This window comes from Triticum urartu, chromosome 3A, assembly GCF_056163025.1.
Source record: "Triticum urartu cultivar PI428250 chromosome 3A, HENAU_Tu73, whole genome shotgun sequence".
Lineage (NCBI taxonomy): Eukaryota > Viridiplantae > Streptophyta > Magnoliopsida > Poales > Poaceae > Triticum > Triticum urartu.
This window is the reverse complement of record NC_141875.1, coordinates 655,989,324-656,133,502: the sequence shown is the minus strand read 5'-3', so window position 1 is coordinate 656,133,502 and position 144,179 is coordinate 655,989,324. Positions and strand designations below refer to the sequence as shown.

Here is a 144,179-nt window from a genome sequence, read left to right as displayed (position 1 = left end):
ACAAAAAACAAAACCAAAACAGATGCTAGATAAATTATTTATTACTAAACAGGAGAAAAAAGCAAGGAATAAAAATAAAATTGGGTTGCCTCCCAACAAGCGCTATCGTTTAACGCCCCTAGCTAGGCATAAAAAGCAAGGATAGATCTAGGTATTGCCATCTTTGGTAGGCAATCCATAAGTGGCTCTCATAATAGATTCATAAGGTAATTTAATTTTCTTTCTATAAAAGTGTTCCTTCCTTCATATCAATAATTGCACTAATCGTTCTAAGGAAAGGTCTACCAATAATAATAGGACATGAAGGATTGCAATCTATATCAAGAACGATAAAATCTACGGGCACATAATTCCTATCTGCAACAATAAGAACATCATTAATTATTCCCATAGGTTTCTTAATAGTGGAATCCGCAAGGTGCAAGTTTAGAGAGCAATCATCAAAATCACGAAAACCTAACATGGAATCGTGGAAACACTAGCACCCAAATCACACAAAGCATAGCATTCATGATCTTCAATTTTAATTTTAATAGTTGGTTCCCACTCATCATAAAGTTTTCTAGGGATAGAAACTTCCAACTCAAGTTTTTCTTCATAAGATTGCATCAAAGCATCAACGATATGTTTGGTAAAAGCTTTATTTTGGCTATAAGAATGAGGACAATTTAGCACGGATTGCAACAAGGAAATACAATCTATCAAAGACCAATTATCATAATTAAATTCCTTGAAATCCAAAATGGTGGGTTCATCAATATTTAAAGTTTTGATTTCTTCAATCCCACTTTTATCAATTTTAGCATCAAGATCTAAAGACTCCGAATTCTTGGAACGCCTTCTAGGTGAAGGTGGATAATATTCAGTCCCATAATTATCAAGATTCATATTAGAAAACGAAGATTTAATAGGGGGCACATCAATAACTTTTATATCTTCATCTTTATTATCATGGAAACTAGAAGAACACAATCTTATAAAGGAATCTTTCTTAGCACGCATCCTAGCGGTTCTTTCTTTGCACTCATCAATGGAAATTCTCATGGCTTTGAGAGACTCATTGATATCATGCTTAGGTGGAATAGATCTAAGTTTCAAAGAATCAATATCAAGATAAATTCTATCAGTGTTCCTAGCCAACTCATCAATCTTAAGCAATTTTTCTTCAAACAAAGCATTGAAATTCTTTTGCGGAGTAATAAATTCTTTCATATTAGATTCAAAATAAGAGGGCACCTTATTATAATTTCCATAAGAATTGTTGTAGGAATTACCATAATTATTAGAGGAATTGCTAGGATAAGGCCTAGGATTAAAGTTTCCTCTATACGCATTGTTACCAAAATTATTCCTACCAACAAAATTCACATCCATAGATTCATTATTATTCTCAATCAAAGTAGACGAAGGCATATCATTAGGATCAGAAGAAACACTTTTATTAGCAAATAATTTCATAAGTTCATCCATCTTTCCACTCAAAACATTAATTTCTTCTATCGCATGCACTTTCTTATTAGTAGATCTTTTAGTGTACCATTGAGAATAATTAACCATAATATTATCTAGGAGTTTAGTAGCTTCTCCTAAAGTGATTTCCATAAAAGTGCCTCCCGCGTCCGAATCTAAAAGATTTCTAGAAGCAAAATTCAATTCAGCATAAATTTTTTGTATAATCATCCATAAATTTAAACCATGCATAGGGCAATTACGTATCATTAATTTCATCCTCTCCCAAGCTTGTGCAACATGTTCATGATCAAGTTGCTTAAATTCATGATATAGTTTCTAAGAGAGATGATCTTAGCGGGAGGAAAATACTTAGAGATAAAAGCATCTTTGCACTTATTCCACGAATCAATACTATTTTTAGGCAAAGACGAAAACCAAGCTTTAGCACGATCTCTAAGCGAAAAAGGAAATAGCTTCAATTTAACAATATCATTATCCACATATTTTTTCTTTTGCATATCACAAATCAACGAAGCTATTTAGATGGGTAGCGGCATCTTCACTAGGAAGGCCAGAAAACAGATCTTCCATGACAAGATTCAGCAAAGCGGCATTAATTTCACAAGATTCAACATCGGTAAGAGGAGCAATCGGAGTGCTAATAAAATCATTGTTGTTGGTATTGGTAAAGTCACACAATTTAGTATTATTTTGAGCCATCGTGACAAGCAAGCAATCCAACACACAAGCAAACAAGGAACGGGCAAATAAAACAGCAAATAGAGAAAGAGAGGGAGGATAGAGAGAGAGAAAGGGCGAATAAAATGGCAAGGGTGAAGTGGGGGAGAGGAAAACGAGAGGCAAATGGCAAATAATGTAATGCGGGAGATAAGGGTATGTGATGGGTACTTGGTATGTTGACTTTTGCGTAGACCTCCCAGGCAACGGCGCCAGAAATCCTTCTTGCTACCTCTGGAGCACTTGCGCTGGTTTTCCCTTGAAGAGGAAAGGATGATGCAGCAAAGTAGCGTAAGTATTTTCCCTCAGGTTTTGAGAACCAAGGTATCAATCCAGTAGGAGGCGACACGCGAGTCCCTCGCACCTAAACAAAACAAATAAATCCTCGCAACCAACGTGATAAGGGGTTGTCAATCCCTACACGGTCACTTACGAGAGTGAGATCTGATAGATATGATAAGATAATATTTTTGGTATTTTTATGATAAAGATGCAAAGTAAAATAAAAGGCAATGAAAATAACTAAGTATTGGAATATTAATATGATAAACATAGACCCGGGGGCCATAGGTTTCACTAGTGGCTTCTCTCAAGAGCATAGGTGTTTTACGGTGGGTGAACGAATTACTGTTGAGCAGTTGACAGAATTGAGCATAGTTATGAGAATATCTAGGCATGATCATGTATATAGGCATCACGTCCAAGACAAGTAGACCGACTCTTGCTGCATCTACTACTATTACTCCACACATCGACCGCTATCCAGCATGCATCTAGAGTATTAAGTTCATAAGAACAGAGTAACGCCTTAAGCAAGATGACATGATGTAGAGGGATAAATTCATGCAATATGGTAAAAAACCATCTTGTTATCCTTGATGGCAACAATACAATACGTGCCTTGCTGCCCCTACTGTCACTGGGAAAGGACACCGCAAGATTGAACACAAAGCTAAGCACTTCTCCAATTGCAAGAAAGATCAATCTAGTAGGCCAAACCAAACTGATAATTCGAAGAGACTTGCAAAGATAACAAATCATACATAAAAGAATCCAGAGAAGATTCAAATATTGGTCATAGATAAACTTGATCATAAACCCACAATTCATCGGTCTCAACAAACACACCGCAAAAGAAGATTACATCGAATAGATCTCCACAAGAGAGGGGGAGAACTTTGTATTGAGATCCAAAAAGAGAGAAGAAGCCATCCAGCTAATAACTATGGACCCGTAGGTCTGAGGTAAACTACTCACACTTCATCGGAAGGGCTATGGTGTTGATGTAGAAGCCCCCCGTGATCGATGCCCCCTCCGGCGGAGCTCCGGAATAGGCCTCAAGATGGGATCTCATGGATACAGAAAGTTACGGCGGTTGAATTAGGGTTTTTGCTCCGTATCTGATCGTTTGGGGGTACGTAGGTATATATAGGAGGAAGAAGTACGTCGGTGGAGCAACAGGGGGCCCATGAGGGTGGAGGGCGCGCCTGGGGGGCGGGGGTAGGCACGCCCCCTACCTCGTGGCTTCCCTATTGGTTGCTTGACGTAGGGTCCAAGTCTCCTGGATCATGTTCGGTGAGAAAATCACGTTCCCGAAGGTTTCATTCCGTTTGGACTCCGTTTGATATTCCTTTTCTTCAGAACCCTATAATAGGCAAAAAAAATAGCAATTCTGGGCTGGGCCTCCGTTAATAGGTTAGTCCCAATAATAATATAAAAGTGTATAATAAAGCCCAATAATGTCAAAAATAGTAGATAATATAGCATGGAGCAATCAAAAATTATAGATACGTTGGAGACGTATCAAGGGCCCTGAGATACCTCTCCGATAGTCGGAGTGACAAATCCTAATCTCGATCTATGCCAACCCAACAAACACCTTCGGAGACACCTGTAGACCATCTTTATAATCACCCAGTTACGTTGTGAAGTTTGATAGCACACAAGGTGGTCCTCCGGTATTCGGGAGTGGAATAATCTCATAGCCAGAGGAATATGTATAAGTCATGAAGAAAGCAATAGCAATAAAACTTAATGATCATTATGCTAAGATAACAGATGAGTCTTATCCATCACATCATTAGAATGATGTGATCCCATTCATCAAATGACAACACATGTCTATGGTCAGGAAACTTAACCATCTTTGATGAACGAGCTAGTCAAGTAGAGGCATACTAGGGACACTCTATTTGTCTATGTATTCACACATGTACTAAGTTTCCGGTTAATACAATTCTAGCATGAATAATAAACATCTATCATGATATAAGGAAATACAAATAACAACTTTATTATTGCCTCTAGGGCATATTTCCTTCATGTATGGTTTGGTTTAAGCACGGATGGCATTAATCCTTTTGGGGAGCAGTACAGCAATCACAGCACCTAGCCCGTCACTCTATGTATCTATAACCTTGCTCCTTGGTTATGCATGAAGCGGAAGTTCATTATGATGCCAGTTCTCATCCAAGGCCCTAAGCAACCCGGCAACGACATTGATGTGTACCTAAGGCCATTAGTTGAAGAACTTTCACAGTTGTGGAATGGAAACAATGTGCATGCATGGGATGAGCACAAACAGTAGGAATTTGACATGCATGTGTTGCTGTTTGTATCCATAAATGATTCGCATGCTCTCGGTAACCTTTCAAGACAGACAAACAAGGGATACCACACATGCACACACTATTTAGATGACACCGAAAGTATATACCTGGACAAATGCAGGAAGAATGTGTATCTGGGGCATCGTCGATTTCTTCCGACCAACCATCAATGTCAAAAGAAAGGCAAGAATTTCAAAGGCGAGGCAGATCACAGGAAGAAGCCCGCCAGCCATATCGGTGATCACTTACTTGCTATGGTCAATGATTTACAAGTAATCATTGGAAAGGGTCTCGGCGGACTATCTGTTCCGAAAGACGTTAGGGACGTGCACCCATGTGGAAGAAGAAATCTATATTTTGGGACCTACCCTACTGGAAAGACCTAGAGGTCCGCTCTTCAATCGACATGATGCATGTGACGAAGAAACTCTGTGTGAACCTTCTAGACTTCTTGGGCGTGTATGGGAAGACAAAAGATAAACTGGAGGCACGGGAGGACCAGCAATGTGTGCACGAAAATGACGGCATGCCTCCAAAGTAGTATGAAGGTCTTGCCAGCTACACTCTTACCAAAGAAGAGAAGGAAATCTTCTTTGAATGCCTACTTAGTATGAAGGTCCCGTCTGGCTTCTCGTCGAATATAAAGGGAATACTAAATATGCCAGAGAAAAAGTTCCAGAACCTAAAGTCTGATGACTGCCACGTGATTATGACGCAACTACTTCCGGTTGCATTGAGGGGGCTTCTACCAAAAAACGTTTGATTAGCCATTGTGGAGCTATGTGCATTCCTCAATGCAATCTCTCAGAAGGTGATCAATGCAAAACTCCTACCATGTTAAGGAGTGATGTGGTGCAATGTCTTGTCAGTTTCGAGCTGGTGTTCCCACCATCCTTCTTCAATATCATGACGCATGTCCTAGTTCATCTAATCGATGAGATTATCGTTCTCAGCCCTGTATTTCTACACAATATGTTCCCCTTTGAGAGGTTCGTGGGAGTCCTAAATAAATATGTCTGTAACCGAGCTAGGCCAGAAGGGAGCATCTCCATGGGCCATCAAACAGAGGATGTCATTGGGTTTTGTGTTGACTTCATTCCTGACCTTAAGAAGATTTGCCTCCCTCAATCGCGGTATGAGGGGAGACTGACTGGAAAAGGCACGCTAGGAGCGGACTCAATAATATGTAGGGACGATCATTCTTGGTCTCAACCACACTACACAGTTCTACAGAACTCTACCTTGGTATAACACCCTCGATGCGACTATAGCTCCCATGTGTCAAGGCACGACTTAGAGACATAATCGCATTGAAGGCATATGTTGCAAGTAAGGTAATCTTTACACATCCCATGTAATATAATAATAAAGGGAAGATAACATAGTTGGCTTATACTCGCCACGTCAATCAAGGTACATAAATAACATTACATCATCCAAACACTCATTGCCCGACTACGGCGCCAAAATAAAAGATAACCCAACATGCGACACGGTCCCGATCACCCCCAACTGGGTACCACTACTGATCATCAGGAAAGGAAACATAATAACGCTGAGAGTCCTCGTCGAACTCCCACTTGAGCTCGAGCGCGTCTCCTGGAGCGGAATCATCAGGCCCTGCATCTGGTGTAATAGTAATTTGTGAGCCACAGGGACTCAGCAATCTCGCACCCTCGCGATCAAGACTATTTAAGCTTATAGGTAAGGCAAGGTAAGATATAAGTGGAGCTGCAGCAAGCGACTAGCAAATATGGTGGCTAACTTATTCGCAAAAGAGAGCGAGAAGAGGAGGCAAAGCGCGAGCGAGTAAAACTAGAGGACAACCTGCGCAAGCATTACTCCAACACCATGTCCACTTCCCGGACTCCGCCGAGAAGAGGCCATGACGGTAACACACTCAGTTGATTCATTTTAATTAAGTTAAGGTTCAGTTATCTACAACCGGACATTAAAAAATTCCCATCTGCCCATAACCGCGGGCACGGCTTTCGAAAGTTCAAATCCCTGCGGGGGAGTCCCAACTTAGCCCATGACAAGCTCTCACGGTCAACGGAGGAATAGACCTCCTCCCAAGACGTTCCGATCAGACTCGGTATCTCGGTTCTTCAAGACACTTCGATAAGATAAACAAGACCAGCAACACCTCCCGAATGTACCGACAAATCCCGATAGGAGCTGCACATATCTCTTTCTCAGGGCACACCGGATGAGCAAGACGTCGGGTAGGCCAGCCCAGAGTTACCCCTGGTAGCCCCGGACATCGCTCGGTTGGACCAACACTCAGAGGAGCACTGGCCCGGGGGGGCTAAAATAAGATGACCCTCGGGCTCCGGAAACCCAAGGGAAAAATAGGCTAGGTGGCAAATGGTAAAACCAAGGTTGGGCATTGCTGGAAAAGCTTTAATCAAGGCAAACTATCAAGGGGTTCCCGTTATAACCCAACCGCGTAAGGAACGCAAAATCCGGGAACATAACACCGATATGACGGAAACTAGGGCGGCAAGAGTGGAACAAAACACTAGGCGAGAGGCTGAGCCTTCCACACTTTACCAAGTATATAGATGCATTAAGATAACATAGCAATATAATGATATCCCAACAAGTAAATAAATGTTCCAACTAGGAACGGCCTCCAATCTTCACCTGCAACTAGCTACGCTATAAGAGGGGCTGAGCAAAGCGGTAACATAGCCAATCAACGATTTGCTAGGACATGGTGGGTTAGGGGTTTGACATGGCAATTTGGGAGGCTTGAAGCAAATGGTAGGCATCGTAGCATTGGCATAGCAAAAGAGCGAGCAATCTAGCATAGCAAAGATAGTAGTGATTTCGAGGGTATGATCATCTTGCCTGCAAAGTTGTCAGAGTTGACTGGATCCTCGAAAGCAAACTCAACGGGCTCCTCGTTAGCGAACTCGTCTCCCGGCTCTACCCAAACAAGCAACAAGGACACAATCAACCACGTGCAAGGATCAAACAATACGATGCAAGGATGGTGTGCTATGCGGGATGCGATGCGGGATGCATATGCAAGATGTGACAGGAAATGCATGAACCTGGCTTCAACTTGGGAATCCAAGTGTGCCACTGGAAAGATGAGATGAAATCGCTTGAAAACGATATAAAGAACGTCGGAATCAGAGTTACGGTTTGGAAATGGCAAGCGATTCAAATATGACACCGGTCTGCGATTTACAGCAAGTAGCCATCTAAATGCAATGAGATGTACATGCTACAGCACCCAAACGTGACAACAAAATACATGGCAGGGATGCACTCAAGATTCTTAACAAAAGTATAGCACTGAGCAACGGCCAATTCATCCATTAACAGGTTCAAACAAGCATGGCAAAAATGCATATGGCAAACAGATCTCAGACTTAGTGAAATTAACACTTGTCTGGAATTTCAGATCAGGTAGCCCTCTTCGGAGCAACAAAACTACATGCTATAGGACCTGAACATGGCAAAATAAAGCATGTCATGGAGCTACTCAAATATCTTAACAAAAGTCCCTTAGTGACCTTGAGCCAAAAGGGAACAGAAAACACATTTGCAAGCATGTGAACATAGCAAAAGCATAATCAGTTTTCAGACTTAGTGAAAACTGGCATAGGCTGAAACATATCTCAAGTAGGCATGTTTACGAGCTCGATGCACTCACTACGGTGCAATTCATGAAAAGCTAAGCATACATCTATCAAGAACACACAAAATGAAAGCTAGACATGGCAAGAATAATAGCATAGCATGCACGGATCAACTACAACAACATCGGCAAAATTACAAACAAGTTGACAATCTGCCCAGATTCACAAAGTAGCAAAAGTAGAGCTCGATTGACTCAAGCTAGGTTGGTCCATAATTGCAAACAAGGACATGTATGGATAGATCACTACAAGATTAACAAAACATCCTTACTGATCATCCTCAAAAGAGGCATGGATCACTCGGAAACAACAAGAACATATGGCCATATGAGATAAACGGATCAAGGACTTTGTGAAATTACTAAGTCCCTGAAATCAGCACTACCAAGTGCCTCACTTCGCAAGCTTGTGCTAGTCACCACACACATCACAAAAATACATGGGTTGCACCTATGGAAAGATGACAAAACCCTTAAAAAACATATGTAGAGCTCATGGGTATATCATGCACACAATAATCATGGCAAAATTGACAAATATGCAAATGGAGTAGCAGATCTGACAATTAACTCAAGTAGCCCTCTTCTAACAGCATTTCGGGCCTCAAGATGAACTCAAATGAAAATGATGCAATGGAATGAAATGATTTACTCTCTGAGACAAACAATTTGATATGCTATATGCCAAAAACAGAGTTACGGATCCGGAGATACGACACGATGAACAGGAGCACATGGATCTGGGATTTTGGGACTTAGACGAATTTTAACCTCCGGATCTAGGGTTTGACCCGGGCACGCAAAACGAGGATCGTCACCGGGGCACTGTTCACCGGCAGCGGGGATGACGCCGGAGGAGGTCGACGGAGTGGCCGGACGTCGAGGAGGCGGCGGACGACGGTGGCGGCGCTCGGCGGCGGGGCGGCGAGCACCGGGGACGGCGGGGCCGCGGCGCGAGGCACCGGCCGGCGTCGATGGCGGGCGGCGGCGCCGATGGCCTCGGGTGGCCGGCGCCCTCGGGCGAGTGGAGGCGGGGCGACGAACGGGCCTCGGGGGCCCGATCTGGGCCTCCGGGCCGGCGGCGGCGACGAAGTGGGGCGGCGGCACGGACCAATGGCGTGATGCCACGTGGCGGCGGCGGGGACAGGTCGGACGTGTCCGTCGGCGGGGAAAGTGTCCGGCGGCGCGCGAGGTGACGGATCTAGGGTTTCGGGGGGAGAAGAAGAAAACGGAGGGGGTCTTTAAATAGGCATAGGAGCTAGGAGAGTCCAAATGAGGTGCGGTTTTCGGCCACGCGATCGTGATCAAACGCTCTAGGTGATGGAGCAGGTTTAGGTGGGTTTGGGGCCAACTTGGAGGGGTGTTGGGCTGCAACACACACGAGGCCTTTTCGGTCCCTAGATTAACCATTGGAGTATCAAACAAAGTCCAAATGGTATGAAACTTGACAGGCGGTCTACCGGTAGTAAACCAAGGCCGCATGGCAAGTCTCGGTCCAATCCGGAAATGTTTAATCCCCACACACGAAAGAAAGCTAGAAATGACCACCGGAGGAGAACGAAGCGCCGGAATGCAAAACGGACAACGGGGAAAATGCTCGAATGCATGAGATGAACACGTATGCAAATGCAATGCACATGATGACATGATATGAGATGCATGACAACAATAACAACACATGGAGACAAAAACCCGAACCCGAGAAAATAAAATAACTTAACGCCGGAAACGGCAAGAGTTGGAATACATATTGGGAAAGTCATATCCGGGGTGTTACACTTGGTTACCGCGTATGTCGATGAACACAAGAACATTCTGCGCTCCAAACACCCAGAGCAGTGTGACGACTAGATTACATGTGAACACATCAGGACTTTCGGCAGTTGGTTGCAAACATATCTCAGGGGTGACAACACTGTTTCTGATGAGTTGTACTCATTAGCGATGGGACCATCTTCGACTGTATTGACTTACAAAGGGTACGAGGTAAATGGGAATACATTTTACACGATCGCCCAAGATCAAAAGAGCACCAAACAAAACAGCGGTGTCCGCTTTGATGCGGCAACCAAGAGGGGAAATGACACATATTATGGTTACATAGTGGACATATGGGAACTTGACTACAGACATGATTTTAAGGTCCCTTTGTTTCAGTGCAAATGGGTCAATCTGTCAGGAGGTGGGGTACAAGTAGACCGACAGTACGAAATGACAACAGTGGACCTGAACAATCTTGGGTACACAGACAAACCATTTTTCCTAGCCAACGATGTGGCTCAGGTTTTCTATGTGAAGGAGAAGTCTACCAAACCAAGAAAAAGAAAAGATAAGGAAGCAAATACATCATACGATGAGCCAAAGCGCCACATAGTTCTTTCAGGAAAAAGAGACATCGTGGGATTGGAGGGCAAGAGAGACATGTCTGAAGATTATGAAAAGTTTCATGAAACTCCTCCCTTCGAAGTCAAGGCTGACCCAAGCACCCTGTTAAACGATAAAGATTACCCATGGTTACGGCGCAATAAGCAAAGGACACAAGCGAAGAAAAAGTGAAGACTTTCTCTCCACAACTATTATAATGATGCCTTTGATCTACAATATCACTGCAGTTACATGTGAAGAAATGAAATGCCTTTTGCAATAGATGAGTTTCTGTATGAAACCTTGATACTTCGAAAGACATTGTCCGTTTTGTACACGAAGTGCATCCATTTTTTTCCGTAACCCTCTCAACTTTTTAGCACATGCTATGTGGGTGAAATGATGATACAATGCCAACTTTCAACCTTTTCAGAGTTCATTTGTAGTGATTTTCAATTTCAGGGTCATTTAGCTTACAAAAATTAGTAAATGCATGAAAAATACCAGATGAAGGAAGAAAGGGTTGAAAATTGATGATGTGGCTATGAATGGTTCAATTTGAACACACAAAAAGTCTGGATTTCAAATAAGTTCAAAAAATGAAATCCCTTTGTAACAGATGAGTTTTCGTCCGAAACCCTGATACTTCGAAAGATATTGTCCATTTTGTACACGAAGTGCATCCAGTTTTTGTGGTAACCCTCTCAAATTTTTAGCACATGCTATGTGGGTGAAATAATGATACCATGAGAACTTCCAACCTTTTCAGAGTTCATTTGTAGTGCTTTTTAATTTCAGGGTCATATAGCTCAAAAAAATCAGTAAATGCATGAAAAATAACAAATGAAGTCAGAAAGCGTTGAAAATTAATGATGTGGCTTTGAATCGTGCATTTTGAACACACAAAAAGTCTAGAGTTCAAATAAGTTCAAAAAATTAAATCCTTTGTAACAGATGAGTTTTTGTCCGAAACCCTGATACTTCGAAAGAGGTTGTCCATTTTGTACACGAAGTGCATCCAGTTTTTGCCGTAACCCTCTCAACTTTTTAGCACATGCTACGTGGGTGAAATGATGATACCATGACAACTTTCAGCCTCTTCAGAGTTCATTTGTAGTGCTTTTCAAATTCAGGGTCATTTAGCTCAAAAAATTAGTAAATGCATGAAAAATAACAAATGAAGTCAGAAAGGGTTGAAAATTGGTGATGTGGCTTTGAATGGTGCATTTGGAACACACATAAAGTCTGGAGTTCAAATAAGTTCAAAAAATGAAATCCCTTTCTAACAGATGAGTTTTCATCCAAAACCCTGATACTTCGAAAGAGATTGTCCATTTTGTACACGAAGTGCATCCAATTTTTGCCGTAACCCGCTCAACTTTTTGGCACATGCTATGTGGGTGAAATGATGATACCATGACAACTTTCAACCTCTTCAGAGTTCATTTGAAGTGCTTTTCAATTTCAGGGTCATTTAGCTCAAAGAATGAACTAATAGCAAAAATAATGAACTAGAAAACTTTTAAGAAACTCTAATAGAAAGAATAATTAACTAAAATAATTAACTAGAAAACTTTAATGAAACTCTAATAGCTAAAAGAATGAACTAGAAAACTTTAATGAAACTCTAATAGCAAAAGGAATCAACTAAAAAGCTTTTATAAACCTCTAGTATTTTTGAAACTAAAATTATATTAAATTTATGCAACTAAAATTATCAATGTATTTTTTTTCAAAACATTAATAGCAAAAAGAATTTTTATAAAGAATTTTTTGTTTGAAACTTTAATAGCAAACTAAAATAACAAAATATGTTTTTGATTAAAACAGACATTTTAAATAACCTAAAAATTACCAAATTGAATATAATGATAAAACACAGTAATATTAAATAGCAGGAAAAAGTATCACTCAAAAATCTATTTTTATAGTAAAGTTATTCACAAACTAGTGATTCACACAAATTTAAAAAAATCAAATTTAAACTATTGAAATTGGAAAACTAATGGCACTAACAAAAAGTTTATAATTTTTTTTACCTAAAAGCAAAAAGAGTCACTGAAAAACAGTAAGTATTTTCGTGTAAGTAGAAACAAAATAAAATCAATAAAGTAAAAAAAGAAAGCAAAAAAACTAGAAAACATAAAAAATGCCACCTACTGGGACACCACGGAGTGAATACGACTAGAAACCCAACCATGGGCCAGGATTCAGGCCCGCAGCAGGCCCAGTAGGCCCACAGGCAAGGAGTTAAAGATTAGGCCCGAAAGCATGCAGTTGAGAGGAGCTCGAGAGCGTGGGCGCAGCAGCACTTATAAACCACTCTTGAGCTCTCTCAACTAGCGAGGTGGGACTAAACTTCCCACCACACCGCGCCAGCACAAGGCCTTTGGTCCCGGTTGGTAGCACCAACCGGGACGAAAGGGGTGCATTGGTACCGGTTTGTGGCACCAATCGGGACCAATGCCCCCCTTTAGTCCCGGTTGGTGCCACCAACCGGGACCAAAGGTCCTTGTTTCCCACCCTTTGGGCTGCTGAAAACTGACCTTTGGTCCCGGTTGGTGGCACCAACCGGGACTAAAGGGGTGCATTGGTCCCGGTTGGTGCCACGAACCAGGACCAATGCTTCGTCTATATAAGCAGCACTTGTGAAAATTTTCATTCAGTTCAGCTTTGATCCCTCCGACGACGTGATGGTAGTTGGAACTACGTCGGTATTTCCCTGGAGAGGGAGGAATGATGTTGCACATCGACGGTAGGTATTTCCCTCAGTTATGAAACCAAGGTTATCAAACCAGTAGGAGAACCAAGCAACACAACGTAAACAGCCCCTGCACACAAATAACAACACCTCGCAACTCGACGTGTTAAAGGGGTTGTCAATCCCTTTCGGGTAACGGCGCCAGAAACGGTGAGTGACGGGAGATAAAGTTGTAAATATTGATAGATCAAATGCCAAATAAAATAAATTGCAGCAAGGTATTTTTGGATTTTTGGTTTAATAGATCTGAATAAAAATGCAAAGGAAAAGTAGATCGCAAGGCAAATATATGAGAAAGAAGACCCGGGGGCCGTAGGTTTCACTAGTGGCTTCTCTTGAGAAAAATAGCTAATGGCGGGTAAACAAATTACTGTTGGGTAATTGATAGAACTTCAAATAATTATGACGATATCCAGGAAATGATCATTACATAGTTACCACATCCAAGATTAGCAGACCGACTCCTGCCTGCATCTACTACTATTACTCGACACATCGACCGCTATCCAGCATGCATCTAGTGTATTAAGTTCATGGAAAAATGAAGTAATGCAATAAGAATGATGACATGATGTAGACATGATCCGTTTATCTATATGGCAGTAGATATAGATCTCATCTTTTTATCCTTAGTAGCAACGATACATACGTGTCGGTTCCCTTTCTGCCACTGGGATCAAGCACCGTAAGATCGAACCCACTACCGGGCACCTCTTCCCATTGCAAGATAAATAGATCAACTTGGCCAGATAAAACCGAAATATCGGAGAAGAAATACGAGGCTATAAGAGATCATGCATAAAAGAGATCAAAGAAACTCAAATACTTTCATGGATATAAAAACATAGATCTGATCATAAACTCGAAGTTCATCGATCCCAACAAACACACCACAAAAGAGTTACATCATATGGATCTCCAAGATACCATTGTATTGAGAATCAAGAGAGAGAGAGATGAAGCCATCTAGCTACTAACTATGGACCTGAAGGTCTACAAAGAACTACTCATGCATCATCGAAGAGGCACCAATGGAGGTGGTGAACCCCATTCGAGATGGTGTCTAGATTGGATCTGGTGGTTCTGGACTCTGCGGCGGCTGGATGAATATTTCGTCGACTCCCCTAGGGTTCAGGTATTTTTGGGGTATTTATAGAGTAAAGAGGCGGTCCGGGGGCACCCGAGGTGGGCACACCCCACCAGGGCGCGCCTGGGCCTCCTGGCGCGCCCTGGTGGGTTGTGCCCCCCTCGGAGCACCCCCCGGGTGCAACCAGGGCCCATTACCTTCCTTCTGGCCCATAAAAAATCTCCATAAAGTTTCGTGGCATTCGGACTCCGTTTGAAATTGATTTTCTGCGATGTAAAAACATGGAAACAACAGCAACTTGCACTTGGCACTATGTCAATAGGTTAGTACCAAAAAATGACTATAAAATGATTATAAAACATCTGAGATTGATAATAAAATAGCATGGAACAATCAAAAATTATAGATACGTTGGAGACGTATCAGCATCCCTAAGCTTAACTCCTACTCGTCCTCGAGTAGGTAAGTGATAAAAACAGAATTTTTGATGTGGAGTGATAACCCACAAGTATAGGGGATCACAACAGTTTTCGAGGGTAGAGTATTCAACCCAAATTTATTGATTCGACACAAGGGGAGCCAAAGAATATTCTCAAGTATTAGCAGCTGAGTTGTCAATTCAACCACACATGGAAAACTTAATATCTACAGCAAAGTATTTAGTAGCAAAGTAGTATGGAAGTAACGGTAACGGTGGCAAAAGTAACAGTAGCAGTTTTGTAGTAATTGTAACAGTGGCAATGGAAATGTAACTAAGCAAAGATCAATATATGAAAGGCTCGTAGGCAATGGATCAGTGATGGATAATTATGTCGGATGCGATTCCTCATGCAATAGTTATAACCTAGGGTGACACAGAACTAGCTCCAGTTCATCAATGTAATGTAGGCATGTATTCTGAATATAGTCATACGTGCTTATGGAAAAGAACTTGCATGACATCTTTTGTCCTACCCTCCCGTGGTAGCGGGGTCCTATTGGAAACTAAGGGATATTAAGGCCTCCTTTTAATAGAGTACCGGACCAAAGCATTAACACTTAGTGAATACATGAACTTCTCAAACTATGGTCATCACCAGTAAGTATCCCGACTATTGTCACTTCAGGGTTAACGGATCATAACACATAGTAGGTGACTATTGACTTGCAAGATAGGATCAATAACTCACATATATTCATGAAAACATAATAGGTTCAGATCTGAAATCATGGCACTCGGGCCCTAGTGACAAGCATTAAGCATAGCAAAGTCATAGCAACATCAATCTCAGAACATAATGGATACTAGGGATCAAACCCTAACAAAACTAACTCGATTACATGATAAATATCATCCAACCCATCACCATCTAGCAAGCCTACGATGGAATTACTCACGCACGGTGATGAGCATCATGAAATTGGTGATGGAGGAAGGTTGATGATGACGATGGCGACGGATTCCCCTCTCCGGAGCCCCGAACGAACTCCAGATCATCCCTCCCGAGAGAGATTAGGGCTTGGTGGAGGCTCCGTATCGTAAAACATGATGAATCCTTCTCCCTAGTTTTTCTCCCCGAACATGAATATATAGAGTTGAAGTTGAGGTCGGTGGAGCACTAGGGGGCCCACGAGGCAGGGGGCACGCCCAAGGGGGTAGGCGCACCCCCACCCTCATGGACAAGGTGTGTGCCCTTTGTCCTTGATTCTTTCGCCAGTATTTTTTATATATTCCATAAAAATTCTCCGTTGATTTTCAGGTCATTCTGAGAAATTTTATTTCTGCACAAAAATAACACCATGGCAATTCTGCTGAAAACAGCGTCAGTCCGGGATAGTTCCATTCAAATCATGCAAGTTAGAGTCCAAAACAAGGGAAAAAGTGTTTGGAAATGTAGATACGATGGAGACGTATCATGGAGTGCTGTTCATCAAGTCATATCATATTATTTTCTTTACAGCATGGACATTTGGACTTTTATGTGATTCAAAGCAATAGTCTAGTTTTGACATAATAATTTAGATACTCAAGCATATCAAAAAGCAACCATGTCTTTCAAAATATCAATGCTAAAATAAGTTATGCCTAGGCCATCATGCTCAAACATTTATCCATTCATGAAACCCACTCGGATATTAACTACACCCAATACTTGAGCACGATCATATTGCCTCCTAGTTGGTGCTTTTATGAGAGAAGATGGAGACTCAAATTTCAAAATAAAAATTTCATAAAGTAAAAGAAAGTCCCTTCGCAGAGGGAAGTAGGGATTTGTAGAGGTGCCAGAGCTCAAAGTGAAAAAAATTTGAGATGAAAACATTTTCGGAGGTGTATCCATCCAACCAACGAAAACGACTTAGAGTTCCCAGTACTTTCGATGCTTAGATATATCATAGCAGGTTCCCAAACAGAAAATAAAGTTTATTTCTTTTTCCACCATAACTTTCACTTTCCATGGCTAACAGTGTCCACGGGTGCCCTCCATACCAACACTTTCCAAGGAATTTATTATTTCACAACATAAAGTAAATTCATTTGTTTTTGCATTTCGGGACTGGGCATCCCTAATACCTTTGCCTTACTCTCGTGCAATGAAAAGTGAATAAACACTCATCTTGAGAATAACACATCTAGCATGGAAAATTTTAGCCACCCCTCACCGCTCCGCGAGCGAAACAAACACACAAAAGAGAAGTTTATTTCGAAAATTAGAGATGGCACATGAAAATTTGCTTAGAACGGCAAAAGAATACCGCATATAGGTAGATATACTGGACTCATGTGGCAAAACTGGTTTAAAGGATTTTGGATGCACAAGTAGAGGTCATACTTAGTGCAAAGTGAAGGCTAGCAAAAATATTGAGAAGCGACCAACCAAGAAACGAATAATCTCATAAGCAAGCATTAAGCTTAATTAACACTGAATAATGCACCACAAGTAGGATATAATTTTCATTGCATGATTATTGACTTTCATGCATGCATAGGGAATCACAAACCTTAACACTAATATTCTTACTAGAGCGTAATTACTCATCAACACTTAGTGAATACATGAACTCCTCAAACTACGGTCATCACCGGTAAGTATCCCGATTATTGTCACTTCAGGGTTAACAGATCATAACACATAGTAGGTGACTATTGACTTGCAAGATAGGATCAAGAACGCACATATATTCATGAAAACATAATAGGTTCAGATCTGAAATCATGGCACTCGGGCCCTAGTGACAAGCATTAAGCATAGCAAAGTCATAGCAACATCAATCTCAGAACATAATGGATAATAGGGATCAAACCCTAACAAAACTAACTCGATTACATGATAAATCTCATCCAACCCACCACTGTCCAGCAAGCCTACGATGGAATTACTCACGGACGGCGGTGAGCATCATGAAATTGGTGATGGAGGAAGGTTGATGATGACGATGGCGACAGATTCCCCTCTCCGGAGCCCCGAACTGACTCCAGATCAGCCCTCTCGGGAGAGATTAGGGCTTGGCGGCAGCTCCGTATCGTAAAACATGATGAATCCTTCTCCCTGGTTTTTTTCTCCACGAACATGAATATATAGATTGAGGTCGGTGGAGCACCATGGGGCCCACGAGGCAGGGGGCGCGCCCAGGGGGTAGGCACGCCCCCACCCTCGTGGACAGGGTGTGGGCCCCTGGCCTTGATTCTTTTGCCAGTATTTTTTATATATTCCAAAAATATTCTCCGTTGATTTTCAGGTCATTCCGAGAATTTTTATTTCTGCACAAAAATAACAACATGGCAATTCTGCTGAAAATAGTGTGAGTCCGGGTTTGTTCCATTCAAATCATGCAAGTTAGAGTCCAAAACAAGGGCAGAAGTGTTTGGAAAAGTTGACACGATGGAGACATATCAACTCCCCCAAGCTTAAACCTTTGCTTGTCCTAAAGCAATCAGTTGATAAACTGAAAGTGATAAAGAAAAAATTTACAAACACTGTTTGCTCTTGTTGTTGTAAATATGTAAAGCCAGCATTCAAGTTTTCAGCAAAGATTATGAACTAACCATATTCGCAATAACATTTTGGTCTCATGTTTACTCATATCAATGGCATAATCAACTAGCGAGCAATAATAGTAAATCTCGGATGACAACACTTTCTCAAAACAATCATAATATGATATAACAAGATGGTATCTCGTTAGCCCTTTCTGAGACCGCAAAACATAAATGCAGAGCACCTCTGAAGATCAAGCGCTGACTGGAAATTGTAATTCATGGTAAAAGAGATGCAGTCACAGTCATACTCAATGTAAACTAATAGTAATACATGCAAATGACAGCGGTGCTCTCCAACTGGTGCTTTTTGATAAGAGGATGATGACTCAACATAAAGGTAAATAGATAGGACCTTCACAGAGGGAAGCATGGAGATGAATAATATTTTGAGTGGTATACTTTCATTGTCAACATAACGACCGAGAGATCTCGATATCTTCCATGCTACACACATTATAGGCGGTTCCCGAACAGAATGGTAAAGTTTATACTCCCCCTACCACCAACAAACATCAATCCATGGCTTGTCCGAAACAACGGGTGCCTCCAACTAACAACAATCCTGGGGGAGTTTTGTCGCAATTATTTTGATTTGATTTGAGCATGGGACTTGGCATCCCTGTTACCAGCCATTTTCTCGTAAGTGAGGAGCGGAGTCCACTCCTCTTGAGAATAACCCGCCTAGCATGGAAGATATAGACAACCCTAGTTGATACATGAGCTATTCGAGCATACAAAACAGAATTTCATTTGAAGGTTTAGAGTTTGGCACATACAAATTTACTTGGAACGGTAGGTAGATACCGCATATAGGAAGGTATGGTGGACTCATATGGAATAACTTTTGGGGTTTATGGAAGTGGATGCACAAGCAGTATTCCCGCTTAGTACAAGTGAAGGCTAGAAAGAGACTGGGAAGCGACCAACTAGAGAGCAACAACAATCATGAACATGCATTAAAATTAATCAACACTTAATGCAACCATGAGTAAGATATAATTCACCATGAACATAAATATCGTGGAGGCTATGTTGATTTTGTTTCAACTACATGCGTGAACATGTGCCAAGTCAAGCCACTCGAATCGTTCAAAGGAGGATACCACCCTATCATACCACATCACAACCATTTTAATAGCATGTTGGCACGCAAGGTAAACCATTGTAAACTCCTAGCAAATTAAGCATGGCATGAGCAACTATAATCTCTAATTGTCATTGAAAACATGTTTCATTCATAATAGGCTGAATCAGGAACGATGAACTAATCATATTTACAAAAACAAGATAGGTCGAGTTCATACCAGCTTCTCTCATCTCAATCAGTTCATCATATATCGTCATTATTGCCTTTGACTTGCACAACCGAACGGAGTGGATAATAATAATAGTGTGCATGCATTGGACTAAGCTGGAATCTGCAAGCATTCAATTCAAGGGAGAAGACAAGGTAGTATGGGCTCTTTGTTAGATCAACAATAATTCAAATGAGAGCCACTCAACATTTTCATTATGGTCTTCTCCTCTCAACCCCCAAAGAAAAGAAATAAAACTATTTACACGGGAAAGCTCCCAACAAACAAAAGAAGAACGAGAAATCTTTTTGGGTTTTCCTTTTTTTAATTACTACTACTACAAGCATGGAAAGTAAACTAGCTAAAAGCTACAACTAATTTTTTTCTTAAGGTTTTTCAAACACGCAAGAAGAAAGATGGAAAAGAAAATAAACTAGCATGGATAGTATAATGAAAAAGTATGAGCACCGACAACTGGAATGAGTGTGTGAACATGAATGTAATGTCGGTGAGAAATACGTACTCCCCCAAGCTTAGGCTTTTGGCCTAAGTTGGTCTAGGGCCATGGCTGGCCTGGTGGATATCCAAAGTTGAAGATGGGATCGTACTGAGATGCAGCAACTACTGCCTGAAGAGCTGCAGCTTGGAGGCGAGCTTCCCCTGTCCTCCTCCCGTACTCGTTCGCCTCCTCCCTGGTTATAACATATCTCCCTTTTGTCTGAAAGTCAAAGAAAGAAGGAGCAAGAAGAGCAACATGGACAGCGCGACGCCTGTTAAAGATTAATCGATACTGGAGAGGTTGTTTATTCCTCTCAATAAACTGATGGCGAACCATAGCATTAAAATCTAGATAAGCAGGAGGCAACTCCATATCATTTTCATGTACGGGTACCTCAAGAAAATTAGCTAAACAGGTTGCATAAATTCCACCGAACAAATCTCCACTTAAACCGTTAAGATGCAACCTACGTGCAACAATAGCCCCCAAGTTGTATTGTTTATCTCCTAATACAGCACTCTTGAGAACACTAAGATCGGGAACACACATGTGACATGCCTCATCCTTACCATTAATGCATCTACATATAAAGAGAGCGAATAATGTATAGCAGGAAAATGAATGCTCCCTATGGTAGCTTGTGTTATTTCTCTAGATTCCCCCACAGTGATACTAGCAAGAAATTCTTTAAATTCAGATTTGTGAGGTTCACTAACATTACCCCACTGCGGGAGTTTACAAGCAGTATTAAAATCTTCTAAGTCCATGGTATAAGATTTATCATAGAGATGAAATAGGACAGTGTGAGAATTGCGTGATGATGTAAATTTAAACCTTCTCACAAAGGAATCAGTTAGGTGATAATATTGGGGGCACTTATCTGACACGAAGCCCTCAAGTTCAGCATTACGCACATATGCGTCAAATTCCTCAACTTCTTGGACCATAAAATCTTCTGACAGACATTCACAAGTCTCTCTTATCATAACGTTGATTCTTTGATTGTGGGTTATCAAGATCAACAGCAGGTTCAATCTCTACATCATTGTTATTGCTAGGTTGAGCATCGACATGAACATCATTATTAACATTATCACTAGGTTGATGTTCATCACCAGATTGTGTTTCAGCATCGGAAATAGAAATATAATTGGGATTCTCAGGTGTGTCTACAACAGGTTCACTAGAAGCATGAAAAGTCCTATCATTTTTCTTTTTCTTCTTCTGAGAAGAACTAGGTGCATCAACATTAGTTCTCTAAAAACCTTGCTCAATTCTCTTAGGGTGGCCCTCAGGATACAAAGGTTCCTAAGTCATTTTACCCCCTCAAGTCACAACTCTAATAGCATTATCATTTTTCTTATTATTTAATTCATTGAGCAAATCATTCTGAGCTTTAAGTACTTGTTCTACTTGAGTGGTAACCATAGAAGCATGTTTACTAATAAGTTTACGTTCACCTTTAACTCTAGACATATAATCACTCAAGTGTTCAATGATATAAGCATTACGTTTCAATTGTCTACCAACATAAGCATTGAACTTTTCTTGTTTAACAATAAAATTATCAAACTCATCCAAGCATTGGCTAGCAGACTTATAACGAGGGATATCACCTTCATCAAATCTATAGAGAGAATTTACCTTTACTACCTGTGTCGGGTTATCAAGACCATGTATTTCTTCAATAGGTGGTAAATTCTTAACATCTTCATCTTTAATACCTTTTTCTTTCATAGATTTCTTTGCCTCTTGCATATCTTCAGGACTGAGAAATAGAATACCCCTTTTCTTCGGAGTTGGTGATATGTCTCCGTCGTATCTACTTTTCCAAACACTTTTGCCCTTGTTTTGGACTCTAACTTGCATGATTTGAATGGAACTAACCCGTACTGGCGATGTTTTCAGCAGAATTACCATGGTGTTATTTATGTGCAGAAACAAACGTTCTCGGAATGACCTGAAACTTCACGGAGCAACTTTTCGGAAAATATAAAAAATACCTGCAAAAGATGAAGGCCAGGGGGGCCACCACCTGTCCACGAGGGTGGGGGCGCACCCCCTACCTCGTGGGCCCCCTGGAGCTCCTCCGACTCCAACTCTATATATTGTGTTTCGAGGAGTAAAAACCAGAGAGAGGAATTCATCACGTTTTACGATATGGAGCCGCCGCCAAGCCCTAAAACCTCTCGGGAGGGCTGATCTGGAGTCCGTTCGGGGCTCCGGAGAGGGGAATCCGTCGCCATCATCATCATCAACCATCCTCCATCACCAATTTCATGATGCTCACCGCCGTGCGTGAGTAATTCCATCGTAGGCTTGCTGGACGGTGATGGGTTGGATGGGATCTGTCGGGGATATACCCCGCGGTATGACCCGGCCAGATGTATAACCCGGCCGGACTTGGCGACTCACTAATGACCCGCCCTGACTGGACGACTCACTAAGTGACCCGCCCGAGCTTGGTGACCTATGGGTGACCTGGCAAGCGGATCAAAGGAGCGACAAGACCCGGGGGCCCAAGAGGCTCAAGGCCCAGAAGGCCGGCTACGTTATGGTAGGCCGGCTTAAGAGGAAAGGCGTGAGGAATATCTCCTTTACGAGGAAGCAAGACCCGGACTTGTAATCAACTTGTAAGATAAGATAGACTAATCCTAGTCCTACTAGGACTCCACATGTAACCCGCCCCTCTAACTTATATAAGGAGGGGCAGGGCTCCCCAAAGAGGGACAAGCAACAAGAAACAATATCTAGGGCTAGACAGAAAGAGGAGAGCCGGCTTACGGCAACTTCCTCATAATCATAATGAGACCTAGCCACAAACAGCATGTAGGGTTATTACCGGATGATATTTCCCGGGGCCCGAAGCTGTCTAAATCCTCGTCTTGTGTGTTGCGTCTCTCGATTCCGCTCAACCTCTTCAAGCTACCACATAGATGCGTTGGCCTCGCGACCAAGTCCTTACACTAGGACATCTGTCGTGACAATTCTACGATAGGATCTATCATGTAATCGAGTTAGTTCTGTTAGGGTTTGATCCCTAGTATCCACTATGTTCTGAGATTGATGTTGCTATGACTTTGCCATGCTTAATGCTTGTCACTAGGGCCCGAGTGCCATGATTTCAGATCCGAACATATTATGTTTCCATTAATATATGAGTGTTCTTGATCCTATCTTGCAAGTCTATAGTCACCTATTTTGTGTTATGATCCGTTAACCCCAAAGTGACAATAATCGGGATACTTACCGGTGATGACCGTAGTTTGAGGAGTTCATGTATTCACTATGTGTTAATGCTTTGTTCCGGTACTCTATTAAAAGGAGGCCTTAATATCCCTTAGTTTCCATAAGAAACCCACTGCCACGGGAGGGTAGGTCAAAAGATGCCATGCAAGTTCTTTTCCATAAGCACGTATGACTATATTCGGAATACATGCCTACATTACATTGATGAACTGGAGCTAGTTCTGTGTCACCCTAGGTTATGACTGTTATATGATGAACTGCATCTGGCATAATTCTCTATCACCTATCCATTGCCTACGAGCTTTCCATATATTGTTCTTTGCTTATTTACTTTCCCGTCGCTATTGCTATCATCACTACAAAATACCAAAAACATTACTTTTACTACTGTTACCTTTTGCTACCGTTACCACTACTATCATATTACTTTGCTACTAAATACTTTGCTGCAGATACTAAGTTTCCAGGTGTGGTTGAATTGACAACTCAGCTGCTAATACTTGAGAATATTATTTGGCTCCCCTTGTGTCGAATCAATAAATTTGGATTGAATACTTTACCCTCGAAAAGTGTTGCGTTCCCCTATACTTGTGGGTTATCAAGACTATTTTCTGGCGCCGTTGCCGGGGAGCATAGCTCTATTCTTTGAGTCACTTGGGATTTATATCTGCTTATCATTATGAAGAACTTGAAAGATCCAAGAACCAAGATTTATCCCTCAACTACGAGGGGAGGTAAGGAACTGCCATCTAGCTCTGCACTTGATTCACCTTCTGTTTTGAGTAAGCTTGCGACACCTAAACCTGCTTCTGCTATTCGTTCTGATATGTTGCATGTTATTGATGATGCTACTTCTGCTATACATGATACTTATGATGAAACTACTTCTATGCTTGATACTACTGTGCCACTTGGTGAATTTCTTGATGAACAACTTGCTAGGGCTAGAGAGATTGAAAATATTGAATCTAATAATACTGATGAAATTGATGATGAAGACTTGCCTGTTATTCCTGAGGGTTATGTTTTTGATAAAGAAGCTTCTTTAGCTATTTTAGCTTGCAAAGATAGATACGAACTTAAGAGGTTATTAGCTAAATGGAATAAGCAATCTCTAAATGCTTGGATCAAACCTGCCCTGCTTTTGCTACTTCACCTATCTGTGTTACCGATAAGGATTATGAATTCTCTGTTGATCCTGATATAATTACTTTGGTTGAATTTGATCCTTTTCATGGCTATGAATCTGAAACTGTTGTGGCACATCTTACTAAATTAAATGATATAGCCACCCTGTTCACTACTGATGAGAGAACTCGTTACTCTTATATCCTTAAAATATTTCCGATCTCATTAATAGGTGATGCTAAGATATGGTTTAATTCTCTTGATCCTGGTTGTGTGTGTAGTCCCCAGGATATGATTTATTACTTCTCTGCTAAATATTTCCCTTCTCATAAGAAACAAGCTGCTTTAAGGGATATATATATATAATTTTGTGCAAATTGAAGAAGAGAGTCTCCCACAAGCTTGGGGGAGGCTTCTCCAATTACTTAATGCTTTGCCTGATCATCCTCTTAAGAAAAATGAAATACTTGATATCTTTTATAATGGACTAACCGATGCCTCCAGAGATTACCTGGATAGTTGTGTTGGTTCTGTTTTCAGGGAAAGAACACCGGATGAAGCTGAAATTCTATTGAATAATATGTTGACAAATGAAAATAATTGGACACCTCCGGAGCCAATTCCTGAGCCTATTCCTAAACCAACTCCGAAGAAGAGGGGTATTCTATTTCTCAGTCCTGAAGATATGCAAGAGGCAAAGAAATCTATGAAAGAAAAAGGTATTAAAGCTGAAGATGTTAAGAATTTACCTCCTATTGAAGAAATACATGGTCTTAATTTATCGCCTGTTGAAGAAACATATGAACCTAATCCTTTACCTATTGAAGAAACTCATGGTCTTGATAACCCGACATAGGTAGTAAAGGTAAATTCTCTCTATAGATATGATAAAGCTGAAATCCCATTTACTAAGTTTGCTAGCCCATGCTTAGATGAGTATGATAAATTTATGGCTAAGCAAGAAGACTTTAATGCTTATTTTGGGTAGACAATTGAAATACAATTCAAATATGCTTGAACACTTGGGTGATTACATGGCTAATGTCAAAGGTGAACTTAAACTTATTAGTGAACATGCTTCTATGGTTACCACTCAAGTAGACCAAGTACTTAAAGCTCAAAATGATTTGCTTAATGAATTGAATAGTAAATATAATGATAATGCTATTAGAGTTATGACTAGAGGTGGTAGAATGACTCAGGAACCTTTGTATCCTGAAGGCCATCCTAAGAGAATTGAGCAAGATTCTCGGAGAAATAATGTGGATGAACCTAGTCCTTCTAAAAAGAAGAAAAAGAAAAATGATAGGACTTTGCATGCTTCTAGTGAACCTATTACTGAAACACCTGAGAATCCAAATGATATTTCTATTTCTGATGCTGAAACTCAATCTGGTAATGAACCTGAAACTAGTAATAATGTTAATGATAATGTTCATGATGATGCTCAACCTAGTAATGATAATGATATAGAAATTGAACCTACTGTTGATCTTGATAACCCACAATCAAAGAATCAACGTTATGATAAGAAAGACTTTGTTGCTAGGAAACACGGTAAATAAAGAGAACCATGGGTTCAGAAACCCATACCTTTTCCTCCCAGACCATACAAGAAAAAGGATGATGAGGATTTTAAGCGCTTTGCTGAAATGATTAGACCTATCTTTTGGCGTATGCGATTAACTGATATGCTCAAAATGAATCCTTATGCTAAGTATATGAAAGATATTGTTACAAATAAAAGAAAGATACCGGAAGCTGAAATTTCCACCATGCTTGCTAATTATACTTTTGAGGGTGGAATACCAAAGAAACTTGGAGATCCAGGACTACCCACTTTACCATGCTCCATTAAAAGAAACTATGTTAAAACTGCTTTATGTGATCTTGGAGCCAGTGTTAGTGTTATGCCTCTCTCTTTATATCATAGACTTGATTTGAATAAGTTGACACCTACTAAAATATCTTTGCAAATGGCTGATAAATCAACTCCTACACCTGTCGGTATTTGTGAGGATGTGCCTGTTGTAGTTGCAAACGTTACTATTTTAACGGACTTTGTTATTCTTGATATTCCCGAGGACGATAGTATGTCTATTATTCCTGGAAGACCCTTTTTGAATACTGCAGGGGCTGTTATTGATTGCACTAAAGGCAATGTCACTTTTCATGTTAATGGTAATGAGCATACAATACACTTTCCGAGGAAACAACCTCAAGTTCATAGTATCAAGTCTATTGAAAAAATCCCATCGATTATATTTGGAGGTTTTGAATTTCCTCTTCCTACTGTCAAGAAGAAATATGATATTCTTATAATTGGGGATGTGCATATCCCCGTTGAGGTAACATAGTGTTATTCAAAATTTCTCCGGTTCCATGTTATTCGGCATGGGTTCGTTAACAAGACTTGATCAACCTTGTTAGTGGATTCCTTTTGATGATCATGAGATGGATGAAACTAGAAGGCATAACCTTCTGTACCTTCCTTTTACTTTCTATTATTTATATTAAATAAAATAGAAATAGTATTCTCTATCTGTTATCTGATTATCCGTGCAATATAAAAATACCCCGGAAATAAAAGTTCTCCAAATGCCCTGAAATTTAAATCTGATTGTTTCTAGAATATTTGGCACTGAGAACACAGCAGGGGAGTCACCCACCTGCCCACGAGGGTGGAGGGCGCGCCCCCTGCCTCGTGGGCCCACAGAGGCCCTCCTCCACTTATTCTTTCATCCACACACTCCTTCTTCCTCCCCCAAACATGAATAACCAGCTCAAACCCGACTCCAAGCTCGTTTTGCTGCCATTTTCGATCTCCTTACTCAAAGCACCTCTCACAAAACTGCTTGGGAAGATTGTTCCTTGGTATGTGACTCCTCCATTGGTCCAATTAGTTTTTGTTCTAGTGCTTTATTCATTGCAAATTTTTGCTGCTTAGGTAACCCTGTTCTTGAGCTTGCATGTCAAATTTATATGGTCAAAAGTAGTTTTGATGCATGATATAGGCCCTAGGCACTTGTAGGAGTAGTTGCTATCAATATTATTGAGTTTGGTTTACTTTTATTTTGAAGTTATTAAAAAATTCATAATTTTTCAGAGAAATAAAAATGCTTAGGAAAATGTTCCAAGGTGGTTCCTCAAGGAAGCAAGGACCCAGGCTTGCAATGCGTGATGCTGATGAAGAGCCACCAAGAGACGCTCCAGTGCGTCCTTGTGGGTGGCCTTCTGAAAACTTTATGGATCGAGCAGGAATTAAGGAAGAATTCAATGCATATTTGTGTAACGCTGATCTTGTGAGCTTCGATGAAGAGAAGTGTAGCCAGTATCACAATCTCACTAGTTCCTTTGTGAGGAGGTTTGAATTTTCATCTTCACGCAATTCTCCAACTGTCATGTTTGATCTTTATGAAAATTCTTATACTATGGACTTGGAGGATTTTACCACTGGTTGCAAACTTCCACAATGGGGTAGTATAAGGGATCCTCGCAAATCTGAATTTAGAGATTTTCTTGCTAGCATAACTGTGGGAGAATCTAGATATATCACACAAGCTACCATAGGGAGTATTCACTTTCCTGCTATACATTATTTTGCACTCTTCATAGGTATATGCATTAATGGTAAAGATGAGGCTGTCACATGTGTGTCCCTGACCTCAGTATTCTTAGGAGTGATTTGTTAGGAGATAAATCTTATAATTTGGGATCATATTTCAAGTGAAATCATAATTTGGAACCAAAGTAATTAACTCAGGATCGATAGAGAAATCATAATCCTTATCAGAAATATAGATAGGTGAAGTAGCAAAAGCAGGGTCATATTTCATTCTAGCATTCAAAGATTTTTCTTTAGGCTTAGCTAATAATTTCTTAAGATCATATCTATCATTGCAAGCTAAAAAGTCTCTAGCAGTTTCTTCATCCATAACATAACCCTCAGGCACAACAGGCAATTCATATCTAAGGGGAGAATCTTCATCATCACTTTCATCAATATTATCAGTTTCAATAATTTCATTTTCTCTAACCCTAGCAAGTTGTTCATCAAGAAATTCACCTAGTGGCACAGTATTATCAAGCATAGAAGTAGTTTCATCATAAGTATCATGCAAAGCAGAAGTGGCATCATCAATAACATGCGACATATCAGAATGAATAGCAGGAGTAGGTGTCGCAAGTTTACTCATAACAGAAGGTGAATCAAGTGCAGAGCTAGATGGCAGTTCCTTACCTCCCCTCGTAGTTGAGGGATAAATCTTAGTTTTTTCATCTTTCAAGTTCCTCATAGTGATCAACAGATAAAAATCCCAAGTGACTCAAAGAATAAAGCTATGCTCCCCGACAACGGCGCCAGAAAATAGTCTTGATAACCCACAAGTATAGGGGATCGCAACAGTTTTCGAGGGTAGAGTATTCAACCCAAATTTATTGATTCGACACAAGGGTAGCCAAAGAATATACTCAAGTATTAGCATCTGTTTTGTCAATTAAACAACACCTGGAAAACTTAATATCTGCAGCAAAGTATTTAGTAGCAAAGTAGTATGGAAGTAACTGTAACGGTGGCAAAAGTAATAGTAGTAGTTTTGTAGTAATTGTAACAGAGGCAGCGGAAAAGTAACTAAGCAAAGATTAATATGTGAAAAGCTCGTAGGCAATGGATCAGTGATGGATAATTATGTCGGATGCGATTCCTCATGCAACAGTTATAACCTAGGGTGACACAGAACTAGCTCCAGTTCATCAATGTAATGTAGGCATGTATTCCGAATATAGTCATACGTGCTTATGGAAAAGAACTTTCTTGACATCTTTTGTCCTACCCTCCCGTGGCAGCGGGGTCCTATTGGAAACTAAGGGATATTAAGGCCTCCTTTTAATAGAGTACCGGACCAAAGCATTAACACTTAGTGAATACATGAACTCCTGAAACTACGGTCATCACCGGTAAGTATCCCGATTATTGTCACTTCAGGGTTAACAGATCATAACACATAGTAGGTGACTATTGACTTGCAAGATAGGATCAATAACTCACATATATTCATGAAAACATAATAGGTTCAGATCTGAAATCATGGCACTCGGGCCCTAGTGACAAGCATTAAGCATAGCAAAGTCATAGCAACATCAATCTCAGAACATAATGGATACTAGGGATCAAACCCTAACAAAACTAACTCGATTACATGATAAATCTCATCCAACCCATCACCGTCTAGCAAGCCTACGATGGAATTACTCACACACGGTGGTGAGCATCATGAAATTGGTGATGGAGGAAGGTTGATGATGACAATGGAGACGGATTCCCCTCTCCGGAGCCCCGAACGGACTCCAGATCAGCCCTCCCGAGAGAGATTAGGGCTTGGCGGCGGCTCCGTATCGTAAAACACGATGGATCCTTCTCCCTGGTTTTTTTCTCCCCGGTCGTGAATATACACTACAAAAAAATACACTTCCGTGACGATACGTGTTTGTCATAGTAGGTCGCTTTTTTGTCATGCATGTACATCCATGACAAATTTATGACAGAATCAAGATAGTCATACATGTGCTGTCGTAGAAGTGTTCCATGACATTACCAAAATTATCATCACGGAAGTGTCCACTTCCATGACGATAAATCGCGCGTCACAGAAGTTCTTTCGTCAAGGGTGACTGACACATGGCATCCACCGTAACGGAACGCCGTTAAGCTATCGGGTCAGGGTTTGGATCCGATAACCCGTTAATAGCCCCGACCAATGGGGATTTTCCACGTGTAAAATCATCATTGGCTGGAGGAAACACGTGTCGGCTCATCATCGGGACAGATGTCATCCACTCATTGGACAGAAGGCGCCTATGATACGTTGACACATGGCACGGCCCAACAGAGGCCCATTCCTGTGAAAAGGCCGGCCCGTTTGACTTGGTCAAAAGGTGGCGGGCCGGCCCATGGAAAGCCTATTAACGGACTGTTCACATATAGCCCATTTACAGCCCGCTAACCCAAGGCCCGTTACGCCCTATCCGAATTAGGCCTAGTAGCATCATCTGGGCCATCCAATATGATTCTAGCCCATTTTCACTTCTGGCCCATGTATGGCCCATGACGTCTTTTGGCCCATATGAGGCCCTATGTAACTCTTGGCCTATTAATGGGCCGTGGTGAAACTGGCCCGTAATGAACAGTGTATCACTTTACACCCATTAACGGCCCGTGGTGAAACTGGCCCGTAATGAATAGTGTATCACTTTATACCCATTAACGGCCCGTTATTCCATTGGGCCGTCTCCAACCCATGTTATCTTTCGGCCTTCTTAGAGCCCATTTATTCTTGGGCTCATTTCCAGCATTCGTTTACTTACGGCCCGTTACTGTCATTTTTTGCTTATGGGCCAAATTCAGCCCGTGGTTACAGTCGGCCCGTTTGTGGTCCGTTAATACGTTGGGCCGTTTTCATAGCATCATCAAATACGGCCTATTAACGATGGCCCGTTATGGTCAGCCCATGAACGGACGATTCCAACTCTAGCCCGTTTACGGCTAGAATGCGGTCTGTTTGGCCCATGTTTAGCCAATCAATCATACGGCCCGTATAAGGCCCATTGATGATACGGCCCATAGAAGGCCCATTGTTTCTACGGCCCGTAGAAGGCCCACTGTTTATACGGCCCATAGAAGGCCCACTGTTTCTACGGCCCGTAGGAGGCCCAGTGTCACTACAGTAAATATTAGCCCATGGTTATTGTGGCCTAGTTTTAAAAAATAGGTTATTGCAGCCACTAGCAAACCGCAGAAAAAGAACTGCACTGACTACAAGCAAACAAATAAACAAGACAACAAGGAAATAAATAAGCAAGCAACTTACACTAGGCTATCATGGCTATTACACATATTACATCCACTGGGCATCAAAGTTCGCCACCAGTGCAAATATAGGGAACACAACAGCATATAAACGTCGCAGCAAAACAAGTCCAGAACTGAAACCACTTCAGAAGAGCTCGAGAAACAATATCCTGGGTACCCATAATGCTGGCAAGATGCTTAGCAAGTTATTAACTTTCTCTTGTTTGGCGCTTAAGTCCTCCAGCGCTTGCTGTTGCACCAGAAAGTATGCATCTGAATTCTGCAGGGACTTCCTCAGTCCTTCGGCTTCCTGTCGCATAACATCTGATCGATGTCTTTCAACTTGAAGTTGAGACTCAAGAAGCCGATCTGATTCAGGCAATGAGTTCGAAGAGCTGGTGCCAGCAGTGGTAGCCAGTAACTCGAACACTACATCAAGACAGGACTTTAGGGTTGTCTCAGTGTCTTCTATATAGTTTTTATCAGCTTTCTTGGAGACCAACAGGGATGTCTCACCATCTTGAACCTTATCTGCATTACTTCCTTTACCATTGGATAACAGGGTACTCTTCTCCAATATTTTATCCGCATTCTAAAAGAGAAACAAACAAACACATCTCAGGTTTACAATGTAGTATATGAAACTCATTTTGGTAAACCAGTTAAGTAGTAAGGTGGACAGGATAACAGCATGAAACAAACATATATCTATGTAGTATGGTCACTGTATGGTCTATATCATTCTAGTTTATGTTGCCAAATCAAGATAGATACAGTTCGAATCATATCTATTTAAGACAAAGCAGCATAGACATAATATAAATGTGGGAAACTACACAGCAATAACAACACTTGTAATGTGCATGGCATGAGAACATAACTGTTTATTCAATTGAAACTGAAATCAACATAGAGCAAGTTACAACAACAAATAGCCAAACACGTTGAGGAAACAGGTTTAAAACATACCTGTTGCGCCATTGGAGTTTCAATTGCATCCTTCAAATTTGAAATTAGTTGGTATCAGTAAATACAGTGATGCAAGAGCAAAGTAGTATGAACCATAGCTACGGAACCTGACCTGAGAACAATTCTTCTTCTGCTTTAAGCGTTGACTTCGGGTTCGGAGTGGTGGTCCTCGTGATTTGGGCACTACAGTTGCCTTACTAACTGCTCGTGTTTGGGTGCTCTGTGGTGGAGATGGTGTTGTGTCAATGGGAACTGGGTGTCTATCTGTTGGGGTTGGGGTTAGAAGGGGTGTAGCTGGTTCTCTGTCCAACTGGGTAGGGGTACAATCTGCATGAGTGTGGGTTATGTGTGGTGGGGCTGGTTCTTGGGCAAGTACAGCCGTGGTTCTATCTGCATCGACAGGTAGCACGATCTTTTCTGAAGACCGTGTTTTTACTCCCACAGATACTGCCATCACTCCCTCCAATTGAAATGGTTGATAAACAACAAAAATAATTAAATGTACAGACATTGTAAGATAGATAGGTGCAATGGATAGTAGGGAAGAAAACAGGGCATGAAATAATTCACATTTATGTTCTCTAAGCAAACAGAATAGCAGGACATAATTTCACATATATGATGGCTAATTAAACAGGATAGCATGACACAATTTCACATGTATGATGGCTAACTAAACAGGATAGAATGACATACTTCAAAATATGATGACTATGTAAACAAGATGACATGATATAACTATACGATGTGTCTATTAAAGTGGTTGGCATGCCATAAATCACAAACATGCCATCGATGGAAACATGATGGCATGATATAATTCACGGATAGAATGACATAATTTAAATATGATGACTATGTAAACAGGATGAGATAATATAACTATATTATGTCTTTAGAAAATGGGTTGGCATGCCATAATTCAGATGCATGTTGTCTATGTAAACATCATGGCATGACATAATTCAAATATATAATTTATATACTAAGGAAGTGAGCAGAGGGCAATCGCATATATGATGTGTCAACTAAGGAGATGGCATTCAATATTGTGTATATGATGTAAAAACTAAGCATTGCAATACAACATATGCATTATATGAGTAATATAACCCTGCCAAGTTTGAGCATACACCTCAGGGGGATAATAGGACTGGTCATCTGCCTCTGAATCCTCCTCTGAAGAGCTATCTATAACCAGCAAGATATCTGCTTCAGCAGGTAGCATTGTCTGCTCTGAAGACCTTGTTTTCACTCCAGATTTCTCCATCACCAATTCAAATGGCTGATGCACAGGAAGAGCAGTTGAATATACAAACATTGTCGACAAAAGCAATGAGAAATACAAAAAAGGACGGCATGATATAATTCACATATATGACGCTTGCCTAAACAGCATGGCATTGCATAATTCACATACATAATGCCTTGCAACAAGATAACATTGCATAATTCACATATATAATGTCTTGCAACAAGATGGCATTGCATAATTCACATATATGGTAATTAGACACTAAAAGGTGGCATTCACACAAAGCATGTCTAAACTAAGCAAATGACATAGCAATGCAAGATACCATACGCACGATATGAGCAACATAACCCTGCCAAGTAAGGGCATGCACCTCAGGGGGGGAATATGACTGGTCATCTGTCTCTGAATCCTCCTCTAAGAAGCTATCGGTAACCAGCAAGACATGCGCTTTGTCAGATAGCATTGTCTGCTCTGAAGACCTTGTTTCCACTCCAGATTTTTCCATGACCGTGCCAAATGGCTTGTGCACAGGAAGAGTAATTGAATGTACTAAAATTGTTGACAAATTTAACACGTAATAAAAAATGATGGCATGATATAATTCACATATAAGATGACTGGCTAACCAGGGTGGCATTGCAAAATTCACATATATGATGCCTGGCTAGACAAGATGGTATTGCATGATTCACATATACGATAAAGAAACTAAACAGATGGCATTGACACAAAGCATGTCTAAACTAAGCAGATGACATCTTTAATGTATACAGTAAGCAATGCAAGGCAACATATGCATGATATTACCAACATCAGCATGCCAAGTTAGAGCGAAGACCTCATGGGGTAAATAGGAGTGTCTTCTCCTTCTGAATCCCCCTCATAACAGTTATCTTCCTCTTGATTACAATCCAAAATGGGTGGAGGGGGGCTGCCTTTGCGCCCACCATGGAACGACGTCTGCATGAAATTTTATTGCCACGCAAGGCTTGTCTCTTTTGCTCTACATGATCAGTTCCATTGTGTACAATAACTGGCATGCATAGGAATAAAACATACTGAGATTATGTAAGGAGTGCATGCACAAATCCAGAGTGATGGTAGCAAACTGTGGATAGACCCAAAACTAATGATAGCATGCAGGTAATAGCTTTAGTTAAAAAATACAGATAATGGCTCCTTTAATGTTTGTTTGCACCCAACATGAAACTCATAGTAGACACCGGAGATTAACCATATAGTAGACAGATAGTACTGATTGCTGCCCCAATATGTACCCCACAACCATTTAAAATCTCAAGTTTCAGCATTAGTTTGGACCTGACTCGGAGTCTAATAGGTGAACACGACGATAATGTAGCATGTCATCATATGAAGCGACGCATAACGTAAGCAGACACGGAAGAGTGCGACCTCTCTTGCGGACCCGTGTAGTCCTGAAAGTCATCTGCTTAGTTGATGATGGTAATGCAGTTGACGTGGCTGCCGGCGGCGGGGAAGAAGATCTGAGGCGGCGAAAGACAGTCTGGAGAGCGGATCCCTGCTGTGGTGAACCCTTCCGTCGTTGGAGCAGCTGAGCTGGGGTGGAACACAGCGCCGCAGGAGGAGGACAAACCACACAAGGTTTTCTTGACACATATCTGTAATAGAAGTAATTGAGTAAGGGCTTGTTTGAATTTGAGGATTCTAACAATGCAAGGATAGGAAATAGACAGGAATAGGATAGGAATGCACGTGCAAAACAGAGAATTTAAAAACACAGGATTTCTGCCAATCTGGTTGTTTGATTCACAACAATTAGAAGATCACAGGATGCAAAAAAGCATGGTGAGATTAAGTCAAACCACAAGAACATGTACGGTTATAATGCTATTATGCTACTATCTCTTAGTCTTGTGCTTGATGAATAGGACTATGAAAAGGAGGGGAAGTGGAAATTAGAATTCCTACGGTTTTTCTTTCAAGGAGACACTAAAGGAACAAATCCTACAGTTTTCCTTTGCTTCATTCCTTTGCACCAAATTCATGAAAAGTAGTACCATAGGAAACTTTCCAATTCCGATGTTTTTCATTCACTTTTCCTTTCAAGCACTGGCGATTCTAGTAGGCAGGCTTGAGCAAGGAAAATCCTACACTAAAAAAATGTTTTTGTGCTACTTCTATTACTTTGGACCCAGGCCACTACCATACTAGCTCAACTCCCAGGCCCATCGACAAATGCACAGCTCAAACGCGCAGAGATAAATAATGATGGCGTTCAAGAGAGTCCATCACGGATAGCTAAGTTGCCTGGTACCTCACTGCTTGTCATATAGTAGGATAAAATAATCGTATTTCCCGTTACTACGAGTGCTCAGTGGATAATATATATAACATGTAGAGTAAAAAAAGAGATGCAACAAGTGTACAACCTCTTTGGCGAAGCCATGTCGATCTCAGCGTGATTGGGTTGGCCAGTGAGGATGCTTCGGCTGACTTGGCTGTCGGAGGAGGGGAAGAAGATCTTAGGCGTCTGGAGATGGAGCCCGAGGTACTGCTCCACTGTGATGGAGGGTTTCGTCGTTGGAGCAGCTCCGGTGAGTTGTACGACGCCGAGGCTGAAGCAGGACAAGAGAGACAACGAACAACGTTAACCTGAGTGGAATTCTAATAGCATCTCCAATACATGACGCAAAATACATAACCACAAAGTGATAGATGTAAAATACATCAGCCGCTCATCTCTGAACTTAACTGTTGAAACTGAATTTAACTGTCGAAACTGAACTTAACTGTCGAAACTGAACTTAACTGTCGAAACTGAATTTTGCTGTCGAAACTGAACGCACTAGCAAGGTGAGTCTACACGTCGGTCGACTGACTTTTTCATCTCTGGTCAGTCGACTTTGCAGCAGTTGGATACGAAATCAAGGGCCTGCGGTTCATCTTCAACCTCTACCCCCCTGAGCCAGCCAAACAGCAGCCCCCAGCCGCCCGCGGCCGGCAGTGCACCGCCCCGCCCGCCTCGAAAACAATCCCCATCGCCGGTCCACCGCCGCCCCGGCCATCCCTCTAGGGCCCCCCATGCCGAGCCTTTTCTCCGGTGATCCCCATGCCACCGTCCCGCCAATGCCCTACCATTACCGGCGACCACTGCCCCCATCCTGAACCCTAAGATAGATAGTGGGGTACCTCTCCCGTGAGCCCCCCTCCCCACTGCGGCTGGTTCTTCCTTCACCCCAGCGGCATCGGAGTGAAGTGTAGCTAAATCGAAGCAGCATCGCAAGCGAGAGCAGCAGCGCGAGTAAGAGCAATAGCAAGAGCAGACCAGGCAAGGGACCAAGAGCAAGAGCAGAGCAGCAGCGCGAGCGAGAGCTAAAGCAGCAGCAGGTCCTACTGATGTGGACGTCGCCGCCGAGGGATCGGCGCCATGGAGGAAGTGGTTGGCGACGCCGCCGTGGATGGAGCCGCGCCGGCAGCACCGTGATATCGAATCAAGAAGAAAATGTCGCGATTAGTGTACAACCTCTTTGGTGGCGCCGATTAGGCCGCAGCTTCATCCGAGGAAACGGTGATGATGATGCTCTTCCGGTGGTGCAGGTGAAGATGGCGGTGTGGGAATGGAGGTGGCGCGAAAGACGAGGGGAACGTTGGGGCAGCTCCTTGGAGGTGGAGGACGGGGTGGCTGAACTGGCGGGACGATGAGATCGACGACGGATCCTCATCCGGTACGGTGGATGAGGGACGTCGAGGTGTTGCTGTGGACGACGTCGTCGGGGAAGAGGCTCCGGCTGGGTGGCGGACGGAGCAGGGTTTGGGGTTTCGTCGCGGGTTTTCACGGCCTCGGTGTACGAATGGGTGGGCGGATGGGATGGCAGTGGGGAACCATGGCTTAGAGACGCGCTTGTCCGAAATGTGGGGTAAGTTACGAAAGTACCCCCACCGATTTGAGGCGGTTCTTTCGGTTCAGGGGTACCACGGGCATTTCGCGTGTTGGGATTTCACAGGAGGTGGGAGTTTTTGCGCGCGTTGTAATTTCGGAATAGCAAGGCGCGGATTGAGATGGAGGGAGTTGCCGGAGCACAACGAGACAAAGATATATCTTAAATATTTCGGGCTAACAAGGCACGGGTTGAAGAGGCGGGAGTTTCGCAGCACGATAGACAGAGACGCTAGCTTGAATTTTCGGCATAACAAGGCGCGGCTTGAAATTTCGGAAGAACAAGCTTAACGTGTACCAAAAATGACAATTTGCACCTCAACACGCACAACACACACACAAACACCATTTAGACTAGAGTAAGGTACACGTGCATTGCACGCATGAGATTTGGCAACCAAATTATGAATAAATACCACATTATAGCATGCAAGATTTGAGTCATATATGCATGATGTAGATGTTCGTTTAATTCTTATAGTTCATTTCATTCAAAATCATCTAGTTTTTATAAGAAAGCTAATCTATTTTAATATTCATGGAATTGTGTGTCGTAAGACATAAAGTAAAAACAAATAATGGCAAATCATGTAGAAAAACATTTGGGCAATTCTGATACGGAAGATTCTAGAACAAATAAGAAGTGCTTGTGTTTTGATGTTTGTGCATTATGCTTAAGTTCAACCATGGATTCTTCTAGATTATACATGTGGCGAAATCTGGTGGAATCTAGATGATATCCAACGGCCAGTAGTGCTCAAATTTGCCATCTTTAGACCATCAGATTCGCCTCATCCAACGACCATCTTTCAAAGTTAAAGTTACCCGCACACAATATATAAAAAATATAAAATATAATATATATAGGGGTATAGATATAGATATGTGATGCAAAAGCCGCCCATCATCTCCAATTAGAATAGTGTGTCCATGCAGGGATGCGACGTGGCCAAATGATGTCTGCCATCGGTATCTCAAATTCAAATCAGTCTGACCTTGTTCAATGTGTATACATTACAACATGCTCGTTTCCAAACCACACCCCGCAGATCTCCGTTATATTCATGCATGCATGGGTTTCAAACATTGGGATCTCTTATTCAAATATTTGAATTCAACTTTACATTGATTGTGACCTCACCTATTCAGCTATTCTTTTACACCCACACAGTAGTCTTCTCTTTATAATTGTACCACTAACTTTCTCTCGTGCATGCATGCACACACACTACCAGTCGGCATTATCCATCGCACGCATGCAATCTTTTTGTTCAGGTCGGTCTCCCATGAAGGCACACACCAACACACATCCCCCTCTCCATCATATCGGGCATTCTTTATCTCTCACGCGTGCATGCGCAATGATCGATGTTCCTCTATTTATGTGTGTGTATAGCTAGGTCTTTCATAGTTTTCCACACAGACCGATCAATTGATATATCCAGTGAGGTCTCACCCTCTTTCCCACGTCCACATCGATCAATCTATACCTCTCTATATAGGATTAACATATATAGCTAATACACCCACATTAATTATGTATCCAACGTCCCCCTCTCATCATCCATGCCTTCCGCTTTATCTCTCAGATGTGTGCACAATGGCGAAGACAGGGGCAGTAAGGGCCCTGCCCCCTCCCCCCTAACATCACTATATATCAAGGCTAATATGAATGTGATCATTAGACAATTGCTGCTAAAAATGGTTTAAGTTCATGAATTGGCCCTCCTCGTAAAGGATTAGCAATGCTTGGCCTCCTAGCTCATTTATTTTTCATGGCTCCGCCACTGCGCGCATCAGCGCATGTGTTCGCCCCCTCTCTCTAAATATCGATCTCGCACTTGTGCATTCCTTCATAGTCTCCCTCCACTCAGCCCCTCGCACCATATTCTAGCCCCCCACTGGATTTTGCCACATGTACAATCTAGCAGACTCCATGGTTGAACTTAAGCATAATGCACAAACCTCAAAACAACAGTGGTTCTCTTTTGTTCTAGAATCTTCCATATCATAACTGCCCAAACTTATTTCTAGTTGAATTGCCATTATTTGTTTTTACTTTATGCTTTACAACGCACAATTCCATGAATCATAAAATAGATTAAGGGCTTCTTTGATTCAAAGGATTCTCAAAGGAATTTTGGAGGATTCTAATCATTAGGAATTTTTCCTATCTTGGTTGTTTGATTCGTAGGATTGTAAACCATAGGAATTTTTCCATATGATTCATTTGCACTAGATTCATAGGAAACATCCCATCCACTCAAACCTCTTTGAAAGAATTCTGCATTTTTTCTATGCACAATCAAACACTCGTACAATCCTGTAGGATTCAAGATGACATTCCACTATAATCCCATGTTTTTCCTATTCCCGCGTTCTTAGCTTTTTTATAAAAACTAATTGATTTTGAATGAGATGAACTATAAGAATTAAACAAAGGGCTACATCAGGCATATAAGACTCAGAGCTTACATGCTATAGTGTGGTATTTATTCATAATTTGGTTGCAAAATCTGATGCGTGCAATGCACGTGTACCTTACTAGTACTTCGAGTATGTGCAAAACACGTAAATTAGAATACCAATGGCACGCTACACAGTGTCTCTCTTACAGTTCATGAAGCCACGTGGCACATGTGTAGGCGTTGTCGCGACCTCCTTGCGTGGATTGATCACAGTGACGTGCTGCTGGTTCTAGAAGAATGTACTCGTCCTCCCTGAGCCATACTGGCGGTACATGCATGAAGCGAAGATGTGCACGCATGCCATGCACGCACTCATTCCTCGCACGCACACGCGGGTACACGGGCGGACGCAATTTTGTACCAAGATCCACCCCATGTGATAATTTGACGCGTTTAAAGTCGTTCACTTCATTGATGGTCAATTAATACAGCGCATGCAAATTGAGTGGATGTGAGGGCGGAAGAAAGACATTATTACTCCACTGCGCGCATGCGAGTAGTTAAATCGTGGGTTGCTAGTAGTACTTCCATTGGTCTCCTTCGTATTTTGTGCCAATTTTTGACAGTAACATAATATTTACGCATTTGAGCAGTGTAGTACTTGAAATTTATGTTCCGCTAAACTCATCGGGAGCCGTTTCGGGCCTCGAAACCAAAACCATCAATTAATCTTTACCTTGTTCCCATCACATTCGAAAGCCTGCTCACACCTACTAGTAGTACGTACCAAACCTGAACGTGTTCCCACTATGCAGGTATTAGTACTAGTGCTAGTACTTAGGTTATAAAAAGGGGAACTACCTAACCAAAAATCACCCTACCTTTCCTCCTCATAAGTGCTTCTTCTTCGTCCGTCGTTGCCATGGCCGGTGAGCAGAGCTCTAGGTCGAGAACTACTCGTAACAAGGGAGCGACGACCAAGGCTGCGGAAAAAAAGAGGGCTCGCCGCCACGTAGAGACCTCGAAAGATCTCTCACGGGCAGGCGATGGCTCCCAGGAGCGCCCTAGCCGCGGAGGCGAACATGCCGAGCCGGCGGAGCTGGAGTCGTTATCCCTCAACAGCATGCCCGATCAGGTCAATAAGCAGAATGAGTTCATCCAAGGATTGATGGAGTTGTTGAAGGAGAGCCTCGACGACATGCCCATTGGGCTCAATCAGCAGGGGAGTTGACCGTTGGCTTGGTGATCTGAAGAAGAGCATTGCCTCGGAGAAGAAGGCGACCGGCAAAATCCTGCGACTTCGGGAGGACAATGCGAAGCTCTACCATGAGATCGACCTGTTGAAGGAGAAGAACGCCGGCTGGAAGAAGCTGCATGAGAATAGTAGTTCCTCGATGAAGATGCTACAGGCCCTCGCCATGGAACAGAAGGAAGAGTTGGCAAAGCTCCGCATCGAGCACCCGGCTGCTATCAAGGTACGTAATATGGCCGTGGAACAGATGATGAAGGCTCGCGTCGAGAAATGTCGCGTCATGGACACAATGATGAAGATGGCGGAGGAGACGCACAAGGAGATGGAGGTCATGGAGGCGACGAAGAAGCAGTTACGACTCCGCGGTGAATTAGATCATTTGGGGTGATAATCTTCCTTCTTTGTTTGCTCCTGTGTTTCATCTTTTGCTTCGGGTGTTTTGCCGCACGTGTCATGTTCTCTGCGAGGCATGAATAGAACAATGTTTTTTGAGGGAATGAATAGAACAATGCTAACAATGAGATGACTAGAAAATTAGATCGTTTTTTATCGCCATATGGCACTGGGCTGCCGTGTTTCGTGCTCCTCCGTCGCAGTACTACTCCAATGGAAAACTTGAGTATACCGCATGGTTCTTTGCTCCTCCTCGATCAGGTCGTCGGCGCATTTATACGAGCAGTCAAATCACAAGGCCCCGCCTTCCAACAGTAATGAGCCGTCAAATCACAAAGGCCCTCGCCTCTCGTGAAACCGACCAAGCTAGACTGCCCCACCCTCTAGCCTTTTAAAATATGTATACTTTTGTACAGCAGTAGTATCGATGGATTGAGCCATGGAGCAAAGCTTGAAATTAAAAAAAAGGTGGTACATATAGAGAGCGCTCGTCGCCAAATTATGCATATAGTACTATTAAAAAGGCTAGTCACAATAATGGTGTCCAGCACAACCCACCCCTCAAATAAAACTAAGAGGGTGCTTGGATACGTTTTAGTCCCATGACTAAAAGTAGTGGGACTAAAACATGCTAGCCTCACCCATGCTTGGATACAAATACTAAAAAGGCTAAAATCAAGTTAATGAGCATTTATTATCCTCCAAACCCTCCAATCCAGAACTCGCCTGTGTTAAAGGAGAGGAGTTAAATGAGTAGAGAGAGGACTAATCCACATTTTAGTAGGGGTACCCCTGACTAAAAATTTTAGTCTCAAGACTAGTTTTAGCCCCTCTTTAGTCAGGGGTGCTTGGAACTTTATCCTCTTAAAGAGACTATTTTTAGTCAGACTAAAATAAGTCCCTTGGATCCAAGCACCCTCTAAGCATCCTGGAATTCTTTAACAAAACTAAACACCCTGAAATTCTTTGACAACTAAACTGCTGGCTATATGATGTTGGCCATATATATTGTACGTATATAATGTGAAGAAACGAGTGGTAGTACTATACCAACTAAAAGATGAAATGTAAGAAATACTAGTATGTGCGTACTGAAGAGTTAAAGTAACGAGAAGAAACATAACATAGTTCTGCTGGGGGCTCATCACAACACACCCCTCAAATTAAATTAACCACACCTGAAATTAAACTTTGCAACTATTCCGGTAGACACTGCATTAGAACCACCATGAGCAACGACACTGCCACCTTACTCGGAGTCCTCGTCCACATCCTCGACTTCGTCCTTGTCCCTCTTCCTCTTGGCCGATACTTCTTTGCTTGAACCGCACACTTGGCTGTTGCTCTTCGTCCAACCCTTGTAGATATTGAAGCAAAGGTAGCCATCCATTGCAGCATAGTGGATGTGGTCTATATCTAGTACATTCCGCTGCCATGCATGACGATGAAACGTGTATGGAGGTTTCTCCAGTTTACCGTACGAAGGATGAACCATGGCTCCTGCCAGGGTCAGCAATGAAGGCTGACAAGAGGACACCAGCCGATTCTTCTGGAGGTCGAAGGGGTTGCCTACAACGAGACCTATCCGACGCAGGACATCCCTGTCGTTCTTAAAGTCTACAGTAACGAATTTGACTAGGTTGCTCTCGAGGAAGTCCTTAAAATCCTGGCACTCAACGTCGGCATGGCATATGTGGTAGACCAAGCATAAGTCATGCACGCGAACCTGGATCACGGCGGGCTTCTTCCTCTCTTCATCCTTTAGATCCTTCTCTGGTCCCAGGACTGTGGTGTACTCAACATCTAGCCCAGCGACCCATTCATCATTTGAGTTTTCGAACATGCGTCTGAAGCGAGAAAGGCATCCTTTCACCGTCGCGGAAGAACGGGTGTAGATGACGTCGAACTCATCGCCGGTGATGGTTCTAACCTTGTACTCACCGACGATCGTGGAGATTTGGGATGTCATGGATTTGGGAGGAGGGTTAGGATTAGTGGAACTGCCGTAATGTGAATGGACAGGACGACTAGGAGCGAACCGCCGTAGTATTGAAGGGCGTGTGGGGATGAGTAGGAGCGAACTGACAGCGTGCGAACGGCAGGGTAGTGGCTTTCCATTCTCCCATGATACGGGCTTCCAAGAGCCCTTGGATCTGAGATTGAACGGTTGCATGGCGTGATTCTAGACCTATGGGTGAATATCCTATCCTGGAGGGTTATTCTGTAAATTTTCAGTAACTTAGCATGCGACCGTTTGATCTCAGATCTAAGGGCTGCCAGCAGCCCGTATCATGGTCGCGCCTAGCACGACCGTCGCGTCGCTCGCGCGGTTGCGCCCTTGGAGATTTAACACGGTGCGTTAGGCTATCTGATGTTGGCATGTCATACATAGTCATCACTTAGTCACTCATACTACAACAAGGTTGGCTATAAGGTTGGCTATAAGTGTATTTTTTTACTCCTCTCTATCTCTTTCTTCGTACTCCCTCCGTCCCATAATGTAAGAATGTTTTTGACACTAACGTAGTGCCAAAAACGTTCTTATATTATGGGACACAGGGAGTACTAGTATTTATTGCATTTGCCAAGGAGTGACCTCTTCCAATGAAAATGGTTTTGCTAAGTTTGCTTCATTTAATTAGCTATTGACTCAAAATTGTCTTTTCACCTAGGTACACGCGCTTAGCACTGTTTCTTCCTTGGGTCACCAAACTAATCTCTCTCTTCTTGATTAACTTGCCACATCAGACTTTATGCCTATGTGGCAAGCTTAAGCACCTGTAGGAGCAAGTAAAGGTAAGTACAATAGTGCGCTTTACATGGCATTTTTGCATATGTGGAGGAAAGAGATTCAAGGAAAAAGTGGAGAAGTGGGCTCTCATGCAAGAGCCAGCCTCTACTACATGGTGGAGCATTGGGAGAGGCACCTGTATGGAGGTGGTCAAGAATCGGGAGACTAACGCTGGTCGTAGCGCCGCAGTTAAAATGATAATGGCAAGTCAAATCATGGGGCCCCACCTGTCCAGCAGTAACTCGCTGTCAAATCACACAACCCTACGTTTGCAGCAGCCTACTCCCTCGTCTTCTTGCGTCTTTGTCGAACCAACTAGGTGGAACTGCCCCGCCGCCTACCGCGTAGGAAAAGCCCCGCCCTCGACTTTTAAATAGTATACAGTATACTAATTTTGTATCCATGGATTGCGCCCGCACCATGGAGCAAAGCGTCTAGAAAACGAAGGAGAGACGGTGGTCTTGCAATAGAGAAGAGGAAGAGGCGAGACGGTGGTTTTGGAATGGAGATGATGGAGAGGAGAGGAGGTGGTTTTGCAATGGAGAAGATCAGAAGAGGGAGAGGCGAGACGGTGGTTTTGGAATGGAGATGACGGAGAGGAGAGGAGGTGGTTTGGCAATGGAGAAGAGGGAGAAGAGCGTGCGGCAGCGATTTAGGATTGGACAAGAGGGCCGGTGCACTGTGACTGGATCAAAATCAAAATCAATTTACCCTTCAATTAAGAAAGCGACCCCACATTACCTAGTCTCCCTTTTATTCTAGGTCATAATTGACCATGATTTTCGCACATAAAATATATGTTATACGTTGCAAAAATAATATAATTTGAAAGTACATTCAAATATGAACCAAACAATACAATTTTTGGTGACATGCATTCACATTTTGCTTGTCAAATATAGTACGTGGTCAAACTTTGACCCAAAATACGCAAAACAACAAAAAAATACTTCCAAGACCAGCACCGTTCTTCCGGTCTTCTCCTCTTAAACCACCGCCGCTCCTCTCCTGTTCCAATCTAAATGCAGCGCCACTCCTCTCCTCTTCCATTTCAAAACCACCACCACTCCTCTCCTGTTCCAGTCCAAAACCAGTGTCGCTTCTCTCCCGTTCTAATCCAAAACCAGCGCTTCTCCTCTCCTCTTCCATTCAAAAACCACCGCCGGCGAGTGAAGGTGTTGTGGAGAAGTAGATCGATGGAGCAGTGCAACCGATACGTGAGGATCGCAGACGGCGACCCTGTGAAGCTAGCTAGGATGTTGGAGATACAGTCTTGGTTTGACAACAAGGACCAACTAGTGGCGACGGCGACATCCATGGCCAAATATCTACAACAGAGCGAAAAGGCAGCAATACTCCCAGAGGGAGTCGCGCCGGAGTACATAGAGCTGCTCCTCTGGGCCATGGAGCAAACAGATTCGCCGAATCCGATCGTGATGGAGCGGTGGTGGGAGTATCGATCCCAGATGGAGCATCCACCAGAGATTAAAGGATCGAGCATCTACAGGGCGTCGTTTGTGAGGGTGTCCTGCCAGAGCGAGCCGGTGGAGTCTTCGTCGACCGAACCCAACTGCAAGAGGAGAAAAGCAGCTGGCCCGACGGCGCTTCCCCGCCATCGTCTCCCTCGCCGTTCACATCGCCTCACGGGGCGGCTGTCTGCCGCCGAGGAATAGGAGGGGGCTGCCCCCCCAGCCCAATAGTCGGGCAGGTTGTGAATTGTCAGGAGGAGCTTAGGGTTGTCAGTATTTGCAGGTTGTGAATTGTGTTTTGTGTTGTGTATTTTGAGAGTACTTTCAGACATGAATGTCTTTTGAATTTCAGATTTGCAGTATTGAGCATATGAAATATTTTATGAATTCTAGATATCTATTATTAGCACTTAAAAAATGTAGTTTCATAGGACTATAAAAGTGCAGACAATGTGATTCTCAGAGAAGAAACTGCAAGTTTCAGTTTCAGATAAGAAACTCCAAGTTCAGTTTCAGATAAGAAGCTGCAACTTTCAGAGGCAGAGCATTTATATTAACACGGCCTTTTCAAAAAAGGTTAACATCATGTTGGAAGTTTTATTCATGGTCGAAAATGGAACTACCAGCCAATTAACATCATGCTGATCAATATTCATGCATAGCACATCTTCATATGATGCAAAGTCAAAATGCCCACACAATGTCGAGTGTATGAAACACAGAGAAAACGAGGGACAAAGTTTTTGGCAAGTGTTGGACGTGGTTTTGGGCTGCCCCGTCCAGGCTTTCATTTTTAACATGCACGGCCCACGACCTCGGATGGGAGGTCCATAGGCCTGTTTGTATTTTCTTAGGGTCGTCATGTATCGACCGGCCTATGGACCTCCCATCGGAGGTTTTATTTTTGGTAGCCCAATTTATGTTTTTTTAAGAAAACGCAGAGGTCTGTTCTATTTTTCTATATAAGAATAGGAACGCCAGGTCCAACTTATGTTTCCCTTCTAACTATATTATATATATATATATATATTTAAATTATTTTATATGTTGACTGTTTAGTTCACATAATTGGCAAATAGATGACCGCTCTCGCGATCCTCTTCGCCCCCGCCACCACCTCCACCCTCACCGCCGCCCCTGCCACTACCTCCACCCTCGCCGCCGTCATAGATCTCGCCGCCACCCCCCGCCTCCTGACTCCGGGCGCGCCTGCCCCCCTCAGCAAATCCGCTCGCGCGCCCCATGGAGTCACCAGCCATATCCATGGGGGAATGGCTGGAAGACATGCAGATGTACAAGATGCATCTCCCACATGTCTACAAAGCCTTCCCGCGGATGCTCCAGCCGCTCAACTCCATCGCGCCGGCGGTGCTGCGGGAGACTTGAGGGAGGAGATGGAGGGAGCGGGTGATGCGGATCCACGACGACGCTCTCTCCTGGACCCAGTGCAAGCGCGAATGAAGGGAAGCAGAGGAGGAAGCTGCGAGGGAGGAAGCCGAGGAGGGACCGAATTCGTTCTCTCACTCGCGCCGGTATGCTCAGATGTGCAAGGATCATGTGGATTGGGAGCTGCTAAATCTAGCCCTGTGGATCTACTTCGAAGGAGATTTCTTGGAGAAGCGCAGCATGCCCCACCCCAGGGAGCCGCCGATTGCGTTCGTTCGATGGGCGAAAGGAGAAGTGAATTCAGGAGATCCACACCGTGCTACGAGATGGGAATGCTTGACTAGACTCATGCCCACCAGCACGCCACCGGAGCCGGAGCAGGTGGATCCCCTACCTTACCTCTCCCCCAAACCTGCAGAAGATCGAAATTAGGCTTGCAATCTGCTTTAATTGAGCTGTCTGGTGGTTATTTCTGCTTCCTGAGAGACAACATCCGGCTGGAGGATGAGAAGGAACCAGGAACTCCGATGAATTTCCCCTATCACAATGGGGAGAGCGCTGGTTGGGCAGTGGTACGGCCCACCTCCACCCCAAATGAGGGCATAATCTGGGCAGGCTCCAGTAATAGCCCAAGATCAATCTACTGGTGGTTCTGACTCTCGGATCAGTGGGAAATCTCAAGGCAAGAATCAGCAAAAGAAGAGACAGGACATCCAGAAAACTGCTCATGCCCCTGCTTCGGGCCTTATGGCATACTCTGAGGTGATCTGCTACAACTATGGAGAACCAGGGTATCATTTGGATAAATGTGTCAATCCCAAGAGTTGTTTTATCTGCAAAATGGTTACCCATAAAGTTGAGAATTGCCCTGTCAGAAGGAAAACCCACAGTTCTGCTAGATATGTTGGAAGTGCTGCTCCAGGATTAGGGTTCTACCACATAGACCCATGTGATGAAAATGCTCAGTATCATGGCTCCCTGAAGAATGTGGGGATTGTTCTGGTAGAAGTTGGTGCAGTGACCAAGCAGGAACTTGCCACTGAGTTTGCAGACATTTACAAAACCAACTGGCCCTGGCCAATCAATGCCCTAGATGAGTGGACATTCTTGGTCAAATTCCCTCCTGAAATAGATGTAGTTCAAGTTGTTGGATACCCCTGTTTTGGTCTCAAAAAAGACAATGTTGTAGTCAATGTTGAAGTCTGGAAAGGCAGGATTGAGGCTGAAGAGGACCTCCAGGAAACTTGGATCAAGATCAGGAAATTGAACCCCCAAATGGTGTGACTGGATTATGCTGGATCAAATCACTTCCACTCTGGGGGTCTTATTGGATGTGGATTGGCAGCATAATTTCAAGTCATTCTATGAAACTGTTAGGGTCAAAATCTTATGTAAAGATCCCTCCAAAATCTCTGCTGAAAGGTTTTCTGGAGTTTGGAACAAAATCTACAGGCTACTCATTGAGGTGGAGTCCTTAACCCCCACTAAAACTGGCACCTCCACCAACCTCTCTGCTGGTACATATGTCTCTGCAGCTGAAACTGGTACCAATCTTACTGAAGATGCTGAATCCAATAGGAGCTCTAGATCTGAATCAGATAATGGGCCTGCTGCCAATTCTGGGGCCCCTAACATCAGAGGACAGTCTTTTGGACACAATCATATGCTTGGAGAAACTACACCCACTTCAGTCCTCAAGACACACCTCCCTGATTCTCCATACACTCCTCAACTCAGCATCCAGGAAAAGATCTTGAATTCTGTGCTTGATGGAACTGATGGATTCAACCTCCTCAGGGAAATGGAGCTCCTGGAAGATGATGATCTGATGGAATTAGAAGGTTCTGTAGATCTACAAGAGGATCAAGAGTCACTTGTTGAAACAACTGAACTCCCAGACAATTTGGACTCAAAATACAACTCTGACTTCCCTGCCCTTCCTAAGGAGAAGCACCTTCCCAAATGGGGTCCTGTTCAAGCCACCAGAACCAGTGCCAGGGTAGCTGGTGACAAGAGAACCTTTATTGAAAAGGCTCAACAGCTCAAAGAGGTTCAGAACCTGGAAGTGCAAAAACCCCAGGGTATGAAACACACTTCCTTCTCCATCTTTAATGATCCTTCCTTCAATGCCATTGCTGCTAAGATTGGTGTAGATGTTACTTCTCTTAATGATGGCATTTAATGCTCTTCCTTTATTTACCCTCACCAAAACAGATCTGAAGGCTCTGTTTGTGAGAATTTTTCTCTAGATGATAGTTTTAGTTTAGACTGCCTTCGATAAAGTTGACCTTGATTTCCTTATGAAACTCCTGGAGCTTAGAGGTTTTGGGGGTAAATGGACTAGTTGGATCCAGTAACTTACGCATGGGGGGTCTGTTGGGGTCAAGTTAAATAACTGTGAAAGTGATTTTTTCCTTGCTGGTAAAGGCCTTAGGCAAGGTGACCCCATCTCCCCGCTTTTGTTTAATTTAGTAGTGGTCGTTCTTACTAAAATGCTGAGCAAAGCTGCTGATCACAGTCTGATTGCAGGGCTCTGTCCTGAGGTCTGCCCTGGTGGCATCATCTGCCTTCAATATGCAGATGATACCATCCTTTTTTTAGACAATGACTCCACACATGCTAGCAATCTGAAAACTGTTCTAACCTGTTTTGAACAAGTCTCAGGCATGAGAATCAACTACTCTAAAAGTGAAATCATCCCTATCAACATGGATGATCAGGAGTTAGCTGACTTCCTCTCTATTCTAGTCTGTAATAAAGGTAACTTCCCCATTAAGTACCTAGGTATCCCTCTCCACTATGATAAACTGAGGAGAGAGGATATCCAACCCCTTCTAGATAAAATCATTTAAAGGATTGCTGGGTGGAGGGGCAAACTTCTCTCTTACAGAGGTAGATTGATCCTCATACAAGTTTGTTTGGCTAGCATTCCAGTGTATCTCCTCTCCCTCTTCAAGTTCCCTAAATGGGAAGTGAACCTCATCAATTCTTAGATGTCTCATTGCTTGTGGAATGATTTTGAGAGAAATAGGAAGCTACACCTTGCTAATTGGGCCCTAGTCTCTATGAAAAAAGATTTTGGAGGCCTAGGCATACCTAACCTCCAAGAAATTAACATATGTCTTCTAGGGTCTTGGATTAAAATATTCTATGAGGAAGACCTAAAACCTTGGAAGCTTCTTATTTCCCATAAATACCTAGGAAATAAACCTAATATTTTTGTCCCTTCCTCCAACCCTAAGACCTCTAGATTCTGGAAAGGATTAAAATCTATTATGCATGCTGTGAAATTTGGCTATAGATGGAACATAGGGGATGGGAGAAGAACCAGGTTTTGGGAAGATACTTGGTTTGGCACATCCCCCCTAGCAGTCCAATGTTGGCCTATTTACTCTGTCCGCAATGAGCTTAACAAAAGTGTCAATGAAGTTTGGGACGGTCAATGCCTAAAACTCTCTTTTAGAAGGAACTTTAGTGATAGTCTCATGGAACAATAGTTCCAGTTGGAGGAAATTGCCAAAAGCATTACCTTTACTGCCGAGCCGGATGCCCTGATTTGGCAGCTGGACAATAAGGGGAAGTATTCCTCCAGCTCCCTCTATCATGTTATCAACTTTAGAGGTGTTCAACCCGTGTTTATCCCTGCTGTCTGGAAATTGGGAGTTCCCCCTAAAATTCATGTATTTCTCTGGCTTCTCTCCAAAAACAAATTGATGACTAGGGATAACCTTAGGAAGAGACACATCATCAAACCCCTTGATTGTGTTTACTGCTTGGAACAAGAGTCTTGTTCTCACCTATTTTTTGAACGTATAGTTGTTAAACATCTCTGGGCCCACATTGAGGAATATTTCTCTAGTCAGATTGGCTCATCCTTCGAATCTGTCGCCAGATTCTCGATTGCTACCAAAAAGTGCTCAGTTTTAAACACTGTTAGCTCAGCTATCCTTTGGTGCCTCTGGAAATATAGAAATGCTATGATTCTCAGTAACACCTCCTGGATTTCCATTCACAGGTCTTGAGGTTGATCAGGAACATGGTGAGGAACTGGGCGATTCTCTCCTCCGGATCGGACAAGGACAAGTTGATGAGCTTCGTGGAAACCCTAACAAGATCCCTCCAGAAACCGTTGGCGATCACTTGTGGCTGAACAAGGCTCGACCTGCTCTGGCGCTGGACCCAGGGGCTCGTCTCAAGATCTCTAATGAAGATGATGGGCACCTGGCGCCAAAAAAGAGGGACATCCACCATGCTACGCCTTCCAGCCCGGTGTCTCCGCTTGCTTACTGGTCGCCGCAGGCTGACACGGCCCCTCGGCTGAAGACCATGAAGGCTTCTCTGGACCCTCCTTGCGTCATTTGAGTGCTCTATCCGCTCTGCCTTTGGCACCGCTCGGGTGATTTGTGTTATTCAGAGAACTTGTTCATCCACCCCCCTAGTTTGTAGCTTTTCTACCTTTGCTTTCGAACTGCTCTTTGAGCTGTTGTATCAGAATATGTTGTGGTTTCGTTCTCAGCAATGGAACCGGAGAGATGCTTCCTGTTTTTCTAAAAAAAATATTTTATATGTTATTATATATTATTTTTATTGTCATCATATATTTAAAAGATACTTACATATGTAAGAAAACAATATCCCACATCTTATTAACTTATAAAAATAATTTGTTAACAAATAAAATCCTGGATTGTTTTGGCACGAAAATCCTAGTGATTGTGTACAAAAGCTTGGTAAGATTTAAGGACAAATGTAATAATATCACTTATTATTTAAATATATTTATAACAAAATGCTCAGCGCCTTTTTATTTTTTGATAACATTGCTGGCTCAACCCAACATTATAATTAGAATCAGCCCGGCAAAATCGTGTATTTCGAGAAAGTGCAAATGGCCTGTAATTTTTTAGGAAATAAAATAAACGGGCCGCATGGACGCTACATTATTTGTTCACCCAGCCCAGCTAATGGTTGTAATTAAAAAAAGATCAAATTGACTGTAAATTCTACCGTGCAAAAAAAAGACTGTAAATTCTGAAAAAATGGGTTGAATACGTGCCACATTTTTGGAGGCTGAAATGTGGGCCAATAGGTCGAAGCCAATGCAAGTCGTTGTCAATTTAGTCAACAAATGATTCTGGCATGTTAGCCGTTGGATTTACATCCAACGACCGGCATCCATCTTCAATCTCTCGTCTTCTTCCTCCAGCGCCGCCGGGACCACCTCCCGCCTCCTACTGCTAGCAGCTCTACTTAGCATGCTTCGCTATGAAGCGCTACTCCACTGTTGGCCAGGCCATCCCTCCACCCCTCCACACCTCCTGTTCTTCTTCACCGACTGCCGAACCACACTGCACTAAAACTAGTTAACCCTCGTACACCTCTCTGTCTGCGACTCTACTCCCGTGTCTTCCCATCTTCGGCTCGTTGTTGTCCGGGGCCTCGCCGTCGTCCACCACCTTGGATGCACTCGGCGCGGCGTGGTCAACATGGTCAATGAACGACACCATCGGAAGTAGACTGTGCATGGAGAGGCTGACAGCTGGGTCCATGGCCGCACACAAGGAAATGCCTCCTTATTACGCGCAAAATAATGATTCCTCCACCTGACATCTGGGACCCACCGGAAGGGCCTTTGTATTTCGCGAAATAAAGTGCCCCCCGCTGACATGTCGGACCCACCAGCTATCTTCGCATGCAAGGAAGTGCCTCCTTATTACGCACAAAAAAATGAATATTCCCCCTGCCAGCTGGAACCCAGCATAGTGGGAGGCTGACTTGTGGGCCTACCAAGTTGACGGGGACGGAGGGCTTTGTCAACTTAGTCAATATGAATGATTCTAGCTCCTGCTACCGTACGATGTTCATCCAGCGGCCGTAGTGCTTCTTCAACCTCTGGTCTTCTTGCTCCAGCCGCCCAAACCAGCGCCAGTCGTGCCGCGTGCTCCTGCCTCCCGTGGCCGGCTGTGATGCCGCGGAGGCCTCACCGCCCCCTACTACTCCCACCGCTGGCTAGGCCATCCCTCTACTCACCCACACTCCCACCGACAGCAGCATCACACCGCAGTCGAACAAGTGAACCCTCGTACTCCTCTTCGCGTGGGCGTCACTGCTGCGTCTTCCCCGGCTCCGAGTCGTCCCCTTCCTAGTCCTCGTCGTCGTCCACCGCCCTAGTGCTCTCGGCGCGGCGTGGTCAACATGGTCAACGACCGACATCCATTGGAAGAGTACTGTACGTGGAGAGGCTGACAACTGGGTCCACGGCAGCCGCAAGGAAGTGCCTCCTTATTACGCGGAAAATAATTATTCCTCCACCTAACAGCAGGGACCCACCGGACGGGCCACCAGTATTTTGTGAAAAAAATCGTTTCCCCCTGACTGCTGGGACCCACCGAACGGGCCACCGTATTTCGTAAAAAAAATGTCCCCCCCGCTATCAGCTCGGACCCACCAGAAGTGCCTCCTTATTACGCACAAAAAAATGAATACTCCCCCAGCTAGCTGGGACCCACCTTGCTGGGAGGCTGACTTGCGGGCCTACTAAGTTGACGGGGACGAAGGGCTTTGTCAACTTAGTCAATGTGAACGATTCTAGCTCCAGTGACCGTACGATGTCCATCCAACGGCCGTAGTGCTTCTTCAAACTCTGGTCTTCTTGCTCCAGCCGCCAAAAGCAGCGCTGGTCGTGCCGCATGCTCCTGCCTCCCGTGGCCGGCTGTGCTGCCGCACAGGCCTCACCGCCCCCTACTATTCCCACCGTTGGCCAGGCCCTGTGGCGACGGCAGCCTCACACCGCATCCGAACAAGTGAACCCTCGTAGTCCTCTCCACGCGGGCTTCCACTGCCGCGTCGTCCCCTTCCTAGGCCTCGTCGTCGTCCACCGCTGTGGTGCTCTCCACACGGCGTGGTCAACGTGGTCAAGGAACGACTTCCATCGGAAGACTACTATATGTGGAGAGGCTGACAGCTGGGTCCACGGCCACAGCCCAGTTTTTTGTGATTTGCCAAGTAAGTCGCTTTGTCAGGCCTGTTGGGCTGCAAATCTTTCAAGACGAGGAGAGCTTTCATTCGGTTGGCTGAGAAAATGGCCCATCAGTAATGAGAAATGGGTTGTACATTTTTAAAACACATCAAACCGGCAATTAGTTTCAAATATATTTTTTTCATTTCAAGATTTTAAATTACATTAATTTTTATGCATGGAGAATTTGTTGGATTTTATATTGATATACATTTATTTTTAAAATCAGTTTGAATGTGAGTCGAAATTTCGGTATTAAAAACAGTTCAGACCGCACCGAAATATGCAAAATTCCGTATAATTTTTTAACCGTTGCCACAATATGGGCTGTAATGCTAACAAAAAGAATATGGGCTCCAAAAAAACTTTAAGAATTAGCAAATGGGTTGTAAATTATTAGAAATAATGGCAGATGGGCTGTATGCTGTTTTCCACAGATTTGAGGCTTTCCTAAAAAAAGGTTGACGCACAAGCATTGATTGTTGGATGTCCATCCAACGGCCGTCGTGCTTCTTCAATCTCTGCTCTTCCTGCTCCAGCCGCTCAAACAAGCGCCGGCGGGACTGCCTGCTCCCTCCTCCTCGCGGCCGGCTATGCTGCCGCGCAGGCCTCACCGCCCGACCGTACTCCCATCGCTGGCCTAGCCATCCCTCTACTCACCCACACCTGCTGCTATTCTCTGGCAACGGCAGACAAACCAGTAAACCCTCGTACAGCCGTACTCCCCTCTGCGTAGGAAACAACTGCCGAGTCTTCCCTGCCTCCGTGTCATCCCCTTCCTAGGTCTCGCCGTCGTCCACCGCCCTGGTGCTCTCGGCGCGGCCTGGTCAACATGGGCAACGACCGACATGCATCTGAAGTGGACTTTACGTGGAGAGACCGACAGCTGGGTCCATGGCCGCAAGCAAGGAAATGCCTCCTTATTATGCAAAAAAATAATGATTCCTCCACCTGACATCAGGGACCCACCGAAAGGGCCTCTGTATTTCGCGAAAAAACGTTACCGCCGCTGACAGCTCGGACCCACCAGCTATATCTTCGCACGCAAGGAAGTACCTCCTTATTATGCACACAAAAAATGAATACTCCCCCTGTTAGCTGGGACCCAGTATAGTGCCAGGCTGACTTAAGGGCCTACTAAGTTGACGGGGACGGAGGGCTTTGTCAAATTAGTCAATATGCATGATTCTAGCTCCAGTGACCGTACGATGTCCATCCAACGGCCGTAGTGCTTCTTCAACCTCTGGTCTTCTTGCTCCAGCCGCCCAAACTAGCGCCGGTCGTGCCTCGTGCTCCTGCCTCCCGTGGCCGGCTGCGATGCGGCGGAGGCATCACCGCCCCCTACTACTCCCACCGCTGGCCAGGCCATCCCTCTACTCACCCACACCCCCTATTATTCTGCGGCGACGACAGCCTCACACCGCAGCGAACCAGTGAACCCTCGTACTCCTCTACCTGTGGGCATCCACTACCGCGTCTTCCCCGGCTCCGCATCGTCCCCTTCCTAGGCCTCGCCGTCGTCCACCGCCCTGGTGCTCTCGGCGCGGCGTGGTCAACGTGGTCAAGGAACGGCTTCCATCGGACGTGGATTGTACGTGGAGAGGCTGACAGCTGGGTCCACGGCCCCTGACTGCTGGGACCCACCAGCTACATCTTCGCACGCAAGGAAGTGCCTGACAGTCGGGACCCACCTGGTCAAAGCGTACGTAGTGTTGTCATTCTGGTGGCGAACGTGTACGTACATACTGGTCGATGTAGAGGCGCGCACGTGTCGTAGTAGAGGCGCGCACGTAGCATTTACACGTACGTACAACGGCCAGGGTGCAAGAAAGAAAATACGGCCACGTATGTGTACATACGGGCGGGGTCTCGAATGCCTACTCGCGCATACGTACGGCCAGGGCTCGTGTACATGGCTGGGTCAAAACAGAGAAACAGCGTCGTCGTCGTCGTGTTCATGGGGAGGCAACGGAATGCGTTGTGTTCATGGGGAGGCAACGGAATGCTCGTGTTCATGGGGAGGCAACGGAATGCGTCGTGTTCATCGGGAGGGCTTGGACGGAATAGGCGATGGAAACGAGGCCTGGCGTACCGCAGAACGGAGGAAACGGCCTTGTGTTCGACTGGCCACGTTCGAAACGGGATCCTGTTCATCGGGAGGGGTCTGGCGTACCGCAAAACGGAGGAAACGGACCTCCTACGGTCTAAACGGGGGTCCTGTTGATCGGGAGGGGTGTGGCGTACCGCAAAACGGATGAAATGGACTTGTGTTGGAGCGCTACGGTCGAAATGGGGGCCCTGTTCATCGGGAGGGGTGTGGCGTACCGCAAAACGGGACTCCACGGGATACTGTTCATCCCCATTGTCGACCTCCTCCAGCCTCCACGGGCTCTTGTTCATCCAGCCTCCACCGCGCGCTACTCCACCGGCTACTGTTCAACCACCCCTCCACCGTCTACTGTTCATCCAGCCCTCCACACCACGGGGTCCTGTTCAACCACCCCTCCATGGGCACCCCTCCACCGTCTATTGTTCATCCAGCCCTCCACACCACAGGGTCCTGTTCAACCACCCCTCCACCGTCTATTGTTCATCCAGCCCTCCACACCACGGGGTCCTGTTCATCCACCCCTCCACGGGCACCCCTCCATCGTCTACTATTTATCCAGCCCTCCACCACACCACGGGGTCCTGTTCATCCAGAGGCAACGCCACCGCTCAATGTTCATCCAACCCCCCCCCCCCGCAACGCTCACTATTCATCCCATCGATCGGCTTCAGTTAGCAGCAGTAGCGAAGGAATCGCTCGATTGGGTTCAGTTAACAGCCATCGATCGATCGCTCGGGTTCAGTAACGCATAGCCTGCAGTGCAATCGCTTGGGTTCAGTTAGAGCCCAACGCCTCGCTCGGGTTCAGTTAGAGCCAATGCCTCGCACACACACGCGTACGTGTACGAGAGAAACGCGCATCTCTCGGCCCCTGACCTCCCACCGTAACCGGGAACTCCCCAAAATTTTCCTCCCCCTCGCTTCTACCACGGTTTTTTCCATCATGGACGGCCCAAAGAATGTCATGCAGATGCGTCTCCGGCCCGCCCAGGAACAAAAGCCCATTTTCTGTCATGATTTTTTGTCATAGAAGTAGGAGCCCACCACATCTATGATGATACCGGGTTTTGTCACAATTATCGTTATAGAAGTGTCATATGTATGACAGAAAAAAATTCGTTCAGCCCAAAATGTCACGGATGTGTCTTTTTTTGTAGTGATATAGAGTTGGAGTTGAGGTCGGTGGAGCACTAGGGGGGCCACGAGGCAGGGGGCGCGCCCCCCATCCTTGATTCTTTCACTAGTATTTTTTATATATTCCAAAAATATTCTCCGTTGATTTTCAGGTCATTCCGAGAACTTTTATTTCTGCACAAAAATAACACCATGGCAATTCTGCAGAAAACAACGTCAGTCCGGGTTAGTTCCGTTCAAATCATGCAAGTTAGAGTCCAAAACAAAGGCAAAAGTGTTTGGAAAAGTAGATACGATGGAGACGTATCATGGAGTGTTGTTCATCAAGTCATATCATATTCTTTTCTTTATAGCATGGACATTTGGACTTTTATGTGATTCAAAGCAGTAGTCTAGTTTTGACATAATAATTTAGATACTCAAGCATATCAACAAGCAACCATGTCTTTCAAAATATCAATGCTAAAATAAGTTATCCCTAGCTCATCATGCTCAAACATTGATCCATTCATGAAACCCACTTGTATATTAACTACACCCAATACTTGAGCACGATCATATTGCCTCCTAGTTGGTGCTTTTATGAGAGAAGATGGAGACTCAAATTTCAAAATAAAAATTGCATAAAGTAAAAGAAAGTCCCTTCGCAGAGGGAAGTAGGGGTTTGTAGAGGTGCCAGAGCTCAAAGCGAAAAAAATTGAGAAAAAAAACATTTTCGGAGGTGTATCCATCCAACCAATGAAAACGACTTAGAGTTCCCAATACTTTCCATGCTTAGATATATCATAGGTGGTTCCCAAACAGAAAATAAAGTTTATTCCTTTTTCCACCATAACTTTCACTTTCCATGGCTAACCGTATCCACGGGTGCCCTCCATACCAACACTTTCCAAGAAATTTATTATTTGACAACATAAAGTAAATTTATTTGTTTTTGCATTTCGGGACTGGGCATCCTTAATACCTTTGCCTTACTCTCGTGCAATGACAAGTGAATAAACACTCATCTTGAGAATAACACATCTAGCATGGAAAGTATTAGCCACCCCTCACCGCTCCACGAGTGAAACAAACACACAAAAGAGAAGTTTATTTTGAAAATTAGAGATGGCACATGAAAATTTTCTTAGAATGGCAAAAGAATATCGCATATAGGTAGATATAGTGGACTCATGTGGCAAAACTGGTTTAAAGGATTTTGGATGCACAAGTAGAGGTCATACTTAGTGCAAAATGAAGGCTAGCAAAAAGATTGAGAAGCGACCAACCAAGAAATGAATAATCTCATAAGCAAGCATTAATAATAATTAACACTTAATAATGCACCACAAGTAGGATATAATTTTCATTGCATGATTATTTACTTTCGTGCATGCATAGGGAATCACAAACCTTAACACTAATATTCTTACTAGAGCATAATTACTCATCAACATAACACAAATATCACATCATCATATCTCATAACTATTATTAAGAATCAAGTTTATTTTGTACAATGATCATCATGACATTTTCTTTTTTTATCCTTCTTGGATATCTATCACTTTGGTACTAATTTTCATCTGTTGCTTTTCATAAGCTCGAACAAATATAAGTGAAGATCATGAGCATAACATATTTTCTTTCTCTCAAAATAATTTAAGTGAAGCAAGAGAGAATCTATTCAAAATTTTACTAACTCTCAAATAAATCTAAGTTAAGCAAGAGAGAATTTCTTCAAAAATAAAAAGCACACCGTGCTCAAAAAGATATAAGTGAAGCACTAGAGCAAGTCCTAGCTCATAAAAGATTTAAGTGAAGCATAGAGAGCAATTCTAACACGTCATGACATAATTTTGGATCTCTCAAATAGGTGTGTCCAGAAAGGATTGATGACTTAAAACACAAAATAAAACAAGCAAAGACACATATCATACAAGACGCTCCAAGTAAAACACATATCATGTGACGAATAAAAATATAGTCTCGAGTAAAATACCGATAGTTGTTGGAAGAAAGCGGGGATGCCACTCGGGGGCATCCCCAAGCTTAGTTGGTTGCTCATTCTTAGATAATAGCTTGGGATGCCGGGGCATCCCCAAGCTTAGGCTCTTACATCCTTCCTTCATCCATCGTAAGGTAACACAAAACTTGAAAACTTCAACCACACAAAACTCAACAAAGCCTTCGTGAGATTCGTTAGTATAAGAATAATAAACCACTACTATAGGTGCTGTACCAAACCAATTCATATTTTGTTTTTGTATTATATCTACTTTATTCCAACTTTTCTATGGCAAAAACTCATCAAAGAAAACCATAGAGCCATCAAAATAAGCACACAACACAAAGAAAACAGAATCTATCAAAACAGAATAGTCTATAGCAATCTGACTATTTCGAATACTTCTGTAACTAAAAAAACTCTGAAAAATTAGGACGACCTGAGAAATTTGTATATTGATCTACTACAATTGGAATGGGTATTTTATCGCTCTATGGTAAAAAAATGAAAATTAATTTCGTGAGCGTATAAGTTTTTGTTTTTTCAACAAGATCAAACAAATATTGCCCAATTGATCCTAAAGGCTTTACTTGGCACAAACACTAATTAAACATAAAACACAATAATAACAGTAGGATAATTGTGCTAACACTCAAGAACAAAAAGCAACAAGCAAAAATAAATTTTATTCATTAGGTTGCCTCCCAACCAGCGCTATAGTTTTACGCCCTTAGCTAGGCATAAAGCAACGATCTAAGTTTTGTCATCTTTGGTTCGAGATCCATAAGATGCCCTCATGATTGATTCATAAGGTGGATTAATTCTACTTCTAGTAAAGTGTTCCATACCCTTCCTCAAAGTAAATTGGAAATTAATATTGCCTTCTTTCATATCAATCACGTCACCGATAGTGCGTAAAAACGGTCTACCAAGAATAATAGGACAAGACGGATTGTAATCAATATCAAGAACAATAAAATCTATGGGCACATAATTACTATTTGCAAGAATAAGAACATCATTAATTCTTCCCATAGGCTTTTTAATAGTACAATCTGCCAAGTGCAAATGCAAAGAACATGATTCAAGATCGATAAGACCAAGCACATCACATAAAGATTTCGGAATTGTGGAAACACTAGCACCCAAGTCACACAAAGCAAAACACTCATAATTTTTAATCTTGACTTCGATAGTAGGTTCCCACTCATCCTGCAATTTTCTAGGGATTGAAACTTCTAATTCCAATTTTTCTTCCAAATCTTTCATCATCGCATCAACAATATGTTTAGTAAAATCTTTGTTTTCTTCATAAGCATGGGGTGAATTTATCATGGATTGGAACAAAGAAATACAATCAATCAAAGAGCAACTATCATAATTAAAGTCTTTGTAATCCAAAATAGCTGGCACATCACTAGCTAAAGTTTTCACCTCCCCAAACCCACATTCATCAATTTTCTCAACAAGATTTTCACCCTCCGAAATATTGGGACGCCTTCTACCTAAAGTTGACTCTTCTCCAGTCCCTTTTTCAACATTCTTAACTTTACTAAACAAGGAATCAATAGAAGAAACACCAATCATTTTAAGATCTTCATCACTTTTGCAAGAATAATCACTAGAAAAAGCTTTTTCTAAAAATTCTCTTTTAGCTATAAGCATAGCAGTTCTTTTCTTACTTTCATCCATAGAAACATAAAGAGCTTTAATTGATTCATATACTTTAGGCAAAATAAATCATCTTGAGATTTTCCACATCATGAGCAATTCTATCAACACTTCTAGACAAATCATCAATCTTGTTCAACTTTTCTTCTATGGAAGTGTTGAAAACTTTTTGTGTATTGATAAATTCTTTAATATTGTTCTCAAGATCAGAGGTCTTCCTATTTTTATTATAAGATTGATTTCCATAGGAATTACCATTATTTTTAAAGGAATTACTAGGAAAAGGCCTAGGATTAGCATTACCTCTATAAGCATTGTTGTTGAAATTATTGCTATCAATAGCATCACTATTTTACTCAATCAAAGTAGACAAAGGCATATCATTAAGATCAATAGGAGCACTTCTACTAGCAACCAATTTCACAAGAGCATCAATTTTTCACTCAAAGAAGAAATGTCTTCAACCGAATTAACTTTTTTACTAGTAGGAGCCTTTTCGGTATGCCATTGTGAATAATTTGCCATAATATTATCAAGCAATTTGGTGGCTTCACCCAAAGTAATTTTCATAAAAGTACCACCCGCGGCGGAATCTAAAAGATTACGAGAAACAAAATTCAATCCCGCATAAAAAATGTGTATGATCATCCAAAGATTTAACCAATGAGTTGGGCAATTCCTTAGCATCATTTTCATCCTTTCCCAAGATTGCGCAACATGTTCATGTTCAGGTTGCTTGAAATTCATTAATTGGGTTCTAAAGGAAATAATTTTTGCGGGAGGAAAATACTTAGTGATAAAAGCATATTTGCACTTATTCCAAGAATCGATACTATTCCAAGGCAAAGAAGAGAACCAAATTTTATGGGCACGTGTTTAAAAACAACGCACAATACCCTAGAAGAAAATTCTTTTAAGAAGGTTGTCCAATATCACGTTCATAAAGAAACATGAATTCGGGTTGGATCCGTATTCGCGCAGGAAACAGATCCAAAAATTGGTCCACTCGTTGGAAGGTTCCCGGAGTTTCAACCGTCGGATCGAGCTGAAATTTTGAGGGGTGGTAGATATGGGAATTCCCCAGCAAATGAACGGTTGGACCTTTCAAAGGACCTCTGAGCTGGGCTCTGGATACCACGCCCTAAACTCGTCCAGATTCCCCTCCAGATTTGACAGGGCTCCGGTATATCGTGGATTGCCGGAGATTCCTCCATCGGAACTCGACGAAATTTTGCATGGCTGTTGTAGACTTAATTCCGCACAATTCTACTGAAGCAATCTTCAAACTGACGCTTGAGAAGGCAGTGACAGCGGATACAAGTTCACTGTCCAGAAACGCAGCACGGCCGCCCGAGGGCAATGTTGACGTTGAGCCCCCGAGCTCCATGGATGATTACTCTACGATTATGATAGAGATCGGAGTTGATGCTGATGAAGGCCCCTGTCCAAACATGACGATCGGAGATGGAGCATGGTCCTCGGTCGAGCCAAGGTGACCAGTCAAGCTGGTGACGAAGATGTCGGCATCGCAGTTAATCTACGGGCGAGCCATTGATCCTTTGCCGATCACATAGCGGAACTCTCAATGAAATCACCATTGTCGGTGTCAAAACCGGCAGATCTCGGGTAGTGGGTCCCAAGCCGTGTATCATGGATTGATGGGTAATAGGAGACGGGAGACACGATGTTTACCGAGGTTCGGGCCCTCTTGATGGAGGTAAAACCCTACGTCATGCTCTTGTTTATATTGATGGAGTATCAAGTACAGAGTTGATGTACCTCGAGATCATATGTTGTGATCTAAAACCTAAGGGTATGATGAATAATATCATAAAAATCTCTATTGATTAGCCTGGCCTCGGCTTATATAACATATCAGAGGCCTAGGATAACAAGAGCCCTAGTCGAATACGTTGGTGGAGAGGAGTCCTTGTCTTGATCACCAAGTCTTGTGGAATCTTCCTCGTATATGTCTTCAGCTGTCCGAACTGGCCCATGAGTAAACGGCCATGGGGGTCCTCGGCCCAATCCAACTGATCGGGAGACGATGTGGTGAGTACCCCCTAGTCCAGGACACCATCACTCGTCATCCAGAGGGGCGAGGAAACACGTGCGGCAGATGCTAGCGACGTGCTGTCGGGCACACGCAACCTGTTCGATGGAATGCCGGCCTTCGGCGATGATGACCACATGCAGAACATCATCTTCGAGGGTGGTGCGCCGGCTGCTGGCAGTGCCGCCGGGGATGGCTATGATCCCGACGAGACACGAAGCCAGGATGGCCGAGGGCCATTCACGTCGTCCACCTTTGATCAAGATCAGGTCGCCTTCATGCATGATCAGGTCGGCGTGGACCTGGACGGCTTCCCACTCGACCACGAGTTTCCGGAGGACTACAGTCTCAAGGAATAGGATGAGTTGGACATCGAAGGGGGGCCTTTGTTCGAGGATGAGCTCGCCAACCAAGCCGAAGCGCAAGAGCAGGCGGACGAAGGCGTACACGGTGGCCGAGGACAAGCTTCTTTGTGAGTGTTGGAGGGACACTGGGCAAGACCCCAAGACCGGCGCCGAACAAAAGGCATCAACCTTTTGGAGTCGTGTCCATCGTGAGTCCCATGAGCGCAAGAAATTTGCACCATACCAAATGCAAATCACGCGCAGATGGATGTCCATTTCGAAGCATTGGAAGGTGATCCAATGAGAGTGCAACAAGTTTTGTGCCACTCTTGAGAGAATCGAGGCACGCCCCGTGAGCGGCATCGGCATGCAAGACATGGTATGCTAGCAAGCGGTCCTCTTTGAGTCATTCCGTTTATGCCTGCATGTCCATTTCCATATCCTTTTGCCAATATGCTTGCATGCAATTCATTTGTAGGCATTCCAAGCTTTGGAGGCATTCAAGGTCCAACACGATGGCAAGTGCTTAAACCTCACCCATTGTTGGAGGGTTGATACGTCTCCAACGTATCTATAATTTTTGATTGTTCCATGCTATTATATTATCAACCTTGGATGTTTTATATGCATTTACATGCTATTTTGTATGATTTTTGGGACTAACCTATTAACCCAGGGCCTAGTGCCAGTTTCTGTTTTTCCCTTGTTTCAGTGTTTCGCAGAAAAGGAATATCAAACGGAGTCCAAACGGAATGAAACCTTCGGAAAAGTTATTTTTGGAAAGAAATCAATACAGGAGACTTGGAGTGCACGGCAGGGATCAACGAGGAGAGCACAAGGCAGGGGGCGCGCCCACCCCCCTGGGCGCACCCTCCACCCTCGTGGGCCCCTCGTGGCTCCCCTGATGTATTTCTTCCACCTATATATATATCCATATACCCTAAAACTATCAGAGACGAGAATAGATCAGGAGTTCCGCCGCCAGAAGCCTCCGTAGCCACCGAAAGCCAATCTAGACCCGTTCCGGCACCCTGCCGGAGGGGGAATCCTTCTCCGGTGGCCATCTTCATCATCCCGGTGCTCTCCATGACGAGGAGGGAGTAGTTCTCCATCGGGGCTGAGGGTATGTACCAGTAGCTATGTGTTTGATCTCTCTCTCTCTCTCGTGTTCTTGAGGTGGTACGATCTTGATGTATCGCGAGCTTTGCTATTATAGTTGGATCTTATGATGTTTTCTCCCCCCTCTACTCTCTTGTAATGGATTGAGTTTTCCCTTTGAAGTTATCTTATCGGATTGAGTCTTTAAGGATTTGAGAACACTTGTTGTATGTCTTGCCGTGCTTATCTGTGGTGACAATGGGATATCACGTGATCCACTTGATGTATGTTTTGGTGATCAACTTGCGGGTTCCACCCATGAACCTATGCATAGGGGTTGGCACACGTTTTTGTCTTGACTCTCCGGTAGAATCTTTGGGGCACTCTTTGAAGTACTTTGTGTTGGTTTGAATAGATGAATCTGAGATTGTGTGATGCATATTGTATAATCATACCCACGGATACTTGAGGTGACATTGGAGTATCTAGGTGACATTAGGGTTTTGGTTGATTTGTGTCTTAAGGTGTTATTCTAGTACGAACTCTAGGGCTGTTTGTGACACTTATAGGAATAGCCCAACGGATTGATTGGAAAGAATAACTTTGAGGTGGTTTCGTACCCTACCATAATCTCTTCGTTTGTTCTCCGCTATTAGTGACTTTGGAGTGACTCTTTGTTGCATGTTGAGGGATAGTTATATGATCCAATTATGTTATTATTATTGAGAGGACTTGCACTAGTGAAAGTATGAACCCTAGTCCTTGTTTCCTAGCATTGCAATACCGTTTATGCTCACTTTTAACATTAGTTACCTTGCTGTTTTTATATTTTCAGATTACAAAAACCATTATCTACTATCCATATTGCACTTGTATCACCATCTCTTCGCCGAACTAGTGCACCTATACAATTTACCATTGTATTGGGTGTGTTGGGGACACAAGAGACTCTTTGTTATTTGGTTGCAGGGTTGCTTGAGAGAGACCATCTTCATCCTACACCTCCTACGAATTGATAAACCTTAGGTCATCCACTTGAGGGAAATTTGCTACTGTCCTACAAACCTCCGCACTTGGAGGCCCAACATCGTCTACAAGAAGAAGGTTGTGTAGTAGACATCGAGGGTCATCAAAGACGAGGAGAAGTTCAAGGCGCAATATGCCACCCTCAAGTTGCGGGGGGGGGGGGGGGGGAGGCCGTGGAAGAGGAAGACGACGAGAAGCCATGGCCGTGGGGGAAGACCAACTCCAAGAAGGAGGACAAGCAGGATACGGCGGCGAACGCCTTGATCGCAAGCGTGGAGGGCATGATGACCAAGAAGAACTCAAGGGAGGAGGAGCACCGGCGATACAAGGAAGAACAAATGAATGCCTTCATGGAGATCCAAAGGAGGAGGCTTGAGATGGACGCGGAGAAGCAAGCGAGGATGCTTGAGATGGAGGCGGAGAAGCAAGCCAAGATGCTAGAGATCGAGGCCGCCAAGACCAAGGCGAAAGAAGTGGTCTCGCGAGCATGATGACGGGGGTGGAGATCATGAAGGTGGATCTCAACACCGTGTCACCGAGGAATAGACTGTGGTTTGAGAAGATACATGCCGACATGCTCAAGTTTGTCGACTAGTGATCTATGGCGGCGAGCGCCATCCTTTTTTGTATGCCGGAAAGTGTGCTGGCATTACCACGGCCGTGATGGCGTGGTCAAACTCTCCCGCCCCTTTTTTGTGTGCTGGCATGTGTACCGGCAGCTGGCAAGTTCGCCAGCTGAACTGCGTGCTGTTTTTCTAAAGCTGGCATGGTGCCAGCATGAACTTCGGGCGACGACATGGCCGTTCTCATGATCTATGGCCACGATCCTTTTTCGAATTTTGCGTGCGTACATGAAATGGGTCGCAACCGTTGGGCGCACTGCCGACCCAAATCTTAAAAAAGGCGGATGCCGAGCGAGCGGCTGGCCCAAACGGACAAAAAGCGGACAAATCCACCATTCGTTTGTGTTGGCGCGTTGGAATTACTCTTATATGACGTATGGGGTATCACCCTGGGGCTACGCATTGTGTGGGTACAAGGAAATTTCTCGTGCTGCTTCTATCAGCACGGCAAATCAAATTCGCATGCTTTCATGAGTCACCATCACAGCTGCATCCAGCAATGGCGCCGCCGCGCCGGGACCGTTTCGGATCGCATCTCCAACCTTTTTTTATAGGACGTGGCTAGCGAGCGCTCGGGCGCCTGCTCATGTGATCCAACGCTCCTGCCATATATAGAAAATACAATCGGTACTCTGCACACGCTTCCAAAAAAGAAAATACTCCCCCCCCACACGATCCTGTTAAACCAGCCTAGATCTTGTCGTCACATGCATTTGTTGGGGGTTCAAAAATTCTTAAAAGTCATAACTTTTGATTCAAGCATCGAACTCCAATTCCATTTTCACCATTGAGTTTCTCACGATGAGTTCTTCAAAAGTAGATCTCATATGGGTAGGTTTCGTCAAACTTTTTGTGTGGGCAACTTTGGGTGCGATGGAGGCAACTATAGTACTACACTAAAGCAACTTCTTCTTTTTATCCTAGTAGACTGTCTATTAGGTTGGTTTACATAAAACGAGAAAAAAAACACAAACCATACAGAACAACTTCACTGGACTATGTGTATCTGTGAATTTTGCTAACATTATCCAACTTGCCTATCACGACTACTCAGTTATCTATTTTTTGATGGTTAGTTGCTTATCATTGCTGCCGAGTTACCTAACTTTGCAGAAATAGTTGCCTACAATTTCGCGAAGTGGTTTATCATTATTTTTCTAAGTTGCCTACAAATACTCTGAAGTTGCCTCGATTCACTACCAAGTTGCCTACCATAACTAGCAATAGCAGACACAAGAGTATCAATGGTAGATGACATTTATAGTATTATAGAAAATTTAGAAATAACGACTTATGACCATGAGCAATAGGAAACTTAGAAGTACCGGTGAGGAAGTTAGGAGAATTCCAGACAAAATTAATTAGGACACAAAACGTAGACAAGTTGCCTATTTTTAGCACTAAAGTTGACTCTATTAAAAAGGAAGTTGTTTATGAAGGTGATATGATGACATATGCGTTTGTTTCGAAGTTGTTCTCTATTACTAATTTGTTGCTTATTGTTGGTAATTAGTTATTTTTAATGGAGTGAAGTTGCTTCTGTTTTGCACTAAAGTTGCCTCATCTGGCATTACAGTTGCTTTTTGAAAAAAACACCGAAACATATTCATGTGGGGTTTAGTTTTGAAGAGCTCGTCGCAACATGGGTAGCCAATACTTGCACGCACAGTAGTGTTGGCGGGAAGAACCACCCCCCCCCTAGAAAAGGAAAGCACGGAGATCTTATACCATCCTGTTAGGGAATGTAGTAATTTCAAAATTTCCCTACGCACACGCAAGATCATGGTGATGCATAGCAACGAGAGGGGAGAGTATCGGCCATGTACACTCGTAGATCGTAAGCGGAAGCATTATGAGAACATGGTTAATGTAGTCGTACGTCTTCACGATCCGACCGATCCAAGTACCGAACGCACGGCACCTCCGAGTTCAGCACACGTTCAGCTCGATGACGTCCCAAGAACACCAATCCAGCAGAGCTTCACGGGAGAGTTCCGTCAGCACGACGGCGTGATGACGGTGATGATGTTGCTACCGACACAGGGCTTCGCCTAAGCACTGCTACGATATGATCGAGGTGGATTATGGTGGAGGGGGGCACCGCACACGGCTTGGAACAATCAACTTGTGTGTCTTTGGGTGCCCCCCCCCCCGCCCCCGTATATAAAGGAGCAAGGGGGAGGCCGGCCGGCCTTGGTGCGCCCCAAGGAGAGGAGGAATCCTCCTCCTAGTAGGAGTAGGATTCATCCTTTCCTAGTCCTACTAGGAAGGGGGGAGGGGGAAGGAAAGAGAGGGAGAGGGAGAGGGAAAGAGGGGCCGCGCCCCCCTCCCCTAGTCCAATTAGGACTCCTCATGGGAGGGGGCGCGCCACCTCCTGGGCTGCAGCCCTCTCTCTCCCCTCAGGCCCACTAAGACCCAATACTTCCCCGGGGGGTTCCGGTAACCCCTCTGGCACTCCGGTTTTCTCCGGAACCATCCAGAACACTTCCCGTGTCCGAATATAGTCGTCCAATATATCAATCTTTATGTCTCGAACATTTCGAGACTCCTCGTCATGTCCGTGATCACATCCGGGACTCCGAACTACCTTCAGTACATCAAAACACATAAACTCATAATACCGATCGTCACCGAACTTTAAGCGTGCGGACCCTACGGGTTCGAGAACTATGTAGACATGACCGAGACTCGTCTCCGGTCAATAACCAATAGAGGAACCTGGATTCTCATATTGGTTCCTACATATTCTACGAAGATCTTTATCGGTCAAACCGCATAACAACATATGTTGTTCCCTTTGTCATCGGTATGTTACTTGCCCGAGATTCGATCGTCGGTATCCTCATACCTAGTTCAATCTTGTTACCGGCAAGTCTCTTTACTCGTTCCATAATACATCATCCCGCAACTAACTCATTAGTCACAATGCTTGCAAGGCTTATAGTGATGTGTATTACCGAGAGGGCCTAGAGATACCTCTCCGACAATCGGAGTGACAAATCCTAATCTCGATCTATGCCAACTCAACAAGTACCATCAGAGACACCTGTAGAGCACCTTTATAATCACCCAGTTACGTTGTGACATTTGGTAGCACACAAAGTATTCCTCCGGTACTCGGGAGTTGCATAATCTCATAGTCATAGGAACATGTATAAGTCATGAAGAAAGCAATAGTAACAAACTAAACGATCATCGAGCTAAGCTAACGGAATGGGTCAAGTCAATCACATCATTCTCTAATGATGTGATCCCGTTAATCAAATGACAACTCATGTCTATGGTTAGGAAACATAACCATCATTGATTCAACGAGCTAGTCAAGTAGAGGCAAACTAGTGACACTCTGTTTGTCTATGTATTCACACATGTACTAAGTTTCCGGTTAATACAATTCTAGCATGAATAATAAACATTTATCATGATATAAGTAAATATAAATAACAACTTTATTATTGCCTCTAGGGCATATTTCCTTCAGTCTCCCACTTGCACTAGAGTCAATAATCTAGATTACACAGTAATGATTCTAACACCCATGGAGTCTTGGTGTTGATCATGTTTTGCTCGTGAGAGAGGCTTAGTCAACGGGTCTTGCAAATCTCTATGTCTCCTTCCTTGACTTGATTGCGGATGGAATTGAAGTGTCTCTTGATGTGCTTGGTTCTTTTGTGAAATCTGGATTCCTTTGCAAAGGCAATTGCACCAGTATTGTCACAAAAGATTTTCATTGGACCCGATGCACTAGGTATGACACCCAGATCGGATATGAACTCCTTCATTCAGACTCCATTTGTTGCTTCTGAAGCAGCTATGTACTTCGCTTCACACGTAGATCCCGCCACGATGCTTTGCTTAGAACTGCACCAACTGACAGCTCCACCGTTCAATAAAAATGCGTATCCGGTTTGTGACTTACAGTCATCCGGATCAGTGTCAAAGCTTGCATCGACGTAACCATTTACAACGAGCTCTTTGTCACCTCCATAAACGAGAAACATATCCTTAGTCCTTTTCAAGTATTTTAGGATGTTCTTGACCGTTGTCCAGTGATCCACTCCTGGATTACTTTGGTACCTCCCTGCTAAACTAATAGCAAGGCACACATCAAGTCTGGTACACAGCATTGCATACATGATAGAGCCTATGGCTGAAGCATAGGGAACATCTTTCATTTTCTCTCTATCTTCTGCAATGGTCGGGCATTGAGCCTGACTCAACTTCACACCTTGTAAAACAGGCAAGAACCCTTTCTTTGCTTGATCCATTTTGAACTTCTCCAAAATTTTATCAAGGTATGTGCTTTGTGAAAGTCCAATTAAGCATCTTGATCTATCTCTATAGATTTTGATACCCAATATATAAGCAGCTTCACCGAGGTCTTTCATTGAAAAACTCTTATTCAAGTATCCGTTTAAGTTATCCAGAAATTCTATATCATTTCCAATCAGCAATATGTCATCCACATATAATATTAGAAATGCTACAGAGCTCTCACTCACTTTCTTGTAAATACAGGCTTCTCCAAAAGTCTGTATAAACCCATATGCTTTGATCACACTATCAAAACGTTTATTCCAACTCCGAGATGCTTGCACCAGTCCATAGATGGATCGCTGGAGCTTGCATACTTTGTTAGCGCCCTTTGGATCGATAAAACCTTCAGGTTGCATCATATACAATTATTCTTCCAGAAATCCATTCAGGAATGCAGTCTTTACATCCATTTGCCAAATTTCATAATCATAAAATGTGGCAATTGCTAACATGATTCGGACGGATTTAAGCATCGCTACGGGTGAGAAGGTCTCATCGTAGTCAACTCCTTGAACTTGTCGAAAACCTTTTGCAACAAGTCAAGCTTTGTAGATAGTAACATTACCGTCAGCATCCGTCTTCTTCTTGAAGATCCATTTATTCTCGATGGCTTGCCGGTCATCGGGCAAGTCAACCAAAGTCCACACTTTGTTCTCATACATGGATCCCATCTCAGATTTCATGGCCTCAAGCCATTTTGCGGAATTTGGGCTCATCATCGCTTCCTCATAGTTCGTAGGTTCGTCATGGTCAAGTAACATGACCTTCAGAACAGGATTACCGTACCACTCTGGTGCGGATCTTACTCTGGTTGACCTACAAGGTTCGGTAGTAACTTGATATAAAGTTACATGATCTTCATCATTAGCTTCCTCACTAATTGGTGTAGGAGTCACAGGAATAGATTTCTATGATGAACTACTTTCCAATAAGGGAGTAGGTACAGTTACCTCATCAAGTTCTACTTTCGTCCCACTCACTTCTTTCGAGAGAAACTCCTTCTCTAGAAAGGATCTATTCTTAGCAACGAATGTCTTGCCTTCGGATCTATGATAGAAGGTGTACCCAAGAGTCTCCTTTGGGTATCCTATGAAGACACATTTCTCCGATTTGGGTTCGAGCTTATCAGGTTGAAGCTTTTTCACATAAGTATCGCAACCCCAAACTTTAAGAAACGACAACTTTGGTTTCTTGCCAAACCATAGTTCATAAAGCGTTGTCTCAACGGATTTAGATGGTGCCCTATTTAACGTAAATGCAGCCGTCTCTAAAGCATAACCCCAAAATGATAGCGGTAAATCAGTAAGAGACATCATAGATCATACCATATCTAGTAAAGTACGATTATGACGTTCGGACACACCATTACGTTGTGGTGTTCCAGGGGGGGCGTGAGTTGCGAAACTATTCTGCATTATTTCAAATGAAGACCAAACTCGTAACTCAAATATTCTCCTCCATGATCAGATCATAGAAACTTTCTTTTCTTGTTACGATGATTTTCCACTTCACTCTGAAATTCTTTGAACTTTTCAAATGTTTCAGACTTATGTTTCATCAAGTAGATATACCCATATCTGCTCACATCATTTGTGAAGGTGAGAAAATAACGATATCCACCGCGAGCCTAGATATTCATCGGACCACACATCAGTATGTACGATTTCCAACAAATCTGTTGCTCGCTCCATAGTTCCGGAGAACAGTGTTTTAGTAATCTTGCCCATGAGGCATGGTTCGCAAGTACCAAGTGATTCATAATCAAGTGATTCCAAAAGTCCATCAGAATGGAGTTTCTTCATGCGCTTTACACCAATATGACCTAAACGGCAGTGCCACAAATAAGTTGCACTATCATTATCAACTCTGCATCTTTTAGCTTCAATATTATGAATATGTGTATCACTACTATTGAGATTCATCAAAAATAGACCACTCTTCAAGGGTGCATGACCATAAAAGATATTACTCATATAAATAGAACAACCATTATTCTCAGATTTAAATGAATAACCGTCTCGTATTAAACAAGATCCAAATATAATGTTCATGCTCAATGCTGGCACCAAATAACGATTATTCAGGTCTAACACTAATCCCGAAGGTAGATGTAGAGGTAGTGTGCCGACCGCGATCACATCGACTTTGAAACCATTTCCCACGCGCATCGTCACCTCGTCCTTAGCCAATCTTCGCTTAATCCGTAGCCCCTGTTTCGAGTTGCAAATATTAGCAACAGAACCAGTATCAAATACCCAGGTGCTACTACGAGCACTAGTAAGGTACACATCAATAACATGTATATCACATATACCTTTGTTCACCTTGCCATCCTTCTTATCCGCCAAATACTTGGGGCAGTTCCGCTTCCAGTGACCAGTCCATTTGTAGTAGAAGCACTCAGTCTCAGGTTTAGGTCCAGACTTGGGCTTCTTCACTTGAGCAGAAACTTGCTTGACGTTCTTCTTGAAGGTCCCCTTCTCCCCTTTACCCTTTTTCTTGAAACTGGTGGTCTTGTTGACCATCAACACTTGATGCTCCTGCTTGATTTCTACCTTCGCAGCCTTTAGCATTGTGAAGAGCTCGGGAATCGTCTTATCCATCCGTTGCATATTATAGTTCACCACGAAACTCTTGTAGCTTGGTGGCAGTGATTGAAGAACTCTGTCAATGACACAATCATCTAGAAGATTAACTCCCAATTGAATCAAGTGATTATTATACCCAGACATTTTGAGTATATGCTCACTGACAAAACTGTTCTCCTCCATCTTGCAGCTATAGAACTTATTGGAGACTTCATATCTCTCAATCCGGGCATTTGCTTGAAATATTAACTTCAACTCCTGGAACATCTCATATGCCCCATGACGTTCCAAACGTCATTGAAGTCCTGGTTCTAAGCCGTAAAGCATGGCACACTAAACTATCGAGTGGTCATCAGCTTTGCTCTGCCAGACGTTCATAACATCTGGCGGTGCTCTCGCATCGGGTTTGGCACCTAGCGGTGCTTCCAGGATGTAATTCTTCTGTGCAGCAATGAGGATAATCCTCAAGTTACGGACCCAGTCCATGTAATTGCTACCATCATCTTTCAACTTTGCTTTCTCAAGGAACGCATTAAAATTCAACGGAACAACAGCACGGGCCATCTATCTACAACAATATAGACATGCAAAATACTATCAGGTGCTAAGTTCATGATAAATTAAAGTTCAATTAATTATATTACTAAAGAACTCCCACTTAGACAGACATCCCTCTAATCATCTAAGTGATCACGTGATCCATATCAACTAAACCATGTCCGATCATCACGTGAGATGGAGTAGTTTTCAATGGTGAACATCACTATGTTGATCATATCTACTATATGATTCATGCTCGACCTTTCGGTCTCAGTGTTCCGAGGCCATATCTGCATATGCTAGGCTCGTCAAGTTTAACCCGAGTATTCTGCGTGTGCAAAACTGGCTTGCACCCGTTGTATGTGAACGTAGAGCTTATCACACCCGATCATCACGTGGTGTCTCGGCACGACGAACTTTCGCAATGGTGCATACTCAGGGAGAACACTTATACCTTGAAATTTAGTGAGAGATCATCTTATAATGCTACCGTCAATCTAAGCAAAATAAGATGCATAAAAGATAAACATCACATGCAATCAATATAAGTGATATGATATGGCCATCATCATCTTGTGCCTGTGATCTCCATCTCCAAAGCACCGTCATGATCACCATCGTCACCGGATTGACACCTCGATCTTCATCGAAGCATCGTTGTCGTCACGCCAACTATTGCCTCCACGACTATCGCTACCGCTTAGTGATAAAGTAAAGTAATTACATGGCGATTGTATTTCATACAATAAAGCGACAACCATATGGCTCCTGCCAGTTGCCGATAACTGTGTTACAAAACATGATCATCTCATACAATAAAATTTAGCATCATGTCTTGACCATATCACATCACAACATGCCCTGCAAAAACAAGTTAGACGTCGTCTACTTTGTTGTTGCAAGTTTTACGTGGCTGCTACGGGCTGAGCAAGAACCGTTCTTACCTACGCATAAAAAACCACAACGCGGTATAGTGATTGCTTTTTGATCTTCAGAAAGAACCATGTTCATTGAATCCGATTCAACTAAAGCTGGAGAAATAGACACCCACTAGCCAGCTGTGTGCGAAGCACGTCGGTAGAACCAGTCTCGTGTAAGCGTACGCGTAATGTCAGTCTGGGCCGCTTTATCCAACGATGCCGCTGAATCAAGAATCAACTAGTGACGGCAAGCAATATGTATATACCTACTGAAAGATCGTGGATGTCGCCTAGAGGGGGGTGAATATGCGTTTTAAAATAATTACGGTTTAGGCTTGAACAAATGCGGAATAAACCTAACGGTTAATTTGCCAAGCACAAAACCTAAAACAACTAGGCTCACCTATGTGCACCAACAACTTATGCTGAGAAATATAAGCAACTATGTGATAGCAAGATATATGACAAGAAACAATATGGCTATCACAAAGTAAAGTGCATAAGTAAAGGGCTCGAGTAAGAGATAACCGAGGCACGAGGAGACGACGATGTATCCCAAAGTTCACACCCTTGCGGATGCTAATCTCCGTTTGGAGCGGTGTGGAGGAACAATGCTCCCCAAAAAGCCTCTAGGGCCACCGTAATCTCCTCACGCTCTCGCACAATGCAAGATGCCGTGATTCCACCAAGGGACCCTTGAGGGCGGTCACCAAACCCGTACACTTTGGCAACCCTTGGGGGCGGTCATCGGTACCCGTCAAATTGCTCGGGGCGATCTCCACAACCTAATTGGAGACCCCGACGCTTGCCCGGAGCTTTGCACCACAATGATTGAGCTCCGAACACCAACAACCGTCTAGGGCGCCCAAGCACCCAAGAGGAACAAGCTCAAGGGTACCAAGCACCCAAGAGTAATAAGCTTCTCAACTTGTAACTTCCACGTATCACGTGGAGAACTCAAACCGATGCACCAAATGCAATGGCAAGGGCACACGGAGTGCCCAAGTCCTTCTCTCTCAAATCCCACCGAAGCAACTAATGCTAGGGAGGAAAATGAGAGGAAGAACAAGAAAGAGAACACCAAGAACTCCAAGATCTAGATCCAAGGGGTTCCCCTCACATAGAGGAGAAAGTGATTGGTGGAAATGTGGATCTAGATCTCCTCTCTCTTTTCCCTCAAAAACTAGCAAGAATCCATGGAGGGATTGAGAGTTAGCAAGCTCGAAGAAGGTCAACAATGGGGGAAGAACACGAGCTCAAAGGATAAGGTTCATTGGGGAAGAAGACCCCCTTTTATAGGAGGGGGAAAATCCAACCGTTATGTGCTCAGCCCGCACACGAGCGGTGCTACCGCTCCACGAGTGGTACTACCGCTCAGGTGGAAGAAACAGGGAAAAGGAGCAACAAAACATGAACCTTGGGGTGGTAGTACCGCTGGGTTAAGCGGTACTACCGCTCCCTTCGGCGGTACTGCCGCACAGAACGAAGGGTAAAGGGAAAGAGGGAACCGGGCGGTACTACCACGGAGGAAGGGCGGTACTGCCGCACTACTGCCGCAGCGAGGTACCGCACAATCCGACACAGAAAAAGACCCCTCGAAGCGACGCGGTAGGGACCTGGTAAGCCAGCGGTAGTACTGCTGCGGAGTCACCGCCGGTACTACCGCTGCGGAGCGGTACTGCCGCTTGTGACCCCTAAGCGGTACTATCGCTGGGTACCACGGTACTACCGTTGGGACCCTGACAAAACCACACTCAAGAAAACAAGAACTGCCATAACTTCTGCATATGAGCTCCGAATTGAGCAAACTCAAGCTTGTTGGAAACAAGACGACGAGTAGCATCAAAACAGCGGAGGCAGGGGAGGTATGCCTACCAAAAAGAGGAGTGAAACCTCCAACCGAGAAGAATCGGCAAAACCTCCAACATCGAAAACATCATAGAAGATGCATGCGAACTCCGTTTTCGATGAACTCAAGCTTGTCATCAAGATGACCATAAGCTCTAAGACTCACAAAGAGAACCAAACAAGAACCAAGAAAGATGATGCAAGGATGCAATGGTTTGAGCTCTCTACTAACGATACGATCAAGCTACCAACTTGAGAGCCCCCCTTGATAGTACGGCAAACGATCCTATAACCCGGTCTCCAAACTACCACCATGAGACCGGTAAAATAGAAAACCTATCAAGAGCAAACCTTTGCCTTGCACATGGTCCACTTGAGCTAGATGATGACGATCTTGACTCCCTCAAATTGGACCACCTTACTTGATTGCGTTGGCACGATGAAGACTAGATGATTGCTCCCCCATAGTCCACTATGGGTGAGCCACTCTTCGGCACATCTTCACAAGTCCATTGTCACCACAATGGCCGGCAAGCTTCAAGCACTTGATCTCTTCGCGATGATCCACTTGAACTTGCACACGGCAATCTTGATGACGATCACCACTTGATGTCATCCTCTCCATGGGTTGAGTGATATCTTCCTCTTGACACAAGCCCATGAACACGTACCTAACCTCACGTAGAACTCGCACATAGAGCATGGGTTAGTACACAAAGCATAATGGACAATGCTTACCAAACCATGGGATCACTTGATCCCTCTCAATACATCTTCTACGCTTTTTGAGTTGATCAACTTGATTCACTCTTGACTTAGTCTTGATCAACCTTGAATCTTTCCAACTCTCTTCGTTTGGATGATGTCTTGAAGGTAAACATGAATGATCACACAATCTTCTTCTTCAAGACATGCTTGCAATAAGCTCAACTCTCAAATGACCAATCTTTGGATAATTCCTTGAATAGCACCTTGGTCGACACAAACTCTCCTTGAAACCAACACATGTACTCCAAGAAAAGCCTATGGACAGAACCTTCAAATATAACTCAAGGCAACCATTAGTCCATAGAGATTGTCATCAATTACCAAAATCAAACATGGGGGCACCGCATGTTCTTTCACCTACGCCCACAACTCCTTTGTGTTCTACTCGTGCATAAAACATCTACGCATAAACCTGGCTCGGATGCCACTGTTGGGGAACGTAGTAATTTCAAAATTTCCCTATGCACATGCAAGATCATGGTTATGCATAGCAACAAGAGGGGAGAGTATTGTCCAGGTACCCTCGTAGACCGTAAGTGGAAGCGTTATGAGAACGCGGTTGATTTAGTTGTACGTCTTCACGATCTGACCGATCCAAGTACCGAACGCACGGCACCTCCGAGTTCAGAACACGTTCAGCTCGATGACGTCCCACGAACTCCGATCCAGCAGAGCTTCACGGGAGAGTTCCTTCAGCACAACGGCGTGATGACGGTGATGATGTTGCTACCAACGTAGGGCTTCACCTAAGCACCGCTACGATATGATCGAGGTGGATTATGGTGGAGGGGGGCACCGCGCACGGCTTGGAACAATCAACTTGTGTGTCTTTGGGTGCCCCCCCCCCGCCCCCATATATAAAGGAGCAAGGGGGAGGCCGGCCGTCCTTGGTGCGCCCCAAGGAGAGGAGGAATCCTCCTCCTAGTAGGAGCAGGATTCATCCTTTCCTAGTCCTACTAGGAAGGGGGAAGGGGGAAGGAAAGATAGGGAGAGGGAGAGGGAGAGGGAAAGAGGGGGCACCCCCCCCTCCCCTAGTCCAATTCGGACTCCTCATGGGAGGGGACACGCCACCTCCTGGGCTGCAGCCCTCTCTCTCCCCTCAGGCCCACTAAGGCCCAATACTTCCCCGGGGGGTTCCGGTAACCCCTCCGGCACTCCGGTTTTCTCCGAAACCATCCGGAACACTTCCCATGTCCGAATATAGCCGTCCAATATATCAATCTTTATGTCTCGACCATTTCGAGACTCCTTGTCATGTCCGTGATCACATCCGGGACTCCGAACTACCTTCGGTACATCAAAACACATAAACTCATAATACCGATCGTCACCGAACTTGAAGCGTGCGGACCCTACGGGTTCGAGAACTATGTAGACATGACCGAGTCTCGTCTCCGTTCAATAACCAATAGCGGAACCTGGATGCTCATATTGGTTCCTACATATTCTACGAAGATCTTTATCGGTCAAACCACATAACAACATACGTTGTTCCCTTTGTCATAGGTATGTTACTTGCCCGAGATTCGATCGTCGGTATCCTCATACCTAGTTCAATCTCATTACCGGCAAGTCTCTTTACTCATTCCATAATACATCATCCCGCAACTAACTCATTAGTCACAATGCTTGCAAGGCTTATAGTGATGTGTATTACCGAGAGGGCCCAGAGATAACTCTCCGACAATCGGAGTGACAAATCCTAATCTCGATCTATGCCAACTCAACAAGTACCATCGGAGACACCTGTAGAGCACCTTTATAATCACCCAGTTACGTTGTGATGTTTGGTAGCACACAAAGTGTTCCTCCGATACTCGGGAGTTGCATAATCTCATAGTCATAGGAACATGTATAAGTCATGAAGAAAGCAATAGGAACAAACTAAACGATCATCGTGCTAAGCTAACGGAATGGGTCAAGTCAATCACATCATTCTCTAATGATGTGATCCCGTTAATCAAATGACGACTCATGTCTATAGTTAGGAAACATAACCATCATTGATTCAACGAGCTAGTCAAGTAGAGGCAAACTAGTGACACTCTGTTTGTCTATGTATTCACACATGTACTAAGTTTCCGGTTAATACAATTCTAGCATGAATAATAAACATTTATCATGATATAAGAAAATATAAATAACAACTTCATTATTGCCTCTAGGGCATATTTCCTTCACATCCATCCCCACATAGTTTTAAATTTTGAAATCATGATAGATGACTTAGATCCCATAAAAACCTTTTGACATTGTAGGCAACTTAGGTCCCTTATGGACAACTTCCATGGTATTTTAGGCAATTATGGATCACTCGTAGCCAACTTCTAGCGACTTAGGCAACTTGGTTTCTGAAGCCATGTTAGAGAAGTTTCCACTCTATGGTAAGCAACTTTTACAGTATGGTAGGCAACTAAACAATCTACAACTTAGTTTCTGGACCATGATAACCACCTATTACATGAGTGACACAACTAATTAGGAGGCTACTAGGTGAATTCACTTATACACACGATGCAATTTCTTTAGTACTCCCTCCATTCCAAAATATAGTGCGCTCGCGCTTCCCGAGGTCCAACTTTGACCATAAATTTAACCAACGAGACCAATTGCGGCAGAAGAAAAAAATTATATAATTGAAAACTTCTTTCGAATACGAATTCACTGATATAATTTTTACTCCCGCCGCAATCGGTCTCGATAGTTAAATTTACGGTCAAAGTTAAAACACGTGGATAGAGGAAGCACTACATTGTGGAATGGAGGGAGTATCAAAGTTGCAAATTTTTAGCACTAAAGTTGCCTCATATAGCATGAAAGTTACTTTTAAAAAATCATCAAAACATATTCAAATGGGATCTACTTTTGAAGAGCACATCGCGGGGAAACCAACGGTGAAAAGTTAGCACATGCATGTGCATCGGCGATGGCTATCTACATGCACGCTAGCACAGTCCCCACACACTGCCACGAATTGTTGACTGTTGTGTTAAATAGTCAAAGCATCAGCACATGCATGCATCACACAGATTACACGTGTGCGCTCGCAACGCTCAGATAGCGCAGCTGCGCGTTTAAGTATTTATGTTTTTTATATACTTTTTCTTTGAGGTATCTATTTTCTAATACTCTCTCTGTTCCTAAATATTTGTCTTTTTAGAAATTTCAGCAAGTGACTACATACTGAGCAAAATGAGTGAATCTACGCTTTAAAATATGTCTATATACATCTGTATGTGGTAGCCATTTGAAATAACTAAAAAGACAAATATTTTAGAACGGAGGGAGTACTTGCCTGCGCCGGGGCCCAGTAGTAGTAGTAGCAGAAACAAAAGGAAAGCAGGTGAGGCCGAGGACCACGCGACGCAAAGCAGCCCTTGCCCTCCAGGGTATCCTATACGTTCTAACTTGAGCAGAAAAATTCGTGGCATTTGACATCTAAAGTTTCACCACCTCTACTACTGCCCGAAATCCTGCTTTGGTGAGCTTTCCCCAAGGTGACACCGAAGGTCTATCCTCGCAAAATTTAACTAGTTTCGGCTAAGTACCCATGGCCCGCGCAGATATGTCGGCAGCCCGAGCAGGCAGATATTTTTCGATCGAGCGCGTGGGATTCCTAGCTGGAGCGCTCCGCGTCCACACATTCCAACCTGGCTCGGCCCGTTCTTTTCCAGCGTGGAGCCCGGGTGGATAAGGATGGGTGGAAGCGGTCGTGCAGCAGCAGTCGAATTGTGACGCGCGCCCGTCCCTGTTCGTTTGAAATTGAAAGGGCCAGGTTCATCCCCCGCATTCCCAATCTGGAATTTACTAAGGTTGCCTGGCTCATGGTCACGGTGCGCTGCGCTCTGGATCACTGAATTTTATAAGCAAAACAGCGTCTCTTGGATTCTCTCTGTTGGACACCAAGCAGTATCATGCAATTTTAATTAGGATAAATTTACATAAAGTATCGTTAGTCCAGTCATGTCATTGCCGAAAAATATTGTTGCCAGTGGCCCCATGTAAAGTATTGGTTTTTTATCCGTCAGTCATGTCATTGCCGAAAAATAATCAGTCGGTTCATGTTAATACGACTTGGCTGTGTGCGCGCAGCAGAAAAGCCCAGGGGATACCGACGTTCTCGATTCCGAATGGGGGACAGGCAGCTGCTTGGGAGCCCAAGATAAGGGACCACGAGAGAGCCCCGTCTGAGGTGTACAGCAATCCGTCAACACATGGAACCCACGTCACCCCACGACCCGTCCCTCTCACGCCTCCTCTCCCCCACGGTGGCCCGAGCCGGAGTTCCCCTCTCTGCCCGCCCCGCGGCCGCCACACTCCCCGACCCCTACCAACCAGGAAGCGAGAAAAAAGAGAGGCGAGCGGCGCCGGAGGAGGAGGAGACTGCTTTCCCGGCGGAAGATGGCGCGGCGCGGGCGTGTGGAGCTGCGGCGGATCGAGGACCGGACCAACCGGCAGGTGTGCTTCTCCAAGCGCCGCTCGGGGCTCTTCAAGAAGGCCTTCGAGCTCTCGCTCCTCTGCGACGCCGATGTCGCGCTGCTCGTCTTCTCCCCCGCCGGAAAGCTCTACGAGTACTCCTCCTCCAGGTGCACGCTCGCCGCCGCGCACTTTTTTTTTACCTGCTCTTCAAAGCCAGTACTCTGGATTCGCCTGGTAGAATCCGCGGACCGCGGCGTGCGCTCGGTCGATTTTCTACGATTTCCCCTTAGCTTAACGGTTGCAGACGGCTGCTCTGCGGGGCGCACGCCATATGCTTGAGACAATCCCCGGCAGGCTTTCCACCTTGCACGAACCTGCCTAGCATCTTGGCTTTTTTATCTGTGCACTGCTAGTATTGGTACCACCACCTTGCATGAGCGTGAGCAGGGGCATGTGCTCTGCTTTTGAGATGGCGTTTTGCTTCGTTCGAGGGAAAAGCGTAGTATTGCACTGCGCCGGGGAAGCTTCTCTAATGGCGTCCTCGCAAAAAAAAAAAAAAACCCTTCTCTAATGGCGTGGACCGTGCGCTCGTATTCTTCCGCCTAGGACACTTGAGCCTGTTGCCTTTTGTTGGCTCCTGCATGGTCAACCAACACATGCTGCCCGCCTGGTGATTACGATTTTTGTTTGTGCGTCCTCTTTGACCGGTGACGAATTTCCCATCGCCAGATGCCGACAGTGGAAGCACCGGAAGTTAACGTCAGGCCTATACTGTTGAGTTTAACACATTTTTTTTCCCGATGAAGGGCGGATTCTATTAACTCAAAATGAAGCATCAAGTGGATACAAAACACAATGAGCACACACCCGACTTCTGCATAGATAGAATGCACACACACAAAAACACAAAGGCGAGTAGCAAAGTCATACAAGACTAAAGCTTTGCCTAAGTGAGAAAAAAGAAAATGACACCAAAGCGAACAACTGCGATCGACAAACTACAAGAGCGACCATATCCGCACCAACTATCTCTTGACACCACGAAGACAACGAGATTCTTCAACAGCAACGCCTTTAGAAAGGAAATGCCGCACAAGCATCATCGTCACCGGATCCAACCACCAAAGGTCAAATTCTAAGTTTTCACCCAGAAGAACGGGTCCGAGCATATCCAAGCAATGCCTTCAACAAGGTAACGATGGAAGACATCGTCATTGCCAGTCATAACCAACCATGGTCAGACCTAGGGTTTTCATCCCGGAGCTCGAGACCAGGTACTCAAGAAGCACCATCAACTCGGAGTCAATCATCTGTTGTCGCCACCACTTTTCCACAATCTCAGAGCAATGTTGGGGCTTGGCACCACTGCACAACCATACCCTCTGCGTCAAGTTGTCATTTGTAGATTGCATCTCACCGTCGAAGCAAATTGGCCAGAGCGAGAGCCGCCAAAACCACGAAAGGGCCTTCCGGCTGCATCCCGTAACATCACCAATTTCACGCTAGACGCACCAACAACGGCTTCACGACATCCTTCATGACGAAGATCCAGCTGTAGCGGACATCTCCTGGTCTGATCTGGACGCCAGCAGCCAGTAGAACCTGGCCGCCATCAGATCTGGTGGGCAGGCTGCGACCAGACCATGCGGGGGCACATCCTTTGACTTGGCCCGAGCCACAGAACAGAGCCCGCTAGGACCGAAGGCACCGGCCCGATCGATCAGTTGGAGCGCGGCCGCGAGCGATGGATCGAAGGCATCCACCCGATCTGTTGGAGCGCTGGCGTGAGTGATCCAATCGCTGGATCAAAGGCACCGGCTTGATTTGTTGGAGCGCCAGCGTGAGTGATCCAGTTGCTGGATCGAAGGCACCGGCGTGAGTGATCGAGTCCTGGATCTGATGCGAACTGTTATGAGCATTCGAGTCCCTGGATCCGATGCGAACTGACATTCACTGTGGGGTCGAGCGGAGAGGGGAGGACCACTGGGAGGAGGTTCGCTGTGGCGGCGTTTGCGGCGTTTAACACATGAAAATCGTTATACTGGAAGTATGCACGCAACTTTTTTACTTCTTTATTTATTTATAAACACTGAGGATAAGTGGATAACGAGATGCGTATGCACATTCGTACCCACTCTTTAAAACACTTCTTTTTCATAAAGTTAGTCTATCCATCAAACATTACCGAAAGAGGCTTTCACCCCGCTTTATATATAAAGCAAACTACGAGAGCCACAAGATCCAACAAATGTTAACATCGCACACGCACGCAAAGATAGCAGACAAATAGAGTGCTAAAAGATTCTGCTGAGGGCACAACTCAATAAGCCCTTAATAAAAAACGAAAAGAAAGGCGGCAACACACAAGCCACGAAGGGCTAATCCGGCTCAGGGGGTGGAGGAGGGTGCGGCGGCGCCAAGCGGAGTTCCATCACGCGAAGATCAACAATGATGATGTTGATGGCGTCTCGATCCTGAGGGCGGCTAAGCGGCTGCCAGAGCTTCAAATAGCCACACATTTCGAAAACTGCGTCGATAGCACGTCGAATAGGAACACGTTGGATCACAAGTTTATTACGGACGGTGCAAAGCGTCCAGGCGATAACCCTGATTCCCAGCCACCTAATGTGGCGGACACGTTGCGGGGAGGCCTGGATTTCCTCAAAGAAGTCGAGGAAGTTGTTGTGGTACCAACGTCCACCAACCATTTCGCGGAAGCAACTCCAAAGGAATTGTGCCGACACACATGTGAAGATGTGATTCGAGTCCTCCGTGCTGCACAAGGGATAGAGCCCATCTCCAGGGCCATTCCGCTTGAGCACCTGCACGCCAAAGAGCGCTCGGCCCCGGATCCATTGCCAGAGGAAAATCTGGATCTTCAGAGGTAGTCTAATCACCTAGATCTAAACTAGGGGCGCGGTGGCAAGGCAACCGCAATGGCCCGATAAAGGGATTTGGTTGATAACCGACCCGAGGGCTCCAAATGCCAGGAAATGTGATCACTCGGTAGATCCACGTCCTGAGACTGCAACCTGATGCACTCAAGGAGTTCCTCCTATGCGGCAAGTTCCGAGGGCCCAAATGGCCTCTGAAACGCGAGACGCCCTAAGTCAATAAGGGCCATCTCGATGGAGATCCTAGGTTCGACCGCGATGTCGAACAAGTCTGGGAATATGGCGGCGAGGGGGCGATCCCCAACCCATCTGTCAAACCAGAAAAGGGTAGTCTCCCCCGACCCTGCCGCAATGGAGGTCCCGTTGCGGAGGACTGGGAGTAACTAGATGATGGACTGCCAAAACTGCAAGCTGCCAGTCCGCTAACACAAGGCAAGTGGTTTTCCATGGAGATATTTGTTCCGGATGATGTCAAGCCAAAGGCCGCCCTCCCCATTCGCAATCCGCAACAACCAACGAGTTAGCAAGGCAATGTTCATGCGTCTGGACGACATGATCCTGAGTCCGCCTTGGCCACAACGCTTGCAGATGTTGGGCCAGTGAACCATATGGCACTTTTGCTTGTCGCCATCGCTAGCCCAGAAGAAATGCGCCTGATACTTGGCGATCCTGTGGTGGAGGGCCTCATGGAGGCTATAGAAGCTCATGATGTACAAAAGCAAGCTGGAGAATGAAGAGTTGATGAGCATAGTCCGGGCCGCCTTGGACAGCCAACGGCCCTGCCAAGGTTCAACACGGTGTTGGAGCTTAGTCACTACGGGATGAAGATCCGCCAGGGAAAGCTGGGAGTCACTAATGGGTATCCCGAGGTATGACGTCGGGAAGGAGCCCAACTGGCAATTGAGGCGTTCAGCAATGCTCTGGTACTCGGTAGGCGAGTAGCCCAACACCATGACTTCACTCTTGTCGAAGTTGACCACGAGACCCGACATCTACTGAAAGCATAGGAGCAAGAATTTCACATCCATCAAACACCATGACAGTACAAAGAACACAATAAGTAACAATAATTATAACTATGTCCGCAGATCACCTAGTGACAATTACAAGAACTGGAGCAAGGCAAAGGCACCTAGTTGTGGTAGATAGTCAACAAGTCGTCCTGCTATGACTCTAGAGGACCAGCACACCAGAACACGAACCACCGCCGATAAACAAAAGTATAGATTGGAAGGATACAACCAGTAGACACATAAACATAGACGAGCGAAGACTGGTCCACCCGGATCCACCGAAGACAAACACTAACTGAATCCTATGAGATCCACTAGATACACACCTCCACACACCCTCCGACGACGAGGACGCACGGCCGGGACTAGGGCTAGGCAGGGAGAACATTATTCCATCTTAAGAGAGTCGCGGCCACCCCGCCTTCCTGTGTAGGACATAAAGCTAAGCAGACTAAAAAACACCTAAAAACAAAGTATAAAACACCTACTCCAATAGGTAAATTTGCAGGGTCACTGCTCATCTTCTTTTGTGCAGTGTAACCAAAACATAATTTTGCATAGAACAAAATTTGTCAAAGACAACATAAGATAGTAATTGATTGATTAAATGCATGTACATAAAAACTATCATGCCTAAGTCTAATCCATTGCAAAGACAATAGCTATGTGTCGGTGTACTAAAGTTTGGGCCCTTTAGTACCCCATACTTGTGCACGGGCAGCTGCAGCCGTACCCGCGGCAAGGCCCGACGGGGACAACTGGAAGCAAATACGGGACGACCAAAGAAAACCACAAGCTGGGCTCCCGGCAAGGTTCTTGCCGGGATGGGTTGCGAAGCGAAGCCCCGGCAAGACCACCCCCCTTGAGGTTGAGAGCTTTGACACCATCGACAATGTTAAGACCAAGATCCAGGGGCGTTTGCATGGTGGCATGCAGATCTTTGTGAAGACCAAAAGGCAAAGTTCCTAGCAAGATTCTTGACGGGAATGTTTGCGAGGCCCCGGCAAGATGTCCGCGAGGCCTCGGCAAGACTCGCATACAGCAAAGATCCCACCGCCCTGCCACCGCTCCAGTGCAGCGACTAGCCTGCCAGCCTGGCCCCACCGAGCCTCGTCATCCTGGATGCGTGTCGAGATAAGGTGAGGCGGCGACGGACGGGACGAGCTCTGTTTCCGTCCCCAAGAAAGTTAGGGACACGTAAATAGCGCATTAAATGTGTTTGTCCTAAGACGTCAGGGATAAGCATGTGCACTGTAGCAACTTTACTCCTCATGTATGCACTGTACGCCACTATGGTAACCCCTTGGTATAAAAGGAGGCCCAAGGCGATACAGAGACGGACTTTTGGACTTTCTGGCCCAGTTTTCATGCGTAGCAGCTAGCCAGAGCTCAAGAACTCTCAATGCACTAAAGCGGGACTAGGGTTTTACGCTTCTCAGTGGCCCGGACCTGGGTAAAAATCTATCGTGTTGATCATTGGATCTGCTCTTGGTGCACACTTCTTTCCCTCCCGAACCGTAGAAGGGATCCACGTGATCCCATAGGTGTCGTTTCCCCGACACTAGGGTGTGGACATATGCGGCCACTAGCTGGCTTGATTTATTTCGTATCCACGGACGATCTTCTTATGTGGTGACATTGCCCACAAAACCTACTGCTGAATAACCGCCTGTTCATTTTGTGCAGCGCAGCTAAAAATTGATCTACATATAAAAGACATGGTTAACTGATTTCAAATCGAATGCAAGCAAACTTGGTTATTAATAAGTAATCGGATGACTTAGTTAACCTTAAAATATGATGACTAGTGCAATGAAGAAGTCATTTGTACATACTCCAATCCTATTATTTTTTTGTGTGCAATGCAACTAAAATATAATACACCCTATGATATACATAAATGTTAAGATCACAAACATGATATTTATTTGTTTGATGTATTTTGTCAAGAAGATAATACCCAACTTAGGCAGTGGTGCCATGAGGACAAACATCATTCAAATTTGTCCAAATCATGTTCGTCATTTCCTGAGTGTCCTTTCAATTACTCAAGGGAAAGAAATGCATTTTGCTAACTCTCCCGACTTCTCCAAGAAGTATGTGGTGGAGGCAAACCTAATGGACTATGTTGGTTTCTTCTATTGTTGTGATCCAACAAAATCTTTCTCTCAAAACCTCTAATATAGAGCCAGTTTTTGTGTGCAATGGAACTAAAAAGGAATATCTATTTTAAGAGAATACATGTCATTTAGTTTTCAGCTAGACTGGTAATTAATTTAGAGATACATAGAACATTCAAACGTCAGACAACATAATGAACCTTAAATTTCTACATCAAAGACATAACTGCATTGGCTAGCATGTTAAAGAATTTAAGTTATTCTTCAACGCATAGGCATGCCTGAAGGTTATAGCTTTCATCATCGGTCTATTGGCTAGTGCAACACCATTAGAATAATTTAACTCTAATCCTAAAAGTACTTCTATAAGCAGCAACTAACAATATAAAATAATCTATAAGCATACATCAACTATCCCTACAAAAATTCATTGTTGCGAAGGCGGTAACACTTGGGAGTTACGCTACCGTACTGGATCTGCCACTGCTGCGGATGAGCGGATCTGATGCCCCCTACCATGCGGATGGGTCGTTCTGTCACCGTGCTGCCATGAGTCGATGGAGGAATAGGTTACCGGCGATCACCAGCGAAGAAGCGCAAAAAATGTGGCATGCTTAGCGAGGTGAATGTTGCAACGATGGTGCTAGAGGTTGGCCCTGGATCGTGCAAGGGAAGGAAACTAGATGAAAAATGACTAACGTGGTGCATGAGAACCCGTTCACAAGGCGAAGGGGAAGGTTGTGCCCTGAGGTACTCACAAACTGCATACACTCTCTAGAGGGAAACCACCTGTGCTGGTGTAAAATTAAAGGATGTTTATAGTGCCAACGGACTCCAATCTTTCATGCAAGCGGTTTCAAAATTCTAACCGCCTCTGGCTCTCCCTGTAACAAGAATAACCGCCTTCCATGGGGGTATGATAGGTTGCTTCGATCTCTTGGGCCACAAGTGCTTTCAGGGACCGCTACTAATGGTCGTTGAAAGGATCGATTCAGTCGACTTGAAGGGTGGGGTGTGAATAGGAGATAACAAATTTGAAGCTTAGTTACCAATTTTACATAATTGTGGTTAAAGTAGGATATCTAGATATGCAACTAGATGAACACAACTGTCAAGCAAGCTGAAAACAAAGTAAGCTAGCCAATAAACTAATTAGCAACCCCACAAGCAAACAAAGCAAAGGAAAGTGCGTGAAAGATTAACCACAAGTGAGTCGGGAATGCGGATTTTATTTCGCGGTTCACACTTCCTTGGGTAAGTGCTAATCTCTGTTGGAGTGGTGCCAGAATGAAGGCACCGAAACACCACCGGGTGGCTCGCCATATTCCCTCGAGCACCCCCAACCGATAAGCCTTGAATCACTTAGGGTGGGTCCTAAAGGCGACCACCACTTCTTTACATACGTCTCCGGAGCACAACACTCGTAAGGAAAATTCCATATGAACCACTACCACCTAGTCACCGAAGCTCCAAGAGTAACAAGTGTTGGTGAACTAGTTGGGGAAACACAAATTTGTTTGGTGAAAGTGCAGATCGAGTGAACTTCTTCCAATCCCCAAGTAATCAAGTGTTTGGGTGGAGGGAATGGACGATATAAAGCTTTTAGGGTTTGGGGAATGCTGGAGCAACTTGAACAATGGTTAGGTTGAGAGGTGGAAGAAGGGGGCTTTTATATATACTTGCTGCCCCCCCTAAGGTCAAAAGAGCCATTACCCCACTGGGGGCTCTGGGTACCCGAGGCTAAGGCCCGGGCACCTGGACTACTCAGAGGTGAAACACCTGGAGAAGATTGGGCACCCTGAGTATGCAAAGAGGTTGCCCTCCCTCCGGGCACCCGGGTCAACCAGAGGCACGTGCTTTCTTCTCGGGTTTCCCTAATTTCACCGAAGGCTAGTGGGGAAGGTAATGTATATGATGATATGGATTTCCCCAACACTCTCAACATCACAACCCCTCTTAATATTGTGGCTTTCCTACGACTAATAAACCGGAAAACTTCAGAGCCTTTGTAAGCCATCACCTTTTTCTCACTAATGTTCGTAGACAATCACCAGCAGTCCAGTATCTTGAGATAATCTTGACAAACGACATTAGATCCCACTAATCTTATTCCCATCAACACCAAAACAATAATTGAGAGACAATGCACCTTCATCAATTTTTTTACTAGTGATGAGACGGAAAAAAATCAAATGTTTGGTTGCAAAAGCCAATTAGAGAAAGACACTCCCTAGCACGTTGTGTCACCTACTTCAGGGAAAATGCCAAAATTTTCACTCCATCGCGACTCACCTCTGTGAAACAACAATTCCCCTTCCTACTCCATTTTGTCCCTACATGCTAGCAATAGTGGGGTTCCTCCGTCCTTACCCACCAACTGCCATGAACAATCCTTCTCGCCATCGACTGTCGGAGTTTGACATCAACTACCATGGCCACTCGTCGGAGTTTGCCGTCGGCCATCGTGGCCACCTGGCGAAGTTCACTCGAGCTTTTCCGGAGTTCATTGGAGCCACCACCAATCACCGAACCCTATTTGGAGTTTGTTGTTCGCTGTTCACCATTTTTTCTTTATCTTTTTTAATTCAATATAGAGAAAAACAGGAGATATGGAGGAGATTATAGGGGAGATGGTTGGAGTGCAAAACAAACGGGTCTCCAAAGTAAGGAGTCCCCCCCCCCCTAAAAGGGGTGTAGAGGACATATTTAGGAGAGGCGGGTTGCCATGCTCTTAGAGCTCATTTTGTATGGTGCTAAATGTGTTTGTTTTGAAAAGTAGCTATAAAAACAGAAAGTTTGCAGTCAAACATTACATTAGGCAAGAATTGTTTAGCCAATGAGGTTTATCAATGTAGAGTGAGTCACAAGCCTACAAAAATAGTAGCCATCCATCAGGCATTCGTTAAAATATAAATTTTTGATACAAAATCTTTGTATTGAATATATAAAGAAAATAACAAGAGTATATGAAATTCCTTGTTTTATTTCGCTTCTTGTTTGGTTGATACACCACGGTAAACTAATTCCACAACATGTTTTGAAAAGGTTGCATAAAAACTATGAGCCAAACAATAAAATAAGCCAAAACTACTTATGCAATTAGGATTAACATGACCCAATCTCATGCCAAATACAATGTCACATGAGAATATCTTGTGATACCACATTCTTTTGTGACACTACACCTGAGTCACCACTGTGCTGCCATGCGGCGGTAACACATAAGATGTATCACCATATATTCACTTAGTCACGCAATCTCAAAATAGTATCAGTCTAGTTGTAATACACTAATATGATTAACTCAAATCAGAAGTTGTTTAAGAAATGGAGAGTCTTCAACAGTAAGTTTATTAAATTATATATATATATATATATATACTATTTATGCTTAGTTCCAATTACTAAAATGTCACTAGGTGGACTTATTTTGAAATTTACCACGAGCAAGTAGGTGCGGAAGTAAGGAAAAGTTGGTTAGTCAAATATATTAATAGAAAAACTCGTTAGCCAAATGAGGTTATCATAATCCATGACATTGCCAATTTCCGTGAGGTCCTTCATGTACCTATACACATACATACACATATATCGAACTTTAGTATAGAGTACTCATGTTCATTTGGTATATCTTTGTTCTTAACTTCATAACTTTGGTTAACTTATTAAAAATTGCAAGAATTGTCAGATATCTTTAGTGACCAACTTAATATGCAATGAGCCCAATAGAGTAAGGTTTAAACTATGAAATATCCATTTGCAAACACACAAAAGTACTGCTGATCAAATACATTGGACAATAATGTAAAATATTTGCAAGTAGCAAGAGAAACTTTTAGTCAACATAAGTGTCAGTAAACACAATGAGCTTAATCTGATATATAGTCGCCATCTACCAAGTTTTACCATGATTGATAAACGCCCCCCTGACCCCATTTTTGATATAGACGTCTAGACAGTCTACATGGATCATAATCCGAATTAGACTCCAACCCTGAAGTGTTGGAAATAAATCACTCATCTTCTCTCTCTCTCACACACACAGAACACTTACAATTCCACAAGCTATTTGGTGACTTGTTGCCTCACATAGCTAAATTATTTTTTCTTTCATTTTGGTGTTGCGATAACTGCAACCGATTGGGTGTTCCCCTTATTTATAGCTGTAAGGAACCAGTACAGAACCACCTTCACATCAGCATCGCATCATCGATCTATCAGGAGATGATTGTCAAAGCCAACCGCCCCTTGTCCTCATCAACCTCGTTGCACATGAGCTCTCGCTTCAATAATGCCCCATGCATCGTTGCTCTCATGTGATACTTTGTCCTCATTGCATCAAAGCGAGAATCGTCTTCCCCCGCATCAAAGCATGCCACAGGAGCCAGCGTCGGACCCTTGGTTGGGTCCATTCACCACAAGGGAGGCAAAGTTGTCACGGGCCCATGAGAAGCGAGGGCAATGGGAAAAGAGGAAGGGGGAAGATTGTGCCCTTCCCCCATGACAACCCACCTTTTATAGGCGAACGAGAATCCAATCGCTGGCCTTGAAGCAACGATCCGCCTTTTATAGGAGAATGAAAACCCAACCGTCGCCCGAAGCAACGCTACAAGACAAGACTCGAAACAACTCCTCATAAAGGCGACATGAAATCAACTAGTTATGGGTGCACCTATCAGGCGATTCGCTTACCCCGAGTGCAATGAATCGCCACCCTGCCCACAAGATCGATATTGGACTAAAGGATCTTGACGACATAGGATCCCCGACACTCCCAAGGGAGGCCCCTCTCGCCTTATGAAGACCAACACAAGCCAACACCTCAGGCCAACATGGTTGCGCCTCGACAGCGAGGTCCCTAGCCGATACTCCGCGGGTGCACACCCGAAACAACCATTCGAGGCGGTGGAGGTTGAAGGTCAAGTTCTTGTGACCCTCCCTCACAAATTCCCACAACCACATTGATGCCTTGATATAGGATGAGCCTATTTGGTAGCGCATAACATGTTTGTGGGAAGACGCCTCCATGTCACGCTCCGAAGGAACGTGGGATACTACTAACAAATAGGCCAAGATCCCGTACCACCATGGATGAATTCACTAAGGAGGCCCCCGAAAGGAAAATCCCCAAATTTGGTTCCCATACCCAAAGGCCTTATAACCTCAAAGATAGAAAGGACGGGCTGACCTCGGATTCTCGAGACGAGCTCCTTCCTATAGGATAGGTAAGGTGGGAACAAGGACAAGGGGATACCCTGGACAAGAGGTGGGTGGGGGGAGAGATCCTCTAAAGAAAAGTCGAAGACACGGACATCCCTCCCTTGCTACCTCCATGACCGCCCCGACTTTCCCAAGGACACTCGGGAGGCGCCTAAGGAAATTCTGACAAGTCCCGGGTAACCTACACAGGAGGAGATCACTTGACACTCGGGGGCTACTGATGAGGTCACAACGCAAGGATGACAGGGCTCGGCCCTTGATGCCATGGATGACATTTTTCTGGATGGTGGTCCTCTCCTCCTAGATACAGAGGACTCTCGCGTCACCCTTCCCCGAAAGGGGCCAAGATGATGCTACCTGAGTAGTTGACCCTGGGCCCATCCTAGGGACCATAATGCAACGCTAGTCCCACCGGTTTATAAGGCGGAGCTAGGGACATGCGAAGCGGATGAGCCTTCTTCTATAAGAAGCACTCTAGTAATCATGAGAGAGATAACTTATTCGAATAGAGAAGAATAACAAAGGCAAGAGTAGGGTATTACCTCCCTCAAGGAGGGCCCGAACCTATGTAAATTCTCTCTAACATCCCATCTACCATTCCGACCTCCCCTTCACGTGCTCATCTGAACAATCTAGCCGTCTCCTCGACGTCGTTGTCGGAACGAAACTCCAATAGACTTTAACCCAACTCCCGAGATGGCTGTGAAACTGCTCGTTGAGGGGCTTAACACCTTGGATCTAGGAAAAACATTAACCTTGAATCTCCTACTGAATTTTTCTAATGCTCGGATGACCCTTTCTCCCGATGGTTTTCGTGGCAAAGAAGGCCAAAGCCAGGAAGAAGGGGAAGAGCGGCTAAAAGAAGCGGCCATGACCGTTCGCATCAGAAGGGCTGGTGACGTTGGAGTCTGTGTCATCGATCCATAAGGAGCACTCTAATAAGCCAAAAAATGTCGCTAGGTCGCAGAGGCCAAGTAGCTCGAGATCTTTTTTGGGCTAGATAAGGTGTCGGATCGTGAAGTTCTCCATCAGCTGATAGGGAACACATGACCTTCATCCATTCATGAAAAGCTAAGAAGTGGGAGGGTGCGTCCCCCTTTCCCCCCTCTTGAATACAATCGGCCAAGAACCCCTATTGTAGCTCTCCAACTCACACCATGGGGCTAGGACGACTTTGACAAGTGGTGCCTCGTGCATTAAACTCACAAGCATAATCTCAAGAAATTTGCACCTACATTGAGGTAGTTCGAACGGAGTGAATCATTATAAAAAGAGGCCAAGAGTTGGCGATCGCTAAGGTGGATACATAATTAGGAGACAACACCAACCCTTTTTTTGAACCACATTCTGGTCCATATATTATTCAGGAGGCTCGGCTTCCTACGTGTTTAGAAAGCAATACAAGGTTGTCGAAAGGCAGTTGTTAGCCATCATTGACTTCCCAAAAGCAGCTACCAAATGATCGGACACCGCCATCATCTTTGATCAAGAGAACAACCCCGAAAACTCAATTCAGTCCAGGTGTTTCCCTTTAGTCTCACCCAAGTGATAGCTAATTAAATCTTCGCCCATGTGCTCATTGACGGAAGGATTTCACTTGGCGTCACTTTCACTTGCGCACTGGATGGCCAATAAATGCCAAGGTTGTCAATCAAGCTGGGTAGGCAATTCTTCCAATGAAGTCTGTGGATCTTCTACCAAACCTATCAGACATGTTACCTTGTCCATTTCTTTCACCATTGTGCGCAATTTCCTCACTGAGAAGGTGCTCTTCGATGGTCATGGACTTCAAGACAACATTCAACCACATACTTGGACGGCTGACACTCAAATTCATGGTCATGCCCAACTATGCATACTCTTGCCTCAAGATCCATGTGCTGAATGGGTCACCATTGTCTGGGGATGCAGGAAGGCCGTTATCGGTTGCGATAAGAAGAGCCTTGACATGGCGACCAATGATCTTGATAAACTCAAAGATTGAGTTGTGTGACTCAAGGTTGACTAAGGTGGACCTCAGGGAATCAAACCTGGCCCTGAGTCAACTATGTTGAAAAAGAAGATTTGAAGGCCTTGGGACAGAGTTAATAAAATCGAGCACACCCTTAGCACAACTAAGGCATAGCTTTCTGTCACCAGGGCACCGCCTTCATACACACTTCTGTCAAGGTCAGGACCCAAGCCTATTTTCCTGTCGAACTCTAGTGCACATTCCATTGTGTTGAGTAACTGTGAAGCTTGGTTGAACAATGGTTGTTGAACAATACCAATACTTTAATATTTTTGGTCCCGTCAGCAAAAATGCAGGTAAGGAGTTGGACTTGATTGTCGAACGTTTTTCCAAATTCTAAAATATGCTAGTGGAGTTGGGAGTTGATAAATGAGCAGTGGAGTTTTGAATTCAGAGGAACAGAGGGTTGCCTAATAGGTTCTTAATTGGGAGGGCATCCGTTTTACTTAATATTTTGCGAGGGGCCATTCTGCTTCTACCATATAACATGCATATGAGTAAAGTAACATGAATAAATCCACCTGACATTATTGGGGTGATCTCCATCACCATTGTTCCACTTCTCCATGATGATCTCCATCTGTATGGTCCATGTACAATGTGCCTCCAAGTACTAATACAAGTTGTTACCCCTAACAGATAGTAATAAATTACATAGAAAAAATGGATTCATCACAAGTTGACACATAGGGCGTTAACACAATTAATGATAGCTCATTGGCTTTAGCCTGGGTGAGGTACTCATGACTCGCATGTCATGAAAAATACACACATGCATCACATACATAATGGGCCATACCATACACATCAATGCTGCAAAAACAAATTATGCATAGTATCACATTATATCGTATTATGTGAATCCACTTGGATAAATTGTGAAAGCCAGGACTTGACTAAGACCTTAGGCTTTGATACTATGTTAAGCTTCATGCATTAGCCAACGCAACCAAAAGTCTGAACTGATGAAATTCTACCAAAACTCAAAGAAAATGTCTTGTATGTTAGGTGAATAGATACAAGTTCTAACATCAGTATCCACAAAGTCAACACCCATTGTTAGGTGAATAGATAATGTCCTTCTGTCATAACAATCATGCGAAGTAGCATACCCTTATACATACAACATTTCCAACAAACAACATGTAGGATGAACAGGTCAACATCATTAATCAAGCATTTCATGTAATTAATTAGTGCACAAGAAGCTAACCACATTTCTCCATCATATGATTCCCAAGAAGCTAACCACATTACTCTATAAAATCACAATCATAACCTTTGTAGGTCATTTCAAATCCATTTGAAGAACTCACTAGTCCTCAAGAATGTTACACATGCATTAAGATTTCTTTTTTTAGAACTATGCATTAAGATTTCACATGACAATATGACCACTTTTCTCGAGACTTCAACCAATCGAGTTACACTGACCATCCAACAACATAGGCATGTCCTCTTGACTAAATACTGATTGCGCCAATTCGATGTGCTGATAATAATAAAATACAATAGATCTATCAAACACGATTATCCCAATTACTCATGGTAATAAAATCTAGTCAATAAATTATCTAAAATGACCTTATATCCATGGAAAGACCCCATAGTGAACTTTCATAAGGAATATTTATCATTGGAAAAAGACTTGGGCTAGGGAGAGTGTGTCAAAATATGGCCTCTCTTAGTGCCCTACATTCGGTGCCATCTCTTAGACTTTCACATTAACGTTTTTGTCTACATAGGCATGGTGATGAGGAGAGAGGATGATGTTTCACCTCTTACACTGTTTTCTTTGCCTCCATATCAAATTTGTCTATGTAACGGGTAATTATAAGGAGAGGATGATGTCGCATATCATCTTAGATATTGTCTAGATATCCAATGCAGATAGATCATTCTATCATCCAATTAGATTCGTGCAAGCTCAATAAAAAGTGGTGTTTACCTATAAGATGTCTACATTAAGCCTATTCTTTGTGTCTAGCAGGTGTTATAACTTTTGTGCTTGGCAATTGAGCAAATGGATAGATGATGCTATGATACTTGACTAATTTTTCCTAAATGTGACATGCGGTTATTGTTTATACACTATAATATATATTGCAAAATGTTTTGGTGCATGTCTAATGAACACAAATATTTTCTACATGTAAATACATGTATATTTAGAAGAATTTTTTGAAAGTAAGAGTTATAAATTTAGTACATAATTTGTAGCAAGTAAACTTTACATTATGAATTGAAAATAGGCGAGTGCATCGGAAATTATTTGACCTTGTTAGTACTTCAATTATGGACTGGATGTCACTTTGTAGTCGTTTCAAAATCTTTTATGGAAATTGTTGAAAAGGAACATCTTGCGCAAAGATGTATTACAATAGCATGTAATGATCTGATTGCTGGTTGGTGATTTTTATGGTAATGTGATTTCTAAAGTTTGATGGTTCATTTGCATTTCTCGGTCTAACTTCGTTTTAAAAGGTGTCATAGGAAATTCTACGCGATAAATATTCTCTCAAGTGGAAATTGCTGCAACAACAGGATTTACAGGAACTTTGCTTCATATCGTCTTGATGGTGCCTACAATGATATATAATTATCATGTACCAATATTCTTTGTTCGCATGATTCTTTCATATATAGACACTTGATTTCGTTTGAACATTTTTCCTTTGTAAACTAGCTTTTCAAGTGAATATTGCAATTTTTAGTACTTCAGTGTGAACTCCTTTCATATTTGAAGTTTAATTTCGTAAGATGTTCCTTTTACTTGGTTGAAAATAACTTTAGTGATACATACAAAATTTTAATATATTCTACCTTATAAAGAGTCACCCGAGTGTATCTATGCTTTTCAATATTGACCACAAAGTAAACTTTTAATAATATATGAAGAATTAGTTGTTTTATAAAAGAGAATATATGGTGTTGCACTAATTTTCACTCCCTTCACCAAATTTCATGTTAATATAATTAAGTGTTTTTTCATGTATTTCTATGCATTCATAAAAATACGAACCTATTGATTAGGAAAGATAAAGCTTTTATTGGGTTTTGTCCCCAAGCCTGCATATTTAAAGCTAAACTTTAGTCTTTTATATGGAGAAATTTCAGTGTTAGGATATATTGTGTTGATGAAATGTTATGGTTTTCCTTAGCAATTCTAGTCTATATATTCTTATAATCTAATGTAGACTTCGATCCAAACTTCAGAAGGTAACTTGACAAGACATTGTGATGTTTAAGGTGTACTTTTGGTCATTTAAGTCATGTCTTTATTTAGGTTGTAAGTTCGACTTGTGTCTTGTGGCAAACTTCATTCTTACGCCAACCCCCTCCACCAAATGATTCTATCTCAAGTAGAACCCATTGTCACATATCATATTTTGTGTTCTTACTCCTTTCATCTTGGATACCCTCATATCTTTGACACTAGAACCATTTTTGTTGTTCATGATTGTGGCGTCCAATATATATATATATATATATGTGTGTGTGTGTGTGTGTGTGTGTGATGAAACCACCTCAAAGCCCCCGAGTTGTAGCCACCCATGTCATCATGGCGCCCTTCCTCTTCTCAAGTCATCTAGTTTTGCCATAATACTTGCTTTGTCATAATTCTTGTGCTTTGATGTCCTCTCCTTCAATGCTCAAGGGATCCACAATGACGCATGGTACAATAAGGTGAAGAGGTCCTTGAGTTGCAGCTACCCACATGGTCATGGTCTCCCCCCCTCTTCTCTAGTATGCTAGTGTGCACATTCACCAGGTTGTCTGGGCACACCAACAATCAAAGGAGCCAATGGGCAACCTGAGCTCGTAGGTTACGAGGGCCTTGGAGAGTGTGATGGTTTTTGATGTAATGCTACTTCAATTATATTTTTTGAGGAACTTGGTTTATCCTCGTGGAAATGGCCTAGTTTATGAGGCCTAAACCCAACTCAAGTCCTAATGGGTATGGATTGGCACAATGCTTCCTTTCTGAAGCAAACATTACCCATTAGCCCTCAGACTTACAAACAAACAAATGCCTGGAGGTATATAAAAAGGAATTTAATTTCTGCAAAATGTGGACCTACCTTGGCTCATGAGGGGATGTTCAAGGCTATCTTACAAGATGTTGCCCCCTAGCCACTTTTTGTGTGTATCAACTGCCATGCCCATTGGCGATTTCTTTAGGTGTATTTCTTCTTAGTTCCTAAGGACATAATTCTATTGTGCCATTATGTACAAAACTTGATGGAGGGAAGTTTTCCTTGCCATGTTAGTAGATTTACATTTTCTCAATTTGAACCTACTTCCGCTCACGCAACACAAGCTATAACATTTGGGCTACATGTAGGATCGTTTATGTATCTAAGAGAGTAATGTGGAAGCAAAACTTGCAACAAGTAAAGGGGGCAAGAGATAGGGCTTCCAAACACGAAGATGTATTGGTGCAATCATCATACGCCCACATTGGTGGAGGATCAAACACCAATTAAGTCCTAAGATCACAAAGGCCTTGATTTCCAACCGCCAAGGTCTAAAGCCCACCTATCGCCATGACCATGGACACCCGGTCCAAGCCTAACTCGGGGTAGGTCTCCTCACGGAGTAGGCGATCTCTGGCCTTGTACAAACTATTGGCTCCTCCAGAACTTGAAGGCTTTAGGGTGTCATCATGGACTATGCACAAGAATCAGTATGGTTTTATAATGTCTAAAACTGTTCAAGACAGTTTGTCCTGGACTTTGGAATATCTACACCAGTCTAAGAGACCCATTGTGATATTAAAGCTTGATTTTGAGAAGGCATTTGACACAATTAAACATGAGGCCATCCTCCAAATCCTTCAAGCTCGGGGTTTTGATCTCAGGTGGATCTCATGGATTAAGGAATTTCTAGCTTCTGAAACCTCATCAATACTACTTATTGGTGTACTTGGTGTTGACATATAAATGCATAGCCCACCTTTCTCCATCAGCTTGAGCTTTTGGCTGAACTGATTGGTGCGTGCAGTTCTGCATGGTATCAGAGCCAAGTGGTCTTGAGTTCAAGACCCAGCTGGTGCAACTAAATTGCAGCCCACTTTCGGTCCACGTTTAGGCTTGAGGGAGCAACACGTGAGGGGGAGTGTTGACGTATAAATGCATAGCCCTCCTTTCTCCACCAGCTTGAGCGTTTGGGTGAACTGGCTGGTGCGTGCAGTTCTACACCTGGAAGGCATTTTAAATGGCATAGAGGGGTCGGGCAATGAGATCCTCTACCCCCTTCTTTTTGTGCTTGTTGCTGGTTTATTGCAGTCTATCGTAAACATGATGCTTCGAAGGGGTGAGCCGCATCTCCCCATACCATGCCATGACAAAGAGTTTCGCATAATCCAATATGTCGATGACACACTTATAATCCTGCCTGTTGTGGACTCTCACCTTTTTTGCTTTGAAGAAACTGCTAGCTACATTGACCAAATCTACTGGCCTTGCAGTTAATTATCATAAATCTCCATTACTGCCAATTAATATTAATGAAGAGGAGGCTTCAAGGCTTGCTGGAGTTTTTGGTTGCCAACTAGGAAAGCTGCCTTTTACTTATCTAGGTCTCTTTGTGGGCACTACTAGGCCTAGGATTTTGGAGTTGCTGCCTTTGGTTGATTGTATGTAGAGGAGGTTGATTGCAAGCTCATCCTTCTTAGACCAAGGTGGCGATTGCAGCTGCTTAATTCTGCCGTGTCCTCCATGCCTTTATTCTTGCCTGTGGTTCTCACTGGTGGAAGGACATTCTCAACTTGGTTGATGGTTTCAGGAATGTCACATGGGTAAAAGTAAACAAAGGTGACACAATACTTTTCTGGAATGATTTCTTGCAGCACTCCAGGCCTGTTATTCCTTTACAACAAAGCTTCCAGAGGCTTTTCTCTTATGCTAAAGATCCTTACATCACTGTGAGGCTTTTCTCTTATGCTAAAGATCCTTACATCACTGTGAGGCTTTTCTCTTATGCTAAAGATCCTTACATCACTATGAAGGAGGTGTTGGAATGCGATGACATTTTATCATTGTTTCATCTACCCCTATCTGATGTTGCTTATCAGGAATTGCATGATATTCAGCAGATGCTATCCTCTCTGAATAGGCAACCAGATAAAAATGATGTTTGCTTTGGAGAAACTATGATGGTTTTACACCTAAAATGTACTATGATTTGGTTCATTCTCCAAATATTTCCAATTCCATCCTATTGTGATTTGCAAAAATTGTTGCACCATAAATATCAAAGTGTTTGCATGGATGATGATAATGGACACGTTAAATATGAAGGACATGTTGCAAAGAAGGCCCTGGAATATATCTGGTGTAATGGATTGCATTCTATGCCCAACACATGCCAGAGAGGACACATATCTTTGTTTCTTCATGTGTAATTTCAGTATGAGGATCTAGAATTATCTACAAGTCTGTTGGCCTGGTGGAAATGATATGTGTGCTATTGCTAACAAGGCCAGGAAGGAGTTTGCAAAGCCTTTTCTGTCTAGGTTATTTTTATTGCATGTTGGAATATTTGGACTACCAGAAATGACAAAATATTAAGGAATGAAAGGCCTTCCGTTGCTAAATGGAGAGCCAGGTGGTCCAAAATTACCTTTGGAAGCCAACTAGCTGAAGGTATCAGATGAAGATAACTTAGAGGTGCCACACGTTAAAAAAACATGGTCTAGCCATAAAGGAGGCAGTTGGAAATACCGAATAGTTCTTGCATGGAGGTATTTGACCTAACAAAGCACCCTCTGAAAACATCTTGGTGGAAGGCTAAATCCCAATTGGAGGTTCCAAAAAAGCATCGCTCAAATGTGCCAAAGTTATATTGTGGTTGGAGCAAAACTTACTAGCTTGGAACTACTAGACAGGGAAAACCTCAAGGGAAGCATGCCTAACAGAGAAGTCTGAATAACGACATAGCCTATCTGCTATGGATAAGACTAAGTAGTTTCAAAAAGAAACTTTGGAAAACAACTAGTTTAGTCAACAACTCACACAAATCACTATGTTAGGTGGTTTTGAACGATTAGCCCGAAGGTATCAGGAAAGCGTAAAGTGTTTGTCATGAGATAGTAAGTGTTTAAACCACGAGGGATTGCTTGAAGATTTGTAAGTGTTAATTCTAGTTATAATGTGTGTGACTCTTGGTTGTATGGTACTCCTTAGATTCAATGTGGAATATTAGATCTACTAAAATCCTAGAAAATTACAAACTATTTGAGCTCTGGGCAAACTTCTTTATGAGGAGTTGCCAATTTTTGTTTCCACTTAGCATAGTGACCTAATATGAAATAATTAGTACCCTTGTTTGTCTCGCCATTAATCACCAAAACTCCTTAGCTAGATTATATGCACTGTTAGTGTATTTTCTCATCTACTAGAATTTATCTTTTAAGATAGAGTTCATCCTTTTCCTCTTGCATGTGTCCAACTATGGACAAGCATTGGTATGCCACCAATAAGGAGGCCTTCCTATAGAAAGATGTGGAGAAAAAGGATTCATTCAGTGTCACCAATGACCTCTGAAGTGTGGAAGCACTACTCCCATAGTGTGTCCCTTTACGACTCCTTTTGGGGTGTTCTCAAAGACTCCCTTGATAGGATGCTTCATGGGCCATGACGGCGATGATGCTTCCCAACCGTGACAATACACTCATGAGTCCTTTCTCAAGTGCTTAAAGTGTCTTTGCATGGATTTGGTTTTCTTGTGGCTCACATTCATCCAGGATTTGCACAAATGATGATGAGGATCATTATCATGAGCTAACCATATCCATGCTACCCAATAGTTTGCTTGCATGGTGGGCGAGCACATCCAAGAACAAGCTCTTGCGTCAACCCTTTTACACCTTTGAAGTGCTCTTGTTAAGGCTTTAGGAGTGCAAAACTGATTTCCATTAAGGCGAGGCTCGAGACCTAGGGAAGCTTCCATGTTCATTGTGGTGATATAGATGTGTTTGTGTTTGATAAAATATTTGTAACGGGTCATACTGAAGTAGGAAATTTAAGGATATCAACATATTCTGCTGCATATTTAGTTGTATACTTGTACCACCCATTTAGACATAATGGCCATCATGTAGGCCTATTTCTCGAGCTATGTAGAGGCTTTCGTGGAGGTCTAAGCTAATTTTTGTGCCTGATCCACCTCGGAGTATAGAGACCCCTCCCACTACAAGGATAGATGCCTCCCTTTTGCTTGAATCGCCTATCACCATCTTTGAGCTCATCGCACTGAATCCATGATGAACCGAGTCGGTAGTTCGATAATCAAGGTTGGCTCTTTTTTCGTGACACAAACCTATTTGTCACAACTCTGTTAATTGTACCAAGTAATGCCCTATAGTATGGATTATGCTTCTGTTAGGCAAATTGACTTTTTCCGTGGTCTTGGCCTACACGAAATTATTGGTCTCTTCTGCCAAGAATGGAAATAAGGGCATCCTTACCGTCTTAGCTCTCCAGATCAACTATCTCTTAGGTGGATAAGAGGGAGGTCTTGTTGAGGTTCCTGTTTTTTCTAGTTGTTCTAGCGATTCTCGAAGAATAGTGCAAATGTTATGGAACAAAAGAAAAATATCGAGCAAGGGCTTGTGAAGATGAAACACTCTTAAATCTAAAAGGAAGATAATAATATTGTTCAAAAGGAATTTATAGTGGTTCCTAGCTTAAAACTCGAAAAAATGTATCTGAAGGGGGCAAGTAACTATACTGGTTGGGTATTGTACTCTAGGTCAAACACCTTGTGACATCCTGGCTTAATACCAATGGTAGACTACTCATATCAACAAGGTGCACCTTCTTTTTGGATACTTATCTCCAAAGAACCTTCAGACTAAGCGTGCTTGGCACGGGGTAATTTGAGGATGGTTGACCGACCGCTGAGTTCTTCCCGGGTGACCACGAGTGAGGACAAAGTATCTAGGAAAGACTACTTGCGGGGCCATTGCTGATCCCACCTGGCATAACGACCAAGACCACTGATGGTTGTCAGGGTGTTACAAATGGTATCAGAGCCGGCCCTTGCGGTTACACGAGCGTGTGTGGCTCAGGGGCACGGGCATGTGTGGCCTGTCATGGCACATGACATGCCACATGTGCTGGTACTGAGCGCATAGACTTTGCCAAAGAGAACAGTCATTGCTAGGCCGATGAGGACGTCGATTCCTCTGAGTGGGGGTGTATGTGACATCCACGCTTAATACGAATGATAGACTACGCATATCAGCAAGGTGCATCTTCTTTTCCGAAAGCTCATCTCCAAAGAACCTCTAGATTAAGCATGCCTGGCCTGGGGTAATTTGACGAAGGATGACCGACTAAGAAGTTCTTCCCGGGTGAGCATGAGTGAAGACAAAGTGCGTAGAAAAGACTAGTTTGGTCTGTGGGTCCAGTCTAGATACCGATAGGCATAACAACCAGGAACCGGTGGCAGCAGCCGTAGCGTTATACACCTTCCCCAAAGGCCCAAACTCTTGAGATAAGACCTTGGAGAACCCCGAGGAGACAACGTCTTGGGGTAGGCAAAGAGCCCTCGGGCCCATGGAGGGGTGATTCAGTCGGAGGAGTGAACTCTCCACCTATGTCTACCTAACCCTACTACTACAACATTTCATACCACTTTACAACCCCCCTTTAGAGAATTGTCATGTCAAATATTGAATCGGCTAACACCTCAAATATAAACAGCAGGAAATAGTTGTTTTTTAGTTTTCATAACTGAATTTTTTAATTGGTAAACAAAAAAATCTACTAGAACTACATGACGTTTCATATGACTCAAAAAAAATATAACAACAACTATTATATTTGTAATAATCTCGACAAATACCCTAAAACGGAATGTTCATTGGCAAATATTCGTTAATCCCTATATATAGTATATTTTGAGTCGTCTGAAAAAACACTAACATTACTTTGAGTCGTCTGAAAAGTCACTAACTAAACATTTAATTATTTCTCACAAATAAAGATGTAGGTCGTTCAGTATTCAGTCCTTTCTACTATGTCACTTCAATGAAACCTCAACAAACATGCCTAAATTCATCAACTCCATCATCTCAATGGTATCGCCGTCGCTTTACTCGTCCCTTGAATTGATGTCCTCATTATGACAGCACTGCACTTGAAGGGCAACAAACGGGCTAAGAAAAAGGCCTAAATATATCTCAGCTTCTAAACAAGTGTCCAAAAGTAGCTGGTTTTATAAGGAGAAAAGTAATATAAAAGTGTGTGAACTTTGTTTGACAGGTAAAAGATATGATGAACCTATATGCAGGTATTCACCAAATTATTAAAGAGAAAGAAATTAATTATATTTTGCTGTTTCTTCTCAATACTTAGAATTTTTGTTTGAACAGAGTCTTTCAGCTTTATTACAGTGAGTTTCCAAACGTTAATGCGCTACATTTGTTTTCAGCATAGAAGCTACATATGATCGCTATCAGAGATTTGCGGGACCCGGAATGAACGTGAATGGAGGCGATGCAAGGAACAAAAATGTAAATTAATCTATATAGCTTTTCTTATTGCATATCTTAGAGCTTGTTTAGGTGTAAATTGTATAACTGCCAAGCATTATAGTGTGGATTCAATCAGTCTATATTTCTGAAGTTTCCATAGAAATATCCTTAGCATGATGAAGCATTTGTAATCAAGGATTATGTCGCCTATGCACAGGACCAGCAAAATGAATACAAATATGGATTATTTTTGGTAGCTACTAGTTTATCCAAATAAGCCATCTATATTCTATAACCTAAGACTAGGTTGTACTTACATCATTTTGTATCCAGGGTAGTCAAATCATATGATTGTTTATATACTTACATATCTCTGACATGATATTTTGGTTCTGAACCAGGATGGTGATCCTTCAAACATACAGTCAAGGCTTGAAGACATCGCTTCCTGGTAGCCATCGAGACCTTTCATAATCTCTCCTGGTATGTTATTTACTGTGTTTTTTCCTAAGCTGGTTATGTGCAATTCTGCAGGTCTCTTCAAAATAATGCTGATGACTCCGATGCCACTAAGCTGGAGAAACTGGAGAAACTGGAGAAACTCTTGACAGATGCTTTGAGGAATACAAAATCCAAGAAGGTACACTTCAGTGGCTCTGTAGACACCTGCAATTAACTTTTGTGTCAATGCATCAAGTCTCTGGTTCCTGTTAGACCCTTGCTCCATCAGAAAAATGGCTCTGCTTTCAGCTATTTTCATCAAGGGCCCTCTTTCACTAATTCAGCAGCTTAGTGCTTCATCACTATCTTGATGCTCTAACTAGACATAATTAATTCCTCTCGGTTTCTTAAAGGAAATATTTTCTCCTACTGAGTATATATTTTTATTATCTACTGGTGTAGGGTATGTAGTTTCCATTTTGATAATCAATTCTACTATAGAAAAGTTCAATCAAGTACTTGCATCCTGAGATAATGGGCTGAATGTGTGTGTTATATTAGTTCCTACGTGTTGGTAAATGATAGGCAGAGCAAAAAGAGCTCACTGGATATTTTACTATGCATGTGACTGCCTATGATAGTTTCATCATAACTCAGGAGTTAACTGCTACTACTAGATTTTCTAAATTCAGCATAAGGACCTGTTTGGAATGGATGTATGTGTGGGCATCGGTATTGTCAGTATCCCAAATTATGCAGGTCTGAATCAAAGCGCCAGGTTACAGTAAGTTCAGTCTGGAAACAGGGGAGAAGGCGTCAAATCTAGGAGAAGACGTATTCTTGGACCTCCAAAGAGTTATGTTAATCGGACAGTCAGGAACTTTTAGATCCAACGGCCAGAAGCCATCTGGGCAAATTACCTTTCCCTGTTTCAATTCATTTCAGTCTTGTATTAATCCCTTCCAGTAAACTGTAACTGAGACTACCTGTGATTCACCACACGAGTTCTTTATAAACTCTTATGTGACCTTCTTTACGTTTCCCTGTACTAGAACCCTAGCTTATCCGCCTCAATCTTTCGATCCCCATTCCCCTTTTTTGGTCAGGACAATTCCCAAATTCCCCTACCAACCTACCAAGATCCTGATAGGTATTTAGTTCAAACTGGTGCCCACACAAAAGCTATATCCATTCCAAACAGGGCATAAAGGTTTGTGTGCTACAGCCCTTGATTGTGTAGAACTGTACTTTTGTGTGTGTGTGTGTCTGTAGAACTGTACTTGTGGATATAATTCAAGCAACAGACACACGTATGCAGAGGGAAATCTGACCTCGTGCCGAAGATAATGAAATCCTTGTGAGGAATTTTGTTTTAGTAGGCCAGTGACAAGTGGGTTCCTATTCAATTATTCTGCGAATTGTCTAGCTTATTCCATAGCATCAGTAAGCCGGTCGTATTGCAGACTGCCTGAAATGACAGACAAAATGGAGACATCAGTATAGATCTCCTGTCAGTTACCTGCAAACAGGAAATTAGGTGTTGAAACAGAACCTGGTTGGAGAGTTAAATCTACACAATGACATTTTACAAGGCAATATAGTTGATAAATTTAAACAAGACAAAATGTAAGCATCTAAATAGATCATCTGAATCCATGTACAAAGAGTATTTACAAGCTTTGCTTTGTTTCTGCAGATGTTGGCGCAACTAAATAGCGGCGCAAGCACGAGTGCAAGTGCTTGCGCCCAGAACTCCAATGGCCCTAGGGGACTGGAAGGAGGAAGGACTTGAGCCTGCATTCTGTACAAGGGATGCTCTGCTGCAGATGCAACTCTTCCCCAGTTGTTGGGTATCGAAGAGTTGTCAGGGCTGCAGCTTGTATGACTCAAGGCAGAAGGTTGCAAATTCAATAAAAGGTTGCCTTGTGCCTCGTTCGGACTCTGTGATATATTTATGCCAACCTATCATTCTGTTGTCAACAAGTCCTGTTATCTGGAACGGAATAATCTCTGTCTCAAAAGAAAGCAACTGAATGGGAAATCAGTTTATGCAGATGCACTTTATATAACGGAATGCAGATGTTTCCTGTTAACTTGGTGAGGATCATATTCATGTCTAACCGCAGAGACGGACGTCTGTATTTCTGTTAAGCAATTAATGAAAAGGGGCATTGCCTGGTTGGGAAAAAAAATCACATTCATGTGTGCATTAAGCAAAGTATCAGGCTTGTTTGTGATTTCATGATGCCGATGCCTATGTGAGAATATATAAGTTTTGTTTACGAGACAAGTGAGAATATATGAGTAGTAGCCTTTGTGGATGCACAGAATATTTGCAGCCTCTCTTTGTTCTTCTATATCGTTGGTGTACATGTGGGCTTTGGGCTGGGCCTGTTGATGTACCATTTCTGGGGTGGCCAAGCTTTGATCGGCGCAGCTTTGAGAAGTGGACGGGGACGGGAGCTGCGGCGAGCAGAGAAGGAATCGGTGGCGGAGGAGGAGGTAATTGCGGACGGAAAAAAAAACTGGAATGGCAATTTATTTTGACGCCTCCTTAGCGAGAATTATATATTTGTCCCAACATGAGTCCAACTCTGGTTGCTGGGTGGCACCACTGCGAACCCAACCATTGAGCTACTCCCTTGTTCTCGTCCTCTCGATGTTAGTGTTTATTAAATCGATGTAAATGCTGTACATAAAGCATGTTGATCATGGAATGGAATGGAAGAACAGGAGCGAAACACACCTGACACGCGGCGCACCTCAGATGAACGGCCAGGCCCCCACGTACGACGCGAACGCCCATCCGGCCTCCAGCTAGCTAGTGCCGGTCACCACCGGCACCGGCAACGGCGGCACGCCCAATGGAGCTACAAACGTCCTCCTCCCTCCTGGCCGTCGCTAATGTTTGCTAGTTGACCCCGCTGTACATTGCAATAGTGTAATATAAATCAGCCAAAGCAGCAAGAAAGAACTCGAGCACACGCATTGAGCCATGCGATGCAGCGAGAACTCGTAGATACTGTCGTCCAAAACAGGGGCAGGGGAGGAGAAAGTCCAAAAGCAGCAACAGCAAAACGGAATGGCGGGGGGAGAGAGGAAGCAGACCAGCGGCCAAAGAGTCGCTCTCCGTGCCGCGCACGGCGCGTAGTAAGGGCATCTCCAGCCGAGTCTCCAGGAACGCCTCCCAGACCATTTTTTTGACACCGGCGCTTAAAAATCGTCCCAGCCACGCCCCCAAGATCCTATTTTTCGCCGGATTTGATAAAAAATACAGCCGGCGCTTTCAGGGCGAATCCAGACCACCGGGGGGCTGTTGGGGGCGGAGAGAGAAGATTTTGCATGTCATTGGCCCACCGTCAGCCTTCCACTCGGCTCTGTATACTTTTTCTCCCAGGCCCCACCCACGTGCTCTCTCCCACGCCGCCCTCCCCAACCTCTCTCTCGCGGCCCGCCCCAACCTCTCTCCCTACCTCGTTGCGACCCTCCTCAACCTCTCTCCCTCCCTCGCCGCGGCCCTTCCCATCCTCTCTCCCTCCCTCGCCGGCAACCGCCTCTCCGGCCCCCTCCCCGCCAGGCTCCACCGTGCCACTCCGGCTGGATCCCGCGGGCACTCCCGCTGCTGGTCCCGGCCGCCTCCTTGCCGCGCGCCGGCCTCTGCTCACCGCGCGCCGCGCGCTGCCGCCTTGCTCGTCGCGCGCCGGCCCGGGCGTGCCGGAGCTGCCGCAGGGCGAGCTCGAGGAGGCCGCTGGCCGGAGCCGCCATACAGCGAGCTCGAGGAGGCCACTGGCCGGAGCTGGCGAGGCGGGGGCGCGGCCGGAGCGCGCGTGGGCGGGGCGGAGGAGGAGCGTGCGTGGCCGGGCGAGGAGTAGCCGCCGAAGAGGCTGCGCGCGTGGCCGTGGCACGCGGAGCTCCCCCGCGAGGTCCGCCGGTAGGCGTAGAACGACGGGCTGGGCACGTACTGCTGCGCCGTCGTCGAGTCCCTGGACGGCGAGTCCGGCATCGTCGTGTAGCTCCGGCTGTTCTGCTCTTCTCGTCATCAATGTACCTCTCCTCCACCCACCGATCCAGCCAGTTCCTCCAGCTATTCTACTCCGGCGTGGGCGTGTTGTTGGCGGACGACACGGCGTGGGCGCGGCCGGAGCGGCGCGGACGTGGACTGGGCAGGTGTGTGGGTGGGGCGACGACTGGAACAAATCTCACCCCTAAAGAAAAAATTCACGGAGGCCTCCCTAGAAGGCCGAAAAAACGCCTACTGGGGGGCACAACGGGGGCATCTCCAGCCGTTCGGCCTCCCAGGGCGCCTAAATAGAGCGGCCTGGGGGCGTGCCGGCGCTAGTTCGGCCCCTGGGGGCGACCTAGCTCCCAGTCACGCCCCCAAGCGCCGGCCCCAGGATGCGGGAAATTTAAAACTTGGTCGTTCCCGCCCTCAAAAGACGCCACAAATCCGGCGATCGGACGTAGTCTGGCGTTACAAAAAACAGAGCGTCGCACGCCGCAAGTTCGCGTGCATGATTCACTCGGCGGGGTCGGCTCCAAGCGTTGGCGGAGTCGGCGTGTTCGGGCTCGGCGGTGTCGGAGCTGCTTCGGTGCTGGGCTGTGTCGGCGCGGTTTCGGCACTGCTGGGCGGCGACGTAGAGGCGTCGTTCGGGCTTGGCGTCCGTGTGGTCGTGGGCGCGGGAGCTTGCGTCGTCGGCGTTGCCGTCCGCATCTGATTCAGGATGAGGCCGCGCTCCGCCATGTACCACGCCCTGAGCTCCTCGTCGTCGCTCTGGAGCATGTCCGCCCCGCCCATCAGAAAAGCCATGTCGGTGTTTCTCTTCTTCGCGGCGACGTTCGTCCGGAGCAGGTCGAGCTTGATGGCGCTGTTCTTCATCAGCGACGACCATCGCGCCTCGGTCTTCTCTTCACGTAGGACGGCCCGGGCCTGGGCGTCGGCGAGGCAATGCTCGATGGACTCCTGCACTCGCGCGGTTGCCACGTCGGCGTTTTTCCCCTTCTTTGCCAATTTGTGGCCGTCCGGCCGCCCCTCACTCGCGCCCGGAGTCGTCGCGTCCGGCTTGTATGTCTCCTTGGCCTTGTCGAGGGCACGTCGGACTTCCGCCCACTTCTCGCACTTGTCAATGCGCTTGTAGGCGTTGAGGTGCTTGAAGTCGGCGTCTTGGTTGTCGCCCCGATACATGGCGAACATACGCAGCAGCTGCGCGGAGGAACAAACAGTTGGCGGGCGGCGGGCGTAGCCGACGAAGATATGCGGGCGAACAGCGTGCGTAGCTGATCCTCAACGCTGGCGCCGCTCTCCGGGCGAGCCGCGACCTCCTCGACGATTCCATGCCATTTGTTGCATGCCAACTGGATACGCCCCCAATGGTTCGCCATCGCCTTGGAGCCGCGCTGCATGTAGACGCCTTTGAAGTACGGGTCGACGAGCTTCCGCTCGTCGAACTCGGCCTTGATGCAGTCCCAGTACGTCTCCAAGCTCTGGTTCGCGCCGGTGGTCGGGTCGAGGCAGACGACTTTCCATGCTTCGGCGAGGCATTCCTCCTCCTTGGACGTCCACTTGATGCGCGGTTCGCCTGACCTAGCCGCCCGCTTCTTCTTCTGGCGCCCCTTCATCGGAACAGGAGCCGGCTCCTCCTCCTCCTCCTCCTCCTCCTCGGGTTCCTGTGCTTCGTGCGCGTCCTCACCGTAGACGTAGCCGAGCTCGACCTCCATGTCGCCGTTGAGATCCACTACCTCGTCCTGGGTGGCAAACCCGGGAGACGCGGCGGCCGCGGTCGATCCTGTCGCGATGATGTTGTCCATGTCGGCTCCTGTGTCGTCGGCGTCGCCGAGGTGCGAGAAGGGCAGCGGACCACGTCGGAGATGGGGCGTCGGTGTGGACGCGTAGGCGGCGGACGGCGAGTAGTTGTATGGAGGGTACTGCACGCCGACGAAGGCGGGCGAGGGTGTGCGCGTCGCGGGGTGGCCATGGGGGAAGGTCACGTTTGGGTTGAACCCCCCGTGCGCGTCGCCGTCGGCGTAGCCGGGCGACGACGATCCCCATGGAGAGCCGACGCCTTGCTGTCCCCAGGGCGCGTACTGGGCGTGGCTGACGGCGGATGGATTCATCATCCCTGCGTGGTCGACCGATGAGGAAGACGCCGCCGCACGCGCCGCGTTGTCGCGGGCCTTCTTGGCAATGGCCCTGTTCCGCCGGTCGGTGGTGACTGCGTCGCGTCGCTGAACTTCCACCCTCCACTCGGCGCTCGACATGCCCGGTGGCTTCGATGGCGGCGCCATCGGCTTCCTCTGCTTCGGCTGGGCCACGGTGCCAGTCGTGGTTGCCGCCGCGCGCGGCATGGCGTACTTCTTCGGCGGCATGGCGGCGACTGGAAGGCGAGCTGGAGGGGGTTTGGCGGGAGAAAGGGAGAGAATGGCGGGAGGAAGGCGAGCGAGCGGGAGAGATGCGAGGGAAAAGCGTCAAGAAACGGCGGGAAAAGGCCCTCGGGTTGCCGCCAGGGCGGGCCCACGCGCCTTTTTCGCTTGCGCCGGCTCCCCAAGCGTCCCCCAGGGCGCCGGGTTCGGCCTGGGTCCGCCGGCACCAGTTTTTGCCCGAGCTAGCGAAAAACGGGCTTCTGAAGGCGCGACTGGGCTTTTTTTTTACGCCGGCGTGACAAAATCGCTTGAGAAGGGCCTGTTGAGGACGCGGCTGGAGATACCCTAATAAGCAGCCTAGGATCTCGCGCCGCTCGCTGCCCACGCGCACCCACGTGCGTGGCAGGTGCAGTGCAAGAGGCATACGTTTCGACCGGCCAGAGAGTCACTGTGCTACGTCCGTCCCATATCGGGCATGCCCTCGGGTCACTAAACGACAGGCCTTTCACCAAAGAGGCCGCCCACCTTTGCAGGGCGGGCGAAGGCGGTGGGTGCCCCTTGGGCTGTGCCGGGGGTCAAGCAGCTACTCCTCGTTGAAGTATTAGACTGGACTGGACAGGTACTGATGAATGCACGCGGAGAGAGAAGCAAGCAAGGGTGAAAAAACCGCGGGAATCTTTGGCATGTTCTACAATGTTCTGGGCCGGCCAGTCATACTATACAACACGACAGAAGAGCCTCGAAAAAGCAAGAAGGCCACGTCCGGGGTCCGGCAACACGCCTGATCGGCCTGCATGCGTCGCCACCTGCGCAGCGCGGACCGACGGAACGCCGGAGCCCATGGCGCGGACGTGCTTTGCATCCTAGGCAGGGCCCGTGCGGCGGTGGCCGGAGCGGTGGGATGTCATCCGGTTCATCTGCCAGCGCGCCGGACTCGATCCCCGGCATTACTTCAAAGTCTGCTTGCCCATTTAAGCTGGCACCCAAGACGACGACGGCCACCACACCGCACTGCGCCTCTCTCCACCTTCCTCCCGGCGCCTCCCACCTAGCACGCACGCTCTACAATATGAGATCTGCCCCAGCTTTTCTTCTTCTTTTGCTGCAATTGATTGTAATCCCGGACTGCATCTAGATAGATCAGCAAGTTCAGGAACCAATGGCGGCAAACGATGCAAGAGAACACGACCTCGATGATTCTCCAAGAAATCAAGGCAAAGACATGAACGAACCGAGGCAAAACGAAAGTAGGCAAGAGCAGAGCAGATGGAAATGGGAGGAGGAAGGTGACAAAAAGCAAGGCAAGGCGGCAAGAAAACCATCAACAACAGGGAGGAGAAGATATTTTTCTTACCACTCAGTCGGCGACGCCTGGAGGCATGCAGTGTGTGCGCAGCGCAGGTTCCCGGAGGACCGGAGTGGAGGCGCGCGTCGCCATTTGGCTGCCTCCCGGCCGCAGCCTCAAGCAGAGAGAGAGAGAGAGAGGGGGGCAGGCCTTGGCGTTTTCCGCCGCATTTTATAGCTCGGAGTGGGGTAGTACCACGTCGCGGCACGGCCGGGAGGAAAGCAAACGCGGGCCGGCGTGTCGACCCACCATTGGCCAGCGGCCCCTGACGCCTCTCCACAGCGCCGTATGCAGGCACGCGAGGTACGCCGGGTTGGGAGTTTGTCGCTGGGGCACGCGGCGGCTCGTGGGATGCTCCGTGCAATGCATCGAGTAGCTGCTAGTGGGGCTAGTGGCGTGTTTTGACCCTTTTCCAAAATTTGATGGAGATCTGATCCTGCCTTGCAAAAAATTTGTGATCTGACCATTTTCTTTATCGCGAGAGGCCTGACGATAGGGTTGCATGTTCTACCGTAAAATTTTCCTAAGTATGAAACACAGTGCATGCTCGCAACTACCGTCAGGCACCTTGGTGATAGGTTGTACAGGCTACCGTCAACCTGTTTGGCGGTAGGGTGTTTTTTACCGCCAAGGTCCCTGGCGGTAGGCTGTTACACCCTATTATCATGGACCCTAGTGGTAGCAAAAGGGTTAAATCCTGAAATTTTACAAACTACAATCAGATCTCGATTAACTTTTAGAAAATGACCAAAACACCAAATTTTGCCTCCTGCGTCCAGCGGGCAGCATGGGCTTCATGTGAAATCTCGGAGACAGAGATGATTTGTGTGAGTCGTTGGTCCAGCCGAAGTTTTGTCCGTATGCAAAACTGCCCTTGCCATATTTGTGACGAAAGGGGTTTCCACGCGTAAGCGGAGTTATTAGCTCGAGCTCAAATGAGCCCGGTGAACAGTAAAATCCGATTTAAAAAATCAATTTTTTTTATGAAAACATTGAAAAAAGTTTTACGTGCTCACAAGATTTCATCTTGAAATCACATTCATGAAAGTCGTGGCAAACAAAACAAAATTGATGCTCCAATTCGAAAGCATTTTGGGGTGCCGATTTGTTTTGTTTTTACCACGACTTTCACAAATATCTTTTCAAGATGAAACTTTATGGGCACGTAAAACTTTTGTCAATGTTTGCGCCCAAAAAGAAATTTCAGATTTTTTTAAAATGTTTTTCATATTTTTTTTTCTGATTTCAGTGTTCATCCCGAGCTCAAATGAGCTTGGGAGTAGAAGATGAATTTTGTTTCCCCGCCCCATTTTATTAAAAAGGGGGCAACAAAGCATCCAAACCAAACTGTACCACATATTGTAGATATTAGAAACAGAGCTTGGAACAGGAAAACTAAAAAATTCTAGCCGTCACCTCCCAAATAGCTTGAGCAAAAATGCATTCAAACATGAGATGAAAAACAGATTCAAGCTCGTGGCAATATAAGCATGTACGGTCTTCCACATGTTGGCTCTTCAATAGACTATCTCTAGTGAGTATCTTGTTCTTAACATCCAACCATGTAAAAATATGAAATTTTCAGAGCCATTTCTAGCATAGAGTAGCCCCCCCCCCCCCCCCCCCACACACACAAATGACCGTCTTATAGTAAGATTCTACTCATAATTTTAGCATCTACACACCTCCTAAATGAGAGTTTGAGATCCTGCACATCCCAAATCCGAGGCACACTACAAGTTTGTTGGTAAAAAAAATCCATGAACTGAGTTTTCAAGGTGTAACCACCTGTCTAGTTGTCATGCCAAAAGCAAAATCTTGGTGCCATCACCCAATATCCAACTATAAAAAGGTCTAAGAGCTGCACGGGCAGATAGAGGCGAAGGTGTCCCGATATTTCGATGAGAGGTAGCTACTGTTTTTGGTGGAAGTTGACATTGACGATCCGACTACGAACGTGCAAAGACATTGCACCTTAGCAATTGCTAAACCAACTCCGGAAGGTTATTGACCACGCCAGAGTATGATCAGCCCGACCACGAGGGTCTATTTCCCGCATGCAAAGGAACAATAAGCTAGAAATTGAGATTGCAATCTGGATATTGTAAATTTATAAGAAATGCTTTATCAAAGTGGGGTTCTATAATGTCTTTGTCTAGTCGTTGAACACAAATGAAGAAAGCGAGTTGCAACTACGGTGAAATTTAATCTAAACAAAATCCATGTCTAAGTGGTGCCTTAAGGGAAGTAGTTATAGGGGAAAAGAGAGGAAATTTGGTCCATCCTTGGCAAGGTGGGACTAAAAATACCTCCTGAGTCGTTTCCCTTACGATACAGACTCTAATAACAACCTACAAGAGGTATTTCAAAATTACATGGGCCTGACCTAGATATAAGGTGGCGCAACACATATAATATGCCATGGACGAATTTTGCAAAGGGGCATCTTGTATATTTCGTCCATGTCCTTGTATGTCATCATGTGGGCTTCAAAGGGCTGAAAACTCCTTTCTTGTTCGGTTGTGCGCGCCTTTATCTCCACTCTTGATCTTGCTCCAATGTGAAAGGATCGATAGGGTTGACTAGAGCGGGGGGGGGGGGGGGGGTGAATAGGCAACTAATAATTTTTAGCTCTTCTTTACCAAATTAAACTTTGCATCAGAGTAGGTTGTCTAGATGTGCAACTAGGTGAGAAACCTATATGATGCAACAACAATGAACATGCAAGCAATCAAGAGAAGTAACACTAATAAGCTTGCACAAGTAAAGGTAGGAGATAAACAAGAGTGGACCCGGTGAAGACGAGGATGTGTTACCGAAGTTTCTTCCTTTTGAGGGGAAGTACGTCTCCATTAGAGCGGTGTGGAGGCACAATGCTCCCCAAGAAGCCACTAGGGCCACCGTATTTTCCTCACGCCCTCACACAATGCGAGATGCCGTGATTCCACTATTGGTGCCCTTGGAGGCGGCGACCGGACCTTTACAAACAAGTTTGGGGCAATCTCCACAACTTAATCGGAGGCTCCCAACAACACCACGAAGTTTCACCACAATGGACTATGGCTCCGTGGTGACCTCAACCGTTTAGGGTGCTCAAACACCCAAGAGTAACAAGATCCGCTAGGGATTGGTGGTGGAATCAAATTTCTCTTGGTGGAAGTGTAGATCGGGGCCTTCTCAACCACTCCCAAGCAAATCAACAAGTATGATTGGTTAGGGAGAGAGATCGGGCGAAAATGGAGCTTGGAGCATTAATGGAGCTTATGGGGGAAGAGGTAAGTCAACGAGGAAGAAGGGGACCCCCTTTTATACTAAAGGGCCCCATCCAACCGTTACCCCCAAAGCAGCCCCGCAGAGGGTGGTACTACCGCAGGGGGCAGCGGTACTACCGCTCCCCCTTGCGGTACTACCGCCCAACCAGGGAGGGCTTGAAGAAAGAGGAGGGACCGTGCCCAGCGCGGTACTGCCGCGGTGGTAGGGCGGTACTACCGCACCTACTACCGCTACAAGTGCCGCTCAACCCGACACGAGATGTGCCCCCCTCGAGTCGAGGTGGTAGTGGCCTGGTACCGCAGCGGTACTGCCGCTGAGGACCCTCAAGCGGTACTACCGCTGGGCACCGCGGTACTACCGCTGGGGCCAAAGACTGCCCATCCAGCAGGGAAACAAACCTCCAACGACGCGGGAAGGCCCAGAGGGTGTGAAATGGAAGTGTACGTGATGATTCCACCCTAGCCATACCAAAGCGGACCCCCTCTTGATAGTACGGTGACTCCTACGAAACTAGTCCACCAAACAAGAAACGAAAGAGCTATACCGTCTTGAAAAACACTCTGAGGGGAAAGAAATCATCTCGTGCCAAGGATGGATCTCTGAAAAGCTTAAAGCACACGGTTAGTCCGCAAACATGTTGTCATCAATCACCAAAACTACATAGAGAGAGATATGCCTTAACAATCTCCCCCTTTTTGGTGGATTGATGACAACCAGGGATTTGCATAGGGATAAGACATGAAAGTAGAGATACTTAGAACTACAAAATATAGACCGGCTCCCCTGAATGTGTGCACCTAGTTGGTAGTGCCTTTGGAATGCAAGACACACACATTAGGATCAACACTCCCCCTATATTTTATAGTCCAACAATTCTAAGCATAGGATACATGAGAGCAGGGTATAAAACAGGAAAAGCATGCAACTCATAAGATACCACAAAGCTAGATAGACATAGATAATAAAGGTAAAGATAAGGTAGCATATGTTTCACACCATATGTCTAGAACTTAGGTCTCACTGGCACCAAACCAAACCAAGCAAAACGACGAGAAAACACAAGACACCACAAACCACAAAGACACACTCGCAACACGGCAACAACACAAATCCCTAAACTCTCTCCCCCTTTGGCAGCGAGACACCAAAAGGGCAAAGAGCGTTGCTACGGCTCCAGGTGAGAGCAAGCTGAGGATCTCGAACATCACATCTCAGCGGGATCGTCTGCACCGCCGTCGTCGGTCGGAAACTGCTCGGCGTCTGAATCGGTCCATGGGCAATGCTGCTGAACCCATTCCTCCTCGTCGGTGATCCTCTCCTCAGATCCGCTGTTAACAATGGCACCCAACTGGCGCATGAGCTCCTTGTGACGTCTGCAGGCCTTCTTCTCAGAGACATGAGACATGTACTGGCCAAGAGACTCCATGCAGAAAAGTTTCTTCATCTTGCGCTTTAATCCTCTTAGCCCATGAGGGCTCCACACCGAAGGGCTCATAGTCCTCACCCTTGTCGGCCTCAGCCTCGTCCTCGGACTCCATGTCAGCCTCAGAAGGTGGAGCATCAGATCGAGGGGCCTGGGTGCCCCAGTTGTCATTCTTCCTCAGACGCTTGATATCATGAGAAATCAACTCTCCAGTTTCCACCGCAGCCCTAGGATAATGATGTGCCCAGGCCTTCTCGATGAGCAGCATGATGAAAGGACCATAGATCGGGCACTTGCGCTTAGAAATGGCAGACAGAAGTTCAGACCACATAACATGAGAAATGTCCATGGACTCTCTAGTGGTTTCTTCCTTCTCATGCTGGCAGAAGAGAAGCATGTCCACAAGATAGGTGTCGGTGTCAAAACCGGCGGATCTTGGGTAAGGGGTCCCGAACTGTGCGTCTAAGGCGGATGGTAACAGGAAGCAGGGGACACGATGTTTTACCCAGGTTCGGGCCCTCTTGATGGAGGTAAAACCCTACGTCCTGCTAGATTTATTCTTGATGATATGAGTATTACAAGAGTTGATCTACCACGAGATCGGAGAGGCTAAACCCTAGAAGCTAGCCTATGGTATGATTGTATGTTGTCCTACGGACTAAAACCCTCCGGTTTATATAGACACCGGAGGGGGCTAGGGTTACACAAGGTCGGTTATAGAGGAGGAGATATACATATCCGTATTGCCTAGCTTGCCTTCCATGCCAAGTAGAGTCCCATCCGGACACGAGATGAAGTCTTCAATCCTGTATCTTCATAGTCCAATAGTCCGGCCAAAGGATATAATCCGGCTGTCCGGATACCCCCTAATCCAGGACTCCCTCAGTAGCCCCTGAACCAGGCTTCAATGACGATGAATCCGACACGCAGTGTTGTCTTCGGCATTGCAAGGCGGGTTCTTCTCCATCTTCCGAACGTTTGTAAAGCAGTGTCTGGTCCCATAAATATTTGGACCTCTTGGCTTCTGTGCCCAATAAGGGATATCTCCCATGCGTCGAATGAATACGAGGCGCCAGGGCATTTTTACATTCACCCCCCAGCCAGATAAATAAATTGTCTATTAAAGGGATGGGGATCCTTAGATCCAATCCATACCATCCTCCCCCAGCGAGAATCCATCAGAGTGCGTTTGGAAAGATCCATTACAGCATGGCCGACCTCCGTAGCTCCTCCTCCTGCCCCCGTAGCCCTAAGCCCGGCGATGGGGAGAGGTGTTCAGTCCCTCACAGTCGATTAGTCGAACTGCAGACTAAGGGATTTCTCCCTCCGGCGTATATGGTGCCCGTTCGAGCCGGTCTTGCCACCTACAATGGCGGGGAGCAAGCGGAGAGCTTTCCCTGTCCCTCTATGAGGGAACGGGTCTGCCTTGTTCCCTATTTATTAAGGGGACTCGGATTTCCAATTCATCCATTCCTCCGCAGGCTCCTGGAGTTCTACGGCCTCCAATTACACAATTTCACCCCTTCCTCCATCCTACATATCGCTGGCTATGTTGCTCTCTACGAGTTGTTCCTGGGCTGCGAGGCTCACTTCGAGCTGTGGAAAAGACTATTTTGCCTCGTCCCTCACACACCGAGGGGGTCACTTTATCAAGTGGGCGGAGCCGAAATATGGCGCATCGCCGATACCGATACCTGTCCGGTACCCCAAAGAAGTCGTCTGAAGATTGGCCTTCAGAATGGTTTTATATGGAGGACGTTCCCCTTCCGGACCCTATTTGGCGGGGTCTTCCTGAGTTCAACAATGCTCCTCTGAAGAAACGCTGAAGTTGGCGCCCACGGAGCCCCTAGGCTGAAGACAATGGAGAAGTACTCTATCTGATGAACCGGATTAAAGCACTGGCTCGATCAGGATTGACAGTAATCCAAGTTATGTCGATTTGCATAATGCGGGGAGTGCAACCACTTCAATATCGTGGGCACCCCTTGTGGTGTTTTAACGGGGCGGATGACGCCACCCGCTGCGGGCGTAAGGGTCCGGACAATGCTGCCGCTTTAGCGAAAATTCTGTCCGAATTGTTCAAGGGTGAGGAAGAGGAGTTCACCCACATCAAGCCACGGGATGGATTCTCCATGTACAATCCTCCAAGCTGGGTAAGCTATATCTTCCTACTCCCATTTTTCCCTCATTCTTTGTCGTAAGTATTCACCTTGCGACTTTGCAGCAGGAACTGCGAAAAGCCATAAAGGAGGTCAACAGCCCTTCTCCACAATCAGAGGACCCTGATTGGGCCCTCAACTCCGGACTTGAAGAAGATTCAGTTATATTCGTGGAGCTGATAGACCGGCAGTTCTATCAGTTAAGCTGCGATGATGCCATGGTGGCCATTACGGCCGACTATCCCGGACTGCTCCCTGCATCGCACGTAAGAAAAGCCAAAAATCCCTACTCCAAAAACTAGGATCCCTTTTTAGACACTTCACCCACCATATACACATGGCATTTTTATAGGGAAGGCATTCGGGACGCCCTGCCGAACCCGCAGCAACACGCCAACAAGAGGCACCGAGGCCAGGTAGGCCAAAAAGGAAGGCGGTCAGGACAGAGACGCCGGCGCAAAGGTATGACAAAAACCCCGCTCCGTGGTTGTCGTCTTTCTCAAAATACAATGACGCCCGTGTTTCTTTAACAGAAAAACGCTCGCCGGAATATGTCCGACGATGTTACTAATCACGCTTCCACCAGTCGGGCGCCAGGACCGGACATAGAGGCGGAAGCCGATATGGGGAGGGCGCCGGATAATCCCCCTACAGAGGATGCAGATAGATTATCCGCTACAAACTCATAAGTGGAAAGCGCCATGAATCATAGGCATCGCCGGGCCGTACTCCGTGACGCTTGTTTCTCACCAGAGGCATTTGATGCCTTCAATTCTGGAGAGGCGTATCTCCGAGCTGCTCAAGATGGTCTAGCCAGAGCCACGAATCAGTATGTAAAGGATGTACGGGTAAGTAAATCTGACGATTTATATGTATCAGTAGCCCCTGAGACTTGAAATAGTTAGCAGAACTGATTTAAGGATCATCTTTATTGTGCAGGTTCTTACAGAGAAGAATACTAGGCTGTCACAGGAGCTAGAGGAATGCAAGACCCAACTGCGGGCCGCTGTTGCCGCATTGCAGGAACCGAAAAAGTCACCCGCTGGTAACATTTACTTTAAAGAATGATGGTTACCATATAGTGTGCGGCGTGGCTGCAGATCTAACAATATATGTTGCAGATGAATCCGGAGAAAATCCGGAGGACCAGCATGTTATGCGACAGCTAGAGGCTGGCAAACGCGTGCTGACTGAGGTTAGGCGGGAGAAAAACAATCTCCAAGACGCCAATATCAAGCTGAGCGTGGAACTAAAAGACGTCCGAGCCCAGCTTGCAGACTTCGAGAAGGAGAATAAGCGGCTTCGGCGCGGCATTTTCAGTAAGTGCTTGAACGAATCCTTTTAAAGGAGTTCGGCGAAGAAGCCGACTAATAGCGTTATGTCTGTAGGTATGCTGACGGGTCGTCTTGCGGAGGAAATGCCCGGGTCTGCGGGTGATCTTCTATCCGAGCTCTCACATTTGCACGAAGAAGTTCGGCAGGTGATGCAAGGTGTTGCCCAGGCCTTGTGGCCGTCCGTCTCCCTGCCAGAGGGCGTTGCAGAGTTTGCGGAGAAACTCAAGGGAGCACGGCGGCGCTTCCGATTATGGAAGATATCGGCCTGTCGACAGGGTGCCAAAGAAGCCTGGGCCATGGTGAAGACGCGGTACACTAAGGCAGACCCAAATCACATGGCCGAGGTCGGACCTGTGGGGCCCGAAGGAAAAGAGATCCCCATTAGCTTAGTTTATGGGCAAGTAGAATTAGCCACAAAGTATTCTCAATAGGATTGTAAGCTAGACCGCCTATTGGATGGTATAGAAGAGGAATTTAGTCAGTCTGCATGACTATGTAATGAAAGTGACATGTATAATGCCTTCTAACCGGATTGTATATCATTTGTCTTGGCAGACCTTTTCGCTTCAACCTCGGGACCCGATAGTCCGGAGTGTATCCAAATACCCGCTCAGTTATATAAGAACCGGGGAATGCGTGGAGACCAGGCGTAGGGGTCATTAGTGCTTGAACAGACAAGTGCCCAACTAGTTATGTTATATTACATGGGTAGTAAGAAACATCTTCCAGGGAGAATAGTTCCGTTAGGGGTTCCTTTCCCTGGGTAAGCATGCCCTAAAGTGCATGTCTAAACTGCAATATGAAACACAGGAAAAACATCTGGGGGCAGATATGGACAATAAATAAAAATCATCTTTTGTTCACCGACCGAATATTCCCTTAAGAACGCTAGCTTTCGGCTTCACCCAGTCTGAGGTACACATCCGGCTGACCCGGCAATAACAATCGCAGAGGTACTCCCCTTATGCCCTAGCCGAATTAACGGGAACGTAGGGCATAAATACAAGAGGCAGGCAACCCAGCTTGGCCAAAACTTAAGTCATATCGATGCATATAATGGCGAAAAAAGGTACATGCGGAAGCATGACACATGTGCGGGGCCTGAGGACCAGATAAATAATTAAGCTTCTATGAAAGAAGCCCCCAGGTATGATGAGCGCGGCTAGCGCATCTATAATGTGCAAGCGAGGCACAAGTTGGCCCTTGAAGGCCTAGAGAAAGAATAAAAGAAAGGAAGAAAGAAAAATAAGACAGATAATGTATATGTAAAAAATGGACAAAGGGAGAGGACGAACATAGAGTCCGGCGCTAGGCGTAGAATCTTCGGAGCCTGGCCGCGTTCCATGGGTTCGGCTCGAGTCGACTAGTCGATGCATCCCGCAGTCGGTATGCTCCACCGGTCAGAACTTGGTCAATAATGAAGGGAACTTCCCATTTGGGCTCGAGCTTGTTCGTTTTATTATCCGGTAGGCATAGAACTAGTTCGCCAACGTTATAAGTTTTGGCCCGTACTTCTCTGCTTTGGTATCTGCGAGCCTGTTGCTAATAAAATGCGGAACGGGCTTTGGCTACGTCGTGCTCCTCCTCCAGGGTGTCCAGACTGTCCTGCCGATCGAGCTCGGCTTCTCTTTTTTCGTACATGCGCACTCGAGGTGAGTCATGAATTATGTCACAGGGCAAGACCACCTCTGCGCCGTATACCATAAAGAACGGTGTGTATCCGGTACTACGATTCGGCGTGGTCCACTGCCCCAGAGTACGGAGTCGAGCTCCTCTACCCAGTGCGTGTTAGACTCCGTTAAGGAACACACTAATCTGGGTTTAATGCCGCTCATTATAAGACCGTTTGCTCGCTCGACTTGGCCGTTGGTTTGTGGGTGATAGACTGAAGCATAATCGAGCTTGATGCCCATTTTGCTGCACCAGAGTTTGACCTCATCGGCTGTGAAGTTTGTGCCGTTGTCAGTGATGATGCTATGTGGGACGCCATAACGGTGTATGACCCCAGATATGAAGTCTATCACTGGTCCGGATTCGGTTGTTTTAACAGGTTTGGCCTCTATCCATTTGGTGAATTTATCCGCCATGACCAGTAAGTATTTTTTCTTGTGGGTTCCCGCTTTAAGGGGTCCAACCATGTCAAGCCCCCAGACCGTGAAGGTCCACGTAATGGGGATTGTTTGGAGGGCGGTAGGTGGCATGTGTCTTTGATTTGCAAAGAGCTGGCAACCGGCGCAACGTTGGACCAAGTCCTGTGCATCTGCCCGGGCCGTTGGCCAATAGAATCCTGTACGGAAGGCCTTGCTTACAAGAGCCCGGGCTGCGGCGTGGTGACCGCCGAGTCCGGCGTGGATTTCTGCCAAAAGGTTCCGCCCCTCCTCTTCGGAGATGCACCTTTGAAGGACTCCGGTAGTGCTTTTTTATACAATTCTCCCTCGTGGACCCTGTAGGCCTTAGATCGCCGCACTATGCAGCGTGCCTCATTTTGGTCCTCCGGAAGTTCCTGCCTAGTTAGGTAGGCCAGAAATGATTCTGTCCACGGGGCTATGATGGCCATTATTACGTGGGCTGAAGGTGTTATTTTGGTGGCGGAGCCTCCGATTGTGTCAGTGTGTTCGGTATCGGGCATTTTGGCCGGGTCCGGACTATTGTTACCGGTGTCCCCTTCCCATACTACGGATGGCTTGAACAACCTTTCCAGAAAGATGTTGGGGGAACCGCATCGCGTTTTGCGCTGATGCGGGCGAGGATATCCGCTGTTGGGTTTCGTAGTAATTTCAAAAAATTTCCTACGCACACGCAAGATCATGGTGATGTATAGCAACGAGGGGGGGAGTGTGATCTACATACCTAGTAGATCGACAATGGAAGCGTTTGGTTGATGTAGTCGTATGTCTTCACGATCCGACCGATCAAGCACCGAAACTACGGCACCTCCGAGTTCGAGCACACGTTCAGCTCGATGACGATCCCTGCACTCCGATCCAGCAAAGTGTCGGCAAAGAGTTCCGTCAGCACGACGGCGTGGTGACGATCTTGATGCACTACAGCAGCAGGGCTTCGCCTAAACTCCGCTACAGTATTATCGAGGACTATGGTGGCTGGGGGCGCCGCACACGGCTAAGGAATAGATCACGTGGATCAACTTGTGTGTCTTTGGGGTGTCCCTGCCTCTGTATATAAAGGACCAAAGGGGGGAGGCTGGCCGGCCAAGGAGGGCGCGCCAGGAGAGTCCTACTCCCTCTGGGAGTAGGATCCCCCCCCAATCCTAGTTGGAATATGATTCGCGGAGGGGGAAAAGAGAGAGGGGGGCCGGCCACCTCTCCTTGTCCTAATAGGACTAGGGGAGGGGGCGAGGCGCGCGGCCCATCTTGGGCTGCCCCTTCTCTTTTCCACTAAGGCCCATAAGCCCATATGGCTCCCGGGGGGTTCCGGTAACCTCCCGGTACTCCGGTAAAATCCCGATTTTACCCGGAACACTTCCGATATCCAAACATAGGCTTCCAATATATCAATCTTTATGTCTCGACCATTTCGAGACTCCTCTTCATGTCCGTGATCACATCCGGGACTCCGAACAACCTTCGGTACATCAAAATGCATAAACTCATAGTATAACTGTCATCGTAACCTTAAGCGTGCGGACCCTACGGGTTCGAGAACAATGTAGACATGACCGAGACACGTCTCTGGTCAATAACCAATAGCGGGACCTAGATGCCCATATTGGCTCCTACATATTCTACGAAGATCTTTATCGGTCAGACCGCATAACAACATACGTCGTTCCCTTTGTCATCGGTATGTTACTTGCCCGAGATTCGATCGTCGGTATCCCATACCTAGTTCAATCTCGTTGCCGGAAAGTCTCTTTACTCGTTCTGTAATACATCATCCGCAACTAACTCATTTAGTTGCAATGCTTGCAAGGCTTAAGTGATGTGCATTACCGAGAGGGCCCAGAGATACCTCTCCGATAATCGGAGTGACAAAACCTAATCTCGAAATACGCCAATCCAACATGTACCTTTGGAGACACCTGTAGTACTCCTTTATAATCACCCAGTTACGTTGTGACATTTGGTAGTACCCAAAGTGTTCCTCCGGTAAACGGGAGTTGCATAATCTCATAGTTATAGGAACATGTATAAGTCATGAAGAAAGCAATAGCAACATACTAAACGATCGGGTGCTAAGCTAATGGAATGGGTCATGTCAATCAGATCATTCACTTAATGATGTGATCCCGTTAATCAAATAACAACTCATTGTTCATGGTTAGGAAACATAACCATCTTTGATTAACGAGCTAGTCAAGTAGAGGCATACTAGTGACACTTTGTTTGTCTATGTATTCACACATGTATTATGTTTCCGATTAATACAATTCTAGCATGAATAATAAACATTTATCATGATTATAAGGAAATAAATAATAACTTTATTATTGCCTCTAGGGCATATTTCCTTTAGTCTCCCACTTGCACTAGAGTCAATAACCTAGATTACACAGTAATGATTCTAACACCCATGGAGCCTTGGTGCTGATCATGTTTTGCACGTGGAAGAGGCTTAGTCAACAGGTCTGCTACATTCAGATCCATATGTATCTTGCAAATCTCTATGTCTCCCACCTGGACTAGATCCCGGATGGAATTGAAGCGTCTCTTGATGTGCTTGGTTCTCTTGTGAAATCTGGATTCCTTTGCCAAGGCAATTGCACCAGTATTGTCACAGAAGATTTTCATTGGACCCGATGCACTAGGTATGACACCTAGATCGGATATGAACTCCTTCATCCAGACTCCTTCATTTGCTGCTTCCGAAGCAGCTATGTACTCCGCTTCACATGTAGATCCCGCTACATCACTTTGTTTAGAACTGCACCAACTTACAGCCCCACCGTTTAATGTAAACACGTATCCGGTTTGCGATTTAGAATCATCCGGATCAGTGTCAAAGCTTGCATCAACGTAACCTTTTACGATGAGCTCTTTGTCACCTCCATATACGAGAAGCATATCCTTAGTCCTTTTCAGGTATTTCAGGATGTTCTTGACCGCTGTCCAGTGATCCACTCCTGGATTAATTTGGTACCTCCCTGCTAGACTTATAGCAAGGCACACATCAGGTCTGGTACACAGCATTGCATACATGATAGATCCTATCGCTGATGCATAGGGAACATCTTTCATATTCTCTCTATCTTCTGCAGTGGTCGGGCATTGAGTCTTACTCAATTTCACACCTTGTAACACAGGCAAGAATCCTTTCTTTGCTTGATCCATTTTGAACTTCTTCAAAACTTTGTCAAGGTATGTTGTTTGTGAAAGTCCAATTAAGCGTTTTGATCTATCTCTATAGATCTTAATGCCTAATATGTAAGCAGCTTCACTGAGGTCTTTCATTGAAAAACTCTTATTCAAGTATCCCTTTATGCTATCTAGAAATTCTATATCATTTCCAATTAATAATATGTCATCTACATATAATATCAGAAATGCTACAGAGCTCCCACTCACTTTCTTGTAAATACAGGCTTCTCCAAAAGTCTGTATAAAACCAAATGCTTTGATCACACTATCAAAGCGTTTATTCCAACTCCGAGAGGCTTGCACTAGTCCATAAATGGATCGCTGGAGCTTGCACACTTCGTTAGCTCCCTTTGGATTGACAAAACCTTCTGGTTGCATCATATACAACTCTTCTTCCAGAAATCCATTCAGGAATGCAGTTTTGACATCCATCTGCCAAATTTCATAATCATAAAATGCGGCAATTGCTAACATGATTCGGACAGACTTAAGCATCGCTACGGGTGAGAAGGTCTCATCGTAGTCAATCCCTTGAACTTGCCGGAAACCTTTTGCGACAAGTCGAGCTTTATAGGCAGTAATATTACCGTCAGCGTCAGTCTTCTTCTTGAAGATCCATTTATTCTCAATTGCTTGCCGATCATCGGGCAAGTCAACCAAAGTCCATACTTTGTTCTCATACATGGATCCCATCTCAGATTTCATGGCTTCAAGCCACTTTGCGGAATCTGGGCGCACCATCGCTTCTTCATAGTTCGTAGGTTCATCATGATCTAGTAGCATGACTTCCAGAACGGGATTACCGTACCACTCTGGTGCGGATCTTACTCTGGTTGATCCACGAGGTTCAGTAGTATCTTGTTCTGAAGTTTCATGATCATCATCATTAGCTTCCTCACTAACTGGTGTAGGTGTCACAGAAACAGTTTTCTGTGATGCAGTACTTTCCAATAAGGGAGCAGGTACAGTTACCTCGTCAAGTTCTACTTTCTTCCCACTCACTTCTTTTGAGAGAAACTCCTTCTCCAGAAAGTTTCCGAACTTAGCAACAAAAGTCTTGCCTTCGGATCTGTGATAGAAGGTGTATCCAATAGTTTCCTTTGGATATCCTATGAAGACACATTTTTCTGATTTGGGTTCGAGCTTATCAGGTTGAAGCTTTTTCACATAAGCATCGCAGCCCCAAACTTTCAGAAATGACAACTTTGGTTTCTTGCCAAACCACAGTTCATAAGGCGTCGTCTCAACGGATTTTGATGGTGCCCTATTTAACGTGAATGCGGCTGTCTCTAGAGCTACCCCCAAAACGATAGCGGTAAATCAGTAAGAGACATCATAGATCGCACCATATCTAGTAAAGTATGATTACGACGTTCGGACACACCATTACGCTGTGGTGTTCCGGGTGGCGTGAGTTGCGAAACTATTCCACAATTGTTCAAATGTACACCAAACTCGAACTCAAATATTCTCCTCCTCGATCAGATCGTAGAAACTTTATTTTCTTGTTACGATGATTTTCAACTTCACTCTGAAATTCTTTGAACTTTTCAAATGTTTCAGACTTATGTTTCATTAAGTAGATATACCCATATCTGCTCAAATCATCTGTGAAGGTGAGAAAATAACGATATCCGCCACGAGCCTCAATATTCATCGGACCACATACATCTGTATGTATGATTTCCAACAAATCTGTTGCTCTCTCCATAGTACCGGAGAACGGTGTTTTGGTCATCTTGCCCATGAGGCACGGTTCGCAAGTACCAAGTGATTCATAATCAAGTGGTTCCAAAAGTCCATCAGTATGGAGTTTCTTCATGCGCTTTACACCGATATGACCTAAACGGCAGTGCCACAAATAAGTTGCACTCTCATTATCAACTCTGCATCTTTTGGCTTCAACATTATGAATATGTGTGTTACTACTATCGAGATTCAACAAGAATAGACCACTCTTCAAGGGTGCATGACCATAAAAGATATTACTCATATAAATAGAACAACCATTATTCTCTGATTTAAATGAATAACCGTCTCGCATCAAACAAGATCCAGATATAATGTTCATGCTTAACGCTGGCACCAAATAACAATTATTTAGGTCTAATACTAATCCCGAAGGCAGATGTAGAGGTAGCGTGCCGACTGCGATCACATCAACTTTGGAACCGTTTCCCACGCGCATCGTCACCTCGTCCTTAACCAATCTTCGCTTGATCCGTAGTCCCTGTTTCGAGTTGCAAATATTGGCAACAGAACTAGTATCAAATACCCAGGTGCTACTGAGAGCATTAGTAAGGTACACATCAATAACATGTATATCACATATACCTTTGTTCACCTTGCCATCCTTCTTATCCGCCAAATACTTGGGGCAGTTCCGCTTCCAGTGACCAGTCTACTTGCAATAGAAGCACTCAGTTTCAGGCTTAGGTCCAGGTTTGGCTTTCTTCTCTTGAGTAGCAACTTGCTTGCCGTTCTTTTTGAAGTTCCCCTTCTTCTTCCCTTTGCCCTTTTTCTTGAAACTAGTGGTCTTGTTGACCATCAACACTTGATGCTCCTTCTTGATTTCTACCTCCGCAGCTTTTAGCATCGCGAAGAGCTCGGGAATAGTCTTGTTCATCCCTTGCATATTATAGTTCATCACGAAGCTCTTGTAGCTTGGTGGCAGTGATTGGAGAATTCTGTCAATGACACAATCATCTGGAAGATTAACTCCCAATTGAATCAAGTGATTATTATACCCAGACATTTTGAGTATATGCTCACTGACAGAACTGTTCTCCTCCATCTTGCAGCTATAGAACTTATTGGAGACTTCATATCTCTCAATCCGGGCATTTGCTTGAAATATTAACTTCAACTCCTGGAACATCTCATATGCTCCATGACGTTCAAAACGTCGTTGAAGTTCCGATTCTAATCCGTAAAGCATGGCACACTGAACTATCGAGTAGTCATCAGCTTTGCTCTGCTAGACGTTCATAACATCCGGCGTTGCTCCTGCAGCAGGCCTGGCACCCAGCGGTGCTTCCAGGACATAATTCTTCTGTGCAGCAATGAGGATAATCCTCAAGTTACGGACCTAGTCCGTGTAATTGCTACCATCATCTTTCAACTTTGCTTTCTCAAGGAACGCATTAAAATTCAACGGAACAACAACACGAGCCATCTATCTACAATCAAACATACATAAGCAAGATACTATCAGGTACTAAGTTCATGATAAATTTAAGTTCAATTAGTCAAATTAATTAAAGAACTCCCACTTAGATAGACATCCCTCTAATCCTCTAAGTGATCACGTGATCCAAATCAACTAAACCAAAACTGATCATCATGTGAGATGAAGTAGTTTTCAATGGTGAACATCGTTATGTTGATCATATCTACTATATGATTCACGCTCGACCTTTCGGTCTCCGTGTTCCGAGGCCATATCTGTATATGCTTGGCTCGTCAAGTATAACCTGAGTATTACGCGTGTGCAACTGTTTTGCACCCGTTGTATTTGAACGTAGAACCTATCACACCCGATCATCACGTGGTGTCTCAGCACGAAGAACTTTCGCAACGGTGCATACTCAGGGAGAACACTTCTTGATAATTTAGTGAGAGATCATCTTATAATGCTACCGTCAATCAAAGCAAGATAAGATGCATAAAAGGATAAACATCACATGCAATCAATATAAGTGATATGATATGGCCATCATCATCTTGTGCTTGTGATCTCCATATCCGAAGCACCGTCGTGATCACCATCGTCACCGGCGTGACACCTTGATCTCCATCGTAGCATCGTTGTCGTCTCGCCAAGCTTGTGCTTCTACGACTATCGCTACCGCTTAGTGATAAAGTAAAGCATTACATCGCGATTGCATCGCATACAATAAAACGACAACCATAAGGCTCCTGCCAGTTGCCGATAACTCGGTTACAAAACATGATCATCTCATACAATAAAAACAGCATCATGTCTTGACCATATCACATCACAACATGCCCTGCAAAAACAAGTTAGACGTCCTCTACTTTGTTGTTGCATGTTTTACGTGGCTGCTACGAGCTTAAGCAAGAACTAATCTTACCTACGCATTAAAACCACAATGATAGTTTGTCAATTTGACTCCGTTTTAACCTTCGCAAGGACCGGGCGTAGCCACACTTGGTTCAACTAAAGTTGGAGAGACAGTCGCCCGCAAGCCACCTATGTTCAAAGCACGTCGGGAGAACCGGTCTCGCGTAAGCGTACGCGTAATGTTGGTCCGGGTCGTCTCGTCCAACAATACCGCCGAACCAAAGTATGACATGCTGGTAGCAGTATGACTTGTATCGCCCACAACTCACTTGCGTTTGGTTGATGTAGTCGTACGTCTTCACGATCCGACCGATCAAGCACCGAAACTACGGCACCTCTGAGTTCGAGCACACGTTCAGCTCGATGACGATCCCCGGACTCCGATCCAGCAAAGTGTCGGGGAAGAGTTCCGTCAGCATGACGGCATGGTGACGATCTTGATGCACTACAGCAGCAGGGCTTCGCCTAAACTCCGCTACAGTATTATCGAGGACTATGGTGGCTGGGGGCTGCACACGGCTAAGGAATAGATCACGTGGATCAACTTGTGTGTCTTTGGGGTGTCCCTGCCTCTGTATATAAAGGACCAAAGGGGGGAGGCTGGCCGGCCAAGGAGGGCGTGCCAGGAGAGTCCTACTCCCTCTGGGAGTAGGATTCCCCCCCAATCCTAGTTGGAATATGATTCACGGAGGGGGAAAAGAGAGAGGGGGGCCGGCCACCTCTCCTTGTCCTAATAGGACTAGGGGAGGGGGGAGGCGCGCGGCCCATCTTGGGCTGCCCCTTCTCTTTTCCACTAAGGCCCATAAGGCCCATATGGCTCCCGGGGGGTTCCGGTAACCTCCCGGAACTCCGGTAAAATCCCAGATTTTACCCGGAACACTTCCGATATCCAAACATAGGCTTCCAATATATCAATCTTTATGTCTCGACCATTTCGAGACTCCTCGTCATGTCCGTGATCACATCCGGGACTCCGAACAACCTTTGGTACATCAAAATGCATAAACTCATAGTATAACTGTCATCGTAACCTTAAGCGTGCGGACCCTACGGGTTCGAGAACAATGTAGACATGACCGAGACACGTCTCTGGTCAATAACCAATAGCGGGACCTGGATGCCCATATTGGCTCCTACATATTCTACGAAGATCTTTATCGGTCAGACCGCATAACAACATACGTCGTTCCCTTTGTCATCGGTATGTTACTTGCCCGAGATTCGATCGTCGGTATCCCATACCTAGTTCAATCTCGTTGCCGGCAAGTCTCTTTACTTGTTCTGTAATACATCATCCGCAACTAACTCATTTAGTTGCAATGCTTGCAAGGCTTAAGTGATGTGCATTACCGAGAGGGCCCAGAGATACCTCTCCGATAATCGGAGTGACAAAACCTAATCTCGAAATACGCCAACCCAACATGTACCTTTGGAGACACCTGTAGTACTCCTTTATAATCACCCAGTTACGTTGTGACGTTTGGTAGTACCCAAAGTGTTCCTCCAGTAAACGGGAGTTGCATAATCTCATAGTTATAGGAACATGTATAAGTCATGAAGAAAGCAATAGCAACATACTAAACGATCGGGTGCTAAGCTAATGGAATGGGTCATGTCAATCAGATCATTCACTTAATGATGTGATCCCGTTAATCAAATAACAACTCATTGTTCATGGTTAGGAAACATAACCATCTTTGATTAACGAGCTAGTCAAGTAGAGGCATACTAGTGACACTTTGTTTGTCTATGTATTCACACATGTATTATGTTTCCGGTTAATACAATTCTAGCATGAATAATAAACATTTATCATGATTATAAGGAAATAAATAATAACTTTATTATTGCCTCTAGGGCATATTTCCTTCATCCGCCGCCTGATTGTTTTCCCGAGTCACATGGTGAAATTCGAGCCCCTCGAACCGAGCTGACATTTTTAGGACAGCGTTTCGGTAGGCCACCATTTTGGGATCCTTGGCGTCAAAGTCTCCATTTATTTGGGATATTGCAAGGTTTGAATCCCCACACACCTCCAGGCGTTGAATGCCCATGGAGACTGCCATCCGAAGACCATGCAACAGAGCTTTGTATTCGGCTGCGTTTTTGGAGTCTGTGTACAATATTTGCAGTATGTACTGAATGGTATCTCCGGTTGGGGACGTCGGGACGACGCCAGCCCCTAGACCAGCCAACATTTTAGAACCATCGAAGTGCATGATCCAATTGGAGTATGCGCTGTACTCTTTAGGGAGTTCGGCCTTCGTCCATTCGGCGACAAAGTCGGCCAATACTTGTGACTTAATAGCTCGTCGAGGTTTGTATGTTATGTCGAACGGGAGGAGCTCAATGGCCCATTTAGCAATCCGGCCCGTAGCATCGCGGTTGTTTATAATATCATTAAGTGGCACTTCCGAGGCTACTGTAGTCGAACAGTCTTGAAAGTAGTGTCGCAGCTTCCGGGATGCCATGAATACCGCATAGGCTATCTTTTGATAATGTGGGTACCGTGATTTGCATGGAGTGAGGAAAGTGGATACATAGTATACCGGCTTTTGAAGAGGAAATTTATGTCCGTCAGCTTCTCGTTCGACGACGAGCACTGCGCTTACAACTTGATGAGTTGCCGCAATGTACAACAGCATTGGTTCGCCGATGTTTGGCATGGCCAGGATTGGGTTGGTTGCCAAAATGGCCTTTATTTCTTCCAATCCGGCTGTGGCAGCGTCCGTCCACTCAAAGTGTTTGGTGCGCCGAAGGAAGCGATAAAGGGGTAAAGCCTTTTCTCCTAAGCGGGAGATAAAGCGGCTTAGAGCCACCACGCAACCTGTTAACTTCTGGATTTGTTTGTGGTCTGTTGGGGTAGCCAACTGTGACAAAGCTTGGATTTTGGCCGGATTAGCTTCAATACCTCTACTGGAGACAATGAAGCCCAGGAGCTTTCTGGCTGGTACGCCGAAAACGCATTTTTCTGGATTGAGCTTGATGTCGTATGTTCGGAGGTTGTCGAACGTGAGCCTCAAGTCGTCTATCAAAGAGTCGATGTGTTTGGTTTTGACGACCACATCGTCTACGTATGCCTCTATTGTTTTGCCGATTTGTTTCTCCAGACATGTCTGAATCATGTGCTGATATGTTGGGCCGGCGTTTTTGAGCCCAAGAGGCATTGTGTTGAAACAGAAGGGACCGTGTGGTGTGATGAATGCCGTTGCGGCTTGGTCGGACTCCGCCATCTTGATTTGGTGGTAATCGGAGTATGCGTCGAGGAAACACAATGACTCGTGTCCTGCGGTAGCATCGATAATTTGATCGATGCGGGGGAGGGGGAATGGGTCCTTTGGTCAAGCTTTATTGAGGTCCTTGAAATCGACACAAAGGCGCCAGGATTTATCCTTCTTTGGTACGATCACCAGGTTTGCTAGCCAGTCCAGGTGTTTTTTTTCTCTGATGAATCCGGCCTCCAATAACTTGGCTAGTTCCTCTCCCATGGCCTGTCTCTTAGGTTCGGAGAAACACCGAAGAGCTTGCTTGACCGGCTTGAATCCCTTTATGATATTGAGGCTATGCTTGGCCATCCTGCATGGGATTCCTGGCATGTCTGAGGGGTGCCAGGCGAATATGTCCCAATTCTCGCGCAGGAACTCTCGTAGTGCGGTGTCCACGGCAGGGTTTAACTGTGCCCCGATGGAGGCTGTTTTTGTAGGGTCCGTTGGGTGGACTTGGAATTTGACTATTTCATCCGCTGGTTTAAAAGAGGTGGACTTGGGTCTCTTATCGAGTATCACGTCGTCCCTGTCCACTGTGGAGCGTAGCGTGGCTAATTCCTCTGTCGAGAGTGCTTCGGATAATGCCTCGAGGGCCAGTGCGGCTGTTTTGTTTTCGGCGCGAAGTGTTGTGTCCAGATCACTGGTGAGGGTGATGATTCTGTTGGGCCCGAGCATTTTGAGCTTCATGTACCCATAATGGGGTACGGCTTGGAAGATCATGAATGCCTCATGTCCTAAAAGGGCGTGGTATCCACTGCTGAACGGGGCCACTTGAAATGTAATTTCTTCGGACCTATAATTCTCTGGCGTACCGAATACCACATCTAGTGTGATTTTCCCAGCGCATCGTGCCTCTCGACTGGGTATGATTCCCCTGAAGGTTGTGCTACTTTGCTCAATGCGGTTCCAGTCTATTTCCATTTTTTGAAGAGTTTCCTCATAGATGAGGTTTAATCTGCTGCCGCCGTCCATGAGTACTTTGGTGAGTCGAAAGCCGTCCACAATTGGACTGAGGACCAGTGCGGCTGGTGCTCGGGCTGTTCGGAATTTAGGTTCATCACTGGCGTTGAAGGTAATAGTCGTGTCACTCCATGGATTTATTGCTGCTACGTGGCAGATTTCGGCCATGCTGCGGAGTGTTTGCTTGTGCCTATTATTTGACGCAAAGGTCTCGAAGACTGTTAACATCGTATTGTTATCCATGGGATGGTGCTCTGTGGCGTTTGGGATAAGAAGATGCTCACCACTTTTGGCCACCTGCCGGAGTATCCAACATGCTCTAAGGCTGTGCGTTGGTAGTGTATCCGCTGTACTATGAATTTTGCAGGGTCCGTTAAGCCATCCCTCCAGTATGGTTTCATGCCCTGTAGAGGGTTTTTGTTTCTTTGCAACTAGCTCGGGTGTCTTACGATAGTGCACCCTTTTACTTCGGACTGGGTGTGTATTCGAAGCCGGATTATCCCAAAATTTTGTTTCGGTTTTCCAGGCGTTTTCCATCGCATAGTACTTTCATACTATGGACGCCAAGTCAGCGAAGCGTGATATGTCACGGTGACTTAAGGCATTAAGAATTCCCTTGTCCGTGCAATTATTGCAGAAAAGTGATACTGCATCTTCCTCGCGATAGTCCTTAACCTTGTTCATCATAAGGAGGAATTTGGCCCAATAATGATGTACTGTTTCATGGGGCTCTTGCCTGATGTGGGAAAGATCGTTTATGTCTGGGTGGGTGGGTGGATTTGAGTCCGAACCCCTACCCGATCTGAGACCCAGGGGCCGAGGAGTTTCCAATCTTGGAAGTTTGGGTTCCGGAGTGTTACCTGATAAGTCTGGCCCGCTGCCTGATTCTAGGTTCAGGGCTTGGGTGATGTCCTCCCGTAAGCGGGTATCCGGCTCGGAGACCTCAGGAATCCGGACATAGTTAGTCCTCAAAATAGAGGAAGAGTTGCCGCATTGTTCCTCCACCACTGCAACGTGATGGGTGACCGATGGAGTTAATCTCCCTTTGATCGGGTTTAAGCCCAATCCGATCATAGTCCGTAGCGACTCCCAAGGAGGCGATGCGATCCAAGAGTTCGTTTAGGGAAGAGAGCTCTATTGGATCCATCTGCTCGGCGACTTCCGAGCCGACATGGAGGCTGTTTTTGATGACCCGAGAAGTCATCGTCGGTGCAGCGGCCGAACAGGCAGTCACGACAAAACTGCCTAGCCGGAGAGTTTGGCTGACAGCCAAAGCTCCCCCGGCGGTAATATTGTTTTTAACAACGAGACGAGGCATCCTTACTTACGGCGACGTCACAGACGAACTCTCAATGAAAGCACCAATGTCAGTGTCAAAACCGGCGAATCTTGGGTAGGGGGTCCCGAACTGTGCGTCTAAGGCGGATGGTAACAGGAAGCAGGGGACACGATGTTTTACCTAGGTTCGGGCCCTCTTGATGGAGGTAAAACCCTACATCCTGCTTGATTTATTCTTGATGATATGAGTATTACAAGAGTTGATCTACCACGAGATCGGAGAGGCTAAACCCTAGAATCTAGCCTATGGTATGATTGTATGTTGTCCTACGGACTAAAACCCTCCAGTTTATATAGACACCGGAGGGGGCTAGGGTTACACAAGGTCGGTTACAGAGGAGGAGATATACATATCCGTATTGCCTAGCTTGCCTTCCACGCCAAGTAGAGTCCCATCCAGACACGAGACGAAGTCTTCAATCATGTATCTTCATAGTCCAATAGTCCGGCCAAAGGATATAATCCGGTTGTCCGGATACCCCCTAATCCAGGACTCCCTCAATAGGAGTGGACCATATCCAGATTCCCAATGCGCGGGAAAAGAGTCTCGCGGAAGACACGGTGAAGGATGTCCAGATAGGTAGATAGCTCATACGTTACCTTCTTTGTCTTGGGGTTAACCTTCTGAGAACAGTAGGGCCAGAGTGCTTGCTTGTGAGTGGAGGTGACATTGCGGTGAGGACGGAAGCTGACTGGATTCTCAAGCCCGTGATCTTCCACCCCAAGTAACTCCATGAAGGCCTTCCACATGACAGAGAGCAACTTGCCATTTGTTATCCAAGTCAAAGTCCTTTCTGCATCATTTCCAAGATGGACAGTGGCATAGAATTGGCATATGATGTCGGCATCAAAGTCCTTGTTGAACTGCATGATTCTGAGAATGTTCAAATGAGTGCACATCTGAAGGGCTTCGCCAAAATACTCAGGGTCCTTTTCCATAGGATCGGTGTCGATGGAACGGACATCAACAAAGTGGTTCTTCTTAGCCTTGATCACATCAAAAAAGATGGCGAACTAAAAGCGGTTCCAAAACGGGCGATTGACCAAAGTGGGATCTTGGTCTTCCTCATAGGGGTTGCGGCGACGCTTTGCCCAAAATTCCTTGGCAGTCATCTCAGTCATAGTCTTTCCCTTTGGCTTACTTGCAGATCTCTTCGTGTGCTGAGGTGGCGGTGGAGCACTTGAGGTTGCGCCTGCTGGCGGCGGTTGAGCACTAGATGAACCACCGGCTGACTCAGAAGTGCGGTAGTGCTTTGACGTGGCACGACCGGGGTTGACATGGCGGGCCTGCTGCTCAGGATGATCACCACCTGGAACCAAACACACGAGCAGAACAAACAACACGAAAGAAAAGAGCACAAGCCACCAAACAAAACAACAAGGATCAAACTTGGTAGGAAAAGATGGAACTGGGCATCCAGCGGTAGTACTGCTTGCGCGGTAGTACCGCTCGAGGAGGGCGGTAGTACCGCGCCAGGTGGGGAACGGCGGTTCCCTACTGCCATGGACAGATCCGGCACAACCGGAGATGCCAAATTCAAAAACAAACCTACCAAACTTCAATCCACAGGACCTAGAAGCCATCTCCATCCTACTCAAGCCTCGCCTTGGCCAAAAGACGAGAAGAACAATGCCTATTGCCCCTAAAAACTAGATGCAAGATCTAGACAAAGAGAGAACGGGAACGGGAATGGGGGCAATACTGGCATCCATGGCTAGAGGACATGGTGGGGATCGACTCCACTGGAGGAAATGGAGAGGGACGACACGGGAACGGCAGCCGGCCGGGCCCCTCCTGCGGCGAGAGGTTGCTGGAGCAATGAAGAAGACGAGCGAGTGGCGGAAAATGGGTATGGGGGAGAAACAACTCCCCCTGCCCCGACATAACCCCCCCCATCGCCCGCCCTGCAGCGGTAGTACCGCTCTGCCACAAAAAGGACCGACCAAAAGGGGCTTAGCTCAAGAGAAGAAACCAAGACAAAAACAAGGACACACACACACAAAACCGACAAAAAGAACGAAGACACACACCTCTCCAAGAGAGGACGGTGGCCGAGGCCACCTATGTTTGAGTTCAGAGGTATGGCGCCACGAAGATTTTAACCTTGGGCCCATGACCAACACTCATCTTTGAAGCACAAGTACCATCAAAAATGGCTAATGTGAAAGAGTTTGGTTAGTTTATGCATTATGGGGGAGGGAAAGTTCATTGAGAGGACAACACTCCCCCTATGTTCATGCCTACACCTAAACTAGACAACAGGTTGAGTGTGGTGGGGTGTGCAAGGGTTCAAGTCACATTGCTCGAATCAATGATATTTAGCTCATGCCTTAACTCGCGAAATCTTGCTTCATCCAAAGGCTTCGTGAAAATATCTGCAAGGTTATCATGAGTGTTGACATAGTTGAGCTCGATCTCCCCTTGCCTAATGTTATCCCGGATGAAGTGATACCTAATCTCAATATGCTTTGTCTTGAAGTGTTGCACCGGGTTGAGAGAAATCTTGATGGCACTTTCATTGTCACACCAAAGAGGCACTTTGTCACAAGTGACACCGTAATCCTTTAAAGTTTGCCTCATCAATAAAAGTTGTGCACAACAACTACCGGCAGCCACATACTCCGCTTCCGTGGACGAGAGAGACACACAAGTTTGCTTCTTGGAAGACCAACTCACCAAAGAGCAACCAAGAAATTGGCACCCTCCGGAAGTGGACTTCCTATCCACTTTGTCTCCCGCCTAATCCGAGTCCAAATAACCTACAAGATTGAAGTTTGCTCCTCTTGGGTACCATAAGCCAAAGTTTGGGGTATGAGCCAAATATCGAAAGATTCACTTGACCGCCATAAAGTGACTTTCCTTAGGTGCGGCTTGAAACCGTGCACAAATTCCCACACTCAACATGATATCCGGTCTAGATGCACAAAGGTAAAGCAAGGATCCAATCATGGAGAGATATACCTTTTGATCCACTGCTTTACCATTGGGATCAATGTCAAGTTGGCACTTGGTGGGCATGGGAGTGGAAGCCGGCTTGACATCACTTAGCTTGAATCTCTTTAGCATGTCTAGTGTGTATTTAGCTTGGTTGATGAAGGTTCCTTCTCTCCTTTGCTTCACTTCGAACCCGAGAAAGAACTTCAACTCTCCCATGGAAGACATCTCGAACTTTGAGGTCATGAGAGCGGCATATTCCTCATTGAAAGCTTTGTTAGGGGAACCAAAGATAATATCATCAACATATAATTGGAACACAAACAACTCCTTTTGACCTTCTTAGTAAAAAGAGTGGGGTCGATTAGCCCAACTTCAAAACCACGGTCTTGTAACAACTCGGTAAGGTGGTCATACCACGCACGAGGGGCTTGTTTAAGGCCATAGAGTGCCTTATCGAGTTGATACACATGATCGAGAAAGTAGGGATCCTCGAACCCGGGGGGTTGCTTGACATATACCAATTCATTAATCAGACCATTAAGGAAAGCACTCTTCACATCCATTTGTTGTAACTTAAAGTTATGATGAGAAGCATAAGAAATCAACATGCGAATGGATTCAAGACGAGCAACAGGGGAAAAGGTTTCACCGTAGTTGATACCCTCGACTTGGGAGTAGCCTTGTGATACCAAACGAGCCTTGTTGCGAATGATAATCCCATGAGCATCTTGCTTGTTCTTGAATATCCACTTGGTTCCAATGACATTGTGGTTCTCCGTTGGCCTTGGCACCAATCTCCACACTTTGTTGCGCTCGAAATTGTTGAGTTCTTCATGCATGGAATTGAGCCAATCCGGATCTTCGAGCGCCTCATAGACCTTTTGGGGTTCAACACAAGAGACAAATGCGTGATGTTCACAATAGTTTGCTAATTGTCTATGAGTGCTTACCCCCTTTCTTAAGCTTCCAAGCACATTTGTCATGAGATGATCCTTGGTGGAGAGCTTGGAAGCAACCTTGGCAGCACGACGCTCCAATTCCTCCTCGGGGGTGAGACGAGGAGTGGTCACTTGATCATCTTGAGCGTCGTCTTGAGCTAGTTCTTGATCTCGTGGAAGCTCTTGATCTTGAACTTGCTCGGAGGAGGGAACTTGACCTTGGGAATCACTTGATGATACAACACCATCTTGAGATTGACCTTGTCCTTGGTCTTGTTCTTGAGGTTGAGGGCCCTCACTTTGTTCTTCGGAAGCGTGTGGGTCTTGGGTTGGTGAAGGTTCCACTTGAGTAGAACATTGTCCTTCTCCTTCGGCCACAATGGGTTCCTCAATGGGTAGGATATGACCAACACCTAGTCTTCTTATGGCTTGGGGAGGAATTTCATCACCTACATCACTAGTACCACTTTGCTCCACTTGGGAGCCGTTATTCTCATCAAACCCCACGTTACACGTTTCCTCAATAAGTCCCGTGGACTTATTGAGAACACGGTAAGCATAAGAGTTTGTAGCATAACCAACAAATATGCCCTCATAAGCTCTAGCCTCAAATTTAGACAAACAGACACCTTTCTTGAGAATGAAACACTTACACCCGAACACCCGGAAGTACTTGAGGTTGGGCTTGTTACCGGTGAGTATCTCATACGGAGTCTTGTTCAAGCCTTTGCGGAGGTAGATCCGATTAGATGCATGAAACGCGGTGTTGATGGCTTCGGCCCAAAAGTTGTAGGGAGACTTGAACTCCGCCATCATGGTCCTTGCTGCATCCATCAACGTCCGGTTCTTCCTCTCCGCTACACCATTTTGTTGAGGGGTATAAGGTGCGGAATATTGATGCTTGATTCCCTCATCACTCAAAAACTCATCCAAGCTGTAGTTCTTGAACTCGGAGCCGTTGTCACTTCTTATAGTCAAGATCTATGCATTGTGTTGTCGTTGAGCTTCATTTGCAAAGTCGATGACGGTTTGTTGGGTCTCGCTCTTCCTCTTGAAGAAATATACCCAAGTGTATCTTGAATAGTCATCCACAATCACCAAGCAATACTTTCTACCCCCAAGACTATCAAAGTATGGAGGTCCAAAGAGATCCAAATGAAGGAGCTCCAAAGGCCTCTTCGAGTAGATGATAGTCGTGGGAGGGTGAGCCTTCTCATGTAGCTTTCCTTCGATGCAAGCACTGCAAGCACGATCTTTGGCAAAACTAACATTTGTTAGTCCACGGACATGGTCCCCCTTGAGAAGACTTTGCAAAGATCTCATATTGACGTGGGCTATACGGTGATGCCAAAGCCATCCCACATCAACTTTAGCCATTAGGCATGTCGCGGTCTTAGTGGGTCGCTCTGAAAAGTTAATCACATAGAGACCATTGTCGACATGCCCAACAAAGGCTACTTTAAGAGTCTTGCTCCACAAGAGGGCCACGGTATCAATATCAAAGAAAGTGGCAAAGCCCATGAGTGCTAGTTGATGAACGGAAAGTAAATTGTATGCAAGGGACTCAACAATCATGAGCTTCTCAATCGTAAGATCATGAGAAATGACAACTTTGCCGAGTCCCAATACCTTAGAGGACGAGGCGTCACCCCACTCGACATTGGTGGGCATGGATGAAATCTTTTGCACGTCCACCACCAAGTCCTTGCTTCCGGTCATATGATTAGTAGCTCCACTATCGAGCAACCATGACCCCCTACGGGAAGCAAACACCTACAAGAGATCAATGCTTGGTTTTAGGTACCCATTTTGTAATGGGTCCTTTGATGTTAGTAACAAGGGTCTTATGAACGCAAATAGACCATTCAATGTACTCATAAGGAGAACCAACAAATTTGGCATAAACATGCCCATCTCTAGCACGGCACAATACATAAGAAGGGTTAAAGTCGCCGGCTTTGTTGGGAATGGAAGGGTTGCCCTTCTTGGCATCACTACCCCTCACGGAGTTCTTCTCCTTCTCCTTAGCAGCATGCTCACCCTCCTTCACAAAAGTTTTCTTGAGAGGAGGAGGTCGTTTGGCCTTGTCATTCTTCTTCTTATTCTTGGACTTGGGCACGTACCCAATCCCTTCCTTGGCCACAACTCCCTTTTGGTTGGTCAGAAGGCCGCTGAGATTCTTCTTGCCTTGTATGCAAGACACAAGACCTTTCTCAAGTTGCACCTTTAGCTTAGCGTTCTCCTCAACAAGATGCACATGCTCACAACATGGGTTAGTAGCATTTGCATTATCAATTAACATCATACGAGGAAAAATGGCTTTCTCCTTGGTTAGCTTTACTTGAAGTTGATCATGAGACTCTTTGAGGCTAGCATGAGCACCCTTCAAGACCTTGTGAGCCTTGTCAAGTAGGCCAAACTCCTCTTTGAGTCTATCAAGATCAACCCCAAGCTTGGCCTTCTCGGAGTTTAGCACACGAGAGACAACAAGAGCATGATCAAAATCTTTCTTAACTTAGCGTGATCAACGCTGTGTGACTCCTCAAGAGCCAAACGAAGACCACGCTCTTCCTCAAGAGCATTGGAAAGATCTGAAATCTCATCGGCATAGTCACGACTATGCCCCTCCATCTTGGAGATAGTATCTTCGTGAGCCTCGATCATGTCATTGGCTTCACCAAGTTGTTCCAAGAGAGCAACAAAATGCTTCTTGGATTTACCCTTGAGTTTACCCATAAAGGACTCAAACTCATTTTCCTCCACATTGGATCCTCATATTCATCAATGTAATCCGTCAAGGAAGGATTATTAATGATGGTAGTTTTGATGTTGGGGGTTACCTTGTTGGTGGCCTTAGCCATGAGGCACTTGGCGGTGATGCTCTCATTGGGTGAGTCGAAGAGAGACACTCGTGGAGCTTTTGCAATGGCAACGGAGGCCATGGCAACCGACTCACCATCTTCATCATCATCATCATACTCATGGTACTCTTCTTGAACCACCAACACCTTGTGAGGGGTCTTCTTGGTGAAGTTGCTCTTGTTAGGGAAAGACTTGGCTTTGTCCTTTCGGATGAGCTTGCCACCATTGTCTTCCCTCTTCTCATACGGAAATTCCGCAACGAAATGGCTCACATTGCCACAATTGTAGCAAGTCCTCACACGTTGCTTGCTCTTCGTGCCACTTGAGTTGTTCTTGTTGAAGTTTGGCCTTGAGTTCTTCTCGCTCCAAAATTGCCTTGAAGCAAGTGACTTGTGTTC

At 45.1% G+C, this 144,179-nt stretch overlaps 2 protein-coding genes across 4 annotated transcripts; one reads left to right on the top strand and one right to left on the bottom strand.

The window, feature by feature from the left end:
• The first annotated feature begins 81,829 nt into the window (after positions 1-81,829).
• On the top strand, positions 81,830-108,258 carry LOC125545786 (MADS-box transcription factor 51). Its single transcript, XM_048709821.2, has 5 exons — positions 81,830-82,174; positions 105,706-105,787; positions 106,150-106,199; positions 106,283-106,388; positions 107,886-108,258. Exons 1-5 carry the CDS (start codon positions 81,990-81,992, stop codon positions 107,979-107,981), a joined length of 519 nt encoding a protein of 172 aa, XP_048565778.1. The 5' UTR covers positions 81,830-81,989; the 3' UTR covers positions 107,982-108,258.
• Positions 108,259-110,074: 1,816 nt separating this feature from the next.
• Positions 110,075-114,367, bottom strand: LOC125545785 (uncharacterized). 3 transcript variants are annotated; one of them, XM_048709819.2, is made up of 2 exons: positions 113,901-114,367; positions 110,075-113,677 (listed from the first exon to the last, which is right to left on the bottom strand). In XM_048709819.2, the coding sequence occupies exon 2, from the start codon at positions 112,550-112,552 to the stop codon at positions 111,065-111,067; it is 1,488 nt and encodes a 495-aa protein (XP_048565776.2). In that variant the 5' UTR covers positions 112,553-113,677; positions 113,901-114,367; the 3' UTR covers positions 110,075-111,064. The 3 variants fall into 3 exon arrangements, with proteins under 3 accessions (XP_048565776.2, XP_087369946.1, XP_048565777.2); XM_087513820.1 differs by having other exon boundaries at positions 110,075-113,671; XM_048709820.2 differs by having other exon boundaries at positions 110,075-113,594.
• Between the last annotated feature and the right edge of the window lie 29,812 nt (positions 114,368-144,179).

Excerpts from the sequence above, each read along its gene's own strand:
- LOC125545786 (XM_048709821.2), top strand. The coding sequence starts at position 81,990 with ATGGCGCGGCGCGGGCGTGTGGAGCTGCGGCGGATCGAGGACCGGACC. Across the intron at positions 82,175-105,705 it reads TACGAGTACTCCTCCTCCAG|CATAGAAGCTACATATGATC; the intron begins GTGCACGCTCGC and ends ATTTGTTTTCAG. Across the intron at positions 106,389-107,885 it reads GGAATACAAAATCCAAGAAG|ATGTTGGCGCAACTAAATAG; the intron begins GTACACTTCAGT and ends TTGTTTCTGCAG.
- LOC125545785 (XM_048709819.2), bottom strand. The coding sequence starts at position 112,552 with ATGCCGCCGAAGAAGTACGCCATGCCGCGCGCGGCGGCAACCACGACT.